This window comes from Falco peregrinus, chromosome 2 (assembly GCF_023634155.1).
Source record: "Falco peregrinus isolate bFalPer1 chromosome 2, bFalPer1.pri, whole genome shotgun sequence".
Lineage (NCBI taxonomy): Eukaryota > Metazoa > Chordata > Aves > Falconiformes > Falconidae > Falco > Falco peregrinus.
In genome coordinates, this window is record NC_073722.1 from 25,691,108 (window position 1) to 25,834,544 (window position 143,437).

General features: G+C 42.2%; 2 protein-coding genes across 6 annotated transcripts; one reads left to right on the plus strand and one right to left on the minus strand.

Annotated features, from left to right (window-relative positions):
- The first annotated feature begins 12,284 nt into the window (after window positions 1–12,284).
- On the plus strand, window positions 12,285–78,154 carry BMP2K (BMP2 inducible kinase). 5 transcript variants are annotated; one of them, XM_055797427.1, is made up of 16 exons: window positions 12,285–12,761; window positions 37,198–37,316; window positions 38,408–38,513; window positions 40,243–40,385; window positions 40,679–40,800; window positions 41,815–41,896; window positions 42,544–42,676; window positions 45,220–45,323; window positions 47,455–47,534; window positions 49,190–49,350; window positions 50,653–50,861; window positions 51,879–51,974; window positions 52,773–52,960; window positions 54,969–55,126; window positions 61,628–61,741; window positions 72,587–78,154. In XM_055797427.1, the coding sequence occupies exons 1-16, from the start codon at window positions 12,599–12,601 to the stop codon at window positions 74,017–74,019; spliced, it is 3,411 nt and encodes a 1,136-aa protein (XP_055653402.1). In that variant the 5' UTR covers window positions 12,285–12,598; the 3' UTR covers window positions 74,020–78,154. The 5 variants fall into 5 exon arrangements, with proteins under 5 accessions (XP_055653402.1, XP_055653403.1, XP_055653405.1 ...); XM_055797428.1 differs by having other exon boundaries at window positions 49,190–49,323; XM_055797430.1 differs by having other exon boundaries at window positions 49,190–49,323; window positions 50,683–50,861.
- A 1,547-nt stretch (window positions 78,155–79,701) lies between these two features.
- Window positions 79,702–87,558, minus strand: PAQR3 (progestin and adipoQ receptor family member 3). The gene is made up of 7 exons (XM_055797432.1): window positions 87,208–87,558; window positions 86,966–87,128; window positions 85,590–85,745; window positions 84,629–84,826; window positions 83,068–83,158; window positions 82,615–82,763; window positions 79,702–82,140 (listed from the first exon to the last, which is right to left on the minus strand). Exons 1-6 carry the CDS (start codon window positions 87,390–87,392, stop codon window positions 82,621–82,623), a joined length of 936 nt encoding a protein of 311 aa, XP_055653407.1. The 5' UTR covers window positions 87,393–87,558; the 3' UTR covers window positions 79,702–82,140; window positions 82,615–82,620.
- Window positions 87,559–143,437: the final 55,879 nt, after the last annotated feature.

The window sequence follows — 143,437 nt, forward strand, 5'->3', positions numbered from 1 at the left end:
CAAACGCTTCATTCTGAGCTTTTGCAGAAAACACTGTAACCATTCTCAGTCTTCTGTCATTGGTTACCAGCATTTTGTTTCTGAATAGCAAAACCGCATTTAAGGTTTCATTGGTCTCCAAGTTATGCAACTTACCTCACTTCAGATGAACAATGATTTCATTGATGATAGAGTGTAGCTTTGAACCTCAGACATATTTGCAGAGAAAATGTAGAAAACCTGTGCTGCTGTTAACTGTCCTCAATTGTTTTCTGTCATGCAGGAATTTAGTGTGTGTTGGTACTGCCTTCCGTCCTAAACACGTACACATGTTCACCATGGACATGGAAATGTTTAAGTTGATGACTCGTATTTTGTTCTCCCCTTTCTCAAAGAGCTGAGTCTGTATCATTGCACCAATGGCAAGTTAGCTTCTGACACCTAGCATTATACAAGAGTTACATAGCACTAAAAGAAAGAATTTATTTCTTCTTCCCTGGAAAAAGAGGCACCTTGCAAATCTCTGTGTTGATGTCTAAAATGTACAAAACACACCACTTTATTCATTTAGCCTTCATTAATGGATTCTGCAGGAATAAGGGCCTGGATCTCACTTTTGTAGGCTACTCCAAAGCCATATCATGAAGTGGTGACTGTTGCCACACAGTTGTTAAAAAAAAAAGTGCATCATAATGCACTTTTCCAGTAGACACAGGGTAGCCTATGTAGCTACCTTCAGTAGCAAGCCTATGCTAAGACCATCTCAGCTGTGTATTCTTCTGTGTCCTAAAGCATCTATGAAAAAGCATAGAGCTCCAAATGGAAGAAGTCACCTTCTCATCAGCAGCTAAGCTTGACAGAAGCCCAGCTAGAGATTTCTATACCTTATCTCAGGAATAATGCATTCCCAGCTTATTACATATTAGAAAAAGGGAACTTCTGCAATGCAATGTACCAAATGCTACATTTGAGTGTCTAGTGTTACTCCTGGTCCAAAGAAGTAACTGAAGAAGCGAAGTTGATCATAGTGCAATTCCCTATACCGTTGCCTGCACTTACAAGCCAGGTGACTGTATATGTTCCATGCAAAAAGACCATTACAGCCGAATAACTACATGTTAGCAGACTCAAGGAGAACCACGACTGAAGGCTGGAGAAAGTTGTTTGTATCTTAACTCTGGACAGTTGTCCATTTTAATAAAGGAGGTGCCAATGGCACAAAAGGGGGAGTTTGCTCAACTGCCATTTGTGCTTTAGCAACGTCTCCATTACCATCTTGAACTACTAAACTTTTCCCCGCTACTGATTGCTTAGAGACCAGAGCAGTTTCTCAAGCTGTTTGGTGGATCTAGATTGGAACAGGCAGCGTTAAGAGGCCCTGTAACCGTAAGCTTCTTGCAACCTACATTGTAAGTAAGTCCAGATTTGGTCATGTACAAGGCTGCTGTTGCCTTCTTTTGTAAGATTATTTAAGTGTAGATGCAACTGTCAGTAAGCACCTTTTGGTGATGGAGAAAAGCAGGAGGTTCTGCTTTCCTAGGTCACAGCCAGTGTTTTTCATTTCCAGATAATTCAGAGTTATTAACTGAAAAGGGTCTGGCTTCATAAGGACAGCAGGGCTTGAAGATGCTTTCAGAAATGACACTGATCAATGAATCCAAACTAAATGAAGCACAACTGTGACATTTTTTCTCATTTCTCAAACTGTATCTAATGTAAGAAAGCTAAGGAAACAGTAACACCGTTTCCCTCAATAGAAATCCAATCCCCCTGACAGATTTTGCTTTTACATAAATGGACCATTTTTTGGGAAAAATGTTTACATTTCGTTAGCGTTTAAGAATTCCAGCACACACAGGTATGTGTTCGGCAGATAGATGAGCTATTTAGGCAAATTAGAATATTTATACAACAATATTAGAATATATTGTTGTATGAAGTTTAATTTGGTAACTGACACTGATTCATCTAGACCTTGAAAGTGAACCACACCAGATGCTAAAAAGGAGAAAGTAAACAATACATATAGAAATAATGATGACACTTTTCCCATTACCTGGAATGAAGCACTAAAGTTAATAGTGCTCATTAATGATTGAATAATTTATCAAGCTGCTTGAGGGAATTGTGACTCTTCTCATTATCAAAATAATGTCTCCTTTACATATACCTAAACTCTTAATCTCCATAACCTTAGTGGCAAAGAGTTCTACAGGTTAATCCACTATTATATACATGCATCATACTATTTCTGTGTAGATTTATGTATATCTGCTGTTGCATATTTGTATCTTTTCCTAGAAGGGGTTGAAACTGTCTGCTTTTGGGTTTAATTGGCTACCTTATTTTTGGAGTAAAAATACAGAGCATGCTAAATAAATATTCTTATATTATTCATTGTTATAGATAGCAATACCAGGGTCGTGGCCTTATCAACATGGCCCAGTCCCATCTTTACCAAGTTTCCTCACATCATCTTTTCCTGGGGTTTCTTATAGTAATGCTAGCAGATATTCACTATGGACATAGCCTGCCTTAGATTTGAATGTGGCACTTTGCTGATTTATTTTCTAGACATTTGAGTTTGTTATAGGGCAGCATAGCAACAAGCAAACATGAATGCCATGCTACTCTCTGGCTATATCTGCTGCTTGCAGGGACAGGGAGAAATGATGTCTTTGATCACAGATGAAGTACTTGAGCGAGAGTTTGAATGAAGACTTTGCCTTGATTGATTTAATTAAATCAGTTTAGAAACTGCTTGAGCAGTGTTCACACTGCAGTGATTTAATTAACCTCACAGCTAAACCTGTGCTGCTACACTGGAGTGAATGTGAGCCCCCAGAATGCAGTCACTATAGGCAGCAGCAAATATTTGAAATATTGGCTAACATGTAATGTGTTTTTATCATTGCTGGATGTTACTGTCAAACCTAGACTTGGCACGGTGCATAGATGGACTGTCCCTAAAATCAAAATGAAAGGCCAAGCAGAAGTCAAGAGCTTCCCCTTGCTCCCGCAGGATAAACAGCCATGCCAAGCTTTGATCCCTTCCCTCCTGATTGCCTCTCTGTGTCAATGCTTCTCTGATGGTGCATGTGTGTAGGAGCACAAGTGACACCAAATCAGCTACATTTGCTCGTGCACCAGCTCCCCATTTGTGTGGAGCTGTAGCCCAATGGAAGATACTTTTGCCATTGGGATTACTAAACTCAGTGTGGAGAATACAGCATTTCCTTTATGTCCTAGCTGGAGCATAAAATTACAGCCGATAACAGTGACTAGAATCCTGGGCTAGCTGGCATCTTCTTGTCTGACCCTATGTTTTCATCAATGGTCAGAAGTTCACAGCCTTTTAAATGTGGACAAAATGAATGAGAGATGATGCAGTATCTTCATGAGGTAGGAGGTCTGGAATAGTGGTATCACTGAAAGAGTCACAATGCTAAGCAGTTTTTGATGATTCTGCCTGTAAAATTTAGGGGACCCTAAAACCAATGTAGAATTTAAATGTTAAAAACTTGTGCCTGGTCTGTTTGAAGGTCTACAGGTGAGTAGGAATTGCTCAGGAATGATGAATCACTCACTGCTAGAGAGCCAAACTCTGGTGGTTGCAGTCTAAAGTACTCATGCCTTTTTGTTTCTGCTCTTGTCAGCAGTAACCATGTTTATGTGGGCGGTGCCCGGGTTTTGTTCATGGCTTGTTGGATTGCTTTTACTCATCTCCTCTCAAGGATGCTGCAAGTCTTAATTCATCACCTTTTGTAAAGATTGAAAGCATAACTATTATTTAGTGATGCTCCAATTGAACAATAGTGATTAGGTGTAGGCATTTCCTACAGACTAATAGAAGGCTGGAAGGAAGTGATGGGCCAAGGTCCTGCAAAGAAATTGTTACTGCAGTTGTGAGCTGAGAAAAAAAAAAGTGAAAAAATGCAGAAAGTATTTTTTTTAACAGATTACACAAGTTTATTGGCATTGGAAAGCCAATGCATGCTCTGAAAAGAATGTATGTCCTGAAAGCTTGTCAGATTGTTTCAATCATCTTTCAGCTTCCTAGCCAGCTTAAAAAGTGAACTTGAAAAACATTTTATGCTTTTGCTGCGTTTAGCTCACAGTCCCTCCTTCCAAATGTATCCTGTCATGAATCTTTATTTATGGGCCTGTGTTGGCATTTCTGCCATACAATTAGTTTTTCCATATATTGTTAAAGATATTTTTCATGTGTTTAAAAAGCTAACCTATACTACTTTACTGACTTTTCCATAAAAATTTGAATAATTTCCTCAGTAAAGTCAACACTACAGCCGTTTGAAGGCCCATTCCAACCAAGCATAGTGGAACATGAGTAAATGAAATCAGCTGGCACGTTGCAGGCTGGAACCACCGATTCTTAAGTTCTGTGACATCTTAGTTACATGTCACATTAAATCGGATTGAGTTAGTGTTTCCTTGTCCTGAATACTTATGTAGAAATAGAGAGTTGAGAAGAACCTACTCCTCTATCCATATGCCAAGGAATATCGTGTGTATCTACAACTCAGTTCTTTTCTGAACTGATACTTGTCTATTTACCCTTTTAAAAAAACCAAATGAAACATGGAAAAGTTTAAAGCTTCTACAACCCTTTTGGTAGGGGCACTGTGTTTAATGAGTTTTCTTCTATTCATTCCTTACCCTAATTATAGCAAAGGTTTTCATGCTGTCTAGTTTAAATCTTCTCTCCTGTAAATTAAGACAGATCATTCTTGTCTTCTTAGTAGTAAATATTGAGAAACACTGATCAACTTCTTGTAATTAACAACCTTTCCATCTCAGAGAATTAACTCGCTCATTTCTCCTCTTCTCTTCTCCACAGGAATATGACTTGTTTAACCTTTCTTCAAAGCACATCTTTTCTAAACTTCTTGTATTTGCTGCATTTCTCTGAACTCATTGAAGTAAAATAACTCGTCTTAATGTAGGATACCCAAAATGGGATGTGGTACTTCAGATGAAGCCTCATCAGATTAATTACCTTCCTGTCCTACAGATGTCATTTCTTTAAGTATGTGCTGGACCAAATTTTGCCTTTGTTTCTCTATTGCAGATTTCTGTTCAGGTTGTGAGCCCCTGTAGCCCTCAGACCCTTTTTGACAGACCTGCTGCTTTGTCAGATACTTCTAATTTTGTACTTACTTTTTTTTTTTTTAATCTCTTGCCCTTAGCTATTGCATTTGCATTTGTTGAATCTTATAGGGCTCTTTTCAGGCCATTTCTCCATTTCTGAAGATCCCTCTGATTCTGGATTCTTCCCTCCAAATTGCTTTCAGCTCCTCTCAGGTATTGAGTCAGTAAAACAGTTTGGAATCTCAAATAAAATCCAGTAGTGGAGTAAAAGTAGTGGAGACTACTGCAGTGCTCCAGTTCATAGTTGAATAGACAAGGAAGCCCTAACATGAGTTCTTCCACATATTTGTATAATACTTTTAAACGTTTCCATCTCAGATTTTTATATTGATTTCTCGCTAAGATGCCAATTTTTCCACTGCATCAGAAAATTTTGCTGCTAAGTCTGTCATGTACCTTTCAGAAGTCATCATGTGTCCTCTACTCCTTTATTCCTATGTATAGATGTGGTGCTTCAGGACATGGTTTAGTGATGGACTTGGTGGTCGTGGGTTAATGGTTGGACTCAGTGATCTTAAAGGTCTTTTCCAACCTAAAGTCATTCTATGAATCTATGATTCCTTGACTTACTGTCCCAAGGTCCCATCCTTAAGTATGGTGATACTAAACGAAGTTTTCTGAAGTCCCTCGCCTGTGCTTCACCATGACTACTCCTTTCTTTACATGGTGAACTTAATTGTTTTGTGATCGCTTTCATTCAATACACCACTCTTCCAGATTTGCGACTACTTTCAACGTATTATTCAAAACCAGATCCAACATAGCTCTTCCCCTAATAATCTGCTCAGTTTTCCAGAACAGAAGGTTATTCCCGTCTCGCGCCAAAGACTTATCTATTCTATTTAATAAGCACTTGGGTTGCAGAGCATGAAATGAGAGTCATTAGGATATCTCCATCTTTTTGCATAGTGGAAGAATGCACAGCCTATTTCAGGAAAGGCTATTGCAAAATTAAGAACAATTATTACAATATTTCTGTACCTACTTAGATTTGGCATAAACCTGAAGCAATTCTCTTTTCTCCATCTTTCCTGCTACTTCTGTTGTGGCCTGTAACTTCAGCTACAGTTGTGGCAGCTAAAATTCTTCCCTTTCCTTAGCCTAGATGCAAATGTGATTGGCTAAACAACTCGCAGAAGTGTGAGTGATTTTCCTAACGAGACAAAACTAAAACTAGGGTTCATATCTCCATAGTATTTGAAATGTACTTTCAGCTAACAGCTTGTGAGTGGAAATAACCTGTCCAAACAATTTATAAGCAACATAACTGTATTTATAAGTGGGCTTTTAAAGGTATGAGTCAGGCAGCAATGACATCTGTAGTCATTGCAGTTACACCATTTCAGTGTTTTAATGTGCATCAGTGCAAAGACTGTTCAGTTGTGACCCCAAAGACATTCTTTCTTCCTAGGCTCTCAGTTCTGAGGATTTTTTCCCCTCCCTTCAAGCTTATAAGGCTATATAAAGAAGTAAGTATTTTTAGCATAAGCACTGATGACCAGGGATATTTTTGCAGTTCTCTAAGACTCAAAAAACCACACAAGGGACAAAAAGTTCATTGCTCATTTTATAGAACAACTATAACAGTAAAACCTGTCTCTGCAAATAGGGTAAAAAGATCTGAAACAAAATTATTTCTTGAACCTCAATGGCTGTGGCTTTTCCATGGCTAATTACTGCTACAAGTAACTTTGGGGTGTAACAATTGCTCTGGGGGGTTTTCGTGATGCTTGGAATTTTTTTCCCTATAAAATAAAGTGTTTATATCTCAAAGGTACTTAAACAAAGAAGTTATATTCTAATTTGTAGGCTGCTGAAATTAAGATATCGTTCAGACTTGCTATTTGTGCTTGACCTTCACCTTTTGTCCTTCTTTTTTATCTCAATAGCAGTTGAAGTGTGGTATTAGCCTTGGAATTTGGGCATTTTAGTTTCCCCTGTCAAAAGTCTAGCTTTCAGGAAGGGGAACGTTGTGCCACCAGCCAGATCTCTGTAGACTGTCAGCAGGCCCTTTATAAACCGTGTGCCACAGTATAAGAATTGCTGAGAAAGTCCACATGTTTTAGACACATGCATAAGGTTTTCAAGGAAGAAAGTAACTTTCTAAGACTTATTAAGTTAGGATGGTGGCCTTCCTTCAGAAGGCTGCACAGAGCACTCTTCATTTCTGTAAAAGAAAGTTCTTAAGGTATCTTTAGAACTGCAAAAGTTAGTTGTCAATCGAAGGGTGAAACCAGGTTTTGTTTGTAAGAGAGAATGAAATCAGCCAGACTGGTGGTGAGCTGGTACTAGCCAGAAACCTGGACCACAGAAGGCGGGAAAGAGTTCAGCTTCGAGAGGTCAAATATGGATCTAAGAACACTCTTTCAAAGCGAGCAGGAATATGTTACCCTATCAAATGAAGCAAGAGTCCTGGTCATCGGGACAAATACAGGAGACTGTTCTTCTCCAGAAAGGAAACAGATTATTATTAATGTGAAGCAATTTACCAGGTCAAGATGCAAACAGTTCTGAGCCTGTTATAACCTCTTTCCTATTATTTCCTCTAGGATTTCTACCTAGGATTCTTACAGACACATCTGCCTTTATGTTTTCCCCACTTTCTGTTGCTGTTTTGGACCGGCCAAGGGTTGTCGTATCAACAAGCAGTTTGTATTTTGTTTGGTCCCAACACCGGCTGTAGTACAAATGACTGAATCTCGTGTTGCAATAAAAGACTCTTGACCTCAGTGTCAATGAGAGTTGTGCTGGGTGTCACTGAAGCTGATGTCAGCTATTTGTACCTTAAATATTTTCACCAGCTTGCTGCTCACTTTGTTTCCATTTTAATGTCAGAAATCAGTGACTTAGTTGTTTTCCACAGCTCCTTTTGCTTCTTTACTGATTAGGAGAGCTGATAGAAAGTGAAATGAATGAAAATTTGTCTCTGTTCACCAAGCCTCTGCCACTGCTCAGATCTCAAAACCGCAGGAGACGTCAGAGAACGCACTTGCTTTCTAGCTGGTTTACGTGCTATTCCTCTGCACCGAGTGATTTCAGGCTTTTTCTTGGGTCCCCCCCCCCCCCCCCCCCCCCCCCCCCCCCCGCAACATATTTCCCCTGCCAACATGTTTCACAACATACCAAAATCTTTCTGCTACTTTGTATATAGAATTAAGCAAACAAAAAAAGCCTTTCATTACTACTACTGCCTTCGAGATGCAGAGAAGGGGTATGACTTGATTCTAGGAAAAAGCAAAACCAAATCCAAACCAGTTGTCTCCTGGGGTTTTAGTTCATCATAAGCATTTTGTCCGGTTTTAGTAACTATGTCTAAAACAGACTCTGACAGGGTCAGCAGTATAAAATTAAGACAGTATTTACTTAGATAGGAAGATTGTATAGTTGCTGCTCTGTGTAAAATGATGTTTCTCACGGCTCCCAGGGGACCAGAAGGAAAGCAAACATGTAACAATAGGGCGATAAGAGGGGGAAAAGAATTAAAAGTGCTTATTGGGAAAACCTTCTATCTGGCAGGGCTTTGTTCACACTGACTGAATTATTACAAAATGGAAAATAACCCTCACGTACTCGAATGAGGAGAAAAAAGTTTTTGCTGCATAACTACTGAATGCCTGAGAGTCTGTATTAAAAAGATACAGATCCATGTGTATTAAATGACGGTGAAGAACAATTAAGTGACACTTTAATTTTTTTTTAATATGTAAAGAATATATTTCTAGAAAATTAATTTTTTTTTCTTTTGTTTCTAACGCTCAGTTTGGATAACTAGAGTGAAAAGAGTTTGTCCAGAAACAGCAAGAGACATTTCCAAAACAACACTCATAGAAAGAAAGTTTTCCACTTCTATTTTGCCTTAATAACTACTTTCTGTAAGGGATATTTAACACCTTTACAGGAAGCTGTTTTATTCTCATGAGATTGTTTTAAAACCAATTTATGTATCGTACAGAGGAAATAGTTACGAGTAGGGAGAGATGTAAGGAGTGAAATGCTTCAGAACCAGTAATCAAGGTAAAGACAATTGAATTATTCAGCAGTTTAAAGAGGATAAAATCATGTTTCAAACTCCAAGCACACAGGAAATATCTGATGTTTCATTTTCAAGTAGTATCCTCACCTAGAGCTTTCCTCCATAAATCTTCAGAGTATTTTGCAATGGAGTAAATAATCACTACACTAATTTTATAGATGGGAATATTTTTCATATATGGAGGTGAAACAGTGTACTTGAAGCTGCCTTATTCTGATTTTACAGGTGGGAAACCTTTTCATATGCTGAGGTGAAGCAACATGCTTAAGGCTGTCTAGCAGCCAAGAGTCAGGGGGGGACCCAGATTTCAAGCACTCTGAAATGAAGTCACGGCTGCATGCTATGACACAAGCTATGACTCTTGCTATCTTGACACTGAGAGTACAGTTTACTGTGGTATTAAAAAAAAACTCCAGAGGTTTGCTTTTGTGAAACTAACTGTGAAAGAAGTTTCCAGATGCCCATTATGAGCTGAATAAAGAGAGTAAGTGGAATAATTCACATGCCATTATAGATCTGTCATTACACAATTATGAAAAACTAAATGGAAGAACATACCAGCATTTTAGACCCCTGGCAATAAAGGAAAGGAAGAAGCAAGATGTACCATGTGATGGTGACATATACAGCACATGACTGGGACTCTTCTGTTTTCTCACCTGTTTTCGTGCAGTGCTAGATCACTGTTTACTCCATAGTCATAAAAAGCAGCAGCTGACCTTTATTGCTCTTTTTTTTTTTTTTTTTTGATAATGAAAGCTGAATATCTTGTATGATTTCTTGATTCATTGGGCTGAAGGTTTAAGAAAAAAGCATTGTATAGAAAACCCCACCCTGTAATGATAACTGATATCCCAGCTTCAGTGCAGCTTCTGCCTTAAGTTCGGTGGCCACCCACGCGTTCATCACCACAACTTGGTGTGCAGTACTGATACACTTACTTACTGCTGACGCCTGGTAGTTGACCTCCACGTCCTCTAGTATGCCAAGAGAGAGATTAGTAGCACTAATCCCAGTACAACAAGAGTGCTCCTTTTGTCTGGCTTATAAATAACTCAAGCAATAATTCAATCTCTTACTTTAAAAAGAACAAAAATACATTGACAGGGATAGAGAGTCCCCCCCAAAATAAAAAATAACCAGCTAACCTAAAAGCCAACCCTACCCTCTCACAGCGACTTTGAGAAAATGTTATTTTTACTGAGGATGAGAAAAATTGTGTTACTCACTGGCACTAAACTTATGTGCTTTAAGCCTAGCTGCATTTCTTCTCAAAGACATAATTACAAGCATATATTAAGGAGCACAGGCATATATCACTGTAAGAATGCCCTCATTAATGAAATGCTGCTGATCATGCCATTCCTCTCACAGTACTCTGTTCCTTTCATCTGCAGTCAAAACACCTTTCTCTTCTAAGGAAGACTGTGTGTTAGTCTCTCTATGCTGCTGAAAAACTGATCTCCCTTTACTGAAAGGATGGCAATGACTACAGAAAGGGGACTACTAACGCAATAGCTGTGTCAGTGCTTTCAGTGTATGACAAGTTGTCACTTCAATAGAGAAATATTGTCATTCTGTTACTAAAAGTAAGGCAATATGATTAAGCCAAAAGTAATTTGATCATTGAACTGTTATCCCAAAGATTTAAGTTTCTGACTTCTCCAGAGGTTTTGCTGAGCTGATGTCTGCAATTGATACCCATCCAAAACCTAGGTGCTTGGCATGAAAGGCTGTGTTGTGAAATTCCCCACTAGAGATGCCAAAAATGCAGCTTCATTCATTCATATGAGAGATTGACAGGAGATCCCACATCAGTTTTGGCTTTACTGTGTGATTTCATTCGGTGAGGGTAAAAAAAATAATAATATTGGACCTCATTCGTATTTGCATGGGGGGCACACAGGAGAACAGGCTTGGGATGAATTTACCTTTTCAATGACTCCGATCTCTCACGATTTTTGAATGACCAGAAACACTGTTTTAAGTACAAAACCTGGATGCCATTGGTATTTTGGACAGTTTGAAACTTGACTTCAGTCTGAACATGAATTTGAATTGGAAATTTGGGGTAAGTGATTTGAAAGTGAAGGGTGTTTCCCAAAGTTGTTTGGAGGGAACTGTGAACATTCCCCTTTGCTACCTAGCAGCACGATGCTAACAGTGTACCTTAGAGGCAGTGGCTCCCTGGCTGCTGTGGCTCTGGGCCTTTCCAGTCAAGATGACAAACAAGCAGGGACCACCGAACACGGGGCTTCTGGAGGTCCAGAAACCATTTCTCAAAAACAGTTTTGATTTTCCTGAAAATCTCACAGGTGAAATGAACCTCATGCTGGAAAATCCCTCGGGTTACTTTGTCCATGCCTATGGGGAAAATGTCCACGGATATTTTGCAGTGGGATATTTACAGCAAATGTTTTCCTGTACAGATCCAGCCTTTTGCCACTTATTTCCAGTCAGTTACCCCCAGAGCTCTGCTTAGTGCATGCACGCAGACCCACTGCTGGGAGTTCACAGATGTCATCAATGCTTTTTACAGTTATTTCCGCTCCTGGAGGCACCCTACAGACCCCCTCACAGGGTCTACAGGCCACCGCCGGTCTCCGCAGCGCATGCAGAGCCGAAGACCCCTTCCCCTCGGCATCTCGCGCACGTGGCTGGGGCAGTGCCGCGCCGTGAGCGCCGCGCCGGCGGCCGGGGCCCGGGCTGAGCCCCCGGCGGGCCCGCTCGCCCCGCGGCGCCTCACGGAGGGCGGAGTACGGGGCGCGAGGCCGCTGCAACCCCTACCGGCCGCCGCGCGCGCACCCCCGCCCCCAGCTCTCGCTCCACGTGCTCGCCCTGTGCTGACAACCTCACTTCCGGCCGCCGCGGGCGGGGCGGGGGGGAGCAGCGCGCGCCTGTGCGCGCGCGAGAGAGCGGGGGCCGCGCATGCGCCGTCGCGCCGCACACTGGCGAGGCGGCTCCTCCCGGCAGCGCGGCACCCCCCCCCCCCTCCCCGCCCCTCCCGGCCGCCTCCCCCGTCCCGGCCGCCGCGGGGCTGTGCCCGGGCTGTGCCCGCCCCCTTCCTCCTCCTCCTCCTTCCCCCCCCCCTCCCCCTCCTCCCCCTCCTCCTCCTTCTCCTCCTCCTCCTCCTCCTCCCGCCGGAGCGGGCGTCGCTGCGGGCGCGGGCAGCCGGCGGTGGCGGGCGAACGGGTGAGGAGAAGCGGGGCGGGGGCCGCGGCCGGCATGTGAACCGGGGCAGCCCCCTCCCCGCTCCGGTAGCCGCTGGGCAACGGCCGCCTTTCGCCTCAGGCGCGGCGCCTCCGCCGCCCCTCGCCCGCCCGGCGGCTTCCTCCTCGGCCGCCCTGTCCCGTGCGGGGCCGGGCAGCCGCCTGCGGCCGGCGCCCGTCCTGCGGGCCCGGCGCGGCCCCGCTCGCCATGAAGAAGTTTTCTCGGATGCCCAAGTCCGAGGGGAGCGGCGGCGGCGGGACGGCGGGCGGCGGCTGTGGCGGCGGGGGCGGTGGCGGCAGCGGCGTCGCCTTGGGCAAGGTGCTGGCCGTCGGGCGCTACCAGGTCACCCCCGAGGAGCTGCTGGCGGAAGGTAACGGGGCGGGGGTTCGCGGCGGGCCGGGCAAGGCGCCCGTGTACGGGGCGGGAGCGGCAGCGGCCGAGCGCGGCCGCGGGGCGAGGCGGGGCCGCGCTGCCGGCTCCTGGCCGGGCCGGGCTCCCGCCGCTGGTCCTTATCCCCGTCCCTGGATAGCTGCTGACCCGCTGTAAGCCGGTTAAGGGGGTTTCGCTGGGGTTTTTTTTGTTTGTGGCTTTTGTTGGATTTTTTGTTTGTTTTTTTGTTTGTTTCGGCTGGTGCCTGGGGCTCGTTAGGTGGCTTAGAGTTTCCTGTCATGTTGTCGCGAGTAAACCGGTATGAGATGCCCGGGAGCAGCAAGCTGCCGGTGGGGCCGGGGGTTTTCGGCGGCAGACCCGTCGGGCTTGCAGGCGGCGTGGCCGGTTACCGGCACCTTCGAATAGGGAGGCTTAACTGCAGCAGGCTTTTGTCAGCTAATCTGAAAAAAACCCACAACCAAACCCCAAACAAATCCCCCCAAATAAAAAACATGATCTTCTTGGCTGGAATGTAGTATATTTCTGGTGGGGTCACGAGTGGAGCTGCAGCGCAAGCGATTTGTGCTGTAGGGAATCCCTTCCCCCCCTTGTTGCAGGGTGCTTGACTTCTAATTCTTGTCTCTAACTTGGACTTTCATGTTGTTGGGCCTCCAGTGGATCTTAAAGCAGGGTTGTGTGAGCTCAGACAGTAATAGAGTGTGTGAGACTTTCTTAGTTGTACGACTTTAACACACGCTGGCATGGGCCATCATCAAAACAGCCATATTTGAGTTTTACTCTGCACATGGGGGAAACGGAGTGGTGTTGATTTCCTAGTTGGTGGCAGCCAGTGTTGTAATGTATAAAGTATAATCCACCTCCTAGGTCACTGAGCGCGGGGCTAGTCCCCTATACTGTGTGGTTACTGAATCTCGCAGTGCTTTGGATGTTGTGGGCAAAGTAATTTATCTTTGTCGCTCATACATCTGTGTATTGCTTAGACTAGTTCATGCATAAATGTACTTGTAAACTGTCACTTCTTATGTGCATTTCTAGATGAAGATTTAAGATTGGTTTTAACATGTACGTGCAGGTACTATTACTATTTACAATAGAAATCTATAGGTGGTACTTAAGTTTTCATTGTTATCTGGAAAAAAGTTCTAGTAGACTAGTGGAATTGTTACTTAATATTTAGAATATTAGTATTTAATCTTTGGCTTACGAAAGTGAGATCAGGGCTTAGCCAACTGCATACCCAGTTGCTTAAAATATGGGTGGTCCTTGCTTAGAGTTCCTTTAGGGTGATTGTGGTCTGACGGAAGGTTGTTTCTCTGCAGCACTGGTTGCAGGATAGAAACTTTGTTTTGTTTTGTTTTTTTTTTTAAAAAGGAAATAAGCTCTTGAACAAATTGGTGATGTAACACAACCACCACATATGTAATGCAAAGGAGGAAAATTTTATGGCACTTGGCGCAATTTAGCATATTACTAAAAGTTTTCTCATAATGAAAGAGTCCCTATAGATAGTTATAGATAGCTATCTTTTCTTCTTTCTGTAGCCTGCAGAAACAAATTCATAGCCCTTAAAGGCTTGGGGACAGGGGGAGTACAGTTTTAACAGTTGGGTGTTGTGCAAGTTGGCTTCCTTAGTTTTGAGACTGAAATAAAGTTTTCTACAGCTTTTATGTGGTCTCTTAAGTATGGATGCCTAAGATTAGAACTGATAAAAGAGTTGGGGCGGTGTAAATCTACTGCATCTTGGGAGAAGTCTTCAAAGCCAACGTTGGAGCTGTTCAGTAGGGAGGACCCCAAAAGGCTTAGAGGAGAAGAAAGTAACAGATGGCATAACTGCCTGGTTGAGGTATTAGGGAAGTGAGGGGGCCGGGGAAATGATACTCTTAGAAGTCCTCTGACTGTTGGGAAGCGGCTGGGTTAACAGTGTGCGTGCGGGGAGCAGATGTGTGTCCGTGGTCACTGGCGAGAAGGTCATGGTGACTGAGTGTTGGTGTAGCACTCAGCGCTCCAGACTGACCACAACAGGTCATGAATGAAAAAGTTGCTTTTTTTGTAGGAATTACTTCTTGACAGTCAGGTTTTCCTGTGACTTAGTAAAAATAAATAGTAAGTAATTGTATGTTATTCATGTTCTGTTAGTCATATTGCAATCTATTATTAATACTTAACAAATCTCCTTGCTGGGGGGCAGGAGGGAGCAATCACTTATTTTTTTTACTCCCTTTACATAAGGCATTTTTTTCTTTGTTCGTTTTCTCAGTTACCCTCAGTAAAACTGAAGGTCTTCAGCTTTTCAGGTAATTCCCGTTATTCAGTGCTGATGAAATACCATTTACTTTTAAGAGGCTCATAGTGCAGTTTTAGGTTGTGTCACGAATCATAGTTAATAAGTTAATATATTGAACATAACAAGCCCATTTCATACATAATGTTCTGTTAGTGGTGTGATGAGGATGTGCTTTTTTACTAGCTGTTAGAATTAATAGCATTGTCTGTCAAATTCAAACTGTTTAAACACATTCCCCCCACCTTCCAAATTTTGCATCGAAGTTGTCTTGGGAAGCTAGCTAGCTCTTGGTTTTGCGAAGGACTTGGGCTGCTGGTAACAAGAGTGAGTGGCAATAGTGGTGCCAAGAGGCTCAAAGCTGTAACTACCTTGTTAGACTGCAGTAATGAATCTTCAGTAGATTTCCTGTGTTGATGCAGATGTTGCCCTCAGATTGCTTTTCTGTAGTCTTTGATGATATTGTTTTATTGTGGTATTTTAAAGGCAAAAGTATGTAGCATTATAATCTAGTTCTTTTGTATAAATATGTATAATGCTATCTAAAGCAACTGCATCCTTTTGTAGTGAAGCAGGTTTAAAGGTTGAGGTGCTTTAGCTATAGGCTGTTAGATGGTTTCTTCTGTTTTAAACACACTTCTCTTCTGGTGACTACTTAGCCTTCATACCCTAATGGTCAGTATGTTGTGGATGGAGGTACTTTTTTTTAAGCTTTACTACTCGGAGGTGGGGGGAGCAATCAATTTTGGTTAAGATTTGTTGTAGAAAATGAATTCTTAGCTGTTTCGAGGGGATAGTAGAAGTGTGTGGAAGAAATGAAGGCCTCGTCTTCTGTATCCTCTTGCTGAATGAGAACGTGTGCAATGCAGCTGAAGTTTGGAGAATTAAATATGACAAATACAGAGAATTCTCTTTTTCAAAGTTACAGATGGTGCACGGGGAACTCTGGTTATGGTGACTCCAATATTGGAAAAAGACTTTCTAGTTAAGACATTGCAACAAACTGAATGTGACAAAGTATGAAACATCACTTTAAATTGATCTCAAATGTCAATGCAAAACAGTTAACATTGGGAAGAGTGAAAAGGAAAGTAAGAGTTAGCAACTTCCCCTCCAAAAAAAACAGAACACCACAAAAAAAAGAAAAAAGGAGACTGTACATGAAATGTACAAAGCTTCATTCTTGAACTCTTGGCTTGGTTTGGAAGCTAATTTGTGGGTATGGAAAGATGACCATAATACTGCTTTCATTGTTTCCTGTTCAGAATTGATTAATGGAATCATGGGGCACATGCTGTTGCATCTTATTAAAAAAAATAAAATAGTAGTACTCTGTAGTCTTTTCCCCACAGTGGTACCACTGATAAATTTTCATCTGGTGTCCTGCATGTCTTGGTCTGGTGTTTAAAGGGTTCTTCAGGGTAGTTGTTCTCCTGTTGTCTAGGACAATGAGTACTGTGTCTGGATGCTTCCTTATTTCTTAATTGGACTATCTTTAGTCCAACAGAGAAATAGGTAACCTCAGTGTCAGGCAGTAGTTGCCTGTTGTTTGTCCCCATGTTGACAGCCCCCCCACCCTCTTCCTTTAAGGGAACAGCTTATAGAGGCACTAAACATTTGTCCCATTGGAAGTATTCCACCAAAAAGACAGAAGTCCATATCTCATCTTGTTCATTAAGCTAGAAGTGCCTCAAAAAAAAAAAAAAAAAAAAAAAAAAGGTGGGACTTGGTCCTCTACTAAAAGAAGGGAGATGATTGAAAGTAAAGCTTTGACCGTTTGGGGATTATACATTGCAGAAAAAGTAAGAGTTGGAGCTCGCATTTTCTGATGGTGTACTCCTATTTTGTGATAAAAGCATTATGTGGCTAGCAGGCAGCTGTAAAAGTAGATGCTGGGCCAGTGCTACGGGGCTAGGAGTCACCTTAAGCAAAGAACCTTGAAGTAAGTGTCCTAGAATCAAGCATGAGGGGTTTTTTTTTGTCGTTTTAGGGGTTTCTTTGTTGCTACATACTGGGAATACTAATCTGGCTGTGAGCGAGCGTTACTGAAGTAGTTTTCACAGGATTAGCCAATAATTGCCATTTGCCTAGGATACAGATGTTAACCTTAGTTACAGATGAGGAATGTCCTAGCGTGCTGTGGGTATAGCACAAGAGGGTGATGATCTTGCCCCTGAAAGTATTTCCCCCCTTTTTTTGGAAAGGACTAGGCTGACTGTATTTGGAGGGAGCAAAACTCTTGTCATTACTTCAGTGAAGTCTATTCCATTTTAACCCTCCCACCAGCAAGTGCATGGCTTACAAAAGTGGAGGTGAGATGCCAGAGACTATACACAGAAGAAACTGGATAGCACCCTGTGCACCTTGCTCCTAGAAGTACCCTAACTAGCTGTGAAGTAGCGGTAGGTAGTGTTGCTGTGTTTAGAAAAGGCAATAGTCTGTTCTTCAGCTTTTTTTATGTCTTGAAACTTTGGGAAGGAGGGGTTGAACACGACACATGACTGCTGTTGTGCTGTAACTTTCTCCATTTCCTTTGCCCTAGTACATGTGGAAAGAAGTTGTGTGATACTGCTTATACTGTGTGTTTTTAAAATCATTCTGGCTGATAAAATGATGAGCTGGGAGCTGTATGGTGTTGAGTCTTCTGGTGCTGTATCTTAGGAAGCTGTTGTTTTTTCTGAGTGACCTTGTATCTAGGAATAGGAGGTAGGGGAAAAAGCCAATCAGGTGGTGATTGCTTTGAAGTTAATGAGTTAAAGTGTTTGTATAACAGAACATTTGCTTCATGTATTTAGTATGATGGTTAAAGCATAGCTTTCTGTGAAGAGGGACATCTCAATAGGGAGGACAAGTGAAAATCTTGAATCTTCCCTTTATAAAATGGGAAATTCACTCTCCTTTGTAATTTGTCTCACACTGCAACCTCTTGGAGTCATTACTGGCAAACTAATGGAGGAATGAGCTTTTTGCAAGCTCTGCTGTCCTGCTTAAATTGAGTGTGCAGTCTTTGAAAGTACTTGATGACGTTTATTATTCCATTGGTCCTTTATTTCCATACTGTTCCAGTTGAGGCCTAAGAAAACTAGCACCTTAACGGAGAAGAATGCAAGTCCTGTTTTGTGAGATGGTATGCTGTACATTTGTAGATTGTCATACTGCTGAATTTTTAGTGCAGGTGTTTTTCCCAGTGTTTTTTCTTCAAGTAATTGTCTAAGAAGGGGAGTCTTAAAATTTGATCAACATCACAACTATGCTAAAGGTTGAAGTGCTTATTCTCCAGGAAAGAGGCTTAGTAAGTTCTTCAAAATCAGTCCTAAAATTAGGATGGTCTTGAAAGTTTTGTTGTAGGTATTTTTTTTTCTACCTTATGTGTCTTAGCAGTTCAACAAGTAATTCAGATAACTTTCTGATGTGCATAAGATTCTTGCCTTTCTAGGATGCTTTGTTAAGCCCCATTTCAATTAACTTTTCACGCCCTGATTTTTAGGTCTTTAGACTAAGTTGTGTTGGGGATTTGCAACTGCGGTAGCTGCTGTAAATTCTTAAATGTGCTGCTGTACAGCCTGCACTGCTTTTTCTCATGTGAACATATAGCTCATTTGTTGTGCTGTTCTGAAGAGGCAAACAGAAGAGAAGCATCGTTGTAGTGGATGAGTTAACTTTAGTAAAGGGGTGTGGACTGAATTTTTGACTCTGAGATTCAGATTGTACAGCAGAAGTGCTTATTTTTGTGATAGGTGTTAGAAATGTACTTGGTGCAGGACCACTTCTGTCATGACTATGTGATAGGGCAACCTCCTCGTATGTGGCAAGCTGACATGTCCATTATTGGCTTTCTTTGTTAGCTTAGCGGTTACGTAGCATGTGACTTGCCATTCTTTGCAGTAGCTACTGTTTTATTTTCAGCTGGAATCTAGTTCAGTTGTTCAGGTAGATTATGAGCTGGAAGGTTGTCTGGAAAGATAACTTGAGGAATTTGAGTCGGGATTAGTCATTTCAGTTTTTTTCAGAGCACATTACTGAATCGATGTTCACATGTAATTGTAAAGGTCAAGCCTATTCTGTCTCAAACAGTTTTGCTTTAAGTTGCAGAAATGGTTTGTTCGAGTTCAAAAGATAAAGGGAGAAAAAGGCAGCGTGAGTACTTAAAACTTCCTGATTTTCATTTTGGCTAAAAGTATAATACGCTAGTACACGTGAAGCGAGGCAGCCATGCCTATTGGGACTATGCAAGAGCTTCATGTGTAGCTTCAGAATGGCAGATGGTGACATGCTGAACCAAGTTTTGATCTCTGGGTGATGAAAGATAGGGAGCCTATGCTGTAGTGCTTGGGAGTTACCTTTGGGCTTTTCAAGCAGAATGAAGGCAGCAGACAACTTGAAACATGAGCATTGTTTTGGCTATTACAAGGTGTAGCTGTGCTCTCTGTAATGAAAAGGAAAACTAACCAGGAAGCAGTTTGGGTATTTGCATGTGATCCTAGTTTTACATCAACATGCAGGTAAAAATACCATTTTTTTGTGTAATGTAGTGCACAAAATGAATGCTTTGACTTCAGTTTTGTTAGTCAGGACACTAGTTGTCTTGACTAACTTTGGTGGTAACTTTGGGAGACTGGTCATTCTCGCTGTACTTTCCAGAGCTGTTGTGTGCCTCTTGTACAGAGATGGAGAAATTGGGAGGTTAGGAAGCATCTGTAGGCTGACAAAGGTATGTGTTGGACAGCTAAGAGCAAGTTTGGCTCTTATGGACCTGTGGTCTAATGCTCTTTGTATGCCAAGTTATTAGGCTTTGTGTCCCCCCCCTTTCTGCATTGCAGTGTCTATGAACATATGATGTTGCACTTCTGTAAACTGCACATAACATTCTTGAAAACGAACAGAATGATTATCAATTTAATTTTTGTGTGCCCAGAAGTAGTTAAATACTGAGCAAGTACTTTGGAATCTAGTAATTCTGAGCTAAGTTTTTGGGATAGTGGCCAAGAATCAGATGGCTGTACAGGAGAAGCAACTTGATTTGTAGCAGTATATCATGTTAATACGATGCACAAGCTCAAACCCTCTTTCCTTTGCCAAATTTTGACGGAAGACAGATGTAACAAATATTTGTGCCATCTAGTTGTTTTCTTCCCCCCTGCAAATGTGTTCTGCTGAAGTATACTAATGTTACTGTAGTCATAAAAGAGGGTTATGTGTGCATATAGATTTACTATGAAACTCCTGGACATGCTCAGAGGGTAAGGCAGTATGTGATAATAGAGGATATGTTAGCTTTGTGTGTGAAAGACTTGGCCTGACTTTAAAAGAAGCTGTGCAGGATCTTATTTTGGGTGTGTGTGTTTTGTTGGTTCAACTGAAAGTTTATTTTTTTCCTTTTTTAAAATTAGATCTTGGTACTTTGCATGTCAACGTAGAAAATAAAAAACTTGGTTAGCTAGTAAAAGTAGAATGCATTTTCAGACAGTTGTTAACTAGAAACCAGTGATTCTGAGAAGAGGGTGTTTATTTCTCTGGGCTTTTGTGAGTGTAATATCAGGGCTGTCAAGTCATTAACTAGTATGATACCCATATGGAAGTATTTGTACAGTTCTTCTTTGCATAGAGAACTGAAGCTAATGCCAGAGATGGGATTTGGTCTCTATGGATCATGGTAATTACAGGCTTACTTTCCTTTCGCATCTGGGAAGAATGAGCATGCTTTAATATATACCCATGTTAATTAACTGTGTGAACTTAGACATCTTCCTAGCTGTAGATGTTTAAGCTGTAAATGTGTGCACATGTGCTGTTTGATGAATGTCTTCTTGCTAAATAGATTTCACCTCTGGTTTGGAGGAAAACTGTTCGAGGTGGTCAAGTTGTGTTGCTTGTCTCTGGCATTGTTCTGGTTTAAATGTTCTTTTTAAGCCTTCATTCTCAAAATTGTTTGATTTCTTAACCTTGGGCCATATTTCACTTGTTGTGGTTATTTTTTGCCTCTGTAATGGTCTAGATAAGTAGGTTGCCACAGTTGAAGAAGTTGCTGTTTGTGAGCAGAGCTGTGTTAACTGACACTATGAATGCTCCGTGCCTGCCAAAATGTGGAATTCAAGAGTGTCAGCTAACAGGTGGTTCTAGTAAATAAATTTTATTCTGCATTTGGGACTAAGCAGGAACTTGGACATGGCCGGTCAACTAATTGTAACTTGATTGCTTGAGATACTGTCCTTTTCCTAAGAAATACTAGATTTGCAGGCATCTGTTTTGAAATGGGAGTTTTTCCTCCTGTGTTTTTATAGGTTTAGTTTTGAAGCTGTGAGTATACTGGATGAACAGCAGCTTCCTGAAATGTTGGGAGCATTTGCCTATTACTAATGCCTTAAGCTGGAAGTCTGAGGGTAGTTAGAAGGTCCCAGTGATGCTGAACAGTAGCACACTGATGTAGGTCACTTCATCTCTAGTGTGTTGTTCTGCTGCAGTAGAGGTGGCTTATCCTATGTTTTCCTCTCCAGCTGAGGAAGTTTGGTGGTGAACATGAAAGCCCTCATCTCTTGAAGGGCTAGGCTCTTGTTTTTTCTCTTAATCATTATCTGGCTGCTGACAAGGAAGGAAAATGGGTTCCTCTTCTACAGCTTTCTTGGTTGTCTTGGGAATGGATTTTAGTCTCTTGGGTGTTAGTCTACTGGTTAAGAAGGTAGGAACCTTTTCCTTCCTCTCCTGATTCATGCATTCCTTGCTCATGCTTGTCTAAGTTACTTTTTACTAGTAGCAGTGGGATGTCTTGGGTATGGGTGAAGTCAGTTGTGAAACTGGGTTTCTGAACAGAAGCAGGGTGGAGGAAAATGCATGGAAAGGTACAGATTAACAACTGGAAATAAAAACTACTTGGTCCTAGGGGTCTGTTTTAATTGAATGGGGAATATTTCCATTGGTTTGAGTAGCAAAAGGGATGCTGCTTTGTTCCTGAGTGACATGAACACAGGTGTGTTAACACAGGTGTTAAACATTGTCTGTTGTGGGGCTGCTAACTTGCAGTGTTTTCCCTGTAAAAGTGTGTCTTAGCCTTGATTCTCATTATGTCTGCCTTGCTACTTCTGATGCAAATGGTAAAAATACTGAAGAAATGATTGTGTGGGCTCATGTGAGCATGAACACCTCTTAGCATTTTTTTGTCTTGTCTTCAAGAGGTGTCAAAGCTGGTATTGATCTGAGGAACATCACATCCCCTTAGGGAGAGTCATTATTACGCAAAAGGGAGAAACAACAGAAGATGCATGGAAGATGAAGGGATTAGCTCCAAGTCATGAAACAAGTCTATACAAGAGATGCAGGTAGAGTTTGGAACATCCCGGCTCCGTGATGGTTCCTTCCGCATTGCTTCTGTAATAGCTATGCCTTGATTGCTGTGTACAAAAATATTAAAGGAATTCTGATATTCAAGGACTTCAGGAGATTGTATTCAGAATAATGTGTATGTTGGGCTTCCAAACTTGCATATTATTTTAATGGATGAATTTGTTCCTGTGGCGTCTCGGAACTTTTAACACACAAGTCTTTTATGAGAGTTACATACTAATATATAGGAACAGTTCCAATTCTTGGTTTGATTCGTGTTCTGTTGTGCAAAGTCATTCTACTTCTCATTTTTTAAATTTATTTGGACTGTGATTACTATCTGCATCTTTTCTTTCAATAGCAGTTCTAATGAGTTGTTATTGCAGCTTTTTGCCACTTATGAAATAAAAAAGTTGTAAAAGTCAGTGATTAATATGACGTTTTTATGTCCTTTCTGATTTTTGTAGGTTGAAAAATGGTATGTGCTTTTACTTAGAGAAATTGTTGCTAATTTTTTGTTGTTGTTTTGGATAATTAGTGAATTACTTTCATGAAACCGTATGAAAGTGGTGTTTGTTTGGAGAGACAAACTATGGAGGAATGAAACTTGGAGCTAATCTTTATGCAGCTGCTAAATGTGCATGGGCTTGGTCTGTGCTGTTGAAGAACTCTGACAGAGCCAGTGCTCTTCTGGATTGCAGCAGTATAGACACAGTAGTAGGTGATTCCTCTTAGTACTTTGGCTTTGAACTTGATGTCCTGCATACAGAGCAGATCGATCATTAAAGAATATAAGGCACTGAATTACTCTGACACACTTGTATAAGGACCTGACTTGCATGTAGCATGTGTTCTATGAGACAAGAATAGGAAGCGCAAATGAGATTTGTCGTGTCAGTGTTAAACCTGGGATTGGTTCTGTTTCGTACATGATGTGCAGGAAAACAAAACGTTTTGAAAAATAAGAAATGAAGTAATTGCATTCTTTGGAGCCCTGTTGTCTCTCCACAGAGCTCAGTAGCATGGTCTGTGTAGAGTTGAGACCTTCACCTTGGTTCGATTTAGATAAGTTATCACTTATGTAGTATCACTTGGCTTTTAATGAGAACTCGTGAAACCAGCAGGAGGATTATTTGCTCTCGGAATGAGCTATCCAGAGATTCCTTAGGTGCTCTGAAGCTAGAAAAGGAAGCTTATTTTTTATGGTAGTTCTAAAAGCAGTCTAACCATATAGAAGAAACTCATCAAAACAAAACACTGCGTGCTGCATCTAATTTGGTTTAGTCATGTAGATGTCTTCAAATTCCTCTGGTTCCTGATGTGAATTAACGGTATTACTTTCCCAGTGTTGTGCTTTCTTGAAATGTTTGCCTCTATCAAACGGACTGTTACTTCTTCCTGATGACTTGCTGTGCTGTTAAGCTGTCATTGAATTATATAGCTGCCTTTGTGAGGTGAAGTTTTTGTGGAATGACATCTTTGGGTTTAGGTGGTCTTAGATGGGTCTTAATGCTTTCATTTTTTGAGGCTAACCCAGAAACACACAAGCTTCCTGACTGGTCCATTTAATGAATGTCTCGTTCAGAATTACCACTGTTGACTGACTCTACCTTGAAACATGTAAGATGTATGAGAGGTATTAAATGATTTTGGTAATTTTGACTCCAATACTCAGAATCCTGTTGCCATTGCAGCATAGCTTGTTTATTTAAAATGATCAAGCTGCTCATACTGTTCAGAAGTTTTTCAGTGTCTCCTCTTAAATTGTCAAATTTCATGGTGTGAAGTTTTGAAATTATTACTGCTGAACAAATTCCACATAAGAATGATGTAAAATATTTCAGATAGCAGTCTTAATAAAGAGATATTTTGTATGGAAACCAAAGTATTCGGGTGTGTTCAACATGTATCAGATAGTTTTAAGAACTGCTGCTCCCATGCAGGTACCAAGGAAATATTAGTACCTAAAATATTTTAAAATTCTATTTATTGGTGTAAGCAGGTTGAATCTCAAATATTTTGCTTTTAAAGTTTATTGGTCCCCTGTTCTTCATATGTCAGGTCTATATCCGCTCCTTTGGTACACACTTTGGAGTTTAAATGTGTATTTGCAGACAGCTAAAGAAGATGAGGTAATGAAAACCTTATACTGATAGCCTCAAATATTCATATCAGGTAATTCTAAGAAATAATTCCAGCCAGTTAATCCAGTTTTCATCATGCTTATGTATTAAAAATGGTCAGTGAATTCACTAGTGATTACACTTGGATATGAAGATGTGCGTGAGACTACATAGACTTTCTAGCAGTGAGGAGATAGGGGTTTTGCCTTGCTAATTTATTATGTGTATGATGCCTTAGGACAGGGGTCCTCAAACTACGGCCCCCCAGGGTCCTCAGTCCAGCCCCCGGTATTTACAGACCCTCCCCACCGGGGGTTGGGGGGGGAAACCAAGCAGCCGCAGATGGCTGCCTGCCACTTCATCCGCGCGCCGGCCCCCTGGTTAAAAAGTTTGGGGACCCCTGCCTTAAGGTTAATAGTAAACCAGCGAATCTTCCTGTGATGTCTACCTTTAGTCTGAAATGCTTCTAGTATTGTGAATTGCTTTATCTCTGCGCTGCTTGGTTACTCTTTTGTTTCTGTTGCAATGAAAGGCAGCACTTCTCCAAGATGCTGTAGAGCTAGGCGTTTTGCTGAAGCTGAGCGCCTTGTGCTTTGCCTTGGTTCTGTGCAATGGTAGCTTTGTGGTATTTGGTGCGTTGGTTATTCATGTGTGATGTTATAGATCCATTCTCTGACCTCCTCTGCTTTGCACTCTTATGCTTCCATATTTAAATCACTATTTTAATTGTGATTTAAATGAAAATTAAAGTCAAACTACAGAGCAAATAAGACGTAGTTAAAGAAAAGGGTGTGTGTGTGGTTTTGGATTTTTTTTAATTCATTGGTAGCCATTCAGTATGACAGTGGAGTTCAGTTCCAAAAAAGTTGTGGTGGTTGCATATTAAGTATATAACATATCTATATTCACAGATTTAAACATTCTGTAACTGCATTTATTTGGACACACGTTTGTTACGTTGGAGTTAAAATCAAATTCTTTTTTTAAAAAAAGCAGTTGTGTGCATTAAAAATGCTTAGCAAATGACATTTGAAATCAGTCTATAAAATGAATTGAATTCATGTCCATGCTGTAGAATGAGTAACTTCATTTTTCTGTTTAGTCTGTATTCACAGATAATGTCATCGTCCTGCTTTTCAAACTTGTTCTGTTTTCAGTTCAGAGTAAACTACAGATGCAGCTGAATTGAGTGAACAAAGTCAGGAGGGATGGGGAAAAACCTTTCCACATGTTGAAGATACAGCTGCTGGGTTTTGTTTTCAATTTTTTTTTTTAGTTTGTTTTGTTGGTGGTGTGTGGTGTTTTTTGGTTTTTATTTTTTAAATCATGCTAGTGGGTGCTTGTTACAGGTGTCTTATCAAGGTCTTCAACAAGTTGAGAAGCTTTCTTGTGAAAAGTTGAGCAAGAAGCACATCCTGCCTGAAGGCATCACCTTAGTTATGTCTTGACTAATATGAGATGCCTAGCATTCTAAAGTTTGAGATGCTAGAAGTTTAATGGCACAGTGAAATAGAATTAACTGTTCTGGCCTAGATTACACAGCGTAATCCCTTATATAAAAGTTTACTCAACTGTCTTGACCTTGACCAAAATAAAACGAGTGTTCAGGTTGGTTGGTAGGGTGAGTTTCTATTTGTTCTTGAATCTTGGAAAGGGAAGCATTAGTGATGTGAAGCTCTGTGTCTTGGAGAAAAATCTTGCTTGCCCCTGTGAACAGCTGTCACTCTTGATGAGCATTTCTTGGCTTTGGAAATGTGGATTTTATTTCTTAAACTTCTCTCTCTCTTTTTTTTTTTTTTTTTTAATTCTGTAACTGGATTATGCCAGCTAGGGAGATTCTAAAAATGCCAAGCTAGGGCTGCAGTTATGATTGGTGTAATGTGCTCTGGATATGAAACTCAACAGCAATACTTGACTGGACTTTGTATGCCTGTTCAAAGGGAACTTGCATGCTCTATAAAGAGAAAGCATGCTTGTTTAAGTGCGCTGGGATGTGCAAAAGTGCAAGGAAGAAGGAATTTGAAGAAAGTAAATGGATTGATGGCATTATTGTACATCTCCAAAGTAAAAGTAACTTGAAGATCCTTGTATTATTGGAAAATAGTGTTGTTCCCAGGCTGGAAGATGATTCCATGAGCATTGAACTAGAATGCTGTTTTGCTTTTATTACTGATGTGCCTGTAAACAAATTGTACTGACTTTGTACAGTAAACTGCATAAGGTAACTGACAACTCTGTGTTGTGCTGAAGTGTTTCCTGGTCCCCACCAGTGCTGGGAGCAGACCAGATTGGTCTCTTCAAACGCAAATACTTGTGCTGTTTCTGTGAGAAGAAAGCTCTGCCTTTTGCTAGAAAAAAAAAAATACAGTACCCTTCCCTCTGTGTTACATTTAACTTGGGTTTTTAGTGGCTCCAGTAGCAAGAGTCTGCAGGACAGCACAGCCCTAGAAATTGACTTTGTGAATAAAGCCCAGTGGATTGTGACTTGTTGCCAAATTTTACCATAACTTTCTACTTCTGTTTTCTATCAGTGTAGATAGAGGACCTGTTTAATACTCTTGACTAACTTCTGTTACAACATGATTTCAGAATCTGGAGGTGAAAAGAGGTTAATGGAAAGGTTAATGTTTTGATATTCACAATTTATTAGTTGAACTGTTGCAATCTAGTCATGTTCTGTGCTCTCCCTTATTGAGAGAAGGTAAGTATTAGTTGAATTAAATACAAATAGTACAGTGGTGATGAGCAGCTTGATTCAAAACTGAAACAGAGAGGTTTTTCATATTTCTTCTAAGAAAAGCATGGGGTAAAGAAGGGATCAGTTTTACCCTAAGAAATAAAGTGGTTTATGTTGGGTTCATAAGATGTATTTCTTACAGAGTATATGAAATGCTTGGCCTATTTTTTGAGAGTAAGCATTAAATAAATCAGCTTTCAATCTCATTTACCTTAATTTACCTTAATTTACCTTAAACTTGAAAGAATATTGCAGGAATTAACTTTGCAAACTATTTGAACATAGTTCAAATAGATGTGCTTGCATCTGCATTAGGAAATTGTGGTGGTGGTTTTCTTGTTTCTCTAGAAGCAAAATATCTGAGGCAGACAGTCAGAAGATGGTGCAGAAGCAATGTTGTGATTCAAATAGTCAGCTTTGGATAGCAAGTGACCTGGATACTCTGAGAAGCAGGTAGGGTGAGTAGCATGATTGTCTTCAATCCAGGATGTTGAGCTTTGTTTCTTTTGCTGTTGGCTAGATTGAAGCTTGAGCATCTCAGTTGGCCAGCTGTCACATAAAGTTTGCTTAAATTTAGAACTACAATGTTAGCACTGAAATTTGGAAGTTGTCTGTAGTAGATTTAGTTGAAAATCCAGCACAGGGCTTGTAGTACTCTAGCTGACTGGAATGGGTTTGCTCTGTACAGAAAAGGAATGTTTTGAAGTCTGTATAGGCTCATAAAATTATAAGTTTTTAAAATGTGCTTTATAGTGGAATGACAGAATAGGTGTCTGTAGAGTGTTTTTGCGTATGGCAGGGCTTGATCCAAGCTTCTCTCTGGGATGTTCTCACAAAGAAGTTGCACTGCCAACTGTAGCAAAAGAAAAATGACATCTTCTGGACTTTATGGAAGTTTGCCTATTAAAAGGCTAATTAACGGTATCTTAGTTTGTGGCTTTCACACAAACACACACAGGTTTGCCTTAAGTCTGTTTGTCTTTCATATGTTCTCCTTGAGAGGGAGGGGTGTTGCCTGATGCAGAGGACAGCAGAGGCTTTACAGAGGATAGGATTGTCAAAATTTAGAGAACTTTACCCAAACAGCTGAAATGTCTATCCATTTACTAGTTCAGGCTTTCTTGCTGGTCCTTGCAGGCCAGGAGGGAATGATGGCATTGTCAGAGGTGATGGCTAAGAATTCCTGTTAAGGCTTTTCAATGAATAGTAACTTTACCACTGTGAGGAAAATTTGCAGAGGTCAGTGCCATGGGAATGCTTCTTGGGATTTAAAAGAAGAAAAAGATACCGATTTGGGACTGATATTTTTATGTTCCTCTGTATTCCACCCCCTTGTCTTTCTTGGCTGTTGCCTTGATGTGAGGGGATTTCCTGTGTGGTTTTTTGGGTGATTTCCTGTAGCGCTTAAATTTGCATAAAGTTTTTGCACTGTTGCAAGCTTTTGTGATCTTCCTTGTTAAGAGGAGGTATAGCTGACATGTTGAAGTCTCTCAGATTGTGAACTCTGCTGGGGTTAAAGCTCTCCTACTGCTTCATGATAAAAATACTAGTACCTGTTTGCATCATTGGCGTCTGTGTGTTTCGTTTATGACTGTACACTGCATCAGTTGATGTAATTATTTTTAAATTACTAAAAAATGAAGTAATTTGTGCATTTGACATTTGTATACTTTCCTTTGCAATGTAAGTGGTTCTGTCATTACCAGCAAGAACACCAGATTGATGATGTTTTGTTATTTTGGGTTTTGTTTTTTCACTTTGGCACCTGGGTATGTCTGGAGCATAGCTGTTACCAAGCAAGAAAACTTTTCACAGAAATCTATAGTACGCCTTCATTTATCTTTCCCAGAGCACTTTAGTAACTTGAAGTGTCTTGGATGCTGCAAGTAGTCTCAGGTGCTTTTTGTTGTTTTTGTTTGTTTGTTTGTTTTTTTCAAAGTTGGACTGCAGTTGTTAAGAGGAGGGTTCCTGCTCATCGGCAGGGCTAACAGTCCAATTAGCAGGTCGAGGTATGTGATTCATAGCTGTTATTTTCACGGCACTGCCTCAGGAGCAGACACTGGAAGAAAGCAGTGCTTCTTGTCTAAACTAGCCCTGATATTCAGATTGTTACACAGTGGGAATTTGTGTGGGCAGTGGGAAAAGGATCAGTGGCATGCCCCTTGGAATGCATTGTCTGCATGCTTAAAATGACGTGGAGAAATATTGAACTCCAAAATGTGTGTAGAAATGGATTATTTTAGAAGTAGGAAGCTATTTCTGCTTTTGGTTTTCGGAATACCAAGCTCTTGAACTTGCAGGCAACATCTATCAACTGCTTTTCTGGATGGAGTTGTGTCTCAGAGCCTTGTGTTCATAAACTGAGACTTGTGGAATACGCTTTAATGAAAATATACGCATGCATGTGTACACACACAAAAGCATAGATATCAATATAGAAAAATGTGAATGTGTATATGTATGATTATTACCATCCAATACTGCAGTTGTTCAGCCAGAGGGCTGCTTGGCACCACGTTCGGGCCAGTGAGCTCGCAGAGGTGTTATGGCTTTGGTTGACAGCCTGACGGCCAGGGATGGTGGGACAGCTGACATACAATGTCTTCCTGGTAGCTGGAATGCTGTTGCTGAGCTCGGGGCTTGAAGCGACCAGTGCGATGAGGCAGCACTATATGAGCAAATAAGGCAGTGACAGCACACTGAGATGATGAAAACTGGATGACCTTCAACCCACACTCTGGAAGCGTAGCATAAAACATGAGGTATATATACCAGCTGTTGCAGGAACTGTTGTCCCATTGCTGGGAAATGGATACCTCTGTATAGGGGGATGTCCCATCATGTTCTTATGCAGAGGTGCTTCAGGAATGGAAAGGCAGAATCATGGTCAGTAGATTCCTTGCCCTGTGGAGGTTTGGTCAAAAAATGAGTGCTCGAGCAAAATTTGTCAGGCTTAAAAACTGCATTAACAAGTTTCTGTTAATATGTAGCTTCTCAACAATCACATGACGTTTGGAGTCTGATTAAAAATTTTCAAATGTTTGAGTTTTGTGTGGTTTTAAAGGTTTTTCTGTCACAGATAAAAACTTTGTCACCTTGAAGAACCGAGTAGTGTTCTCTATGTAAAACCAAAGTGTTTGTTGCACATGCTTTCAGTCTATAGCTCCCAAAATGTCTGCAATACAAGGTCTGTACTGCCTAGCAGAAGACAGTGCCTCTGTGGAAAGAGAACTTCCTTTGCAGGAAGGAGGGGAGTTTCTGATAATTAGAAGAACTGCCCTGTAATTATCATAATAGGGTGCCAGTGAACGTACGGAGTTAAGGGCATTGTTGGTACACCACAAGAAGAGGAATTGAGCAGCAGGATGGAGGAGGGGGCTGCAGCACCGTAGCAGTGTATCGGGATCACAGAAGTACTCTGAGCTCCTGGAATGCACTGTGTTCATTATATACTATGTGAATGTGATCAAAACTGAGCTGCAAGAAACAGTTTTTGACATGAGTTCATCTGCAACTGTGGCAGAAAGGAGTTTACTCAAGATTTCTTGTAAAATAGCACATTGATGTGGTGCTTAACACTTTACTGAAAAAGGGCCTTTTGCACTGCTCTGTGCGGAAGTGTGTGTGGGTGTTAAGAGCTGTTCATGAGGTCATGCTTTTCTTGAGAAGGACTGCTTCTTTCCTGGTTTTCTTCAGTGTCCTATTCTTTTGGACACTGGCTTCTTTGGTGTCTTGGCACCTCATAAAGCTATGGAGTCAGTTTTGGTGTTTGGCTGTACCACACACCCTCTCCCCATCCTGGCAAGGAGCGTGCACTTGAAACATTTAATGTGGCCTTACTGCTGTCCTTTTGTATGGACTTGCAAGAAGGTTTTTATTTCTTCATATTGCTTAGACCCTATTTGCAGGGCATTCATGCTACTACTTTGAGAGGGACTGGTCTTACTCTGTCTTTTGAGTGGACTTGTAGTGCATAAAATGGTTTAATATGGTTTAAAATATAGTGTTCAGACAGCTATGCAATTTCAAGAGGTGTTTTAACTTCTGAGGGAGTCTCTGGCTCTGCAGGTCAGCCTGATTTTGGAAGCTGAGACATCTGAATGACTTTCACTTACAGAATTAACAGGTAACAGACATGTACAAAGTGATCCAGGCATCAAGTGATGCAGAATAAGATAGTGAAAGCCTTACTTAAAGGCAGAAGTTTATTCAGAATGCAGGTGAATACACCTAAATTATTGTTGTACCTTAGATTATCTGAAATGCAGAAAAAGCCAGGTCTGGTATTTGAAAGAAAATTAGTGTGTGGATGTATAGCCATCTCGTAAAGGGGAAACAACAAAGGTCAGCAGTGTATGTGTTGGTGGATGGGTCACTGTCAAATAATTTGCGCTTGAACCTGTTTATCCAGCTTTGCGGAGAGGGATGCCAGGCTGTCTCACTGGCCAGTCATGCAAAGCTGAGCCAAACTTGTGGACTGGCTTCAAATTAGAAATAAAACTATTCTTTAGGTTATTCAGCTTTGTTATGAACAGCTTTACATAATGACTGTCAAGCTAGTTCTGTAACTGTGCTGTATATGGAGGCAGTCATGTTGACCTTATAGCCTCTTCTAGAGCTCACAGCTCTAAGGGTTAGTTTTCCTGTAAAAAATGTCCCTTTTTTAACTTGAGATTTCAGTTAGTTGTTGAGAAAGTTACGAAGTACCTAACTGTCCAGATTGTGTAGGTACATAAGAACAACTAGGATCTATTGCTGCTTACATGTATTCATTCATTTCAGGTTTCTGAAATGTACAGGAGAACTGGATGTAAGTACTGTATTGGAAAATATACTTTTTTATAATGAAACTTAAAAACTGAGTATTGTGTCTAAATGGAAATGGATGTTAAAGCTCTGCCACCCTCTGGAACAGCCAGGTTTTAATGTGTTTGCAGGGAAGTTTTTATACCTTGTTGGTTCTGTGAGAGTACCTGTAGTAGCTACTGTTTGTGGTTCAGTGTTGACAGGTGTGGGTAGTGGTTACTGCATATCACTGTACAGATAAAATCCTTTGCTCATGAAGTTCTGTTCTGTTTGTTTGAGACTTGAGTATATAGTCAAGTAGCTCACCATTTGGAGGAACAACATTTGGTGCTTCTATGTGTTTTAATGGTATATTAAAAAAATCTTACTGTCTGTATATCTAAAGTATGTGTAACTTGGATCAGAATATCTTGTTGATATTCTTTTAGTTTGTTTTCACAAAACTGTTGTCAGTTGTCTGAAAGACGGTAAAGGTACTGGAAGATTCTTCAGCCTTATTTTGTTTTACCTGGGTAAGTAAATAGGATATTTGGAATCCTGACAGCTGTTTCCTGCTGGAGTTTCTGGAATGTAACATGGTAAAATATAAATAGAATGTTGAGGCTGGTGAAATTTTTCAAGGTTGACCTTAAATATGCATAGGAAAAAAACCAGACTAGAAAATGTTTGATGTAGGATTTTGTTAAAAAAAATAAACCAAAAAACTTCCACAAAATACCAAAATACTGCTAGTTAGCTTGTTAATAAGAACCCAAAAGGGGATGGTTAAGATGAAAGAAGTGACTCTTCAAGGTAAGAAAGGTGTGATTTTCAGCTTGCTGAGCTTTGTAATGAGTTTACCTGTCAAGGCTTCAGGGTTTTGATTTTGCTGAATATTTATTGCTAAGACTTACATAACTGTAGATGCTGTAGAAAGGCTTTTAAGCAAGTATTTAAAGGAAAAGTAACTTGTGCAGTGTGACTGTCCTGTGTATAACTTAGATAAGTCAGGGATGAGTTTGAGGGAAATGAGATTGTAAGACACTGAGCTACTATGAGTCTTCTGTGGTTTTACCCTGGACAGTAATTAAGCCCCGTGCAGCTGCTTGGATCACTCCCCGCTGTGGGGTGGGGGAGAGAATCATAAGGGGAAAAGTGAGAAAACTTGGGTGTTGAGATAAAGATGGTTTAATAGGTAAAGTAAAAGCTGTGTGTGCAAGCCAAGGAAACCAGGGAATTCATTCACCACTTCCCATTGGCAGGCAGGTGTTCAGCCATCTCCAGGAAAGCAGGGGTCAGTCATGCATAATGGTTACTTGGGAAGACAAATGCAATCAGTTGGAGTGTGCCCCCCTTCCCTATTCCCCCAACTTTTACTGCTGAGCATAATGTCATCTGGTCTGGAATATCCCTTTGGTCATTTGGGCACCACTTTCCTGTGTACCACAGCCTGCTCTCTGGCAGGGTGGTGTGAGAGGCGGAAAAGGTCTTGACACCGTGTAAGCACTGCTTGGCAACACCAGTGCTATCAGCACTATTTCCAGCACAAGTCCAAAACACAGCCCTGTACAAACTACTATGAAGACTTTCAACTCTATCCCAGCCAAAACCAGTACAAAGTCTCAGATCTGGGGAAGGGGATAGAGATAATTTGATTCTAACAGTACACAATGAAAAGTGCGTGTGTATTTTGAGGGGGAAAAATAGCATCCTGTTAATCTCTGTGGCAAGGCCTGAGTGTCAGAGATGTGCCTGGGGTGTGAGGCCCACAGGTGTGGCACCTCATTGATTCACACTTAGCAGCAGGGCTGTGGGATGTTCTTGTAAAGCTGATGGGGGGGGGGGGGGGCAATACAGGCTGGCTAAATGCAGTGCTGCTGTCATCATGCAAAATGATACTTTTTTATATTTTGCTTACGAGTCTCTTCAGAGCTGCAGTCAGTCCCATATTCAGGTCTTGAGTGCTGACTGTGTTACTGGCCTGATGGTTTCTTTAGTCACTTTTCCTGTGGCCTCAATTTACATTTGAGTCTGTTCTTGAGGAGTGGAACAAAAGAGGAAAAATGAGACTGTGGCATATGCTCTTTGCCTCGTGGCCTTATGTACTGTTGTCTTGAATAGCGGCAATTTTTAGATGGTATCTAAAATTATTTACTGACAGGTAAGCTAAAGGGCTTGCTACACTGAAATACTGAAATGGCTAGGGTGGTGAGGGTCATGTCATTGTACAGTCAAACCTCTTGAGAGCCTGAACACAATACGGTTTACTAGGTTATTACATTTGGTCACTGCACCCTTTCTGTTGATTTTAAACAAAGGTATTGTAAGTTTTGATGCTCTCATAAATAAGACCACCCAAAGTTACGTTGTGTTTTGATAGAAAGGCCTCAAAGTTGGCAAAGCTGTTGCTCATTGCCTGGTAGGTAAAGAATATATGGTAGTCAGTTAGTGCCTGCATAATTAGTTGGGCCCACCTGCAGCATGTTGTGGCATTTCTTGTCCACGGGAAGGCACTTGTGGGATGTTGTGGGAGAGTTGTGACTTGACCAGATCAGAAATTTAAGAAGGCAACCAGGATTGTCATGGTGGGAGGTAAAGAATGGAAGTGTGTGGATAAGATGATGTGGAACTTCCTTGTCATCTATTTGTGTGCTGTAGCTTAGGAGTTTTGTTTTAAACTTTTTTAGATGGATTGTGTTATGGAAAACTGAGTGTATTTTCTGTCTTCACTGATAGGAGATAATAGAAATTTTTTTCAGCTTCTGACAGTATTTGTGAAATGCCAGCTCCTGTGCCGACAGACGTGTGGAAGTGTAGCTCTGTTCAGCTTGCAATCTTGAGCCTCTGGGCAAAGTAACTATGTGTTATTTCTGGTTGATTTCTGTATAGGACAAGGCCATGTGTGTACTTGCCTCCTCCCCTGATGGATAGCCATGTTTAATAAGAGTTTTCATTAATGTTTACAGCACTGATTATGGCTGGCTTCTGTGCTTTCAGTGAGAAGTTTAACATCAGAAATGGCTGAAAAAGTTGAAAGTTTAATGGTTCAGGGTTTTGCTGGATAAAGATCCCTGAAACATTAGTGACTGTTAACTTCCCAGTAAATATTAATATACAGGTTTTGTTCAGAGTTGTGCCAGTTGGCTCTTTGATGAAAGGATTTTTATAGTGGTGATATTTACTAATGGAAAACGGTTCAAGGTCACATACCTATTTCTTGGCAAAATGGGGAATCGGTCTGCTTTTATGGCTCTTTCAGGGTTCAAGTATTGGTTACTATTGCCACCTAATGGCAAGAAGAGCAGTTGTCTGAGTATTTAGATTTTTCATTCCTTTGGACTGATTGTTTTATCCTAGTCATGCCTGTTCTGGTTACATGAAAACGATTGTCAGGGCAGCTTGAAATAGGGCATTTTGTTCTTGTCCTCCTGCTAGTTACAGAGAATTTTAAGGCTATGAAAGTGTCTCTTTAACAAAAGACAAGAAGTGGTTTTTGTCTTCTAATTGTTAGACTTTTGTGCTTTATCTGAGTATTGCTTTCTACTTTTGGTCAAGTATTGGTGCTTTAAAAAGTCTCTTTTTGTTAAGAAGCTAGTACAAAAAATCTTGCACGAATGAAGGTCTGCACATAACTCTTACCATAATTCCCCAGGCTGGTGTTTGGGGAGCCCTATAGCATCATTTCAACCCCAGCTGGAGTTCGGTGTTGGAACTCAAGCGATATAAGAGCAGGTGTCCTGCTAATGTTTTGGTAAGGCCCTGTGTAAACCAGGTTAAGTATAATAATTCTGCAGAATTTAGGTTATTTCATTGAAATTGGCAGTAGTTCTCTTTTAACAGCGTAGTGTGTTGTTTGGCTAAATGAGCAGTTAAGTTAAATAATAGATACTTAATCTTCAAGAAAACTTTCTAATAAGACTTAGCTTCTTCAGTTATAGATTATGTACATGTTTGTTCAAGCACATGAGACTTAGCAAATGAGGTGAATTGTACTTAATAAACACTGCTTGCAGATTATGTTGGGAAATATGAAATGTGTGTATTTCAGTTGGCTGCCTGATTATCAGAGTAGTTAATCGTTTTAATTTACTTATTTCTGTCCTGATTGTATACCAGAGTTTTTGTACTAGTTGAAAGTTCCCATGGTAATAGTTGGCTTACCATCAGACAGCAGTCAATTAAGGAAAGTATGGATTTATATGAGCTCTTGTATGAGGCAGCTTTACTAAAACTGTGGGAAAGCTGTGCATGTGAACCTTAAGGTGATGGTAATGTAATCTGCTTGAGGGCCTTGAGCAGCAGTTCAGTTTAACAGAAGACAGATAAAACAGGAAAGTGGTGTTTTTCCCTGTGGTTTTCCTGAGCATTTGGAAGTATTTTCTGTGTAGGCAGTTTCACTTTGCTTCTGTGTGTAATTCCAGTCTGTGTGATTCTTTTCTACCAGTAAAGAGGAAAGGAAGAAACTCATACTGGCAAGCTGGAGGGTGGGTTTGAGTGTATGGCTTGCAGTTAATGCTGCTGTTGGACTAACAATGCTCCTGATGGAACTAGCTGTGGGGAAATGTTTAATTCTTAACTGTGTGTTTGATACAGGTTTAAATAAAAATGCTACTACAGAGTTGATTGCTTGTACTGTTTGATTGCAGGGCGGTTCAACCTGTCTTGAAGTTATGCGAAAAAGTTGCATGACTTCTTCAGTATCTCTCAAGACTGTCTCTCTTCTTAATATTTTAATTTTTATGTTTTGAAATGTAGGTTTAGGGAATTTAATATTAACCTTTATGGAATATTGGGGGATTTAGAAATCGTGAAGACCTGGAGAATGCCTTCACTTGGTTCAGGTTTCTGGATGACCCTGAAAGTACTTCAGGGTTGATATCTGAATACGTAGAATTTACACTAGGCTTTATAAATTTATTTGAATGTGAAAATACTTTTCAGATAATTCTGTTAGATTTTGTATTAGAAGAGATAGATGCTTCTGTTTTTGTCAGGAATTCTTCACCTATGTGAAATAGACTGAGGTGGCAAGTCTTTGTAATTTCTTAAGTGTTTGTTACTCCTTAATGACTGACACAGACTTTTTTTACTGATTTCTTAGATTGTAGTGATATTGACTAGAGGAATAACAAAACCTCAAGTATCTTAATTTGATTGTAATTGTTTTTTCCAGGTGGTTTCTCAACTGTGTTTCTGGTACGTACCCATGGTGGGATACGTTGTGCGCTGAAACGAATGTGTGTTAATAATGTGCCAGATCTCAACATCTGCAAGAGAGAAATTACACTTATGGTAAGAAGCCCATTATTTGTAACTGGAGAATGTATTAATTTGTAATATACGTACACCAAATGCCTCTCCAATGACAATGACTTACAGACCACCTTTTCTCTTGACCTCGTGGTCCTGATTTTGCACTGCTAGTTCGGTATACTAATGCTGAGTTTAGGGTTGATGCATGATTAACTTCTAAAGCAATTATAAAAAAAGTGTATTTGATATCACAGCTGATCCGGCCAATAATATGGTTCCCAAGCAAAAGTAGTATCTTCCAGTTTTGCAGTAGTAACTTAAATTCTCAAGGCCTCTGTGTGCTCCAGCTCTGTTAGCTGAAGGATGCTGTTGGTGGCTTCTGTGGGTGTTGTCACCTTGAGATGGAATGTGCCTATACCTACTCCATACACTTCTAGCTTACACGCATTCTGATTGTAGCAGCACCTATCTAATTATCTGAATGAGGTACTTTTAATTTTAAATTATTTTATAGGCAGAAACTCTGTAGTACAGATTACAACACTTGTATAGTCAGATGTGAAATAAGCAATACTTAATTCTGCATGTAAAATGGCTCTTAAAAGTTGTTTTAGTGTGGTTTTTTTTTTCCCTTGGGAACACATTCAGTTGATTGTGTGTAATAACTTTGTAAAACTTGGTAATAGTTCAGACTACAACAGTTGTGGCTTTTTTTCCAGCTACATTTTCTAGTTAACTGTGAGAGACTGTTCTTCAGTTTAGTTTAGGATGGGCACAAGTAGCGTGATTCTTTCAAACCTGCAGCATGCCAAGGCTCTGGCTATTACTACTGCACAATGTTGTTTTAAAGGCAGAAATTCGATTGTGTTTGCACTTTTCAACAAAGAGCACATAAATGTTCTTTTCTGAATAGTGATTGCGTTGTTTGGTATGTCACAGCCACTCTGATATTGCTGGCAGTGACGAGCTTATGTTCTGTTTGTGGCACTTTTCCAAGAGTAGTGGATGTGGGGCAGGACCTAACTTATCTTGAAGTCATAAATGGTTGACTGAAAACTTGTACTATCTTTCATTTGTTTTCTGTGCTGAAGTGTAATGTGCTTTTTTCCCCTCCCCCCCCCCATCCCCAGAAAGAGTTATCGGGGCACAAGAATATTGTGAGCTATTTGGATTGTGCTGTTAACTCTATAAGTGACAATGTTTGGGAAGTACTCATTCTTATGGAATACTGTCGAGGTAAGAGTCAGCTCTTGAGTTTTTTTTTAGAGAAAATGGAGGGACAATGTTTGTATTGATCACCTGGGCTTTTTACTTAAAATTGTTCCCTTAATATAAAAGCTTAACATGTATACCTTGCAGCTGGAATTCAATCAGATTTTTTGCTTACGTGTTTGCATTGTTACTTAGGCACTGAGCTCTTGAACACAAGGAAAATGTAACAGTCAGTTTCACACAGCTTTGTAATTAAGTATAATTAGAAACAGAGAAATTACTTTTTTAAGTATAAAGTGAAATTGTTCGGTTCTGCTGTTTGTGCTAATCAATGCGGAGCTAGAACATAATAGGAAAAACTGGCAAGCTTTTCACTGCTGTTGTCCCTCTGCCATTTTTTTTTAGATACGAGTAATAAATCTCCAATACTGTTATCTGACAGGTGACTTGTTATAAACAAGCATAACATAGTTTTGATAATGCTGGCCAAAAAAATAATAAATAGTCCTGTGGTCTCACTTTATGATGTAACTTTGTTTCAAACACTATGTAAAACCAGGTAGTTTCTAGATTATTTTTTTCCCCACCTCACATACACACTGGAATAAACTTGCCATTGAGTTAAACTTCTGAAGTTTACCTAAAATTTAAGGTAACTAGGCATTGACCTGATAATGAGATGGTGGTTAACCCAGATAGGTGATGGTATTAGAATAAGTGCTACAAGTACAACATATTTTGAGACTAGAAAGAAAAGCCAACCCCATTGTCCATAATGGTCGAAGAATACTTGCAGTTGAGGTTTACATTCGTTTTCTTTGCAGTAGAAGCAGTAAACATTACAGCTTGTGCAATCTGTACCATAAGGAGCCAAAGACAGTATTGATGTATGTTTTGTGGAAGGGAATAAGGAGATAACTTGAAAACCAATGGCCACATGTTTGGCCCTCTACCCTGCTTGTATGGGTGGATTTTTGTACCCTTGTGGGAGCTCAGCTCTGACATCCTGTTGGTAGCACTCTTTCTTTAATTGTAATGGTAAGTAGTCATGTGGATGTCAGCTGTCAGATGACTTCATAGTGTTAGACTTCTGATTTTCAAAGCATCCTTGTTTTGATGGAACACTCATGAAGGTCCTGCAGACACTGTGTCTTGCTTCATCCCTTGGTGTTAAGTGAGCTTTGTGGTAGGAAGAGCCTAGTATTATCTGGTGAAATTCAAGAAACAGAAATAATGATTCCCAGTCTTAGAAAGAAATCTGTGAAGACGTTAAATTGATGCCTTTCTTGAAGGGTGGAGTCAGGGCTTTTTTTTCCCTCCCCCTTTTTCCCCACTTTGTCTCCCAGAAAGAGGAAGAGAGAGGGCGTCTAGAATATGAATTAAATGGAATTCAGTTGGATGACAGAGTTTTGGCTATGAGTCTGAAAGCAAGAGACACTTCTGAGGTAACATCTTTGTGTGATGGACACTTCTTTGTGTTTGTGACAACTTCATCCCAAATAGGTTTCAGTCCTAGGGACTTTTTTTTCCATTTGAGACAGTAATTTTTCTATCTAGGATGATATAAGAGTGTGCCTTTGGAAAATCAGGCTTGTTTTATTTAAATACAGTGAATGTGGAAAACTTTCTTGCATCTTATTTGTGGACTTTATGCATATAAAAGTCTTTGCTTGTGTACATGATAGGAATTCCTTAAAAAAGCCCAACACACAAAAAACAAACTAAACTAAAAATTTCCTTGTGGTTTCTTTAGCTGGGCAAGTTGTGAATCAGATGAATCAGCGTCTGCAGACAGGCTTTACAGAGTCAGAAATAATGAGAATATTTTGTGATACCTGTGAAGCTGTTGCCCGGTTGCATCAGTGCAAAACGCCTATAGTTCACCGGGATCTAAAGGTATGAACTTAAAAATAAGGAAAATCTAGGTTAAAATAAACGATCTACTTAAGGACTGAGAATATAGCAGGTATTTCATTAAGACTGACTTCCTGTTAGGGAAGTACTTGGCTGTTGGTGGAACTGCAAACGGAGACTAAACTGGAAGACAGCACTTAATGCTAATGCCAAAGCTATCAACTGATATTTCTAACAACTTTCCTGTTTGTGTGTAAGAACAGTAGTAACATTTAACTTGGAAATTAATGCCATTATTTTCGTCTAATGTTTCTGTGTGTTGATTTCCTTTCAAGGTGGAGAATATATTGTTAAATGATAGTGGGAACTATGTTCTCTGTGATTTCGGCAGTGCCACTAACAAATACCTTAATCCTCAAAAAGATGGTGTTAATGTGGTTGAAGAAGAAATTAAAAAGTAAGTTCACTTAAGTGTCCTGTCGTCATAAGCAATGATTGTGCTTCTAGGAAACTCAAGGTATTATTGTGCAGCATGCACATATCTTACTACTATGAATTGAACTTAATAGTTGAATTTGAACTAATGTTGACATAAATACAGTAAAACAGTGGAATGATTTGGTAGCATAGACTACTTTGATTTATTCACAGATTGTTTTTGCTAAACAGACTCTTAAGAATAAAACTGGGAAAAAAGCATGCTGTTTTGAAATTAAATTATTGAAAAAAATATATATTTGGCTACTGGCCATTTTAGAAGTTCAGTATTTTAAATTTGTGCTATTTTAATACAGCTAACAGTATGAGACAAAAAGAACTAATGTAAATAAGTATTGGAATGCATTTACGTAGTTTTATTTATAGAGCAAGGTCCTTGCCCATTCTGCTAAGACTGATTAAAGGAATATTTAAACTTTTATTAAGGTGCACCCTTGAAAAAATGTGTTAGTTTTGCCCCTTTGGATGAACTACTGCAGAGGAATTAAATACAAGCTAATTGCTCTCATGTTATAACAGGGCGCTTTTTTTTTTCCCAGCTCCGAAAAAAGCACTTTGACTACCAGTTTGGTAATTAATGTTAGTTTTTTGAAGTCTGCATATTGAAACATACAGAATGCCACAGGGAATGCTTTTGTAGGACTCGTACATGACATCTTTAAAATGAGGGGTAATTGCAGGATTTAAGTAGAGTGACTGTTGTAAAAGTACATGTACTGGGGAAATAACATTAAAAACAAATTGTAGCTGGCTGTAAGTATTTATTCTTGTGTATTATAATTCTATGTTGCTGCTCCAAATATTGTCTGTGATGCTGCAAACGCAATAAATTACTTCCATTGCATAAGACAATTCCAGGCACGTATCTAAACTTTGGGTGTGAATGGTGTATGCATGGCAGATGCAGGAGAGAATGCTTTCAGTTCTTAGGCACACTTTTCATCTATATTCTCTTTGAATTATATACTGCTAGGTATACAACACTATCATACAGAGCTCCCGAAATGATCAATCTTTATGGAGGAAAACCAATTACTACCAAGGCAGATATCTGGGTAAGCAAAAAATTGGGTACTATGAAATACTGAACTAAATAGGAGGTGTGTGTGTGAAGTTTAAAAGCATCATTGTCTAACTGAAAAGCTAATACCTTCATAGTGAAATATATCAGGCAGCTATACAGTGCAGAATATAGTAGAGGTATCTTTGGAAGTGATATCTTCCATACATAAAATGAATGCTATGAGTGATGTTCATTTTTAGTTAAGGTGGGACATAATTTAGAATATTTTTCCCTTTTTTTCAGCTCAGGTTGCTGCTTGATAGTCACCAGTGACTTCACATAGTAACCTGTTGGCAGCACAAGGAAAGGTGTTATTGGGTGATGTACAGTGAAGTAAATAAAGACTAAATTTGGCAGAAACACTAGTGCTGCCTCTGGGTGATGTGACAACATGAATGCAGCTCTTGGGGTACACTGATTTTGATAGTTTGTTGCCTAACATAGGAGTGAAAGAAAGTCTTTTTAGAGTGGCTTTATATATCAGCTTGTCGCATCAACAGTGTGCTTAATCATGCAGCTTCTACGTAACAGTGTAAGCATCGGCTGTAGCTAGGATGCAGTTTGTTCCTTGCTGGTTCTGCTTTATTGTGTAAATGCTTACTCTTGTTCCTTTACAGTGCCTGTATTTGTTTCTTACAGGCACTTGGCTGCTTGCTGTATAAACTTTGTTTCTTTTCACTTCCCTTTGGAGAAAGTCAAGTTGCTATTTGCGATGGAAGCTTTACCGTTCCAGACAACTCCCGATACTCTCATAGCATACACTGTTTGATAAGTAAGTATCCAGGCAGTGTGGCTATTCTTTTGCCTTATAAATCAAATAAACCACAAAAGATATCACGCTAATGTAGGGGAGTGTGTTGGATGGGTGGTGCAGACAGGCTGGGCTCTGGAGTGACCAGTGGGAGTTGCTCCTGGATACCATCTGTCTCACAGCTCCTGTGCTTGTCCCTGAAAGGAGGCTGGCTTATCCGTTTGCTCAACAGAGGACTGAGCCACAGGGTATAGAACCGAAGTGACAGCCTAGAGAGGAATTTGAGAAATTTAGAGGAAACTTCTTTGAAATGGCGCTAAAAGTGAAACAGGTGAATGAAGTAAGAAAAAGTATTTTTTCCTGGACAGCTGACATATTTAAATCGGTTACTGTATTCCAGGCATTTAATGGATGAGTTGATAACTTCAGAATTAAACAGAATAAAACAGTACAGAGACCTGCCGGATTAAATTGTACCTCTCAGTTCAGAAGAGCTTTATTGAGGTTAAGAGAACTTTTTAGTTTCTTGGGAGGCATCTATTTTTTTTTTTCCTTAGGTGGCCATAAACCACAAAGGGATAAGGGGAATGAAAAAAGTAGTTCTTCATTTATTCATTGTATCTTTTTTCTCTTAAGTGTGTGTTTTCTGTGGAATGTCAGACCATTAATTGTATTTTCTATCCTAGTTGTACACTTGTGCTTAGATGAATTTGAAGTGCAAGTTCGGTGTAGAAACATAAATGTAGTGACATGAATTGGGCTGGGGAAAACTTTGTGGTAGTTTCATGGTTTATAATGGAACAAAAATCTGAAAAAGTGTTGGACATCAACCTTGGCAAAAGTTTGAAAGCACAAAGTGTATGAAGGAAAATTTTGGACAAGAACAAGCTCCAAGGCTAGTGATTGACCTGTTATCCAGGTACAGAAATACAGGATCTAATTTTTACAGTAGTAATGAGTATTTTCAGTTGTCTTTGTTTGTCAGCTTTGAGCAGGTTAACTTGAAAGAGTGAGTCTGACAGAATATGATAAATTCAAAAAGTTTGAGTAGGAGCTCTTTTAATTTATTTCAAAGTTAAGAATGTGGTGACCACATAGTTTATGCTTATATATAAAAGGAAATGCCAAATTGAAAACCTCTTTTTTGAGCACATACTCGTAATGGAGAAATAGCAGTTAACATGGTAACCATTTACCTTCTGCAAATACTTAATAACTGACAGAATGAGATCAGTTTTCCAGTGATTTAAATACTTTTCCTTGCACCACAGTGCTACTTTTAGAAGACTACAGGTTTTAATCCTGTCTCCTTCTAAGTATGAATGCTGTTTTATTAAAATTCAGTGAAGTGCTATGCTAAGATGAGCATTACTGGGATGTAATATATGTGGGTGAGGAAGAACCTCATGGTGTAAACTTCCCTTCTTCCTATTTGGAATGGAAGCCAAAAAAAGCTGCAGTTGGTCATAAAAGGTATTTCAGGAACTTCTGGCTTCATTGTGGCTCTTCTACAAGGTGGGGGGTGGGGAGTTGCAAGCTGAATGTTCTCCACCTCATAAATCTAATATTTCAGAATCAAGTGGCAAGAGTCACTTCATAAATGTTCTGCTTCCACTTAATAGTGCTGTCACTGCAAGTTTAAATCTGTTGTATTTTGTAAAATCCATTAAAAATAAAACTTGCTGTGAATTTTATTGGGCATGAAATAATGGCTTTGAGTAAAATTGTAAGATCTGTCTAAGATGATACTAACGTTTTTACAAAAAAGTTACTTCAATATTTTTTTACAAAATCTTGTTTAAGGCTGGCTGTACTACTGAACAGTTTTGGAAATGTAGCTCATGTTCCTCATCAAAACTGAGAACTTAAATTTTTGTAGGTGATTCATTTTCTTTGTAGCTGAACATATTTTTAGCAGCTTAGCTTACACAGTGAAAGGTATTTTCTAAGCATTTAGGTTCTCCAGTCATTTAGGCAAGACTTTCTCATTATGTACTCTGTGTCATATTGTAAATGATATAAAGTAACTGTTTGCTTGAAAAACACCAAATGTTCTAATTTGGGACATCAAAAATTCTGTCTTGTCAGGAAAAAGTCCTTTTATCCATGGAACTGCATTTTTTTACTATACAAAAGTATACATAGCCAATGAAACCTGCAAGATAAAAGCTGATGTAGAACCTTAGCCTGATACGGTTGGATATGTCTGTGAATCTTCTGTTGGCTACATTGAATTTTTTACTAACCCTAGAAAAATATAGTGCCTGTGAGTTGGTTTTATGTTGTATCTCTTTGAAGTTATTAATTACTACTTCAGTTTAGCTACCCTTCCTGCAGTTGAGTGTCAAAATAGCAAACGGAATAAACCTCCAATTGTGTTTGACCCTAAAAACTATTTAACTTGACAAAAAATATTAAAAAACCCCAAACCCACATAACAATAAAAATTACTGTTTCTGGGGTAAACTTATTTGGCAGAGCTGCAGAATATCTTCTTGCTGGTAGCACGCTGTCTCAATAGCCTTTTTGATATTTGGTTATGATTTGTCTTGCAATTTTTGCAGGATATATGCTTGAACCAGATCAAGAACAGAGACCTGATATATTTCAAGTATCTTACTTTGCCTTTAAACTTGCCAAAAAGGACTGTCCAGTGTCTAATATTAATGTAAGTAGTGTTTAAATTTTTCTTTATTTTTAGTCTATTTTGTAGGTAGCATTGAAAAAAGTATCTAATCAGCTGAGGAAACATTATTTCCATTGCTTTTTAAACCTGTTCCTAAATTTAAAACATAAAGCAGAGTACACTTCAAGCTGCTATTTGAGTACACGTGATATTAGGTGTCTAAACAAAATGTTTTGAGGGCATTACTTCATAAATTGTATGATACTGCACCAGTAGTTGACTTACAGATTTTGCTGTTACTAATCTCTTGTGTCTAATACAAAAAAGATGAAATTATTACAGAACTTAAACTTGTTAACAATAAAAGGTTTCATGTTGCAACTGTAGTGTCACGAGCATTTATTTGTTATGGATAAACCCTTTCTCTTAGTCACCCTTAGCAATTATGTTAATTCATTGGAAGGACTACAGTGAACTGGAAAGCAGAGTAGTGCCTCGGTTAGCCTGCATTCCTACCCTTACTTCCTGTGTGAGTTTTTTGACAGTTTGTACTTTCTCTCAAAGGTCACTCATTCAGATCTAATTATGGTGCAATGGAATTTGAGGGCACATCAATAACATTCGATGTTATAAAGTGATTCTCAAGATAGACCTGGGGAAAAAGCAATCTCAAAATTCATTTTGCAACAAATGTCAATTACAGGGAACTCTGCCTTCAGAGGCAGACAGTGAACATACTTGAGAACCCTTTGAATTCCTTTGTCATTGATCCTTGTAAAAGAAGGTGCTCAGTAAATGTGAGTGGTGCTTTTTGGAAACTTAGGTTTAGTAAAATATCAGAACACCTTGAAGTACTTACTGTTTGTAGGTAAAGGCTAAATTGTAGGTGGTCTGAATAGTTTTTATGTTATGCTGTTGCAGTGTGTGAGTAGGAGGAGCAATAACTATACTTTCCCTTGAATACTTGATCCTGAATATGAGCATATCTTAATATAACATAACTTGGGAATTAACTGTTACTCACTGGAGAAGTAGTATCACCTCACTCAGGTGACTTGAGAATGTCTGTTTCTTGGATTTTTTTTTTTTTATTTTACCCCTGCAGATAGGAATTGCTGCTTACTTGGACCTTTGCTGTGTGGCAGACATAGAAAAGTAGAAGAGCCTGGAGCAGTCTTAAAAAGCGAAGCTGTTGAGGGGTGGGAGTGTGTGTGTGTTCCACTGGAGTGTTAGAACAGCAGTAAAGGCAGCAGGCTGTGCCCTGGTTTCTGTTGCTGTTGATTTCCTCTGGTAGTGCTTTCCTCTGTAGCATCTATGGCTATCTTAAAAGGGAAGCAGCACAAAAATGTGCACATGGACACCCCTGACCCTCTTTGAAGTTTCGTGAGAATATAAGGAGGACCGTTATAGGTTAAAGAGGCTGGCTGAGCGTACTACGCTGTCTTTGACAGCAGCTTATTTTTCTCAAGGGAAAGTCAGATGTATGCCTGTCTGTCTCTTTCCTAGACTCGACTAATTCCAGTGCTGACAGTAGTCTTCAGCAGCAGTATTTGATGATTAACTCTAATACTTGTGACCAGTTTTAGATTTGCATTCTTTACGTGAGGAGGTAGTACATACGTAACTATGCGTATCATCTTCCTTCTCCCTCCCCCAGAATTGTCGTTTTCCTTGGTATAATGTGGTTTAGGTAAAATGCAATTCATTCAGGAATTTGATTGAGATGGGGGTAAGTTAAAGGACTATAGAAGCTTAGATACTGCATGGTTTTGGGGAATTTGTATTGTGGTGGAAGATCTGAGTGGGCAAAAATTTACTGTTTTTTCATCCAAGCATTAGGCTTTGTTTGAATTCTTAAGCTTGAGACTAAAGTCTCTGAAGTAAAATGTGGTTAAAAGATGTTGTCCAGGTGTTTTCTTATGTTGTTGATGGTTGGTAGTGTGTAAATGAAGTAGTTGACAAAACAGTTGGACCAGTTGTGGTTTTGTTTTGCAACAGATAAGGGAACATAGAGATACTGTTAAATAAATACTTCTAATCTGCAGCCATGTGAGTTCTACATTGAGCCTTGTAACATGGAAGTCTTTACCCCAAGTATTCCTCTTCAATATGTAATGATTTTTTTCTTTCAGGATTTCGGGTTTTTAATTTATTCAAATTTATTTTTCCCAAGAATTCTCCTGTCCCTTCAACTCTTCCTGAACCCATGACAGCTAGTGAGGCAGCTGCTAGAAAAAGCCAAATAAAAGCAAGGTGAGCAGAGGATGTGGCTTTACTTTTTTTTTTTCCTTTTTTTTTTTGCTAATATTGTTAAGGTGCATGTTTGTCTGAAACCTGTTTTTTTTGTGCTTGTTAATAAAACTTATCTTAGTAGCAGAAGTCATTAGAATAGATAAACTGAAATTCTAAGAGCTTCTGGTCTCTTCTTTGGATTCCACTCTGCTGTTTTCACTGTATTGAGAATCCACCGAGAGAAACTGAGAGCCTGTTTTGTGGTGAAATAAGTAAGCGCTATCGGTCTGTTTCTCATCCGCTTTATTTTCTCCAAGACTGATGAGTGAATTTTGAAATGAAGGATTTTAGTGGCAATATGGTACAGGTAGACTGTTCTAAAAAGGGCTTTTATTTAAATGTGTAAATCAAATAAGATTGGTGAAGGTAAATGGATTTTGTTCTTTCAAAGATTCATATTTGTGTACCAAAATATTCCTTTTTTGTACTTACTGATAAAACCAAACCCAAAACCTCGGGAATTCCTTTTCATGTCTTTTATTGTGCTTTGGTATATGGTGTATATTTAATGCCAATGCTGGAAGACTCCTTTACACTTTTATTCTTAGTTAATGGAAGTTGTGTTTTGAATCCCAACAGCACAACGTGTGTGACTTGGGTACTTTTATATTTTGCTATAATTATCAGCTCTATTCCAACTCTGATTTTATTAACCTGTTTCAAATGAGAAGCAAAGGAATGGGTTCATGTAAGCTGTGTTTGGAGCTGTGGAGATGTCTGTGCCATGTTATGGTAATGTCGTGGTCTGGTTGTGGTTGGTTTTGCTGGCTCTGCTGTCAGTTGGTAGTGTGCACAGGAGGGCAGGCATAGATTATCAATGGAATAATGTTTTAAACTCCTGCTAAATCTTCTAGACAGTAGTAGTAGGATTCGTAGTTCTTCCTAAATAATATTTTCCTGACAGCCCTTAAGTTACAGCAGGTGAAGGCAGATGGTGCCTTCGTATAATATGGTAGGAACTAATGTGACGTGTTGGGTACTGGAGCTCAGATGGTGAATTAGTGTTTTTAAGCAGTTGAACAGTCTTAAAAAATGCATATACTATAACCTGATAATGGGATTAAAGTTCAAAAGTAGTTTGGTTTTCAACATCTTTATTACCCTGGCAGGCTATTATGCAGCTTGAAGTATTTCAGGGAAGACACAAATACTCTGAGAGTTTATGGGTGTTAAATCTCTAACAAAAAGTAGAATTAGGTTGACTTAACAGATAAGATATCTTAATGCTATTTCCTGTATGTATGAACAGTAGTTGTGTCTCTAGTCCTAGGTTTGCTGAGTCAAGTGCTGGACATAACTTTCACTCACTGCTGTGAATGAAGGAAAGCTTATACAGAGAAAGTTTGTATCTAGTGTCATGGTTTCCTTGGGAATAAGGCTGTTGCATAGCTCCTTCTAAATGCTGTTCTGCAGCAGCCATATATCCAGTGGTGGCAGTGGGTGTTGAGTGGCACTTTAGGAAGCAAATTTTAAGGTGTTGAAATATAATTCACAAGTAGAGCAGCACATGACTAAGACATAACTGAACTATTAAGATATAGTGTCTAATTTGAAAAAGAAGCAGTCTTTTTTTTTTTTTTTTTAAGTTTCTTCCATGGGAAAACTTGTCATTTCAGAATAACAGACACTGTTGGACCAACAGAAACCTCAATTGCGCCACGACAAAGACCAAAGGCCAATTCAAGCACTACCACTTCTAGTGTGCTAACGATCCAGAGCTCAGCAACTCCAGTCAAAGTACAAGTTCCTGGTGAATTTGGTAATCGTATGCAAAAAGGTAACTTAAAGTTGAAGGGTGGACCAAAATAAATGAAGAATGAATTTTGTATTTCTTTTGCTACTAGAGCAAGAAGGAGTAACATCTAAAACTTAAATTCATCTGATTCTTTTATATGCTAAAGCCCAAACCTTCATCTTTTCCAAAATACTCTAAATGTGCAACTAGTAAGTTTGACCAGGTACTGTAAAAACTGAATGGAAATTGAGAAGTGAAGGGTTGTTTTTTCTCATTGTGCCTAACACTGATTTTGAACTAACTTTCCCACAGCAGGCTGTGAACTGTGCACGGTTTTGACTTGAAAATAGTTCATGAAGAGTACTGAGCTCTTCTGTAACAAACTGCTTTCATTGTAGTAGAAAAAGTATTTTCCCTGTGCCTCAGTAAGTCACGAGATATGAACAATATGTTGCTATTATTTGCAGACTGGAGCCATGTAAAATTACTTCAGTCCTGTAATGATTGACCCAAATGCATTTCACTTTGCACTGTAGGTGCAGTAGATGTGCAACACATGAGTAAGTGAGGGAGGCTCTATCCATTGAAATGGGTTTTCAGTGAATTCTTTGTAAAGTTGTCTTAATCTCATTCAAAAAGTTACGGCTCTGATAAATGAAAACTATTTAAGTGAATATTTATATCTTGAATGCTTCCCTCATTGCACTTTGGTGTTTTGTGTCTGTTACAGTACAGTAGTTTGGTACAGTAGCTGCAGGGATGGTATTGGGAAAGCCTCCAATCAAAAGGCCACTGAGAATGTTTGTGTCCCAGGTGTGAACAACTTTAACTAGACAGGATCCAAATAATGTCCAACTTGGAAAGCTTTTCCTGTTGTGACAAGGAACAGATCATTCCTGGGCACTTCAGAATATAAATACAACATACAAGAGAGGTTGATTTGTTAGTAACTGCTTACTTAAAATAATGGAATGGTCACATACCTTTAAACAGAACACCTGATTAATTTTCCAAGTGAGCCAATAATTCTCTTAAAGTGTGTTGTATGCATACAAAATTGTATGCTTTGAGGGTTAGAGTTTGAGATACTAGAAGGTCCAACTTAAGTATTAGTAAAGCAAGTCGTGAACCCAGCTTGCTGTGTCGTGAGACCAAAGGAAGCGCCTACCTTTTGTAAGTAGAAATGGTGCATTGCAGGCCTGGAAGTATATTTGGAGAAGTGAATTTACTATCTACCAGTTGTCAGGCTGGGCAGGGAAGTTTGTAAACTGTTTTGCCTTGAAGTGTTGAAGAATTGAAGAGGTTAACTGCCAGGGAGCTTTCTGGCTAAACTTGAGAGATCAGTGTGTCAACAGTGTTGTCTGAATATCAAAGGAACCACAAGACCAGGGAACGGACAAGAGATCTTACAGTCGCAAGGGACCAGCCAGCCCACCCCCCAGCAGAACAGAGTCCTCCAGCAGCTGCAGCAGGGTGACTGGAGACTGCAGCAGCTGCACCACTTACATCACCACCAGCAACAACCTACTATTCAGGATGCTTATTTTCAGCAGGTACAAGTCAAATTTGTTACACAAGTTTTGAAGAGACACATTACACTTGTCAATAATGCTTTGAATCATGTGCTGGTTAAACATCTCTGCTGTTGCTGCCTGTGTTATCTCCTGCTGAGAGAGGGGGGGGGGGGGGGGGGGAAGGGATCATGGCTCCTGCCCCTTTTTCCTTTGATTTGTCTCTTCATAGGCACTGTGATGCTTATTCTAGAAAGTCGCATTCTTTGCGGTGTCTTTTTTGCAGTTTGGCCCTGAATCCCAGCTTGCTTTGAACCGCCACTGCATCCCCCAAATAAGTTTTGTGTATGTGTAAATGTGTGTGAGAAGTGTTAGGAATTGTCTAGGTGATGATGCTGTGCTGGCATAGATTGGTTTTACATACACCATCTGAGCAGGATTGTTGCAGGTTTTGCTTTCTCCAGTGTTTCTTCATCAATGAAGAGCTCCTTCTTTGTAGTTGTTCTGTCCATCTAGCTTTTTCATGGATACCTTGTATTCCAATACTGCCCAGCTTGCATACTGTAAAGTATAATAGCTTAAGCTGTGTAGCATAAGTAACTGTAAACATAATGGAAGAGCAGCTAGGTCAGACAAGAACTTTCAGATCCTGTTCAGGACACCTATTGCTATTCCTCTCCCCGCCCCGTTGAGACACATTATTCTTGAAAGCACAGCTGATTTATTTTCCAAAGGGGCTCAGCACTGGTGAAAATTGCAGAAGGTGGGATGTTAATTGTCTTACCTTAGAAAAGGCGTTGCTGAATATGTAGTCTTCATTTTTTGTTCAACAGGCTGATATTAATTGGGGGTGGGGGAATGGGGATGGAAAAGCTTTCAAACAGAGTCATTAAAATGCAGTGACTGAATTGCAAGCTGATTCTTGGTTATGTGGTGTCTTAACTGAAAAATGCTGTTGAGTCACAGAAGTGATATTTTAATTGATGCTTCTCCTAAATACCTGGCTATTTCTAAAGGGAAGATCATGACTTAAAGCTACGTTCTTCTTTTCAACTATAGTATCAACAAGCGATGCATCAGCAGATGGTCCAACAGCAGCTGTTGATGCAGTCTGTGTACCAGCAGCAACCTTCCCAATCTCAGTATCCTGCTATGGTACGTCAAGAATTGAACATAGACAGTACAATCTTAAATCCATGAGTAGTTGTAATGAGCTCTGGTTGTAGTAAATAGTGTCAAGTTCAGCACCTAAAATGATACTCCGTTGGGGGGGAAAAAAAATGTTAGCCCAAACGTGGTTATGAAAGCTTGCCTGGAGTTGCATTTTTGTGTTAATTGGGTGGAATATATCCTATTCCATGGGTTAGAATATATTATTCCCTGGGTTAATGGTTGGAATTTGTCTTTGAGGTCTTTTTCAACCTAAATGATTGTATGATTCTAAACTTGATTCAATATGTATATACTAATTTGAAACATACTTGGTGATTAAGGTTTCCAGTACTGACCACAGAAAGAAATGTATGCTATGCTACAAAGTGATAGAAGACATGGTGGCGTCAAATTCCTGCTTCAAAAGCCAGAAAGCTAACTGCCACAATCTGTTCTTCAAACATCAGGAGAAATTGTGCTGAAATTTTTATTAATAATGTATAAGAATGGGGTATGATAAAAACTTCTAGTGCTGCGATAGCATATACTTGCATTGCAATAAGTATGAAAAGTGAAGTGGTAGTATGTTGGAAGAAAAAAACAGGATCACTGATGTTAGAGCGGTTTCTTTTCACCTGTAGAGCAGACAGGTCTGGCTGCTTGCTTCTGCTGAAGATACTAAGCTTTTCTGGAGTGCGGTGGTTTCCAGTGCGTTTGGCTGCAAGGCCGGCATTGTTACTTAGTGCAAGAGGTTGACACTGCCCCACGTGAATTTAGTAACATGATTGTTATCTTTCTTAGGTGCAGCAATATCAGCAAGCTCTCCTACAGCAGCAGATCCTTGCTCAGCAGCAACAGCGGTCGCAACAGGCGCAGTCTCCTGAATATATCACTTCTCCACAAGATTTCTCGCCAGCCTTTATCCCTTACCCTGGGTCACTTCCAGTCCACGCTGGAGTGGTGGCAGATTCTCCCTATCCTGCAGTCAGGCAAGTATTCTGACATAGATGGACCCAAGGGTTACTTACTGCTTAAATTGCTAATCGTTATGAGTGCTGCTTAATCCTTTCCTCAGAAATTAATTGCTTCAGTAGTAAGGTATTACTTAAAGCAGTTGGATAGTTGCTGCTTAATGGTAAAGGATATTTTGGGAGGAAAGTATGATGCTTAACTTGGTAACAGATGGGCCTAGTACAACTTCTTAAAGGACCGGTCTTCCTGGAATAAGTCCATAAACCAGAAAAAGCGGAACCGGCTGCTAACCACTTTACTTAGGATGGTCAATAGTCTATGCTGAATGAGGTTATAAGTGCATGAAAGTCATCTCAAACAACCCTCTTAAGAGAGAGTTTATAGCTGGTGTGTATTTGCTAGGGCTTCTAACTCCTGTGTCTGTTGATCCAATTTAAGTACGTTAAATGGTAGGAATGCACCTTGTCAGCAGTGTGGTCCCTTTGCAGGGTCCTGTGGACTTACCCTAGCTTAATGAAGTGTGACTTGTCCATGAATTCTTATGAAAAACAGTGTGCGGATTAAAACCCCGTTCTTTTTCTGATTTAAAAATAAGAGAACCACAGATTTGTCCAGTTTCAATAATGTTATGAGCTAAGTTATATATTTACATAGATTCCTACTACATTGTATTGAAAGAGAAGTGCTTTGCAATTGTGGGCATGCTGCACTCTTTGGTGCAGTCAGTCTTGACAGAGGCTTTCAGTTAGAGTAGCTTGTATGTTTCTTCAGGTGCTGCTGCTGCCGTTCTTAGTCTCTTCTAAGTTGCAGCATGTTGAAAGAGTAAAAGGCAAAATATTTTTCTGCTGTTTGCTGTGACCAGTTTGGCTTCATCTCGCCAATCAGATAGTCTAATCCCTAGCAGAGTGTTGTCCTGTGCTTCTGTGCCCATATCTGAGACTTACTGGCTGTACCTTGACTGGATCTATTGCCAGAGTACTTTTGTCACAAATAATTTCCAATTTGGGAGTAAATACGTGTATTTCTAGTTTCTCTTCTGTGTGTTTGGCTGAAGACTTGATCCTGCTGTTTAGCTTCAAGTCAGTGACTGAGAGTTAGCAATGGTTTGCAATGTGTGAGGTCAATCTTTTAAACAAAAAATATGACTTTTTGTATTAAAGGAAGGGGTGATGAAAGTCTTTTCCTTTGATGTACTAAATGCATTGCGTTGCATTGTATCTCATGTTGTCCTCTCGATGGAAAGAGCCAGTAGTCTTTTTGGGACAGCAGTGCCCAAGCTGACAGGAAGGAGCCCCTTCCCCTTTCTGTTGTTTGGAAGAGATGGTTCCATGTGGAGCTGGCTGCAGGTGTGACCTGGGCATAGAGAGAGGACCACTTAGCATGCAGTAACTCGCTGATTGCTGCTTTCCTAGTCTGCTTCAGATAGAGGAGTGGTAGGTGTAACTTCCTAAAATGGGCACAAAAGGAAGAACACATCTAGTCGAAAGTTTCCTTATCTGTGTAGATAAGGCTAATACAAGCAGAGGCTGTTATGTCAACTGGTTAGGTTAATTGTACCAGTTGGATGGATGTAGGATTCAAAAAAACAAACTCTTAATGTGTCTGCCAAGAAAAAATAATTTGAAAATAAAGAGAACCTATGAAAACTTCATAGAGATTTAGTAGGCTTTTTTTTGAGGAAAACAAGGCAATCTCCTATGGCAATACAGAAATGACCACAGGTGAAATATGGTTTTTTACCCTTGCATGTCAACTTGATGAAGGATTCTGTGCTTTGGCTACAATTAATAAACTGAAAAATAAAAGTCCAGGGATTGCATACAGAAATTATGTGACTGAACCACATAGTTTGAGTGATCTGTTTTCCCTTAAATTAACTTTCAGATGGTTTTGGGATAAGCTGTTAATGCGTGTGTGTTAATTGTGTGTGGTATTTTGGCATAATGAAGCATGTCATAGATTTTCACCCTGATAAACAGTCCTATAATGTTTCTCTTTATTTGCTTTCATGAACTGACTTTACAGGCCAGGTATTCCTGATGCAGAAGCAATTGCCAGTTACCCAAAGCAGAGCATCAATAACCCACCTGATATGTCAGGCTGGAACCCCTTTGGAGAGGACAATTTTTCCAAGTTGACAGAGGAGGAGCTGCTGGACAGAGAGTTTGACCTGCTAAGATCAAGTAAGGGACACTTGAAGGCTTATTTTGCTTCACAGTAAATAAGGGCACTGTAGTTGCTCAGCAGTTCCAACACCTCTCTTGTCAGAGGGCCATGCAGTCTGTGTACAGAAAATTCTTTCTGAGCATTTGAGGGCAGAGTTCGGCCTGTCGTCTTTCTTTCCTTTCTGTTTTTGAAAATGTGTGCCATAGGAACTCACTGTCTAAAACTGGTAGTTACTGGCTCAAATACTGCAGAAATGGTAATATCTTAACTCTTAAATACTTCTTGTGTCACCTTGATTGTCAAGAAGCTCTCAACAGCAGAGGTATGTTGTCAGATAGGAAGAAAAGTTTGGCTGCTTGCGTTATTCCTTTCCAGCTTTTTTCTTGCACAGCAGAGCAGAAGATTCTGTGGGTCTGATATGTCCTTTGAAAATGCGTGAAAGAAAATTTATCTATTACATTATGTTAATGTTTTGTAATGTCCTTTTTGATGAGTGGCTACATGTAAGGGCTGCTTTATTGTTCTGATATGGCAATAGTTGAATAAACTTTTTCCTCTTGAAGTCAGTTATCTCAATGGTTTTTACTTGGAAATACTTTTTCTTAATTGCTTAACACATGCTTGTTAGATGCTCTTCCTAAAACTGGTTTTGTCAAGATCAGATTTATTAGTGAGACTTACAAGATGTGACAGTGTCAAAAACCAGATTGTAAATACTTGCCTGACTATCAGCAAGTTCCTTGCAATTAAAGATGCAGTAAAGTTGAATTTGAAGTAATTGAAGAAATCCCTATGCCTTCAATTGTCATTTTCTTCTTGGATTTATGTGTTCTTAAATGTAGCTAAGATGTGTGCATTGCTTGCTAATCTTGGAGGAGAGTGACTGGCTTCTTTTTGTGAAACTCTGGTTGAATGTTTTCACTTGTATTCCTGTGTTGACCAGATAAGACTCCTGGTTTTGAGATGTGGATGTAGCCTGCACACATTTTGCAGTAGAATGACTTGCTGCTAGCTGGGGAAAATTTATAATGTACCAGCTGAAAAATAAGCAATTCTTTCAGAATCCAAGTTTAGAGTTAGAAATTATTTAGTAGTAGAATTGGGTGTCTTTGGGCATGATGCTTCCAAATGAAACCTTAGAAGTCTTTTGAAGTAATTAAACTCTTGAATCTGGAGGTTAGCTCGAACCAAAAGGTCAGCACAACATTACCTATTTCCAGAATCTTTGACGGTTGGATTGTTGAGTGCAGTTTATAGTAAATTTTGAGATTGATTTGGTTAAGCCACATGTTTTGAACAAATACAAAAGAAGATAGTGACAAGGACATGTTTCAAGTGGCATTACAAAACAGCTGGAAAATGCCATACAAGAAGTATGCTTGCCTGGAGTAGCTCAATAGGCTTGTTATAGTGAGCTGGGAAAACAGAAAAAACATACATGCATTTAGGTTGTAAAAAAACCTTTAAGATTGAGTCCAACTGTTAACCCAGCACTGCCAAGCCCATCACTAAACCGTGTCCCTAAGCACCATGTCTACATGTCTTTTAAATACCTCCAGGGATGGTGTGACTCCACCACGTCCCTGGGCAGCCTGTTCCAGTGCTTCACTACTCTTTTGGTGAAGATGCTGAATTGCATGCAAAATATTAGACTTAGTAAAGGCTAGAATAACTTGGACCTACGTGCTGCAAATGGCTGTCTCAGAATCTCTAGGAGAAAGAACAGTTTACTATTGTAATTCAATTATCCATATAGGATTTTATACTATGTGTGTGAAAATAGTCTGAAGTTTTTAAAGACTGAGTCTACTTAGGCATGTTTTTGGCTCACCTCTTAGTAAAGATAATTCAGTGCACAGAGGAAGCTGGATGTGGTAATAAACTTCATATGCTGTATCAAAAAAGTAAATTTAACAGCATAGTTTTGCTTAGTAATAACCAGCATTAGGGTTTTTTTTGTCACTTGAATACAGAAAACATAAAAATAAAAATGAAAATACTGTCTTGACCAACAGTACACTAGGTGGCGGTCTTGTTTGTATGTGGCATGCGATGCAGGCACAGCTTTCCTTGGGCATTTTGGCTTGATTTTTGTTAGAGGTCCAGTGGAGGGGGAGCATGGCTAGTTTAATCTTGGGGGGGTGGGGTGGTGTGTTTGTATGTGCACATAGATACCTACATCAAAGACTACAAAGGCTTTTAACTTCATTTTTTTGATATTAAGGATGTTGTGCCAAAGACTGTATTAACTTCCCTTGTAGTGTAAATGTCTCTACTGCAGTCAAAGATTTATACTTAATTTTGTCTACTGGTACTTTCTCCAACTTAGGTGGATTAATGAGAAATAGGGAGATATATTGTACAATTAAGGCTTATACCTAGAAATTGTCTTTAACTGTGTAATACTTCCTGGAATTTCCTCAGACATATCTTAAGGATCAAGGCTTAATTCTCTTTAGATGTAGGTCATCTCTTTTGAGAGGAAAGCGCTGTCTACTACTAAGTAGGGTTTTTTTTTCCCCCCCCTCAATTTTTGGGTTTACTGTGAATCATTTTGCCGCCTAGAGGAAGGAGAATTTAAGATAGAGATTTGATGAATCGTTATATTTTCTGTATCTAAACCTGATTGCTGTCCTGTACTTTATAAGTCATGTACAGTATTATGTAAGTTTGTCTTTTTGCAATGTTACGTGGTTCTGAGCAGCATTCAAAACATACTTTCTTTCCACTTCCAAAAGCTTGGTTTGTATTGTTGAGCTGATACTTTATACATAAATTAAAAAAGCTTTTAAATGTCAAATGCTTTTAAAGCTGGTGTGTTCATGACAGTAATACATGAGTAATTAAATATACACAGCCTTTGTTACAGGATCAAGATGTCATAATTTGTCAGGCTAACATTACTGTTTGATTTCATGCATTAGATGGGTATTGCTGTGATGATTAATCACTTTGCCTTTAAAAAGGGAGCTAACATAGAACAGAATACCTTGCTTACACTTTGTGACAGTTTTCACAGTAAAAAGATGACAGTAAAAAGTAATGTGCAATCGAATGAAGATTTCTGAACAGAGGACCTTTGCGGAGAACTTAGATACAGAGTGTCCTGGTTTAACCCCAGCCAGCAACCCAGCACCATGCAGCTGCTTGCTCACCTCCCTCCCGCAGAGGAATGGGGAGGAGAATGGGAAAGGAATGTAAAACTCAAGGGTTGAGATAAGAACAATTTAATAGGTAAAGCAAAAGCTGTGCATGCAGGCAGAGCAAAGCAAGGAATTCATTCAGCACTTCCCATGGGCAGGCAGGTGTTCAGCCATCCCCAGGAGAGCAGGGCTCCATCACGCGTAATGGTTCCTCAGGAAGACAAACACCATAATGCCAAATGTCCCCCCCTTCCTCCTTTTTCCTCCAGTTTATATACTCAGCATGACGTCATATGGTATGGAATATCCCTTTGGCTAGTTTGGGTCACCTGTCCTGGCTGTGTCCCCTCCCAGTGTCCTGTGCCGCTCCAGCCCTCTCGCTGGCAGGGCCCAAGGAACCAAAAAGTCCGTGACTTAGTATAAGCATTACGTAGCAATGCTAAAAACATCAGTGTGCTATCAACGGTCTTCTTACATCATAGCCAAAACACAGCACTGTACTAGCTACTAAGAAGAAAATTAAGTCTATCCCAGCTGAAACCAGGACAGAGTTACAGGATGGAGTTCCTGGTTCATATGTACACTGTTGTTTCTCTGTTTCTGTTGTTGTTGTTATCAGTATTAATGAGGGTCCAGAAGCAACACATGATGCTGAGTTTCTGACAACATTGTGAAGAAATGAATCTCTTACAAAGAGCTCCTGTAAGAACTTAATCTGCAGAACTGGGAGCCAAGAAAAGGAGTCTGCTGTCTCACCGGGGGAAAAAAAATACCGGCACGGCCCTCACACTGGATTGCACAGATTCTGGTTAGGCCCAGAATCATATTGGTGCTTAAACAGAGATAGCTGTGGCTGCAAAGCCTATAGAGCTCTTTACCCATCTCCTTTGCAGTGTGTGCAGTGTGAAGGACCTACCTAGGCCATCCATGCAGGAAAGAGCTGTGGTTCTTACCAGGATTTCTCTGTGCGCAAGTGCTGCTCGCACTTCAGAAAGTCCCAAGAGAACTGTCTCCTGAGGAATCTTGGGCCTGTCATTTGCATGGAAACAGCTAGATTCCTTGTTTGTGGTTTTCAAAACCTCTGCTTTTCTATGGAAGGGTCTGCTGTGCTGCATGGTCGTGTCTCTGGCACAATCTGGGCTGCATTCGTATGAGTATTTACTGAAGGGAAAATGCCTCTGATCTTTGCTTTGAGGAAGTTGCATCTTAAGCACAATGAAGTCTAATACTGACTGTCATGCTGAATCTACTTCTGCTTGTGTGAAACTGGAGGAACCATTGCTGTCTCTTGTTCTCTCAAACACTCTCTGTTAAAGGGAAGTGGATCTTATTATGAGGTGGACAAATGATACTTGTGCCTCAGAAGACTGGAAAATGTCTCATCCTTTTCCAGTAGACTTAAATTTGATGAACTGACAAATTTTAAATTTTATTTTCCAGGGAAATGTATCCCAGTACATATTTATCTAGGTGTTACGGAGGACCTGAAACTTGTATTTACTCACTTTACCTAAGTTTTCTTGCATGCTGAGCATTTCAATCCATTTTTGTTTTCCAGTAGCCCTACTACTCAAGTTGGGAGGCTTGAAGTCGCATAGTCTGGCATGCCAGCATTTGCTGGGGCTCTCCAAAGGGTAGTTCAAGTTGTTGCGCCCTTAAAAGTTACTCTAGAGTTTGGTTGTCTGCAAACTCTGCAGCAACCAGTTGTCCTCTGGAGGCCAGATACAAGGGATAGTAGGGCAAAAGCATCCTGCACTCAGTCTGCATTTGTAAAGATGCAAGTTCAAGGTCGTATACATATCTTCTAAGAGAAAACAAACAAAAAAAAAAACCCCAAACCCAAACAGAAAAAAACGCAGGCAAAACACCCCCCCGAAACCCCACCCAACACCCACCAACCCAACGCTTCCAAAAAAACCCCCAGAAGCCCAAATCTTTCCTCCTTGAGGAGAGGAATGTGGGTATGACTGTTGAGAAACAGGCACAAGTACTGCTGTTGGGTGTGATATTTGGCAGCTGTTTGTGTTCAAGGCTCAAAGCTGATCGTATAAAACATAGAGCTGCTAATCTTTTGTGTGTGTCTGCTAGTATTCTCTTCTGCATGGCTGTATCAGTGTGGGATAACTTTGGGTTGGTTAGTATCTGCCTATGTCCATATGTGTGGGGTTACATTTTAAGTAGGGGTTGTCTGTCATGGCACAACTTCCACTTGTATTTCTTAGGAGAGTAATGGTAGGTAAGAGTAAGGCAATTCACGTTACAGGTGTTTTGAGTATGAACAGAATGCTTGTCTCTGAGAACTGGCATGTAATTTCAAAACTCTTGGGCTTTGTACATGGGGTTAATATGCATCTGTCTGGAGTAGATTAGCTTGCTGTTTAGTCCCTGGTGGTTATCTTTCTAAAGCCTCCTGGTTGCTCTGTTGAAGGACTGAATAGAAAATATGCAGGTAGCTTGATACCTAATTAGGGCACTGTTCAGCTGTAGCTCTACAGTGGCAAACTGTCAGGAAGGTTGTGCTGCAGATTGTTTGGAAGAGCAGCTGCTTGCTGTGAAAATGCTGTCTTCGGCATAGAGGATGTAGGATGTTAGCTGAAGGTGAAACACCTTGTCACAGTGGCATCGATAAACGGCTAATGGGCCTTGCCGGACCCTCCTGAATTGCAGTATGGTGGTTGTGCTGGATGATCTGCATCTGATCTAGAATAAGAGCTTAGACAGAAAAACTTGTATTTACTATTTACATTTTTTTTTTTAGTTTTGAATTTTTTACTGTCTTAAAAACCTTTTATGTCGCTCTTAGAAAGAAAAACATGGATCAGTCTCCTAAGGTCTGAAAACTGTACAAAACAGACACTACATGTCTGTTATATGACACTTGGATAGTTTTTAATTACTAACAGACATTACGCATTTAATAAAAAGTACTCCTACCTGTTTTGCTGTGATATTCAACTTTTCTGGTTTTGTGGCAAAGGCTGGCCAAAACTCGGATAAAATGAACAATTTTGTGTTAAGCGTAGTGATTCTGACTTTAAAACCTCAAGACCATGGAGAATTAATAGCTTCTATGACACAGTACATAGGCTGCATGTAATATGTAAGAGAGATTCTCATTTAAAGCATTCAATCAGCAAATACATGCTGCTCTTGGTGGGACAGGGGGATTAACAATAGGTTTGTGCAGGTGGATTTTCCTGAATGATTAAGTAGTAAGAATTCCAAGATGTAGGACATCTTTAAAGACATCCCAAAACCCCCTAATTGAGAGTATGTTCCCCCTCACCCTGAACAATAGATATCTTTGTGTAGGCGTAAGACCTGCCATTTTTATTTTATTTTATTTTTTGTTCTGTTTCATTTTGTTTTTTACAGACAGGCTGGTGGCCAGGAGAGTATCTTCAGATAAGAAAGTGGAGCCACATTCTGCTCCACAGAAAAATCCTCCTGAAGATCCCTTTGGTTCTGTTCCTTTCATTTCTCACCCAGGCAAGTTACATCTGTAACATCACTACCTCAGAGATGTATCTATATCTAGATATATATATACACATACCTACATATATATATATGTAAGTATCTGTTGAAGTATGTACATCTGGTTAAATAACCAAAGAATGATAAAGGTGTCAGCTGCCTTATGAGAGTATATGGGCTGAAGAGATACCTTTTTTAACATGTTGATTACTTCGAATTAAAAAATACTTCTGCATCTAGCTCCTGGTACTTGTACAGTGTACAGACTGCGTAGTCTTTGCAGCACAATTACATTGGACCAGTGGAGTGTAAAATCATTTGCATAGAAACAGGAACGCTTTTACTAGAGGCAGAGTACTTGCTGAGACCAAATTTTGCCGCTTCCCTGTAGTCTGCTTCCAACTATTGTTGCTTTTATAGTTCAGTTTTCCAGCAGAGTTAAAGATGGTAAGCTTGTGCTGCTCTGTTTAATGCATAGTTGTGGTGCAAATTCAGTCAAAATGAACAAAATACCTTATGTTGTCTGTGCATTTGGGGGGGGGTGGGGTGTCATTACTGTGTTCCGGTTCAGCTTTGGCTGTTTTTACCTTGGATGGAAGTAAAAATAACACTGTATGTGAACACTGACTGTGAATGTGACTGCATCATCCAACAACCTGATCACCAGTTTTCATATTTGCTTGATCAGCACTTCAATAAAGTTTTTGGGTACCTGTGGTGAAGCAAAGCCTACGTGACAGTTAAACAGTAAAAAGTTTCAGTTACTTACAGTACCTACCGAAGTTTTGTTGAGAGGGCTTGTGTGATAAAGGTGCCTTAACATGACATTTAAAAACTATCTTTATAGAAGTTCAAAAGCTCAGATAAATGCCTTAAAATAAATCACGGGGGGTCAACCTGAGTTAGCATCCATGTTTCCTTTCTCTTTCATCTTGTGCTCCTGAAGATCATCTGCTAGGGCTACTTAACGTTCACAAGTGCTCTTGTGCTATACACGGTGAAGAGTGACCAGGATGACACTGTTGTATTCTGCAAGACAGTTTGTCAAAATACCTCTGCATCCATGTCTGCTCCTGTTGTTAGGAAGGCTAAATTAATTCTGCTTAGTCTGTTACTATTCTTGGTTTCTCTTTGTTCTGCTCATTCAGAGAGGACAAGTTTACGTTCTGTAGTTCAATACAATGTGAAAGCAATTCTTAAGTGAAGAAGTATTTGCTCTATAGGTACAGTCTATAGGTCGCAGTTTGGAAGGAATTACCCCGGAGCCCTCATTAAAGAGGTTGCTTTGTTTTATAGATGAGCCTAAATTTAATGTGCAAAATGAACAGTAATAGTTACACTCAATCTGAGATGGTGACTATCAGGTGCTTAGTCTCCTGTTTCAAGTATTCATACCCATGTGTCTAGGGATTATTTTTTCTTTACTCACCCGGGTCTTAGAAATAGACTTGCTCATTTCTGGTTTTCAGATAGCTATAACATAGCTTAGACTGTAATGAATGGCTTTGCTATATTATGTCATATGTTTAATTTTTGTTACTTGGAATCCAAGCTTTGATTTTTGATATACTAAAAAGTAAGGGGAGATACCTTCTCTTAAGGAAAAAAAAAAAAAAAGGGAAGAAATTCAGTCATGGCTATAAAAGCAGACAGCTTGAGAAATGCTGAGTTGGTTGTGAATGGTGTTATGTGTTTCACTGCAAAAAGTACATTTTTCAATAGTCTTTTTTTGTACTGACTCATAACTGGAATATAAGCAAGTGTACGTACTGGCTTGATTTCAAGGAGGTTGTTACTATGTGTTGAGTGAATTACGCTTGGCAAACAAATCTGATATGATAAATCTTTAAATACGAAGATATGTTTTTTTAAAAGCTGGTTTGTTTTTCCCACATCATTTTTCTTGGGAATGTTTTGAAATGAGGTGGTGTAAGATGACTAAGAAAAGGACAATGGTGTTGACTTAGACATATTTTATTTCTAGTTTAGGGCTTTCTAGGGCAAACTTGACAAATGTCCCTAATATTTTTATTTCCTCTTGTAATTAACACTTCTGTTTATAATATGTTCTGTCTGGTTGGTTCCTTGTGATTGTAAAAGATTGAAATGAGAAGTAAACCATATGTGTACCTTACTTGGGGCATCAAAAGGAAGATGACTGAACAGAAAGTGAACAGAGGTTTAATACCTTGAGTGCAATTCCAGCATTCACATGAGAGACTGTCTTGATATAGTTAGAGCAGAAGTTTCACTTCCTTATTGTAATGTGTCTACAGTGCAAATATGGAGTGTTAGTGCTATTCACCCAGGCTTCTGACTACTGAATTTTGACTTACTGAATTATGATGAGAAGAAATGTTGATGTTATCAATACAGGGTATTTAAAATAAATAAAAGAAAATTTTACTTTCCTACAAAGTGACAGTTCGTATTGAAGATGTGTCGTACTGTAACAACATTTGAGTTGGAACTGTGGTCTTTTTCTGATTTTTTTTTTTTTTTTTGGGGGGGGGGGGGGGGGAGTGCCATATTTCTCAGGTTCATAAATGTTGTATGTAGCTGAGTAGAGTCATCCAGAGTGTATTGTTTTGGAGGCTTAAGGGTTCTCTGCTGAAAGCACTTGACTAAATACTAAACTAAGTTCTATCATTTGATGTGCGATAGCAGCAAGAAGCTGAAGATCATGTATCATCTTTTGACATAGCACTTATTTTGTTGGAGTAATTTAAGTTAAATTGTTATCGGGTTCATTTACATATGTCCGGGAGGTGACACAGGAGCAAGGGAGATGCAGAGGTTGAAATGGGAAACCTTTTATCACCACTGGAAAGGACCATGGGCTGCTGTGAGTTGTGAGCCCTTGGGATTTCCCCTGTGGAGCTGAGAGTGCATTTCAGGCCACGGCTGCGACAAGGATCACTGGGGAGGAGAACCTGGAACTGGCTGCAGTAAGGCTGCTTATCCACAGCTTCTGTGCTTATTCTTCTCAGGTGGGAATGGAGAGCCAGCAACAATGTGTATGTCACTTGACATGCTATGCTGAGGGCACATAGTGGTGTCAAAGGAACTAACGTACTACTGGGTTCCTCTTGCTGTAGTTGATAGGAAAACAGTGTAGAAGCACTTAGCGTTATTTAACTTGGTGTATATCCTGTTAAAAGCATTTTCACAAGTACTACGTGTAAACTTGCTATAAACGCTATTTTATGCCTAAATTTTTGTGGAAAATAGTAATGGCTTAGAGTTTGAAGCGGCTGGAAAAGGAAATCGGCTTGAGAAAGAATTCCAGTGCTCAGTCTGATAGAAAAAAACTGTAACATTGAAAACGTTTTATGAAAAAGAGAGAAGAAAGCACAACTGAATAAGCCATTAATGGAGCATTGCGGACAGGCACCTAACGTGGAAAACAGATTCTGATTCTTGAATGCCTGAAACACTGGATGGTGACAATGGAAAAATTGGCTCCTGAGGTTAGCATTTTGGAAAGGAAGGGTTTACCAGCTTGCACTGTAACATTCTTTGTTAACATCGAGTGTTTCAGAAACTCTGAAGAGACACACGTTTTCTGTGGTCTTCAAATTATAAGAAGGAAATTTCAATAATATAGTACAGTTTGTACTCAGTGGCCTTTTGTCACCTTATGTTTGTTTACACTATTTCTTTCTGGGGTTAAACTGGGCTAAATTCATTTTGCTTCCCTCAGTTCAATACTGGAATTCATAAAGTAATAAAAGATCTGAGGAAGCTCAAAATGGATGCGGATGGACTGTGTGAGAAGTGGAGATGTTGGGAAGCCTTGATTGAAAATTCTTGCGAGTGCTGACGTGCAGCTTGTCTGGTAGGCATTTCTCTCCTGTGGAGAGTCTCAGTGAGCTGCCTCTTGGCTTGCCTTGCTGGGATAAGGCTCTGGTTTAGGTCATCTATTTAACTGTTCTACTGAATGTTTGTAAAGCTCACCACCTTCTGTACTGTACACCTGGTACTTCTTGAAGTCACTGCTGTTTTTTCTGACACATAGGTAAGCCCTTCCTAGTTGCTGCATGCGTGTTCGCTGTGCGGAGACTGGGGACAAAAGCAAGTTTAGTTCTGTAGCAGCTTCCTTTGGACTTCCAGACTTCCTGCACTCGACGACTTGGTAGTGTCTTTAAATGATCATTATAGGCATTTGTCTTGGAATAAGAGCAATTTTGCGGTGTGGTATGTAACTTGCTAGTCACAGCTGTGTGGGTCTGGCAGAAAACCAGCCAGCTGAGTGCCAGACAGCAGGACAGTGGAAATCATCTGGAGACTGGGATACACTACATCCTTGAAAGGACTCTGCTGCAATAGTGGATTATTAGCATTTGCTGTGTTACAGCAGAGAAGTGCATTCTTCTGGCATGAAGAAATGTGGGTGACTACTATTCATTTAGTTACTCTTTGGTATACTGCTTCTAACAGGGTTTCAAATCACTGCAAGTTTCTGTACCAGGGCTTTGGAGCCCACAGACTCCTGTGCGGTCTGGAGCCTTAAGTGAAACACGACTCACTACAATTTAGCAAGAAATTACAAACAGGAGAAGAGAAGCAACCAGAAGACCGAAGTGAACTTTCCTCCACAGCACTAGAACAGCTCATGCCATCAGGTCATGTTTCTTTGGCAACTGATGTTCTTGAATTGTTTGTTTAAAAGATGCCCAGACCTGCAACTTGATATGGCTGTTGTACAGTGTTCCAGACTGAGGTAACTTGACAATTAAAATAAGTTCATATCATTATTTGTACTCACCGACAAAACTGTTTATTCTGTAATATTTCCTTGGCTCTGGTTTCAGGTATTCATACTACTTACTGAATACAGGTTCAGGATCTTTCCCTGTGTCAAGATAACCTTTAGACTTTAGCTTCTCCAGATAACAATTCCAAAGTAACTTGAACTTATTAACCCATCACAGAATAAATGGTATGTGTGGGCTGTGCAGTGGCGTGCTTTTTGTGTCCAAAGTGATTCAGTGTTTTTTAAAAAAAATTCCTCCCCCACCCCTGTCTTAAAGCAATGATGGTCACTTTTCATCTTTTTTTTCTTTATAACATGCGTCATCCTGTAGACTAACTATTTGAAATAATATCTAAGCAGTAGATGCCAGGCAAAAGTGTGGTGTTCTCCCATTTTTGTTCTTGAAAATAAAGGTGGTAAGCAGTGTAAATCCATTACGATATTCAGCAGCTGCTGCTCTGGCTGTTGTCAAAGGAATAGCGCAGATTTAGTTGCAGCATGCTGGTAATCCTTGGGCCTGACATGTGGCAAATTGTTCTGAAATTATGGTGGCAGTATGTTACCAATTCAAAGAAAGCTTAAAGCTCTTATGCCCCACTCTTTTGCCACCCCCGCAATACCCTAAAATGATGAACCAGCAGAAGGCATGTAATTACTGCAGTTGTTAGAGGGAATTCATCCTCTGATAATCGGATGTCTGGAAAAAGAACATCAGAACAGAAAATTTCCTTTAAGATTGGGATCTTCTTATACGATTAAAGATGTTCCACCTGGCTCACATTTGAGCAAAGAACAATTGTCTCCTACAAGATGCAAACCTGATTAGAAGTGTAGTAATCTGAACAGTACATTACAAACAGATGTTACTGAACATTTTGCAGCATTTTTTTGTAAATATGTATCTGAAGAGTCTCTGCAGCAGTTTAGGTTGAGAAGATTGCATGAAATCAACAACAGAATGCTTCATTTTTGAAACTTATTTGACCAGAGCATTAAATTGTCATTAACCAGGGAGCTTTCCCTTTTGGGGCAATTGTTTCTATTTGTAGAACTCTTGGTATTTATTTAGTTTGCGAACTTCTTTAGGAGTGAAAGAGGGGGAACTCCAGTGCAGAAAAACAAAATATTGAGCTAATGGGTTGAAAACAGATCTATGGAGGGTATTTTTTTGTTCTTGGGTTTGGGTTTGGCGCTAGTCTGCTACAGTTTTCTCTCTCTTGCTGGTACTAAACCAAAGACCTGCAGGTGGGAAGGTGCGTGCAGAGATGGTTTCTTCCATGAGGTTTGGCTATGTTAGACTATAAAGTGTTTAAGACTAGTATTATAGACTAATGTCTGCTTGGAGCAGATGGCTCTGTTACAACACGTTGACATAAACTGAAGAATAAAGCAAGATATTTGTTCTTTTCTGAAAGGTACAAATGCATGAGCAGTGAAGTCACCGTTCTGGAAATACTTCAGAAATAAAAGTGCTTTCTTAAAAACTGTCTAGCAGGAGCAGTTGCTGCTCTCTGTCATGAGATGCGTGCCACTTGCTTTCCTGTTGCAGTTGTGCATGTAGGGTCATAGATGCTGGTTCTGAAATTTTAGTAATATTCAGCTGCTAATGTAGCTTGTGACTGTGATAGTTCTGAGTCTGTGTGCAATACAGTAACTTAAATTTCCTGCTGTGATAAGAAGTAATATTCATAACTCTGGCAAGGCAATAAGGAATTGTCTCAGGGCTGAAGAGCTAGAAATTCAGAAACCCTGTTCAGAAGTAATTTGTAGTGTAATGAAGGGTTCGAAGCTGATGAGCTAATAGGCAGTTACTTCTCTGGTGCTGTGACTATAGAAAAATACAGCTGGAGAAATAAATACGCTTATAATACCTTTGAGTGCCTCAGAACAGAGATACTTCAGAAAATGTTTTCTCACGTGCAGAGACAGACATTTACAAATAAACAGGCTCAAGCTTCCTTTTCCTGCATGCTTCTTCATTCTTCTCATCACAAATAGTCTTGTGGGCTGTATTCAGTCTGTGATGGCTTAGCTCCGTTGCCCGTAGTAGAACAAGGGGCTACAAAACTGTCTAGTACCCAGATTACTGTGGAAAGTATTGTAAAAATGAGCAAATACAAATTTTTCAATGCTCTTGATAGCTATTCAAGCACCTTCCATGTCACTGCCTCTGTCAATGAGTAATGTGCTCAGTTTCCTCAGAGAGTGATTCAGAGCCCTTAAGTATGTGAATGAAACACCTAGCTTCATACATAGCAAGAGCAGTCTCTGTATTTGCTACAGAACACGAATCTCCAGCAAGTGGGATTGCTCAACGGGTTGTTCCTGACTTCATCCCAGTTTTTCTAGAGGTGATAGTCATTAAACTTGAGAAAGGAAGTCTAGGATGCTTGTATAAATTCCTTAAAAAACTAGGTTGTCTGGATGACTGATTCCCAAAATCATTTGCTCTGTGTATTGTCAGCAAGAATAACAGCTATTGGTGGGTCTGCTAAGAGATGTTGGAGTGGCTAGTGCACCAGTACCAATACACTGAGTATGGTTTGGGAGGCTGCTTCCAGTGTTTTGCTATGTGTTGTCGAGTCCTGTTTGATGAATCTTTGTCCAGAGAGGTCAGCTACTGAGACCTAAACGTTATGCAGCTTAAAATACATGTTCAGCAAGTCAGAAGCTGTTCAGAGGTGGGGCTTTTTTGTTTTGTTGGTGTTCTTTGCAGTTTGTTTTCCAGTGAGTGTGACTGTGGCAGCAATTAACAAATAATATTAAAACCTATTGGGAAGTCAGGTTTATTAGATATATATTACATATACTGTAGTTTGGTTCCTGTATTTTTTTTTTTAAAAAAATGCTTTATAAACTGTTTTCTGCATGTGGAAATTATGTACAAAGGTATAATGCTCCTTGGGAGCGTGAACTTGTGGATATCAGCATACATTAAAGGTTTGGGTTTTTTGTTGTATAAATGGTGTCAACATCTAACCTAGAAATATTTCCTTTTCTTTTAAATCTAATTGCATTTATATTAACATTAGTGTTTCAGTAAATATTGAAACAGCAGGATTTGGAAGATAGGGGGTTATACAGTGCAATGTGAAGGCTGTACCTCTGGGAAATCTAAAATAAGCAGCCAAATAATCCAGATTCTAATTTAGTGGGTAAAGCAAATATGTAGTATTTAAAATTACAGTAGATAAGAAGCAATCTGACACCAGAAGCAAAGAAGAAACAGCTCAAAGCTGTAATCACCTGATGGTTTTAGTCATTCTGGTCATCTTGTGTTTAAATCCATACATAAAATATATTGCTGCAGAGTTTTTATTGTTATTTTAAGTGTAACTGCAAAAGAGAAAAATGACCACCGGATGAAGAAATTGGCTGTTAATTTTAAAAAAGGAAGAAACTGTTCTTGTAAAACTTAATATTCTGGTCTAAACTGGAGCTTAGAAGGAAAAGTCTGAAGTGGCCTGAAAGTTGCATGCTAATTTCTGTGTGAAAGAATAAATGACTTGTGAAATTTTGTGTGTTACAAGAGCAAGAGAGTTGTGAGTTGGATTCTGGCTGAAATTTTTTTTTTTTGAGAAATAACTGGTGCGCACATCCATCCCCAGCTTTTTCAGTCATGTGAACACATGGAGTTGAGACCTCAGCGATTGTTTAACAAAGCCATAAACGGAAGCTGTTAATTTTGGTTAGGTGAGAGGGTCAGCAATCTAGTGCAGTGCTTGGAGTAGAGCTTGTTAGTAACTTCTTTAATGAGGACCAACCCCTGTCCCCAGGTTTGTGTCAGATACTGGAGATGTAAGAACTTTGTACCCAGCACTTGGGCTGTACTGTGGTGTGCAGTGTCTCACTAGTGAGGGCTGTCAAGTAGGGCATGTGGACGCTCCCAGCTGGGTACAAATGACCTCAGCGTGGCCATGAGGCAAGAAACACCACCGGTTTTACTGTTCTTCTGGCCCTCATCTGAAGGTTGGTGCCCAGACAAGATTCAGCCTGGAGTGACAGTAAACTAGCCTTATTTCAAAGCATTGCACGCAAATTTGTGGTCGTTGCTCTGTGTCTGCAAAGAGGTGAATTATTGCTGTTATTAGTGTTACATGTTCAATTATACATCCTTAAAGCAGCGTGGCTGCTGTGTGATCCGTGTCCTAGAGAAAAGCACATCTCAAGAGCAAATAAGCTTTTCCCAGCTGAGACCAACTGTTTTGCTTTTCCTTCTACTCATTCTCTTAAAATAGAAGTCTTGACAAAACATCTCCGTGCAGCAGTGGGGCTCTGCCATGGGCAGAAACTTGTTTTGTGTGTGTGCCATACCAGTGGCACTATGCAGGCTTACCCTGGACTCCATGCTCTTGCCATGTGTTTTGTTTCCTGATGCAAAGTTTTTGCTGCTCCCAGTAATTCTAAGCCAACTGCCCCATGAAGGAGTCATCAGTGAATTCTTCCTTTAGCTCTAGTTGTCAGATAATTAATAGCGGGGATGAAGGTGTCGGAGTAAAATGAATAGATATCTTTCTCATGGAGCAACTGAGCTGACAGATCCTATTTAGAAACAAACATGAAAACACTTCTCTCTAACATAAGCAATAGTTTTTTTTGCCTGAATTGCTATGCTGGAAGTCAGAAGGGACCGCATGTGGAGCTTCAGTGTTGCTAGAGGAAAAGACATTCTCTAAGCATAGATTTGACATGCTAAGGGAGGTATTTCTTTTTAAAAAAAAAAATAAAGCTCTCCCGTGTTGCTGTCCCAGTGTGTGCTTTGTTGGCATTATTCATGGGGAAGGCCCTGGTGGAGAGAGGCTGTTTCTGCTGAAACCATGGGGGAGTGCTTGGGCAGACCTTTTCAAACGCCCAAATAGCAGTGACCATCAGACTTGATCCTCAGTGGGATTTAGGAGTCCACATCATGGTTTTGGTCTGGACTGGGAGGAGGGAGGGAGCATTTTCAACCAAGATACCTGTTGGAAAACACCTTTGTCCCTGCCTCTCTATTTCCATATAGTTATGTCAGCCGATTATCTTGTGGTCTCCCATAGGGACTGTTGGTTTCCCTTTGTATGGCTCAAAACACACTAGTGAGGCAAAACCCCCCAAGCCCTGTACCTCTGTGTGGCTGTTGGCAGGCTCCAAGGTCCACTTCACCAACTCCCTACACGAGCTGAAGCCCTTGAGGGCAGGACAGAGATTATGACCTTGGATAATCTTCCCTGCAGCTTGTACAGGAACAAACTTCTCTGTTGTCCGGTCCCTGATTTTTATAGACCTTAGAGGAACCTGATTATCTTGAGGATGTTGGGTCGGATTGTCTTGTGCTATGAAAGCTTGGGGGAGAGGAAGGACTGGGAACTAACAGGGTGTCATGCACTCGTTTCCCTTTTGAAACTGTGTTGAATTGCCATGTGTCTCACTGCACAGTAAAAACTTTTGTACGGTGGGTTCATGAAGAACCTCAAAAAGCACCTGAAGGGGTACGTGTGAGCAAGGTGCATTTGCTTTTCTGGCATACAGCACTGCACACACAGTAGACGGGCGATACGCCAGCGGAGTGGAGCCCTCTGAGGTCTGTTGTTGCTGTAATACGGTACCCAAGATTGGAAATGAATTGCCTGAATTTGCTAAATGCTTTTCTTTTGCCTGCGCTGACTGTTTTCAGACTGGAGCACTCGGTTTGTCAGAGCAGACTGTCAAAGCAGAAGTGCTTCAAGAAATAGGCAGTCTGCTTTAAAAAAGAAAAGTAAATTAAAATCTTTCAAGCACGCTGGTTCCTATTTCCCTGGACAGGAGCAGCTACATGATGAGTGTATTTGAAAAGCTGGCACTAGAGATCACCTGGTCCATTGGTCCCTCCTCCACACCCCCGAAATACTAGTATTTCCAGACATCTTGGGTTGGAGGAGTAAAGCTAGAAGATCTGCCTATTAATCAATTTTATGAGTGTTGTTTGAAATGCCACAACAGATCTTCAGCTCATTAACCTCAGTAAGTGCAGAATATCTGTTTGCATCAACTCTTGGTATGAGTGGCTATGGCATGTGGGGAATAATTGTTGACTTCAAGAGTGTATTTCAAGTTTTGTTTTGCATTTTTCTTCGGACCTGCAGGTTCCCCTGGAAAACAGGCGGATAACTCGGCCAGCAATCAAAGAAATAACTTAGGGACCCCAACTAAGGCTGGAAAACTGAGCCATGCTTTTAGAGATCCCCGGACAGGGAGGAAAACTGCAGACGGACAAGTGACAAAAGGTGGCGATGACTCAGAGAGTGATTTTGAGTCTGATCCTCCTTCTCCCAAGAGCAGTGAGGAAGAAGAAGAACAGGAGGATGAAGAAGTCTTGCAAGGAGAGAATGGAGACTTCAATGATGACAATGACACAGAACCAGAGAATTTAGGCCACCGACCTCTCCTCATGGACTCTGAGGAAGAGGTGGAGGAAGAGGAGGAAGAGAAGCAAAGTTCTGATTCCGATTCTGATCGTACCAAGCAAAAATCTGTAGAAGGCCTCCTGAGCAGGAGGTTCAGAGATGGTGTGGACAGCAGTGAAATCAAAGAACCTAGTTCAATGCATACATCCTTGTCTGAGGTGCCAAGTACGGTAATCAAGGTGAACCCTGGCCAAGAATTTGATGTGTTTGGGGCAGTGCCCTTTTTCCCTCTGCAGCCTCAGGCAAGAGAGAAGATGGACAAAGATGTCTCTTCTCAGATGGCTTTTCCCAGCCTGAACCAAGAACAGGATGATTTCGATGTTTTCACAAAAGCCCCCTTCAGCAAAAAGGCGTCTCAGCAGGATGGCCAGGTGGCGGGAACTGAGCCTCTGCTCTCCCCCACCTCTCCCCGGAGCGTCGATATTTTTGGCTGTACCCCGTTTCAGCCTTCCCTTCTCCCCAAGACTGGTGGGAGTAAAGAGGACCTGTTTGGGCTGGTTCCTTTTGAAGAGATCACAGGGAGTCAGCAGCAGAAGGTGAAGCAGCAGCGTAACCTGCAGAAACTCTCTTCCCGCCAGAGGCGCATGAAACAGGAGGTCTCGAAGAACAACGGAAAGCGCCACCATGGCACCCCAACCACCACGAAGAAGGCGTTGAAACCGAGCTACCGCACCCCTGAGAGAGCCCGCAGGCACAAGAAAGTGGGCCGCAGGGACTCGCAGAGCAGCAACGAGTTCCTGACTATCTCAGACTCCAAAGAGAACATAAGCGTTGCATTGACTGACAGCAAAGATCGAACCAACCCTCTGCAGACAGATGAGAGTCTGCTGGATCCTTTCGGAGCCAAACCCTTCCACCCTCCGGACTTGATGCGGCATCCCCAGCATCAAGGGTTTGGTGACAGCTGCGGGGATCACAGCGCGGTAGTAGTGGCTGGTAGACCTAGGCAGAGCTCCTTGCACGGAGCCATTCACGGCAGCGATGGGCTGAAAACAGATGACTTTGGTGCAGTACCCTTCACGGAACTGGTTGTGCAGAGTGCGCAGAGCCAGCAGCAACAGGCGCTAGAGTTAGATCCCTTTGGAGCAGCTCCGTTTCCTTCCAAACAGTAAATGCTTCCAATGGGTGCCCCCCCACCTCCATCTCTCTGAGTTACTTAATATAAGTTTTAAGTAGTGGAGTAATTTATCTAGTTGAATTGACAGGAGCCTGGGTTGTACAGTTTGTTCAAGTTCAAGACTGCATGGCCAGCTTGCACGATGAAATTTTGAATGATGGCAAAATTTTACTGGGTTTTTATTTTAGGAGAAAAATAGAAAAAAACAAACCAAGAGCATCATTGTGTTATGACAGATGGCTCCTAGAATGAAAAGAGAAAGCAGATACGAATCATTGTCTGTCAGTGACTTTGGGCCCTGGGAACATACTGTCATTCTGCACTGTTGTGTTGCCTTTTCAGTCCTCTGATGTGGTGAGATGGAGGGAGGGAGGGGGGGTGGGCAGAGATCACGTGAAAAATGTTTTCCAGGTGTACAGGTAGGCTAATGGAACTGTCTCAGTTGCAGCAGACCTAAGAACCAAAAAATGTACTAATATCCAGGTTGATCTGCTGGAAATAATCAAGTCTTGGTTTCCTAGGTGAAAACTGCCTTTACTAATCATAAAAATACAGAAGCCAAGTCCTCAAGGGGCTGTGGCCCAGAGTTCCAGAGCACAGCTATGGCTTGGGACCTGGTAGACATCTATGGAGCTGCAGAGATGAAAGGCAGATTATTTTTTTTGTGTGCCTAAACATTCAATTTTTTTTTTTAATTATTTTTACAGTAAGTGCCATTAATGTAAAATAGCAAACTGGAAGCTTAGAGTTAAAACTAAAGATACAGAGAATATAATGGTTTGTGAGATGAAAAGCTTGATTGTAGGGGAGTAAACCAGCAGGGATGCAGTCAGTGTTTGCACACTTTGAAGACTACTCAGTACGCTGGGGAGAGAGGCTGGTTTACACGAGGAAATTATTTGGCACATACAGAGTATTTCAGATGACTTGTACAGTTGACTGTGAGGTGCAACCATCAGATTTATTTGATTACAAATTGGGATTTGTGTCTGAAAATACCTTTTCTTTTCCTCGTGGATTTTTACTGCAAAGAAAATGTGTATTCTCTCAAACCTCTTGTTTTTTAAAACAATAATAATTTTATGAAATTACTGTAACCTAATGTTCTTGATTTCTGATGAATCTATTATTATACTTAAGTGTATTTTATAAGAAAGTTTTGCTAAATGCACTGAGCTTTGAAGAGACTTCTCTGAACCCAGATTTGTTTCAGAATGGAAGCAGTAAGCAGCAGGTAGCTCGCTGCCGTACCAGTACGCTGCATTTCACACCACGAAGCCTTACAGGCAGGACTCCTGGCCTGCTGCACAGTACCTCGGAGACACTGGGTGCACAAGCTGCGGCTAAAAGCCTGGGAGTGTGCGGTGCCGGTAGGTGATGGGAAGGTGATGTGAACAGGCTTGTTGAGGACAAGATTTCATTGCCTGTTGTAGAAGTACGTGCTGTGTGTAGGTGGGGCAGCTTCTCTGCTGCCTTGCTGCTTGTGCCAAGCTGTGTACACCGTCTGCAGAGCAAGTACAACGCAGAACGGTCCAGTTGGTCTGCCTTTTTTCCATGGTGGTCCTAAAGAGGAGGTGGAAGGAGGTAGTTCCTCTGCTTGTCTCAACTTTATACCCTGCTCTACTGAATGCTGATGAGTAGATAATTAGATGTTCACATATTGAGGACGTGTTTGTGGATGTGTGTCCCCATGTCCCCCCTTTTTGCAGGAGATGAAGTGAAATATTCAAGGTTGTGCTTCCCACCGCCCAGCAAAGTCTCCTGCTGGTTACACAGTCATCCAAAGATCTGTGGGGGTGGTGGTGGGATCCCTTACAGTATTTGTTGAAAACAACAGATTAGAACCAAGTCACTTGACTCATATGGGGGCTGGTTTGATGAAACACTCCCTTGTTACATGTGAGGTTGCTTCCCTTAGTCCTGGAATTTGAAAGTAGTTCATCCATATCCGTACACCTTCATTACATGTATCTTCCTTGTTTGCATTTTTCTCACAGGGTGAAACAGCTGTGCTTGGTTAAGTGTGCCTTTTCCAGGCTTAGAAATGAAGCTCTTAGGAAGTTATGAGTAGAAGTGTTTCAACTCTGTTTGCACAGGAGTTTCCTAGGCTTTATGACTAGTGTTCTCACCTGGGGTTTTTTTGTGCCAAAGACTGTAAGAAGTGCACACCAAGTTTTGTAGCATTTTCTGATACTCAGGTTATCCATCTTTTTTGGTTGGTGTTTTGTGGTTGGTTTCCCCCCCCCCGTGTGTACTTATGAGCTGCCTTCCTACAGTTTCCTTCTGAACTGTTACTTACCTGCCTGAAGAGCTTTTGGAACAGAGCGATATGACAAATGGGGCAGGTCAGTGGAAACAAAATGAGAATAAAACAGGCAACTGACCCATGCTTTAGAATGTGGCTAGTGCTTGCTGAAGCCACGTGGCTGCTGCTTTCCTGGGTGGAAAAGCAACTTGAGGGCTTGCTTGGCCATGTGGTGCCCGAGGACAGTGTTAACAAAACACCTGAGTCTGGAGCTGAGCTCCACTGCCTGAAAGGAGAGTGGTTTTGGACACCGAGGGAAAAGGCTATGCATCTCTGCATTGGCAGACTTAGCCTAAATATTCAGGTGAATTAGGAACAGAAGAAAGCGTGTTAGGCTTTTGTCTGTTTACCCCGAGACTTCAGGCTGAGGAGCACTACAGGTTTTCCTTGTGTGGCAGATCGGCTTGTTTTTTTGGCAGATGGCCTGTAAGTGGTTATATTAACGGTACAGGGAAGCTGGAGTGAGGTTGTACACAGAAACTGAGAGACAAGATAAAAGTGAACTGTAAACCCAAGTTACTCTCAAACTGGCATAATGATGCCCCTGGCTGCATGTGAGTTACAGCCGATGATACTTGCTTTCTAATGGCCTTAATAAACCTTTTCTAAAATTTTTTTTATTTTACTTATGAAACAGGTTTTTGTGTAAATGTACCTTTTTTTTTAAGAAGTTATCCTTTCTTGTGACTGAGAAGACACAAGTATGCCTCGCTAAGTTGACTTTGCGTGGTATATATTGTTTATACACAACTAAACCCAAGTTTGGGTTTAATGTCAGCAAAGATCCACTGTTCAGCAGAGGATATGTGGTACTGTTGGGGAATGTGGTATCCTTTTGCCTTCATTTGGTATGTGTGCGTGCTTATGTGTGTGCTTGCCATGGAGAGTATCGTGACCTTGCCTGAAATACGGGAAAGACCTTGCTGCAACAAACACGTACTATACTGTCTGCGAAGACAATAATGGCAAGGTAAGGAGCTGACGCTTTCAACTGAAGATACCAGTTGATTTTTTTACAGCTTTTCTTTCAGCATGTTGACTGAACTGTAGGCCTTTTAGAATCAGCTGCTTGAGAGTTCTGTCAAAAGGTACTAAGAAGCCCTTAATGGTTGTGGTCATTGAAAGAAAAATAAGCTAGGCGTGTTTCTCTGCAGATTCTCAAATGGCCTTGAGATGTGTGCAGTTGCTTTGGTTGACCTGCGTAATGTGGGACCCGTGAAAACCAGCTTTGGAGGAAAGAACTCCTAATCATTCTGAGCGTCCCAGTTAGTAAAACCAAGTACTGTGAAAATAAGTCGATATATTTGCTACTGTGAGAATTAAGAGTTTATCTGGAGTTTTTTTATACTATATTGTGTATTTTTATATATGAAAAGTATATATAAAATATACACACGCTCGCACACATCACGTATCTCTTGGGAGTTGCTGTGTTTTTAGTAACAGAGCAGCCACACTTGCTTTCATGCAACTTGAAGTGAGTATGAGTGAAAGTTGCAAAAGAAAAAAAGCAGTGTGAAGGGTGGCTGCTGCGTTACTTTTCTGTAGTGCTTATTTCGAAAGGAAAATCAAGGAAATTGTGTGTATAGCTAAATTTGTGACTAAGGCACCGCCTAATATTAAAGAGCATAAAAACTACTTTAAAATTGCTGGCATTCAGCTTTTAAGTGCACTTTCCTGAACTACACTTCCATTTCTTGTTAGACTTCAAGTTTCTAAAGCTTTTTTGTGTACCACTAAAGAGAGAACTTTTAACTTTTTTGTGAAACTGATGTACGTCATAAAATACTTGCAGTTGTTAAATAAACAAACGTGGTAACAGTGACTTTGCAGATCTCCTTAAACATTGCATTATTAAGTATTCACAGTTAGGCTTTAATTTACTCACTGTAAGCAGTGCTGCTCCTGCCAATTGCTTTGTGTAGCTGTAGGCTCCTGTCACTCTTAAAAATGTTTTGAAATACTTGTACTTGCTGCCCAGTCGTCTGTCTTTTGTCCAGCTTGTTAAAAACCAGTTGATCATGCACTATTTTCAGTTCCTTAGTTTCAGTGCTACTCTTGAAAGCCTTGCTGCAGAACAGTTTCGAAAGGATGCATTCCGGTTCCTAGGTGGTAACTGAAGTGTGGCCCCTTTTTCTATAGCCAAGATGTTAAGTACAGTTCCCAGCGCTACCTCCATGGACATAGTTCTGCACCTAATCCTCTAGACATATTTTTAATGTGATTAGACCCCTTCAGGCAATTGCTTACCAGACGAGGTTTTTTGAATGCTGCTGGTATTGATTTTACTCTTAAGTAAGCTTAAGAGTAAATGGTCAAGAAAAGATGGAGCAGCAGCTGGACTCAAGTTACTAAATTGTAGCTTATGTCCTGCCTGTTCTGGCCTCTGCCTATTGCCTGCTTCAATCTCATTTTGTTAAAAGCAAATCCACAAGGAAATACAGTTTAACTGGAGGCTTCAGCTTAAAATGAAAACGAACAACTGTGGCTGTTAAAATTCTTGCTTTAAACAGTTTTTCATGGATTATGAGGTCTTTCAATCTGCACGCTGTCCGTACTTTAAAGGCCTGGCAGAGAGCAAGCGGGAAAGGACTTGGGGCAATCCTGAGGGCTACTGGTAATAAATGGTCTGTGAGCGCTCACCACGTGCTGTGGGACAGGACGAGCACGGGCGCTGGTAATGGAGGGCGCAAAGGCATGCCTGCTGCAGGCTGCACGCGTAGGCAGGATACATGTACCGTCAGAGCTTTTCTGCCTGTGCCATCTGTGATGGAGGGTCGGTTTGTTTTCAGCCTCTGTGGGTACAAAAGCAGTTAAAATCTTCTGGCTGCATTTTTTTCTTTTGTTTGTGCAGCGTAACTGCTAGCACTTCATTTCTTATCACTGGTTTTTGCATGCGGCTGAACTGCTTCTATTAGGGCAACGGTTCATTTTACAACACTGAGGTGGGACAGAGAACTGTTGTTTCAGTTGAAGCAGTCAGGCTCAACCTGTCCTTCTTTGGCTTAGGCCACAGCAACAGAGAAGGCCAGAGCTCTTAAGATACAAACAGGGCCTGGCCCTGTTTTTATCTAGAGACTAAAGGCGAGAGGTTGCAAAGCTGAGTTCATGAGTAGATTCATCTGGAGGTGCTCCTCTAAAAACACGTTTAGAACACAAAGTACTGATAGTAAAATATACTACCCAGTGCTGGTGTGGTGCAGTTTCCAACACCTGCCCCTGCCCATCCGTGCTGTGTTTTGTTAAGTCAAGAGGCAGCTGCTCCCTGTACATTTAAAATGCAAGGGATGTGACAGAAGTTGCGTGGCTGGGCAATTCACATCTGCTGTTCCACTATGCGAGATGCAAGAATGGTATCTGTCCAAGTAAACATCCAATGAACTGAGATTTATTTACAGGTTCAGTATGTACATAAAAGATCACCATGCAGCTTTGATAAATTTTGTCAGGGTAATAAAAATGTACAGCTTTGCAGTCAATTTCCTTATCCAGTGAAAAATGCCAGAGTAGTTAAGAGTTTACATTAAAAAAAATACATTAGCAAACTATAACATTAGTAGGCTTTCAATACACACACATTCTCCAAGTAGTATTGTTCACATAACACTGGAAACAGGCTTTTAAAGCTGCAGGTTCTTTGTCAGGCTTCAGTAGTAGTAATTAGTGCACTTGAAACTTGCTTGGTTGTCAAGTTTAAAAAAATAAATAAAATAAAAAAAATCAGTGTCTACACTGAAAGGCTCAAAGGTCTGGGAGTTGAATCTTAAATGCAAAGTCAATTCTTTCCACCACTTGTCTCTGGAGTTGAAAAACCCCCATCCCATAACAACCTGCTGAACTTAACACTGTGAGCATTACTCTCCAGCACACCAGCAGAGTTCACGTCCTGCCTTCTCCACCCCCGATGAGTGTGCAGGTGCCTGATGGTTTCTGTCGCTAGTCCATATGTCCTTGGCACAGCCCTAACGAGAAAGGCTGAGGGAGCTGGGCTCGTTCAGCCCGGGCAGCAGACAGCTTTGGGGGGACCTAAGAGCAGCCTGCCCACCCCATGGAGGGAACTGCAGGAAGCCAGCCTCTCCCCCGCTGCATCAGCTAAAATCCATCGGGTGAGAACCCTCTCTGAGGGAAGAGCCAATGGCATAGCATAGACAAGGCCAACAGTTTGTTAAGGGCTTCCCCCGTGTTACACAGCTTTTACCATGGTTGCCCAAGGTTCTCCTACCTGCTGTGAGGCAGGGCGGTCTCTTCCTTGGCCTCAGGTGTAAGACAACTTGTCTGAAATCTTACAAGGCCCTTATTGGTGTGTATGAAGCTGGCTGTTGTCAGACGATCACAAAAAATGCGAGAAGATGCTGGGACACTATCGAAGGCCACGCTGCAGGTAACAAGGGGAAGTGTAGCAAGGTCAGCGAGGACAGTTCCTAATCTCAGAACAGCCTGTAGTCAAAGCAGAAATACTTGGGCTACCTTCTGCTTTCTAACGCTAGCCATACCAATGTAATCGGGTCCTTCAACAGCTCTGTTCCCAAGCTTTAGTCACTTGGGATTAAGTTGTAACTGCATCTTGAGGCAAGCAGAGGAATCTCCCAATGGCTAATGCTGACTAACACTTGATGGTGCAAAGCAGTAGCATTTGCTACTGCTGCTCAACTGAACTGTAAACACAAGTACAGCTGCTACACAGAAGTCACTTAAAAATGCTGATTCTAACCCAGAAATGCAAAGAATTCCAATCCTGTTTGAACAACTGGCACCCATTGAGGTTAATTATGCTGTGCTACAGCTATCTGATAACCTGTGCGTTTCATATCTCCCTAGCATTAAGTTTGTAGGAGATGGTTTCACAGCAGATTCTAAAACCCAAGGCAACCTTTTTACTGTGGCAAGCTTATGGCAATAAGTCATTTTCCGGAACAAAGTCTGCAAGTACATTATAATATGTCGCACGTTAAAAAGCCAAAGTTCAGTGACTTGAATCCCCGGCATGTTCATTGCTCGGGGTGTGTTAATTTCATCCTGATAAACAAATTTAACTAAAAAAAATTCTTAGTATCTCTACCCATTGCATGATAGTAACAAACATAGTACTACTCCTGAAACATTTTGGAATACTAATTCCATATTACTGAAGGGATCTAGAGAAATTTCTTGAAGTAATGGTGCTATCCAGACTGGAGGAAGCAACTTTTAAGATCTGAAATGAAGATACAGCTCTGGTGGATGACGTGATCTTCCAGAAAAAGGAAAAGAGCTCATCCAGAAAAGTACAAGAGTCCACAAAATGCGGTTTTACATGTTACCATACCGAAGCTGAAGCGTAAGCATGTCATTCAAAGACTCTGAAGGACGCAGCACACTGTATCGCTGTGATTTAGATCCAAGACCAGGTCCCACAGTTATCACGGTTTTACAAGCACGCTGTCCGGAGCAGTTTCTTAATTATGCACTTACACAAAACCTAAAAACCTGGTATACAGGCCCATTAGCTCAGCAAGGGCACTTACTTTTGTTGTTAGTGTTTACCAAGAAAAAAAAAATACTGCTGTGATCGGAACGCTGAGTTTTACAGCCCAGCTTTCCATTGCCCCACTCCAGGAAGACCCATTTGTACTTGATAGCAGAACACCAAGAATGCATCTCAGATCCTGGGCAATGCTGTTGGTTTTCTCAAAACTCGTAATAACATACTGTCCCAGTAAGCAGGTAACAGTCCAGCACTCAGAAAAGGAACTGCCTCAGTGCTTAACTCCATAGCTCAGCTTGTCAGGTAAGGTCCAGACCCGCAAAATCAGAAATTTCATCACAGCACCTCTGAAATACAGTGGGGAAACAAGTTTACTCGCTTACTATGCATGTGAAATCATCAGCTCTTACCTGATTTCCAAAAAAATGCAGATCAGTGTTTAGCAGGCTGAAAAGCTGACAAAAACCTGAGGAAAAGGCTGCTTGGGAACACATACTAATGACGGCTTGAGGCTATTAAAATTGTGAAACAGAGCTGAAAGGGATCTGGCAGACCTCTGTCCAGCCTGCTCTAAAACTCTGCTTGAGGGCATCGCAGCTTCACTGAGCTGAGCCTCATGCAACACAGCAGTGTGGATGAGCAGAGTGCTGGCATCAAGATCACTAGTTTTTTATTTACAGCAAGTATTACAGCAGTCAGTGTTTTCTTAGGGGAAGCTAATTAGGAAGGTTGATGGAAAGTGACGGCAAGTTAAACCCAGGATTATTTAACCCTATGCTTATTGTAATATCCTATTCCCACCAGTATGAAAATAGCCATACCTTCACTCACAAGTCTGTGTTATACTCAGGACAGGGCTTGCTGTGTCGATATTGCATGATGTACACGGTGGATTGATGCCACCAGTACAGCATCACCACTGCAAGGATATGCCATACTTGATGACTCGAGCCGAGGTAGTTCAGCTGTCCTGTCGGGAAGACAAGGGCAAGTGGTTAAGCTGTGAAATTCAGCAGTAACTTGTGCAATGCAATCAGTCTCCTCCAAAGCTCAAGTATACACTGCATATCCTGGGAGGCAGTGAAAGTTCTTTAACGAACTCAGTCAGAGGTTGTCTGCCACCTTTTGATACAAATACACACAGCACTTGCATGAGAACACTTCACGGGGAACACAGTCAACCTGTTCTCTCACAGGAAGTTCAGGACTCACAAGGACTGACACTGCAGGAAGCTTAACTGCAGAAAAAAATCACCCAGAAGAGAATTTCATACCTGGGAAGTATCTTTCTGGAACTTTGGAAATATAGAAGAGAAAAGCTACAGCAGCGATGAAGTACATGACAACTACACGCGGAGCAAACTCCTGCAAAAGAAAAGGAAGCTCTCCTATTCTGTTAGGAGGTAAAAATAGAAAAGAAAAAAAAAGTCCCTAAAGATTAAAAAAAGAAAAAAGCAAAAAAGCATGACAAAACTGAATCTTACTTCGCTGTCTTTGTCATCTATGGACAAAATCCAACGAGGAACAACCGAATGGCAAAGTTTAGGAAAATCTGAATGGCAAGAAACTTGTTTTATCTCAACCTTTCTGCTTCAATACACAAACTACTTGGTGTTCCTGCACAGCCTGCATCAGGCGTAAAATTTGTCAGCAAAAGGCCATCTTCCAATACCCAGATCTTATGCAGAATGACCAGGATAAGTGAGATTTCAGTGCAAAACCTCATTTACCGTTTGGGATTGCAGTTGCTAGAACCCAAGGCCACAGAAGCACTACGGACCGGATGGTAAATAATCAAGCAACCCATTCACAAGATGCTTTTTGTTTTCCTTAACATTTTTATTACCAGAAGTGGAGCGTTTTTCTGAGGTGTGGAAACACAGTGCGTACCATTCACACCATTCTGCCCTGCTAGAAGGAACTAAATGGGGGAAGACATTGGGGGACAACTACCATTTATTCGATTTGTAGAAGGCCAATGTTAAGTGCTTTGTCTAAGGACTACATATATTCACACATGTTGCACTTCCACGTTCAACGACAACTCTGGACAGGACTAAACCATCACCCCGGGTGGCAGTCCTCCAGCAGGGCCCATCTAAGACCATTACTGCTCGCTATGAAAAAGAAACATTTTCTTTAGCACAGTTAGGTCCCTGGGTAATTGCAATGATTTCTGGGGTGTTCCTATTGGGCCATACTTTACAGTCTTAGCTGTACTGTGCTGCTTGTTTTGGAGAGCATAATTCTAAGTGGTAAGACAAGAACAGCAAAATAGTTCAGTAACTTCACAGCGATGTTAAATAAGGGTTGCGTAAGAGACAGAGGGCTGAGTAGGCAAATACTGATTTTTGCTGCCAACCCAGGGAACAGAAGAGGAAGCAAATAACCATCCTGTCAGTGTCTGCTGGTTCCACTCTTTCCTTTCAAGCTGTGGAGGCGGACAGCCCAGAGCACTCGAGCAGCCTGACAGACTGCTTCCCACTGCGCAGGCTCTTCGCTCCGACCCTCGCCCTGGGGTGAGCAAGGGCGTGGGCCACCTACACAGGCTACTCTGTCTCCCCAGCAGATACTCGGTCAGACCTGGACCCACTTTTCCTTCTCACGATGCAGTTTTAAATCAGTAAAGCAGATTTAATCTACTCAACCTGTTTACTGATTCTCAATGTATTTCTAAGTGTTTGCATTTGGATCGTGCCATCTGAAGGAATTCTGCGCTTAAAGAAATTTTAATTCCCACTGCTTCCCCCTCATTTCCTGAAGTGTAGGAGGACTGAAGGAAGATGACAAGAGAAAAGCCAAAGGGAAACTTATTCCCTTCTGGTTTTCTTTTACCTGTACAATAGATGCTCCTATGCCACCGTTGAGCCAAACCCAGTGGATGGTGGGAATGATTCCATATCCAGACACTGAGCAAAAGATGATGGAGCGCAGCCTGTGCCACTGTTGTGTGAGGTAACTGGGATGAATCTGAGCAAAAAATACTGCCAAGATCATTGCCAGCACAGTGATTAAATATACCTGACGCCAGTACTGAGAAAATAAAAAAAAAAAGAAACAAAAGCAAGTTCGTGAGCTTTCTCATCAAGTGTAAAAGTAAAATCTGGGTAGAAAGTTTACACTACTAAGCATAATGATACATCAAATCTCCCATCGCTGCTGCGAGTGCAAATGACGGGGTTTGAGTGAATGGACTTCTATTTATCAACTGACAGTGAGGGGAAGGGACTCTTATCACTCTGGTACACGGAGTACATCATTTTTATACCGAGTGGTGCCTTGACCAAAAATTTTCAATATACTTCTGGCTCAGCAGACTTGTTCAACTCCCCCGATCGCTGTATCCATTGTAGGCATGGATGTAATCTGGGCCTTTAAAGGGAACTGATTTTACTTGTCCTCTACTAGATGAGAGAAGAGGAGCTTGTTTCTGCCTCATGTAAACTACCTTGTGGGAAACGGTTTGAATTACTTGTGATGGGGACACATCCCATAATCGGCCTCGTGCATGTGACAAAGGTAGGACCTGTAGAGTTTACCCTGCCTTCATATAAATGTAAGTATTTTTCTTGACACTTTTGCGATTGACAGCTTGGCAGGAAAATCTCAATTTGCCTATCACTTCAGCAAGTAAAGTTCTGCTGGTGTCAGAAGGAGTTTGTTTCAGTTTCCATCTCTGTCTCCCAGCTCATTTTCTATTTAGACACCCCCTATGAACCTCCTTCCTTCAGGGTGGAAACTACAACAACACGACCGCAGGAACTAAACGTGACATGAACAAGTGCTTCAAACTTACATTATTGCAATAAAATGCATAAAACACGCCTGAGACATAGCAGCCCAGGATACCAATGGAAATTCCTGCATAATCTAATGCCATCCATCGCCGGCTGGTCTTCTCTGAGCGGTGACAACAGAAAAGATGATATCCTACTGAGCAAAGCATACAGACCTATACAAACATTCAAACAAGGATGCATTAATTTCTTAAAAATTAACAGGGAGTAGAGCAAGCTTAAACTCCGAAGCTTAGAGCATGCAATTAACCCTGCTGCGTGTTTTGCAGTGCAACCTCATGCAGTCAATTATGATTCCTGCCAGTAATCAACAGAAATTAACATAAGGTTCCCTGGCAGATGGAAGAAGGAACAGAAAATTTTGCAAGACATGATAACCCCCAGTTGCACAGCCAAGACAACCGGACTGTTGAGGCCTAGACCATGAGGCCAAGTGAGAGGCCAGCACGCAAGGGAGCAAGGCTGTGTCTGCACAAATACAGTGGGATGGTGGAATTCTGCTCGGCCAAACTACCACAAGCAGAAACCAAAGCCCAAATCTGCCCTGAGTGCCTAGCACCCACGTTACTTTACTGAGGGAACACACACAAAATTGAATTCCTATGCACAGGTCGCTCATTTGCTTCTAGGCTGGTGTCAAATTTTTTCCCTGATAAATATTTGTGTTTCTCTGCAACCCTCAGCAGGAGTAAGGAAAAGCACAGCAGCAGTGCCTTCCAAGCCAGCAAGGGAGTTTCCGCCACTTCTAGCTATGCAAAGGCATCCCGCACTTGTCAGGGAATACGAACAGCACACTTTGGCTCTTCACACTTTTTTAGGCACAGTGTACTTCAGCAGCTAAACGACGACACACTTGGAGCCTGCTGTCGAGAACAGATTTCATCTGACACAGAAGTTCTTGTTTAAAGCAGGTAAAAAGTTAAGATACAGGCCCTACTGCCCTTGCAGCCCAGCACCAGGCCATGGCTGATTTTCACGTTCGGGTTGGTGACCCTTTCCAGCAGCAATTGATGCTGTCTGGGAGCAACATCAGACCCTGCTGAACCCTGAAGCCCAGCTGAAGCTGTTAAATATGGCATTGGACTGTGTAGCTGTTTTTCACAGACTCTCTCCTGTGCCAGTTATGTTCAGTCCTCCTCTGTTGACTCCACATATTAAACAGGTCAAAATCAAGCCAACCACTGAGCTTGACGGTTACCTTTAAAAGCAAAGCAAGTTAAAACATGCTTCCTCAGGTCTGACCTTAGTCCACCTCGCTCTGCAATCCTACGCACACAACGCGTGAGTAGGATTTAACGCTCTCTTTCTCAAAGGTGGCAAAAGCTCCCTGGGCTGCTCTCAGACCCCTGCACCTCGGCAGGCCCCCAGCCCCTACCTGGAAGCAGAAGAGGCAGACGGAGCAAATGACGAAGTCCTCTCGGGAGGCGCCGGCGGCCGGCAGGACAGCCGTCAGGTCGTAGATGCCCAGGGTGAAGAAGAGGATGAAGCCGAGCAGGTGGCTCCAGATGTTGACGGTCTCGTTGGAGAGGATGAAGAGGCTGCGAGGAGACACAACGGGGCGGGGGTGAACCGGGGCTCGGCCCGCCGGGCCCGGGGCGGCGCAGCGGCTGCCCTCACCTCTTGAGGCAGAGGCGGGAGGGCAGGTAGGCCCGGTAGCCGTCGGTGATGTAAGGGTTGTCCTTCAAGAAGACGGGGATCTGCTCGTAGGTGTAGAGGCGGATGCCACGGGGCACCAGCACGGGCCAGTACTGGTAGCTCCCCAGCTCGATGTAGTGCGCGCTCCGCAGCAGCTTCTGGTGCATCCTGCCCGCCGCGCCGCCTCAGCGCCCCGCCGCCGCATCGGATCGGACCGCCCCGCCGCCCCCCGCTCCTCACGGGTCGCCGGCGGGGCCCTACCGCCCGGCCCTGCCCGCCCCACCGCCTCCCAGGGCCCGGCCAGCGCTGCTGGAGGGGCCCGGCCGCTGCCGCGTCGCCAGGTGATGGCGTCACCGCGCCGCGCCTGCGCGGGGCGGGCACCGGGCGGCCGCGCGGGGGCGCGCTGCCCCGCCGCCCCGTCCGCTCCGTGTCACCTCCGCGTCCCCTCCGTCGCCGGGGCCGCGGGCCGCCCCGTCCTCTCCGCGTCCTCGCCGCGGCCGGGGCCGCAGCCCGGCCGTGTCCCCTCGCCGGCTTTTCCCCCGCGCCGGCGCCCTCCCCGCGGCAGGGATGCAGGCGGAGGGGCGGGCGGCTGCGGGCCGGAGCGGGGCAGGTACCGGCGGGCGTTTCCCGAAGCCCGCCGCAGGAACCGGCCCCAGCAAGCGGCGGTCTGGCCCGGAGGCGGAAGGCCGCGCGTGCGGGGCGATGGCCGTGGGTGCCGGGGCCGGGTGCAGGCGGCCTGGCGGTCACGGCGTGGCGATCGCAATTACCGGGTGTGCGCTCGTAACGGGCCTGCGGGGAGCCGCTGCCGGTGACCGCCCCCTGTCCCAACAGCCGGTGTTCCCCCAGGGGAGGCGGCGGCACCTCCGAGCAGCTTTGGGAGGAAGGCGTGTGGGGAATCCGCCGTGCCTCCCGCGCACACCTCAGCGTTCAAACGCTTCAAAGCGGGAGACCAGGGCCAGACGTGCCGAGGTAGAGATTGCCGAGGACTGTGGGTGCTTGTGGGAGTTGTGCTTGCACCTTGCAGCAGCAATCTCAGGTTGATGCAGATGACGAGTATTAGCGTTTTCGGGTTTTTTTGGTGTATTCTATGAAGTACCAACGTAAATCTTGGTAGCGAAGAAGACTTTTCCAATGGATTTGCTTTATGTAGATAGGAAAAGTTGTGGGTTGTTTTCCACTTGCTTTTAATTTTTTTCCTTTTGTTTCCTAATTTAAAAAAAAAAAGGGGGGGGGGGAAGAAGTAATTCACTAGGTATTATCTGGCTCTTGTTTTCAAAGTTGGAAACGTGTGCTGAATGTTAATCCTCGTTCACCTGCCCCTCCCCTCCAGTAACGCGCCATGCAGAATTCTTTGAAGGTCTTTTGTCTCGTTAAACAAAATGAGGAAGCCTTTCTCCGAGATGGTGTGACAAGTATGAACGATTTTCCCATGACAGAGAGATTTGTGTTGTGAAGTAAAAGATTCAGGGTGATGGGCATTTAAAATCAAGAATGACAGTAAAGACCAGGTGTTCGATGTAACCAGCTGTGCTACATCACCCCAAAATTTCCACAGTACACCATTTGGTTACCCAAATTACGTTGGTTTTGGTCAACAGGAGCTCTCAAATATTTCTACTAATCAATCATTCACTGAAATTTCTTACGGCAGTGTTCTGAAACCAGTATTCCCCCTGTCTCTGCAGACCTGCTGACAGTTCCTCATGCCTTCTCCCTCTTTCTCAGCTGTTCTTTGTGCTGGGTACGTTTTTCTCCTGCATGTACCAGAGGGCTTTGAAGAGTTACCCAGAGAAATCTTATTGACGACAGTAATTCAGCAGGCTTAGCTTTAGGAAACTTTGTGTTCTTAGCTTATGGGGATGTGTCTGAGGCATGTCTCTGAATGGTTCATTCCTATTTTACTTTCTTCCTTTCCATATGGCTTCTCTTTCTGTTTTTTCCCTTTACCCAAGCTTGCTATTAGTGAAATCAATAAGAAAAGTTTAGGAAAGATACACAGAGAAAATGCATGCCCAAAGAAGATGTGAAGGCATAGTTCTTCTGACGGGAGAGGAGAGAGCTGGATCGTACTGCTGGGTGTATTTAGTATGGAGCACAGGATATGCCTTCTGCGGTCGGCAGAGTTGCGTTAGGGACAGAGGAAAGCATGGGTGTAGAAAACAGCTTGTGGAGTGGTGCAGTGCTGAGAAGAGCTAAACTGGCTGATACATAGGAGGTGGCTTGGAGAGTCTCACAAGGGTCACAGGAGGACTGAGAATTCAGGTACCAGTTTCCCAGACACAAGATCTTAAGAGGCCACAAAGGTGTTTCCTGGTAGCTTGCTCAAAAGTGAAATAATTCATAGGCTGTTGATGTTTCTGTTCCGTGGTGGAGTAACAGTTCAGTTTCCAGCTGACCTGTATCAGCTGTGCTAAAAATAGGAAACAGTCCTGTTTTGGTCAACCTAGTGCAGTTGGAAGCTGAAGTCTCTGAACCAGACTACTGGGACCAAGCTAACAAGAATGATATCTACAGAGTGGCAATCTTTTTTTCCTAACAAATCGCTTTTCTCTTGGCAATGCTCGCTTGGGGAATGAGGGAGATAATATACATTTATGGAGACACATGCCTTTAAAGGAATAAGACTGTAGCTGCCACGTTAATTCAAGTGAGGGAACTCAGACTGTCCGAGGAGCCTCTCACTGCCAGCAGTGAAAGTGAGCTGGGGAAGTCACGTTCCTGCCAGCTCCCGCTGATAAACGAAGGGATTTATTGTTCGCTGGAGTATTGACTCGCTTTTGTCAAGCCAAATACCACTTGGAAAGTTGCTACCAAGTTAAAACCTCAATTAGTCTTAATTGTCCATTGAATCATTAGCTCACTGAGAATATTATACCTGGAAAAAACACTTTGTTTCTAAGCCCTGTGCAATTTAAGTGAAATCCCGAGTGCTTCAAAGAGTTCAGTCAGAAGGAATTGGAGCTGACAGCACTTATTTTTTTCTTTTTTTTTTTTACTAAAAGAAGCTTTAATTGGCTGTTAAGTTAAAGCTTTGAAGCTTTGGTAGGAGAAGTGATATAGGTTAAATTAATAGGGAAAATTGAGGAACAATTAGGGCAGCTTTAAATTAATTACTTACGCTATTTATTTTGAGCTTATTGAACAATTGTGTTGTATGTGTAAGTGATTGAAATTAGCCATCTGTGTGAGATAGCTCTGACCTAAATTGACCTTGCTTGGGTAAGTAAGTAGCTTGCCCTAATTCCTACACTGTATCCCTCGTTTTACTGGCAGATAAGCTTAGTTGGGAGTAAAAATGAATGTGCCCGAGACGTTCCATGCTTTTCTATTGAATCGAAAATCACCTCAGCGGCCAGGGTGGGGGAAGGCTTGGAAGAGCTGGCTGAAGAGGTCAGGAAGGAGCTGGTGTTCCCCGTTAACCCTGGCTGCGCCCCGCTGAGCTCCCTGCTCTGCCTGCAGCCCCTGCCGCTGCTGCTCAGCCTCCCCTGCGAGGAAAACCGGGGAGGGAGCGGCAAGTTTACTTCAGCTAACTGGTACCGGCTCTGTAATACCCACAGGATTTTGCTATGCCCTGCTCCATTCTACTATGGTTTTTTTCAGGCAGCAACAGGGGTAAATTACTCAGAAGAAGAATTATCCAAACAAAGCATTTCAGATGCTCATGACAGAATGGGAGCAAATAACCCCACTTTTGGGGTTCAGCTTTGAAACTGAAAGGGTGAAAGTGTTCTCGGTGATGATTTTTGAAGCACTGAAATATTTCCCCGCCCTGACTTTCCCTATTTCTAGCAGCCCGTGCTAGAACTGCGGGCGCTGCAGGAAGGTGGCCTGTTCCGGCCGGGGGTGGTAGGAGGACCGGGCTGTTCGCAGGTGGGCGGGGGGCTCCCCTCGGGCAGGGGGGCTCCCCACGGCGGGCTCCCCTCGGGCAGGCGGGTCCCCTCAGGCAGGGGCCTCCCCTCGGGCGGGCGGCTCCCGCGCCCACACGCCGCTCTCCCTCCAGGTGTCAGCCTGGCGCCATCTCCTCAGCGCCTCCCTCGTTAGCCGGGAGGGCCGCGGGTTCTCATCCCGGCACTGCCGCTCCTCGCCGAGCCGTGGCAGTGCACGGCGGGTCGGTGCTGCTGTTCCTCAGGTAGCTCCGGCTCGGTGTTTGATCCTCTTCTTTGGAAGTGCTCCGCTTTTGTTTGTGGGGATCTGGCCTTTCATAACTCTGTTGCGAGCAAAGAACTGAGAGGTGCCCTAGGACTCCTCTTCCCACTGTGGGAATCTGCTGCCGTGGGAGAGTCTGGCTTGCTCCGAGTTTTCCCAAAAAGACAGTTTAGTGCCCAAGAATGAAATCTGTCACCAGTCTGACCTTAGTTGAGAAAATATATATGGGAATGTTGGTCGAAGGAATCGCATGTCTTCCTTTGCGTTGTGCTTACAGCTGTTTCTGGTGTAGAGGTCTGTTTTTCTTTGCCTGTGATTAAAACCAACTGTTTTCCCTGGGGATGGGAAGAAGGAGGTATATTTCAAGATACTGTATTCAGGAGTGCGTTTCAATGCAAAGCCTGTGAATAAAATACAGGCACTAGTTTATGACCATAGAGACGGTGTATTTATTTATGTGCATAAAGCACTTTTGGTTCTGTATCAATGTGTGAAGAAAGCTTGCAAAGGGCTGTGTATAGAATACTTGTTTACTGACAGTTACATCAGCAGACAGAGATATTTAAAGCTCCTTGTCATGTAAAACAGATAGATCCTGTCTCATCCTTTCTCGGAACTACCCAAAGCATCTGTAAAATTAACTGCTGGATGCTGATGTGTGGTAGAGTTGCATATAAGAAAATAAGGTTCATAGCTTTGCGGAAGTCAAAGAGTCTTTGAAAGAGTGTGTGTGTAAGACTAGAAATCCCAGGACACCCCCAATCCACAAACTCTGTGAGAGACCATTAGGAACACAAGTACCTTGTGTTTGATAATTAGAGTGACCTTAATACTAAGAAAGCTTGATTTCAAGGCCTTCTTCCCTGAAGATACATCCTTTTTCCCTGCACTGTCCCCGCTAGGATTGTTGTGGTGAAGTTCTCCATGGTTTCCTGTAGCGCGCTTCTTGGTATAGAGCCTGAGCAGCTTGCAGGAGTGCCCAGAACAGAACGCCTGACATCTGCCATGGGGGGTTCAGGCTCTCTTTCCTCTCCCCGTGGAGAGATGCATGTGCAATGCGTGCAGTGAAGTGACTTCTTTTGGTAAGGCTCTTCTTTTTTTTTTTTCTTTTTTTCTTTTTGTTTTGGCATTTTTGTTTTCTGAATCAATCCCTTTGGCTTTCAGCTCCGGCTTCTGAATTTCAGCATCTGTCAGTGGTGCGATAAATTCTCTTTGGTGATAAGAGAACAGCTGCCAATAGCAGGAGCAAGGATGGCATTTGGGCTTTTTCCTGCCGTGCAAGAACTTACAGTCAGCAAAAATGCACTGTGCACACAATGGAAGAAGGCATCTCTTCTGCCCAGCCTACTATTTTTTTTTCCAGTTTTGCAGCATCTTTTCCCTCCGTGTTAAGTAGGCGCACATGAACCATTGTGCAGCATAATAGAATCTGGAATCTAAAGAACCGGAATTAATTGACAAATGGCTTTTTTCTGGATAGGTTCTGAAGGTGAAAGTGGTGAGGGGACAATAAAGGAATTTTTTCAAGAAATTAGGGGTGTTTCTGGGAAAGAAAGAAGCTGTTTGGAAAGCTGCTTAATAATGTGGGATGGTGCTTCTCAGCACAACCACCTGCCTCCAGTGAAACTGGTAAGGGAAAAAAAAGGGACTCCTTTCTGTGGAGGCCTGAATTTTAGGAGTGTAGGGTTTGGGTTGGGTTGGGTTTTCATTTTTTTTTTTTTTCCCTGTCCCGTGTCTCGTCCATCCCATCCCATCCCCCACCCTGTCCCCCACCCCCCACTCCCCCCGTATTTAAAGGTCTCTCTAACTCCAGCTTGCCTATAAAATTTTATCACAGCTGGAATTCATGCCATGACAGAAGGCATTTTGAGACAAACTGTCTTGACCGCAGAGGTTTTGTTTCTCTAGTTGTGGTGAGTTTAGTTGATTTATTTATAATGAGGGTGAAACTCCAGGAATCGTGGACAGCTTTGGTCGATATGGTAATTTCACTCTTGGCCAGCCATGTGGGTTTCTGATTTTGCTAAAGTAAGAACCAGACCATTCCTGTGAAAGTCTGAGTCTCGCCTTGCCTGGTGAAAGTCTGACAGCACACCTCCCAAAAGAGGATCGTGTTTCTAAGATGCTGTTAAAAGCCAAAATTGCCTTTCTGTAAAGCAGTCCTACAGTTGTGCTGAGCACAATTGTAATTTCTTGAACAGCTTTTCACTAGAGCGTGAGAGAGAGGAGATGCTGGATTTTCAGTGATGTTTAAGCATGTTTTGAGCTACGTAGACACAGAACGATTTCTCTTGAGTCAAGGAAAGTAGGTGCCCTTTCCAGCACTTTTGTTGGAAATCCATACTGTTGCTGACTGATCTCTGTAGGTATTTGAATACTGTTGTAAATATGACAGGAGACAGACATTCTCATTTGGTTCTGATGAGGATTTCTATGCCTAAATCAATCTGACCTCTTTCAAAATGCCTTCCAAACTTTTAATATGCTCTTAAATTTGATCTGTAAAGTGCCGCTTTAATCCCAAACAAGGCCTGGGTACCTGGCATTTGGCATCATCTCACCACCCTCACTTGTGTCCTGATTTTTCTTCATCTGCTGATATGAGCATATGCAAATCATAATTTTTTTCCTGACTGTGTTGCTAAATGCCAAAATCTCTGCTAAGTAGCAGTGGTGTAGTTTGAGAATTGGAGATGTCAAAATAAAGGTTTGTCTGGCCTCCAAAAACGCTTTGGGATGGAAAGATCTGGGAAATGGGGGAGAAACAATTGTCTCGTGTTGCTGACTGCACCGTGACTATTGTGGCCTATCTGCCAGGACTGGGTTTTCCCCCCTGCTAGTTAGTCTTACAAGATTTTAGGTTTTCCTCCATTACCTTGATTACTAAAATTGGAATCCCATGATCTTCCAAAGATTCACAATTCATCTCCCCTCTCTCATTCTCGTTGTCTGTCTTTAAGTTATCGAGACCTTTAAGGGCAAAGAGGTATGGAGGAGGCAATGTGTTAGGAAGTGCTGGGAAGTCAGTGAAAAAGGAAGTAAGTTTAGCTACAAAATCCTGAAATTATTTCTAATATATTGTTTTGTAACGTCTGGTTTTGCTGCTTTTTATGCTAGTAGATGCCCTGGTCCCATCTTGGTGTGGGGCTAGGAGCCCTAGAATTCTTCTTTTCAGCAATTACTTGGAGTAAAAATCCTCTGTGGAGGAGAGAGGCAAAGGGGGTCAGTAGCCTGCTTTCCTGCCTAATTTTCCACTTTTTCATCAAATTATTTGACCATTTCATCAATTGATTCCATATATTTAAGCTAATGTGTTTATTTTTAATTTTTCTTTTTTTAGTTATCGAACGTTAAACAAGTTTCATAGAAGATAGCTTCACAATCTTTGAAGCATTTGTTAGAATTTTTCTTTGTTATTCTCCAGTTGCATCTCCCTTGCCATTTCCTTTGGTTCACAAACCATGCTTTGTACCGTATCTGGTCACCCATACAAGACTCATCAGCATATCCCAAAGGTGGCTGCAGAGCACTTGAACTTGATGAACCTTGAGAATTCTGTTATGCTTCTGCTCCTTTTTCCGTAACCTTGGAACAAAGATAATACAGTCTTTCCTTGTGATGCTGTATATGGGTAAAATGAGGCAGTGATTTAACTCCCTCTTTGTGCTGTACACGTTAAGCCATGAAGAATTAAGAGTTCAGTTACTCTAGGCCAAAGCCCATCCTCATTCTGTTTCATGTTTTCCTACAGTCTGCAAAACTGATGGATGCCTTCTGATGGTATTTCTGCCTTCTGAGCAACTGATGGATTGAAAGCCTTTTAGTCTGGAGCGGACATATCACTAGACCTACTATTTTGTCAGCTTCTCCTGTGTCACTAGGAAGTGTTTTTACAAACATCTGAAGTGTGCCTCTTCCCCTTCTAACATCTTCTGATTCTTGTAGGTGTGCTGAATGATATGAGTGAGTTATGAAAGCTTACAACTAACCTGCTGATCTGTGCTGCTGGGGAAAGATTTTGAGTGGCAATTGGAGTGCAGCACGAATATTGTGGAGTGATAGGAAGCGAGCAGAGCTCAACAGCCCTCTTGCTTGTCCTACGGCCACGCATCATGGAGAACAATTGGGCTTGCCCATTATGGGTAATTTTGGCAAGCTAGGTTTTTTTTTCGGCAGCCTTGCAAGGAGTTGAGCAGCCACAGATGCTTTCTCCTGACTGGAGAGCTGGAAGTTTGAAGGGCAGCTGAATTTGCTAATGTTTGTGCTTTGATACGGAGTGTGAGAAATGTTGATGAGGCATGAGGCAGAACAGCTTGCTCTATTGCTGCTGTATTGACTCTGCAGTGCTGACAGCAGTTAAAAAAATGGCTTTTGTACATAAGCTTATTTAATATATAGAACTTGGAAGACAGCTAGGAACAGCTATGGGCAATGGCCACAGTCTATCTCTGTCTCTCTCTTTTTAATAGAGTCACTTCCCTGCCCAGAACTGCACTTTAATTTTCAATCACTTTAGTATCATTAGGAAAGGCTGATATTTTGGGAACATTTGTACAGTATAAATATGAATAACAGTATCCATGCTTTGTCATACAAGGGGATGCACAATGAGGTCAGGGTTGTTTTCCTGGTTGTTGGCAATGGTAGCATTTTTGTTTCAAGTTTAAAACATGGTGTTCTTTTTGCCAAAGAGTTCATCTAAAATGAAGGTCTCAGCTGGGGTCTTTTAAAACCAAGACCTGCTGGACAAACTGTGCTTTCTTGGGTCCCCAGGACATACCTGTGTTGAACTTCTCAGAGGAAACCTCTGCTGCGATAGGAAAGCCATTGTAACAGCTGTTGAGTGAGTTCTGTCTCTTCTCTGCTTGGCCCTCTCTTCTGCATATTGAGTGTGAAGAGCACATAACTCTACCAAGTGTGAGAAGTCTGGCTAAGACAGGGCAAAGACTAAACAGATCATGGTTGCCACCTCTGATCTGGGGACCCACCATCCTGTTTGCGTCCAGGTAGTCCAGTCTGCACTCATTCTTACACCCCCGAGCTGCCCTTTGGTATCCAGAAGCCATGTCAGCGGTTCAAGGGAGCGAGACCTCTTAGTTCCTGCCTGGCGTCATTGGCCATGCTGCTGCAGTAGGGAAAAGCCCGGCTGAAACGTTGCCTGCACGCAGCTGTGCATGGCTGTGATGTTTCTTGGCTCATGGGGAGACTTGTCGCTTCCAGCCAGAGTGAGAGGGAGTTCCAGGACGAGCAGCAAATAACGTGGGAGAACAGATAACTGACTGCATGGCCGTCTCTCTGTATTCAAGTTGTCTCGACTTCGTGCCAGAGTTTTTCAGATAATCTTCTCAAATAACGATTGCAGATATGCAAGCTGTTTCTAAGGTGGGATCACATGGTGAACTCAGTCACTCGTGTTGGTAACCCTGCTGACTTCAGTGGGAGTACTTGTCTGAGAGAGAGAGTTTCACCCATGAAAACTGGAATTCTTCCTGTGGAGTGCCAAAGGCTGTCCTCACACAATGCAGATGGCTGAACATTAGAAGAGACAGTGATCTCTTTTTTTTCTTTTTTTTTGTTTTATTTTTTTTTTTGTTTAGCCTCATAGTATTCATCCTTGTGTTCTGCAAGTTAAGGCATGCATCAGCTCATGGAAGTAGGTGCCAAATACCTGCGGAACCACTGAGAGAATATTTATCAGTTTTTCTCTCTCCTCCACGTTTGTCTTTTTTTAAAAACCCACAAAAAACTACCAGAAAGGCCTGCAGCCTCATTATTATTTCAATGTAACTTCTGACATAATGAGATCAAGCAATTATCTCCTTTCTGAATGCCAGTCTCTGACTGTCAGCATGAAGAGACCAACTGTGGCTGTATGTGAGATCAGGTTTCTGGGTATGCTATGTGAGGGGCGCTGGTGCAATGCTTTTTTTTTTCAGGCTGCTGCAATGCTTTATTTCCCCCCTTCTTTTTTTTCTTTTGTTTCTCTTTTTTCTTTTTTTCCTTTGCCTCTTTGCCTCTTTCTTTCCTCTTTCTTTCCTCTTTCTTTCCTCTTTCTTTCCTCTTTCTTTCCTCTTTCTTTCCTCTTTCTTTCCTCTTTCTTTCCTCTTTCTTTCCTCTTTCTTTCCTCTTTCTTTCCTCTTTCTTTCCTCTTTCTTTCCTCTTTCTTTCCTCTTTCTTTCCTCTTTCTTTCCTCTTTCTTTCCTCTTTCTTTCCTCTTTCTTTCCTCTTTCTTTCCTCTTTCTTTCCTCTTTCTTTCCTCTTTCTTTCCTCTTTCTTTCCTCTTTCTTTCCTCTTTCTTTCCTCTTTCTTTCCTCTTTCTTTCCTCTTTCTTTCCTCTTTCTTTCCTCTTTCTTTCCTCTTTCTTTCCTCTTTCTTTCCTCTTTCTTTCCTCTTTCTTTCCTCTTTCTTTCCTCTTTCTTTCCTCTTTCTTTCCTCTTTCTTTCCTCTTTCTTTCCTCTTTCTTTCCTCTTTCTTTCCTCTTTCTTTCCTCTTTCTTTCCTCTTTCTTTCCTCTTTCTTTCCTCTTTCTTTCCTCTTTCTTTCCTCTTTCTTTCCTCTTTCTTTCCTCTTTCTTTCCTCTTTCTTTCCTCTTTCTTTCCTCTTTCTTTCCTCTTTCTTTCCTCTTTCTTTCCTCTTTCTTTCCTCTTTCTTTCCTCTTTCTTTCCTCTTTCTTTCCTCTTTCTTTCCTCTTTCTTTCCTCTTTCTTTCCTCTTTCTTTCCTCTTTCTTTCCTCTTTCTTTCCTCTTTCTTTCCTCTTTCTTTCCTCTTTCTTTCCTCTTTCTTTCCTCTTTCTTTCCTCTTTCTTTCCTCTTTCTTTCCTCTTTCTTTCCTCTTTCTTTCCTCTTTCTTTCCTCTTTCTTTCCTCTTTCTTTCCTCTTTCTTTCCTCTTTCTTTCCTCTTTCTTTCCTCTTTCTTTCCTCTTTCTTTCCTCTTTCTTTCCTCTTTTTTTCCTCTTTTTTCATGGACTAGTAGATTATTAGGATGTGGACTTGTCAAACAGGCTTGCCAGGTTTTTATCAGTCATCCCAAGTGGACTGCCTAAAAAAGGGCTGGCACTGCATCGCATGGAATGACTGATGATGTGTCATATATTTTTAATGGGCAAAATGTTTTAATAAACATTCTCCCTCCTAAAACACTGGATTTTAAAATAGATTTTAGCCTTGAGCCATGTAGCTATCCAGCTGTGCATTTTATAAGGCCACAATCTCCACATCATTAGATGTTATGACTGATACGCCAGTGATGGCATTAGTAAGTATTTCCACACATTAAAAAAGTTTCCGATAACAGTTAAAGGAAGTATGGCTCTACTTGGAAGATTTTCTCAGCCCAAAATTAAAGCAATTTCCAAAAATTATGAAGACAGGCATGTACTGTCTTCTAGTGAACTGCAAGTATCTGCTTATTCAAGCCATGCTGATTTTTGCTCCTGACAGCTTTAATCACATTGCCTGGCACTTTTGAAAATCAAAATTATTTTTTTGTGTGATTTCTACATCTTCAGCCAATTGAAATTCAGCTGAAATTGCAGTTAGGCAGATTAGACCCCAGCTTGATCTACCACAGTTGTATTGGTTCGTAGGAAAAGCCTGCTTGGGCTTTGTTTCTGGGTTACAACAGTTACCTTGTTTTATTTAGAAGCACATAGGACCAAATTTCAAGTTGAAAGTTTATCCAGTGACCCCCTCTTTGGGCAGCCCAAGTCCCTCCTCTACAATGACTTCTGCACAGTGGTCAGTAAATCATGGAGCCTTTTTGAGATCTGTACTCCTCAGCCTAAACCTGCTGCCAAGTTTAATGCTGTCCCTCTTAAAAATGACATGCCTTTTATCATGTCTAAATGTCACTAAACTGCAGAAAGTGAAATCAGTGTCTTTATGTCTGAAAGAGAATTGGTAGAAGTGAGGTTCTGCTTTATTATGTACTTTTCTGCATCCTCTATGAACTGTAGTGGTCCTTTATACATGGGCTAGAAGAGTTTAAAAAGTTAAAAAGAAATGTTGCTGAGCTTTTTGCTATTTGTGATGGGGTAGAACAGATGTGTTTTCTGTGTTTATTTTTAATTAAGTTCACTGCTGGGGCATTTATTTACTTCACAGAAAATCACCTTTTTTTTAAAACAGAAGGCGTTCTGTTACAATTCCAATAGACATTCTGAACTTCTGCACAAAGTGATTCTTTTAATAGTTTATAATTAATTCCAAGTTGTAGAAGGTGGCAACAGGCTTTCTGTCCTGTTCCTACAGAAGAGAATGAGAAGCATGAGTGTTGCTTGAAAAATCTGACGAATTAATTTCAGAGCAGTGTTAATCTTTTACAGCATGCATAGTTTCATTCAACATCAGTGCTGTCAGCTAACTAATGAACTGGATATATAGCTATATTGAAAAGTATAATTGTTTAGTTGCATAATGTCAGTTTTTTCTTCTGGTGTCAGCAAAAGATACTTGCATTTCTAGCAATGCAGGAAGAAACTTTTCATTACTGGTCACACGCTGATTTGTTTTACCAGCAATTAGGTATTCCAGATAGTTAGATTTTTCTTTTCCAGTTTGGTATATCTCTAGTTTTGATGGCTAGACTGAATATAGAGGTCTTATTTTCACAAGTATCAGTTCCTACAGAACAAGGAAGCCACTGTGAAGACTCATAGTGCTCCATCTTCCCCTCTATGCATGGAGCAACTTCTGATGACACGTCACTTTCTGTTTGAGCGGTTCTAATACACAAGTACCAAATAACAGCTTTGGGGAATGGGGTCCTAGAGGGAACACTGTAACCAGTTTCTGTTACAGCTGTTACTTGATATGATCATGCTTATGTAAAGAAACTAACCTCCTCTAAGTCAACATCTCAAAAAAATTCAGAAAGAAGCTAAACCGGAAGAGCCTTGAAGAGAAGTCTGAAAATTTATTGTGCAGATTCACATCCTGCTTGCATTTAGATGGATAGTGGCCTCCCTTCCAGAGGCAAATGAGTCGCTGTTACTCCATGGTTTTGGCATTTTCTATTGTAGTGATGACCAGACAAAAGAGAAACCAGAGATCTGGAGTGCTAGCTGCTGTAAGGGTAAATGGCAACCAGCAGCCTCTGTTCCACTGGGCTTTCCATCCAAAAGACCCATCACAACCAGAGCATTAAAAGAACCCCACTAAAGCACGCAAGAGGCAAAGTCACGGAATCGGGTACCCACACAGGAGAAGACTGTTCGGTTCAGCTAATGGTCTTGTGCTGCCTTTAACAAAGGAGTCAAAATAGCTTTGCCCTACACTGTGGTACAGGGGGAGACTTTGGAAAAGCATGTCCAGTTTTGCCTGTTGGTTTCCAATTTTTTTTCCATGTAGTGCCTGTTTCTTCTATTTCAGAGCTAGTGACGGTGAATCTACAGACCTAAAGTGCTGCAGTCTTTGAAGGTGTCCCAGGGATTTGTGCAGCCTTATGCCTTACATCATGAGAAGGCTTAGCTCTCTGTGGGACTGGATTTGGCACTAACCAGTATAAACCCTTCCTGCAGGTTATCTGTTATGATGGGACCTTATTTCTTGCCACTAGGCAGGCTTCAGTGAGTCCCGTATCATTGCTCTCCCTGTTCCTCATGTGACGTCTGTAAGGAGCAGTTAGTTAAAAGGCAAATAAATCTGTTTCCTTTTAGATGAAAAAACGAGTCAGGTAAGTTGCTGCTTGTTTTTGCTTTGATGGCTGTCCCTATTAGGCAGTGATTTCTAGCATTTTCTCCTTGCTGTTGTCACCCGTCATAAACTCCATTCCCAGGGGCCTGACAAACTTGTGTAGCACTCCAGAGCAGCGTGGTCTCTCTGCCACAGGAGGGTATTCCTGCCCCAGCTGCCCAGCCTCGATGTTTTCCCCCTCTGGAGCTTTGGCCCAGGGGAAGAGCTGAAGAGCTGGTTGCTCTGCTCTGGCATTACATCAAGGGCTACAGTGGCTGGTGCGGGACCCCAGGATCCCAGCGGTGGGGAGTGAGCAGGCAGCGACGGGGAGGAGCGGCTGTGCTTTTGCTTCTGCCGTCTTAATGCCAAAACCAACTGAGAAGAAAGAATAACTCTACCCCATCCGAAACCAGGACAGGGTGGAGGTGGCAAAGGAAGGGGCAATGCACCGGGCGAGATGGATGGTGACCTCCCCATGTGTTTCTTCTGGTGGTCAAACGTCCCTATAGGTTGAGGAGAGCCGTTTGATCTTGAAGCCAAGGGCAGAGGGACCCCGTGGTTTGGTAAGTATTCATAAGTGACTGTCTCTTCCTCCCTAGCACATAAAGCAGGGATGGGTGAATTCACTTCCTCCCCGGAGGAAGAAGGGTTGTGCAAGCGCCTCCGTTACCTTCTGTTTTACGGCACGCGAATGCCTGATTTCCAGGGTGAACCCAGGGTGGCATATGCTTCCTAGTGCACTGTTTTGATACCAGGAGGGGAGCGCTGCAAACCGTAGCACAATATTTGCACAGCCTGCACGTGGATTCAGTTAAGTCTTGAAAGACTTTGTGGGTTATGACATTCCCCTAAATGTGCTGAGCTTTCTTTAACCTTTCATAAAACATTGTGATCTTTATGGACTGTATCATATTGTGCAGTAATGTGCTTTATTGTCCACAGAATAAGCTTTTCTTAAAGATAATTGGAAAGCTGGAAATGGCTGCTATCGGCTGATTTTTTTTTTAAATACATTATTTCTGAAATGGGCCTGGTGTAATAATGACCCTATCTGTTCAAGATTTAAGATTTGTCTTGGCAGAGAAAATTGATCCATTTCACCTTTGTCTAATGGAAATTTTTATCTGGGATTATCTGTTTATGTAAATGAATGTTCCTCTGAAAAGAGAACTTGAGGGGGTTGTAAATCTCAGTGACACTTTAGTTTCATGGGGGGAAAATTGGAAAGGATTCTAGTATTTATCTGTCTGAAATTGGTTATAAAAACAAAATTATCTTCATGTACCTGCTGCATCTGATGTTTCCTGGAATTTCATTACCTTTTTGAATAATGCAACGTTACATTATATACAGGATTCTCTGTGATTAGCCCCGAAATTGTTGGGGGTTTGCTTCCTAGTGTTATAATTATCAGGAAAAGGCAGCCTGTTCGGGGTAGCGGGATTCTGATTCAGTGCCCTAATGGGTACCAATTAGCACAGCCACATTATTCATAGCATTCTGTGTAGAGCAGTGAAAATATACCACATGAATATTTTTTCCTTATGAGGTGTGGTGTTTTCTTTTTTTTATTTTATTTTATATTTTTTTTAACTGAGGAGTGAATCTAATTACAGGGGAAAATGTCTTTGGCTAATCAGCTTTTGTTTACAGTTTATGGAGCAGGGCTGTGAATGTAGCATTTAAACTAATACTTTAAACATCATATTTAAAAGCAGTTTCACTGTTAAAAAGACAGACTAGGGTTTTTGCCAAGTTGCCTCTTGAGATCTAGATGACACAGAACTGACCAGGCTAGATCCTAGCTGGAGCAGCCGTGCTGAAACACAAAATTTGGCTTGTGTGTGCTAGCAGTGAACGTAGTTGTCTAACATAGCCGCTGTAAATACACCCTGTTTTCTGGCATTTGGTGGGGCTGACAAGAATTGAGAGCAGAGCTGATTTTGTACCTACTGTTGTATTGAAAAAGGCGCTATACACAAAGATGCAACTTTTTGGATTGTTTTAAAAGTAAACAAGATGAAACGCCCCTTGTAATTTCCCATGAAGCAGAGCTGCTTTGTAGATATCTAATCCTTGCCATCTTTGGCAAACCAAACAGGATTTTGGTGGTATAATGACACGGTAGTGTCAATTGTACATGCCCAGAGGGAGCAGGAGAGCGCACACTAGATATAAACATGCATTTAACATGTGAAACTTCCAGTTCCTATCACTTACAATCAAATTGCAGCTTTCCTGGAGCAGAAGAAAAGCAGTTTGTGTCTTCAAGCCACGAAAGAGTATACTTCAAGGTATACTATAGTGGCCTGTGTTTTTATATCTAGTTATGTGGCCTAATTTTCAAGCATCTTTCAGAGCTGCTGATTGCTCAGAGCCTTGAAAAATCAACCCCCTCGACTAGATGCCCAAGTCAAAGATGGGAGCCTAACTTTGGAGACTCATCATCCGAGTCTTCCTAGGCTAATTTCAATGGGAGTTGGGCCAAGGGCTTTAATGAAGAGGGGACTTTCCCTCTGCTGTTAGAAATCATAGCTGCAATTGATGCTGTACCAAGGTGCCTCAAGACTTCTTCAACAGTCCAGCCTAGCATAGCAATTAGTGTTAAAAATTAGAATAAGGAAAATTGGCACTTAAACAATGGCTTTTGCTCTATGATATCTGTAGACTTCTCTTGAATCTTCCATGTGTTCATGTTGCTTAATTTTATTTCCATAAAACTTCAGGCAGCAATGTTCCCTCCCTAAGTTCTTTACTTTTGTGACTTTCTGCTCCACATTTCAGGCAGTCATTTCAGCTGGAAATATACATTATTATCAGCTCATTAAATCCAAAGTAAATGAAGTGGAAAATTACAGAACTCCATGGATTACAGTGCACCCAACTCAAAATAGAAGTGTGTGATTAAAAACAAAATGGTCTGCATTTTAAAAATGGATTAATAGTTTTGGGCCCAGCTGGCAAAGTATCATATAAAATGTGTTTTCAGAGTTGGGCTAATGTAAATTAGGTCTTGCTAAGGGTGCTTAAGGTGGGCCTCTGCACGCGTGGGACTTCCCAGTGTACAACCTCAAAAAAAATATTAAGGAAGAGATATATTTGCAGTATAAAGGAATGTAAGTGAGAGACACTTGAAAAATGTAGCTCAATAACGACAGTGGCACCCTGCGGTAAGAAGTATGCACAGAGATCGTTGCAAATTCAGCCTGCTCTGGACTGAAAGTGGAGCAAGCACATAGAAAAACAGGGCTGGTTCTAGAAAATGCATTGTCAAAATCAGCCTACTGGGAAACAAAACATGTGGCATAGCCTTACCTGCTAAGCTGGAAAGTGATCGGGTGGAAGGTCTTACCAAAGCTGTTGTAGACCCCCACGGCTAGATGGGCTCAGGGCTGCAGGGGGTAATTCTTTCCACAGGGCTTGGTGCCCCTGAGCAGAGACGCAGGATGTGGGATTCATTTGTAAAGAAGAAACAATCACCTGTGCCATGCCTGGTGCGACTTCCCAGACACTGAAGTGTTTAGGTGCTGCAGTCCCAGATGTTGTAAAAAGTCTAAACATGTCCAGAGGTCATGATCCTCTGTGTATCTGCCCACATGCTCGGCTTTACACTGGTGGAGGCATTTAAAACTAGTACAGGAGCCCAGCTGAAAGTTGAGGGAGGACAAGACTTCCCTTTGCCTTCATTAAAGTGTAAACGCATGTCTGGTTTTTTGCAGAACTGGAACATGGTTAGGCTCTGAATCCTTATTTGTTTTCTTTGAAGTTGACAATAATAATAACAACAATAAAAACAACAACAAATACATTCCTAGACAAAAGCTCTGGGTCTTGAGAATAGTTTGGTTGACAACACTAACAGCCCAGCATTTTAACTAACATACGGATAAATGAACTCTTCCTCTCAGAAGCAGCACTCAGAAGCATTTTATGTGTCAGTATATGTGTATGCAGAATAGGTTTCTTTAATCTTTTCTATTTAACTTGTTTTCCCCTGGTTTTGAACCAGTTTCACCAGAGCTTAAGCAAAATGAAACTGGATGAGTGATGACATGGGTCTTCCCGTCTTCTGCATGTCACTATTTAATAGTGAAGAAGGAAACAGTTTGGAATGGGGAAACGTGAAAAGACAGGTAGATATTTTGCAGCACAAATAAAACTGGAGCTCAATTTCCTTGTGGCATTTCACCAGATCTTCCAGGATTTGTAAAGTAATCCCACGTTTGGGTAGATGTTATCATTCCTCATAAGATGCAGAAGAAGATAATACTTTACGAAGTAAAGTGTATTAAACACTAAAGTAAAGATAAGGATCATAGTGTTAAAAACTCTGCAGGATTTCTTTTCCTGGTTTGTCCTACAACAAGTGTACTTCAGTGTTTAAATGCTGTTGTTAGGTTGTGCTTTGTGTGCAAGCTTGAATGGGAGAAACAGATTTCTGACAGCGCAGAGGGGACGGTATTGCAGATTCAGAATTTGGGTTTTCCTTACTTCTGATGAATTTAACATCTACCTGGCTTCCGCAGCAGTACACAGTAAACCTGCATTTCTGCCTCTCTTTTCTGCAACCTCGAAGAGCTATTACACGCAATGGAGAAAGGAGGAAGAAAAAAAAAAAAAGTGGACCATCTGTAGATGCAGATGGGGATTTGTGGATGGTATACAAGTTGCAGTCACTGAGTAAGCAGAGATGCCCAAAATATGTCATCCAAATTGACCAATCAGGCTGGTAAGGGGAACATTAGCCTGTTTGGATGCCTGGTCTCACAGGCCCACCCCAGCAACTGTGCGGCTTGCACAGGCAGTCGGGCACTCCATCAGCTTTTCTTTCCCCCTGTTGCTCAGCAGCCAGAAATCAGAGCTGCTTTTACCTGTCAGCTTAGCTCAAGCCTCCTAAGGCTAGCAAGCTTCATTTTGCTTTTTCAGAATGCTTTGTGAGAAACCTCTCCTTTTCCGTTTTATTTGTGTTGGCTTTTTAAAGGGATGATACAAGGTCTTTTACAATGTGTGTATGCTCTGAGATGTAGTTTGATTACCAAGTGCTGTGATGCTGCAGTTAGTGGATGGATTGTGTTTTGTTTGGCCAAGTGACAGCTAGATTTGCTTCAATAACTTAATTTCTTTTCCATGCTAAAAGATGGCAAAGCCCCTACTACCCTGCATTTGTTGGGGAAAATAATTCTGAGGGGAAAATAATAGGCTGTTTCTCTCCTATTCTTGGGGAAAGACTGGCTGAAGTTGGAAGATGTAAGCTTTCCTGTACAGCAAATCAGTTGAATATTCTGACCTTATTGGATGCCAGTTAACCTTTTTTGACTTTCACTTCAAAAAGAGCTCATCGAGCCCAGTCTGTTTTCTGTAAAAAGTTTTTTATTTCTGTCGAGCGTTTCAGGTACATGTCCTGCTTCAGAAGCAGGAAGAGCCTTACAGAGCTCTGCAGTGCTGGGAGGCGGTGGTTTGCAATGATTTCTCTCAAAACAGGTTTGACCGGTGCTGGAGGGGCAGGTCACTTTCCTGCACACTGATGGGTTAGTATGGGTAGACAGAAGTCAGGTAAGAGGAAGGGTTAACCGCTGGAGTACGAGTTCCCTTCATGAGGAGATGAGGGTGATGAGCTCATGGAGTGGTCTCTCAGCTGGAAATTTTGCTACCAGCATCTTTTAAAACCTGGGAAGTACTCCAGGGAACTTCCCATGAGGATTAGACCCGGGCTGGCAAGAGGGTGGACATTCATCCCTTAGTACATCTTTCATGCTGATATGTTTGCAATGGCTTATACTCATGTAAAAAACAACAACCTGCATTCACTCATAGGATATTATGTGGAAGCCGTTGAGTGTAAAATGTGCAGAACAGAAGGTGGGACAAGGCTTGCAACATGTGAAGAGCACTGTCCAAGGTCGTTAGTCAGTCGCTGCATCAAAGCATGTGCCAGTTTGTCAACTGCAGCTGAACCTCGTTGCAGAACCATCAGCTCTGTGGTGGGGTATCTAAATCTACCTGAATGGGTTAGCTCTAGACTTACATCAGCATAAATGAGATCACGGTTTTTTGAAGCAGGCCATAAAACGCAGTGAGTTTTACAGCTAGTCCAATACATTGCTCGTTGCCAAGTCCCTGAGAGGTTTTTAGGGTGTCTGAGTATGTGATATCTTTCCTAGTGAACTCTCGAGATCAGTAAAAGAAATGGTGCGGAGAGGAGGGTGGAAGGGCAAGGAGAGAAGAGAGCAGTGCAACTGCTTTTGCCGGTTTTCCTTGGGAACGGTGGGCAGACACTTGCCAAATGCAGCTGTGCAGCAGCAGCAAGGGGAGGTTTGGCTGCAGGCTTGGGTTCCCTCAGAACAACTTTTCTTCAGATGGGGGTTGAGATTCAAACTCCCATGACCTGCTGTTGAAGGTCCATTTGGATTTTTAGATCTCAGCTAACAGAAATCACAGCTCAGGTGCCTACATGGCATGCCGAGACTGTACTTAGGCATACTGCATTTGTTTGCCCAAGTATCCAAAGCCAGTTTTTATTTCAGAGAGGGCAGTTGTGACCGTGGCAGTTCAGCCTTGCAAGCATTTTCTACGTTTGTATTTCATGCCACTTTTTCTTTTAAATGGGCCTGGTGTTTTGTGAGCTGTAAAGAGTCTCCGAGCCTGCTTATGCAGGACTGCAGAGCAACAAGCCTCCTTGTAATGCCTTTCAGGATGGCTCCATTTATATTAATTGTGTCACTAAGAATATTCCCTTTTACTTAGGGGAGCATAGCCTGCCTCACAAATCATCCAGATAAGAAGAACTGTATCCACAGCAGGTGGCGTTTTCTTTAAGGTATGGAATTTTTCTCTGGCAGTTTAAAATAGCACCCACTCTTCCACTCTCTTGCAGGAGCTGGTACAGAGAGCTGGTGAGTGTCACTGGCTGGTGTCCATGTTTGACAGCAGAAGTGGCTGTGTTTCTGTGGTTAGAAACAAAACTGTGAGCGTGGCCCGGAGTCATTAAAAACTTTATCTGTAAGTAATATAATAGGGGTGGAGAGAGAAACTCAGGTACCACTGTGCTTGACGAAATATGTCACGATGATGGTGCATTTGGTTATGGTTTTGTTACCGTCTGTTTAAGGACACTGAAAATGCAAGGGCCATGACTCAAATGGCTATCAGGGTTGTCAGGCAGCTTTCACCTCAGCTTAGCAATTATTTTGTGTGCCACACATCAGTGGCTGATAGCCATGGGGAGGTGCAGTCTGGATTGGTGTCACTCCTGTTGGCCCAGGCTCCTAGTAGGGAAACAGAGACAGTGAGGTGAGGAGACTGATGGAGGGTGCACAGTGAGAGCTGGTGGCAGAGCCGTACCCGACCCCGGGGCTGCCAGTTCATGGCAGCAGCTTTTTGCTCTCCTGCAGATTTTTCTGTCTTCACAGGACCTACGATTCGTGAGAGAGCCAGCGGACAGCCACCGAGCTGTCTGCCTGGCCCTGGCCTTCCTGGATGGCATTTTGACCGCCCAGCTGTGGTTTGGCCCTTCTGTCCATTCTTCACCCACTGACTCGGAGCAGAGGTTCTTCCTCCCAGCCCTGCTCTGACTCAAGCTCCCTGCAGCCAGTGTGTGCCTTCAGCGATCCCTGCGACCTTTGGCTTTGGGCCCTGTTCTGCGTTTGGCAAAAGCCTGTGGCATGGTACCAGAGCCAACAGGCTGCATCAGCTTCTGGGTGTTGCTCTCCCCTCCCACTCTTTCCTTCTCCTTTGCTACTCACTCTGCCTTCCCTAACTCTGTGTTTTCCCCCTACCTCCTCCAAATCCCTCCTCCTCTTCCTCCCCCAGCCCCTCCCTTACCCAACCAAGACTTAGGTTCTTCCTGCTTGTAATTTGTCGCTAATCAGCTGTCAGTGTTGGAGCAATGATGAGAGGTTCATCTCTTGCTGAGGGTAATGGCCTTAAAAGTCACAGAGTCAATGTCAATGGGATCGCTCCAATTCAATCAGAGACCTGAATGAGAAATGGCCCCCGCTGACATTAGCACTCATTTTGAGCCCAAGCATCTGGGCCCTAGTAAATAACCATCAGTGGGTGGGTCCGGGGGACAGGTCATTAGCCCCACGAAAAATAAATATCGTTTCCCTTGATGGCTGCGAGTAATTTAGCTCAGACGAGGAAATTTCACCCTAGATTAAGTATGATGAGCCAATATCAGTCAGAGGAGGCCAAACAGTGAGAGCTTGATGAGATAGAGGGAAATTTATATGCAGCTGGCTGAATGCAAGATGAGCTTAAAGAAATGATGTTCTCTTCCACTCTTTAGCCATGTGCAGTGCCAGGCACTGTGTTTCCCGCAGCTGACACCCCCTCCCCATACTCTTGGGGCTCCCTCAACCCGTGGGTATGCATTTGTGCGCTGCACGGCCCATCCACTGCCATCCCCACCCCCTCCGCCATCCCCGGCCTCTGCTTTCAAACAACTGGCTCTGGCGCTGGCAGCTTTCGCCTGCGATGCCTGGGAGTCAGAGCAGTGGCGGCAGCAAGCAGCTTCCGGAGGGGAGCTTGCCATGTCCGCGGGCTTGCACACAAGTCACAGCCGTGGCCAGCCCTGCCTATCCGAAAACAGCGAGGGGGCTTAATTGCTCTGCAGGCCCTCGAGGCCCATCGCCTACTCCCTTTCTCTTACGCAAGTAACGCAATAAGCCTCCCCCTGTACGTTTGCTCTGCATGCCATTTTTTGGTTACTTATTTAACCCATCAATCTAGTACACGATATGCTCAATGGCTATTAATTCCACACCCCGAGCCCCTCTTTATTGGAAGCGCACATTGGGAATTATGTTTTATGTCTGCTGGAAACAGTAAGCAGGCAGCTTCTCTCTCCCTCATTGGCCCAGCTTTATATCCTAAAGCTGTGGCTGGAGGCTGGGGTCTGTCCCCCAGTCGTGCTCTGAATACAAATCAGGCACACTGTTGTAACCAGTTGGGCTCTCCCTCTTTGTTAGTTCTTTCAGATGGACCCCATGGGTGGCTAGGACAGGAGCACAGGAGGAACCTGATGAGCTGGCATGCCAGAGGAGAGCTGAAGCAGACCAAGAGCAGACAGAAATCAACAGAAGCCATGTGGAGGAGTAGGTTGTTTTAGCGTAGGCATGAAGGAGGGAACTGTGAATGGAAGGAAGCAAGAGGCCTTGCTACAGCTAGTGCATGCTTTGGCTGCCTCTTAGGAGGGCAATTTCTTGGTGGTAGAGCTCATTACTTGTGCTAAGAACAGAAGTCAGACTAGTTATGGGGGAGAGCCAAGTGGCTTTGTCCTTCATTTCTACCTACCTGGTGCATTTTGTTGTGCCCGAGTATTTGTCTTGTTTTGCTTACATTCTCTGTTGCCTCAGCAAAATATGTCAGCGACAAAAGACCAAGGAGTTAGCAGGTTTGACAGAGATTAAAAAAAAAAAGATGGAAATCTGCTGGGAATGTGGGACGTTCCTATTAGAAGCTAGCAATTTCTTTCTACCAGCTCACCTGTTTGCATGCTCTACTCCCAAGTAACGACAAGGCACGATTATCCCCTGTCTCTGTGAACCTATTCTGTCATTGTGCTCGAGTCCAACACAGCTTCAAGTGGGTCACGTCAGTGATACGCATCTGCTGCTGATCACCATGGCAATAATTTAAATTTTTTTTAAGAAACAGTGCTAACGGTTCATATATGTCAGACTTTTTTGTTATGCCCAACTGAGCAGAAGCAACATATCTTTGTAAATATTCTGCCCTCACTTGCAAAATCCCTGTTGAAGGCTATGTCTTACCATTGTGCTGGAAAGCTACCCAAGCTATGCAAAGCAAGAGAATGAAGTGCCAGAATAACTACATGAGGCATTTAATGTTTCCCCTGGCTTGATAACGTCTGATCAGCATCTCAGAAATGTTGCTTCTCCAAAGTAATTCCTGTGCAGGTATGGTCAGTGGAATTAGGATGGTTTCTTCAAAATGGAGGTCTGCCCAGGACAGAGAGTCTAAACCCAGGAAAAGAGTGAAAGGCAAAGCTTGTACACAGATGCACCCCATTTCCAGCCACCCTGGTTTTGAACAGGCTTTGGATTACATGCCCAGTGCCCAGGATCTGCGGCAAGCATAGCCAAATTATAAGGCTGCCGAGTCTCTCGGGACGAGCTGCTTACTCAGCTTTCCTGTGAAACAGCAGTGTTCAGCAGGAGCTGACAATATCTTCTGCTTTGGAGTGTGTTGCTCTCCTGAGCTCATGTCTCCCCTTGACTTCCAGCATCATGTGTTAGACTTCTCTTGACACCTGAAGGTTTCCTATCAATTTGTGGGGGGATGGGAGGTGAGTTCCCCTTCTCCAGGATAATGGTGAGAGTGCTTACTCACTCACTCTGATCTCCGAGTTAGAGGTGGAATCACTGAGGCCGTGCCAGAAAGCTGTGTAAAAGGAAGGAGGACATATTTAGCCTTTGGCTGGTTTTACAAGTAAGAACATTTTGGCTGGTGTATGGTTTGAAATGTCCTAGCCCCTTGGAGGTTGCTCAACAGAAGTAGAAGCTGGACTGGGAATGCTGCAGGACTTCTGTCATGTCATTTACCTCTCACAGGGTTTCAACACTCAGCGTCTGAGCCTGAAAAATCCCATATATGCTGTCAGACATTTATGTAACTCACTTAGTGCAGAGGACTATCAAAGTGAGTTTTATCATAGCTGGTTCTATCTCCCATTTTTCTCTCTTCTGCTTCCCGCAGGTCACTCCTGTGGAGGAATGTCCCAGCTCACATGGCAGAGCTGTGTGCTGTGGATTTTTAAGGTTGTTTAGATGTGCTCACGGTCTTGTTAGGGCTAGCATGAAGTCACATTTTTAACAGTGGAAGGAGTCCCTGTCTGACTCATGACAACTCCTGTGAGGAGCGGTGGAAATGTATTTGTTTTGTTAGTTTATTCCATGGTTTATGACATGTTACTTTTTGATAAGAAATGGAATCAAGTAATTAGTTCCGGAAAATGTTCCGAGATCTTAGCTTTTTATTTAAAACCAAGGTCAAAAATTATCAATCTGCCTGTCGATTTATCTATCTGGTTATTTATGTATTTTTTATTTTAAATGCTGGAAGTTCCTGAGGCATGAAAATTCTGAATTTTCACTTTTTCTGCTTCTTTCCTGGTAACACAATAGTCAGCTGAAGAGGGAGGCTTCTTATAGTGGAAGGAGTGGACCTGATTTTTCCATCAAGGTGAAGCAGTATAGCCAACGGAAATAAATGCGTTGACTGAGCTGGGACCTGTTTTTAAAAGTATGAAAATCCTTGTATCCTACCAGCAAATGGAGCTGACAAGTCAGCCCCAGAATGTAGAGGATGTGATTTTAATGTACAGAGATTCTTAGTGAAGAAGTGAACATGAGCTTCTCTTTGCTCTAATGCTTGTTTCGCGTGTTCTTTGCCCCGTCTCGTGAACTTGTCCAGGTCTCAGCGTAGCAGAGCTGCAGGTCCTGTTGCTGTCACAGTAAAAAAACCAACCAAAAAACCCCAAAACAAAACAAAGCAGTAAAGATGTTATGTCTTAATTTATACACAATAGCTTTTCCCCTCTCTCCTCCCCGTTTTGAGGAAATCAGTTGGCAGGACTTCTTGGGCCTGAGCACAGATCCCTTTGGAGGGTGATGGTCTATGTTTGACACTACTGACAGCAACTGTATTTGTCTCAGTGGGAGACAATCAGTGCCTGGAGTGGCATTTATGTGGCTGTCCAGCAGTCGGGAGCGGTGCAGTCTCAGCTCTTAACGAGGCCAAAATTGTCCTTTCTGTGCAGTAGGATACATACAGCAGAGTTTGGAGTTCTTTGCTGCATTTTCCTGCAACAAGTGGACTTTTTCTTATTACTGCCTTTTCCTGGGATGTTTCAGTCTTAACTTTTTTTTCTTGTGCATTAAGCTACAGCATACCCTGGTGGGCAGTATGGGCTAAATTTTGACCTAACATAAGCAGGTATAAAGTTAGCAGGGTTATAGCCACTTAGGCTAAACCTGACTTTGGCCCTGTGCCTGCCCTGCTCCCTTGCCAAAACAGAAATTGCTGTTCCTGGGGGTGTTTTTTTTCTCTTCTTTTTTCCGCCCGCCCCCCCTGGTATGTGATCATTCTCTATGGTGCAGTATCTGTCTCCTGATCTCTTGTGTTGGTACACAAACGAATTGATGAGCAAACCATTGACAAAGTCCTGATGGTAGAGGGATTGATGATGAATTGGGGGCCATTATAGCAGGTATTGTGCACGTTCGACCAGCTGACACAGAACTTCCCTTCTAATGCCAGTTGCCTTCTATCATCTGGTAAACGGATTGGATGCAGGCTTCTCCCAATTAAAGCCAGTGAGGTCATATACTTCCTAATTACAGGCTAGCCCATTGTGTCTAAATGTGACAGACATGTGCTTGGAAAATTGCTTTTAATGCCTAAATAAACATGATGAACTAAATGGCAGATTTGAATTGTAATTGAAAGTGCTCAGCCTCTTGAATTTTGCACTGACAAGTGATAGCCACTTGTACCGCCGACCACCCCCATTTGGGGATGCTTTGTTCTTGGCATAGCAATGCTATTATGTTGCTTGTGGGTCCTCGCCCTTTCCCTTTCTTTGGGACATTAGTGTTTTACAAACATATGCAGCAGGATTGCACAATGGAGAGCAATACAGCCTTCCTAGAAGAAGAAGAAAGGGTTGCGGAATGCGAGACAAATTGAGTTTACACCAACAGCAAAAGCGGGTAAGCGAGCAGCTCTAGGACGATGCAAGTACAACAGTATGACACAGCATGGTTAAACAGAGAAACTCTGAGTATTCCTAAGAAATCACAAGTGACTGCTGTCACCATCCAGGCTGGGAGATATCTGCACATGGGCAAATTCTGCTCCAAGGTTCTCTGGGGAGGAATCTGGACCGTTTCCAGACAAGCAAACCCAGTCGCTCTTAATTCAGACCACAAGCATAATGTTGCCCTCCTGTGTTAAAACTCTGAACAAGAGAGGATGAGATCTGTGTAGATATTCAGGAACAATCTTTTGGGGATATATGTATGTTAAATAATACACTTAATGCTGGACCAAAGGCAATTTAAGTGTTGCATTTTATCTGACACCAAAGGTAAAATGCTCAGTTTCCCAGGCAGCTTGCTATTGCTTGCATATGTATTACTTTCTATTGGTAGTATTCCCTGCGGGATTATCTAAACTGGCTAAAGCCTCACTTGCTATTTTCCTGTGTTTTATAATGGTTGGCAATATTCAGTGCTCACTAACAGTCACTAATGCCTGCTGTGCCTGGCTGTGCTCTGCTTCTGCTCCATTTGTTCCCTAGGGCTAAGTTTGTGTCTGAAGGTTTGAATCTGAGTAAGTCAACAGGGATTGTCTGTGAAAATCAATAATACTCCTAACGGTGTCCAGAATAGATGGTTCCATTGCAGAATGAATATGGAGAAGTTGTGACCATCGTCACAACTCGTTCTCTAGCTTGGGTCACGACTCAGCCAGCCGCTTAGATGCGTGCCAGGCTTTAGCATGATGGCTAACGTGCTTGAGGCTGGGCCCATGATGATGCGCTCTGCTAACGTACAACCTGAATTATTTGAACCAGTTTAGACTGATGCCCCACAAATCCCTGAAGCTTTAACTTGAAGCAGGCATGCAGTTTTGTTTGGGTCCCTTTGAACCCAGGGATCTGAAGTCTTTCCTACCTCCCAGACGCAGGCAAGTGCTCTGCCCAGGTACGTGTTGGAAAGGGAGCGGAATGTACGTATGTTTGCCTCCCACCCCGTTTTTCCAGTGGCATCTCTTGCTCAGCGTACAAATGCCACCAGTGATGGCAACAGAATCACATAGTTACCATGAGTTAAACCTGAGCAGAAGGATTTTGTCACAGCAGGATGGGGGAAACGTTTTGAGGTTTTAAAGTGAGCAGCAGCTGACAGCCAAGTGTTTCTGTCAGATCAAAGCTCCATAAGAAAATTAGGACTTTATATAAGGAGTGAATTATTTTTATCTTCCCTTCTGAGCAACGCTAAGCTCAGAAAAGGCTTGGATCAGGAGAGTGAGTATCGACTGTGGTTTGTATCACTCATTTTCAGCGTCCAGTTGTCATGTGAGCCTTCAGTATTGTACCCTGTTTGATGGGTGCACATATTTGCTGGCTTTAAAAACAATATATAATGTAATTAAGCCTTCTGTTGTTCAGAAGCAGCCTTCCCATCAGGAGTGTGGAGGAGATGTTTTTAAATCAGTGGAGTTGGTAATGGGCATGGTGAAATTCATGGTGAAGGGAAGACTAGGTCCCAGGCTGGCTCAGGCAAGGAATATCATTTAGACTGTCTGAAATGCTGCGGCGAGGTGGCGCCTGCTAGATCCTGTTTTAGCGTGCCCTAATATGCAAATGCAGCATAAGTATGTGCATAACTTTTAAGATTGCAAACATCTCTCTTCAAATTGGTGCTTAAGGTTACATGCCAGCACAAGCACTGAGCTGGACTGAGACTTATCTTGACAGGTATTTTCCTGCAGAACAGATCAGCATGTTTGCCTTGTGCTTCATTGCCTGAATCCTTTAATGCTGCCTGAACAGAAAGTGCTGCCTTCCTGCCCCATTGCGGGGATGAGCTCTCTGAATGCAGGGCCAAGCCTATTCCCTTTGCGAGCTGTATTTTATCTTTCGAACTGATGGGTGTCAAACTTACAATGGTGTCAAGACAGATGTGAAGTGCTTGGGGCTCGCAGTAATATATTGTGCCCCGTTGTTTTATGTTGATAGCACGCTGGTACAATTTACATCAGCTATTCTGTCTTACCTTGAACTGTAAGGTACAGCAGCTGTTTACTTTATTTACAGCACTGTAACCATCTAGGCTATGCTTTTGACAAGCACACACATATTTCATGGTGCTCTGCATCCTCTTGGACTCCGATAGACCAATCTTATGGACTGGTGACGAGACACTCAGCAAGAAACAGCTAGCTTGAGAGTCAGAGAAGGGGTCAGCTCTGAAGATGTGGTAAATTGCTGTTGAAGTAAAATGTTTGTTCTCTCCAGCCAGCCACCTATTTTCATGACACTTGCAGAGGCTTAACTGTCTTAAAGATCATCAGTGCTCTTTCAGTTTTGGTTACAATTGACTAGTATGTGCAAAAGTTACCGGAGAAGTGGAAGGTACAGTCTAAATGTTGTTGGTTTTCTTTTTCCCATGGGAAACCAGGTTAACAGTTAAAAATGTGAATAAAATATGGGGGCATTCATAGCAAGGCTAGGTGGGAGCCATTGCTGAATCTGAGCTGTTGTTGAATACATTGCCGAATCCGAGCCTTAGATCAGGTGTGCTGAAGCATGAAATGAAGGCTTTATTACCCCAAGATGTGTGCTATGCACTGGCATGGGAGAAGGGCTGTTTATTGCAACTCTGCAGAGGATTTCTGTCCTTTTCAAATGATGTGACATCAACACTGTTTATTTGGCACAAGGTAAAGGCATTTGAGGAAAGAACAGGTCTTGCCAGTAAGGGCTTCATTCCTAGGGTGTAGATTTAATAGCATCAACCAATCCATTTTAAATGACCTGGCTGCTGCAGGCGCGGGATTTTCTGGGAGATGAGGAATGCTCAGGCAGCCAAAATAACAGCTTTGATCTCTCTCTCTAACTTTTTGTAAGGCTAGGTAAATGCCATGCAGATGCAGGATGCTCCTGTCTGTGGTGGGTGTATTTGTCTTAGCAGGAATGAAAGTAAGATTACCCTGAGAACATCGGAGGTAAGTCTCCTGCTCTGCTCAGACTCCTTGTGCGAGCTGGGGTCAAAATCCTCAGACATATTTGCATACTGACTTCCAAGTGCTTTTCTGTGTGATACAGAGGCTGAAGTGTCTTTGACAGTCTGGGTCCAACTCCCTTTGGCTTCACTGATACTATTTTCCCTGCCGTACTCGAAAGGTAGCCAGGTGAACCTGCTCCCATGTGGGAGAGTTGTGTTTTCTTCCCTCATCAGGGTGTTGTGACGATAAACACAACAAAGATTGCCAAGTGCTTACTTGATAATAGGAGTCATATAACTACCTGACATGGATAAGCTGCTCTTTTGTGCATATGTCTGGTAAGGAAAGGTGTTATTTATCCTTGCAGCATCCTCTGAGAATCAAGAGCTCCCTCTGGGCTTCACCTGATACCTTCTGGCTGATTACTGCTGGCCTTGCAGTCATCCTCTGCCTTGTTCCAATACACTATAACCCACCCGTTAGCTCTTTTCCTCACTAGAATTTATTTGCAGTGGCCACTACCTCTTCTGCTGCATCGTGGGTAGGGCCCTTCTTTCTATTTCTGCAGAGCCCCATTGTACAAAAGCAAGTCTATGGCTGGAATTTGCTGCTTCTTTTCTGTCCAGATGGTCACTCTGAGCCCCGCTTGACCTCTCAAGTACAGGCTGTGGACTCAAAAGCAGGAATTAGCAGGCTTCATCTTCTTCTTCGCAGCAAACTGTGAAGAGCTTCAGCAGGAGGTTGGCTTCAGGCAGAGGCAATGTATTGGAACACATTGCAAAAGACACTTTGTGCAAGAAAACATGGGTAAGTAAAAGAATTATTGTTTCTCTGCCTGCAGTTGGAACTTGCTCTCCAGCAGGACTGGAGAGCCTGAAGACCCCTGCTGAAAAAGATAACTCCCTCGGGTGTTTCATGTTCTCATTCACAGGGGTCCCTTTCTCCTTGAGTGTCAGTCCTTCACACTCTGCCCTGCCTGCCCCTGTGGAGTCTGTCCCTGATTGCCCCTTACCTGGGGTAGGTGGAACAGTGGATACCACTTGTCATGACTCTTCTGTTCATGCCAACAATGGATGTTGGTGATGGATATGGTGGTGATGAAATGCTGATGGAAAGGGTGGCACTTGCACCTCTGAACTAAGCGATGAAAGCAAGCAGCAAAAGTTTTGGCAATAAAGCAAAACTTGGCCTGTGTGTAACAGCGGATTCTTGTGTGGGGTGTTGAGATGAGCTGTCTGTAAACTCTTCCCGCACTGTATGAGTTGGAGGCTGGACTCAGTGGCTTGGAGCATCCCTACACAGTGGCAGATAAAAGTCATTATTGACACGACTATCAGCATATGGATGCTGGAAGGGGGTCTACCTGATATGAATTCTACCTCATTAGAATTAGAAAACAAACATTATGGTTTGTTTTATTTCTGGGTTTTCTCCTGTAATGTATCTTTCTTTTCTAAATGCTTTCACACACTGAACTAAATAAATTTGCCTTATATTTATTACCCTGTGCGCATGAGCATGTGTTTTTTTTGTTCTGTTACCTCTTTTGGGCTCCCTACAGAACATGGCAAGTTTACTCTTTTCTTCCAGAGAAGTGATTTCAAACAGCCAGTGCAAAGTTAAAGTACGTGCTCTCGAGTATTGAAGAGACTTTTGGCATCTGGAAAACTAGGATGAAGTCGACAAGTATAAGAAATCCTAAAGTAGCCTAAGAATGTGTGGTCACTTGATATTCCTTTTTGCTTCTTGTTCTCTTTAATTCCTTTAAAGTCACAACTCTTTTTTTTGTTTGTTTGTTTGTGTGTGCTCATGGAAGGTAGCATTTAAAAAAGATGATCTGGGTATTTTAATAAAAATAATCTTTATGGTCACCATTGTATATTTCAGTCCTGGTTCTGTGCTGGTGGAAGCAGTTGGGAGTCAATTTTTGTTTGCTTTGTTTGTTTATCTTCAGTCATTGTTGAACAGTTTTGGACCCTTCAATATCTGCTTTTTCTCCCCTTGCTTGATTATGGTTTACAAGTAACTGTTCACCTCAGCAATATTAATCAGCTCAAAGTTTTGGAAATAATGCTTCAGAGCCTGCTGTCAGTTTTAGGGCGTATAGTTCCAGTGACATTTTTATGGCTTGCTTGTCACTGTAACCAGGAAAGTTTCCCATTGGTGTGGGCGTAAACCTCAAATTTGACCAGTTTCCCTCTAAACCTCCAGGCTGGATTCTGGAGTTGGATGCAAACCTTTTACTAAAACTACCTGCCATTGTCCCCAGGCCGGGGTTCTACCAAAGCAGGTACTATGTAAAATCTGAGGATTTTAACGCTTAGCCCTACAGCAAGCAGTTTTCTCAGAATGCAGGTTATCAAACATAGAAGCCAGCAGCTAGTACAGAGAAAAGCATACTGTGGAAGTCAAAAGGTTTGATAAGACATTCTTAAATTTAAAGTGTCACTATCAGCAAGATAGTATAGTAGTGCTGTCTGTGTGTGTCAGCTTTAGGAAGAGAATGCCTGTCTCCTGAATTGCCATCCAACGTAACAGCAAGATCATCCTGTTTTTGAAATCATGGCATTTTAATCAATTGGAAAAAGCAGCTTGAGCTGGCAAGTTTCTCTTCTTTTTCCCCCTTTTTTTCTCCTCTTTCCAGCACTCATTCGGTGCAGCTAAACCATGGCCAGAAAGATTTTGCAGAGAGCAGTTCCAACAATATTCTCTCCAGAACTGAGACACCCTCCACTCCTTATTTCTGCCAGCAGCAAATTTTTAGGAGTGATTTATAAAGTCCCAGGCCTGGGGGCTTTGTAATGGAAATGCAGACAGACCCTTAACTGTAGCACTGTGAAATGCAATGCTGTAATACAATGAATAATATTCATGAATCTGCCATAATGCTGGATATTATCACTCATTACCATTGTAGGAAAGGGGTGATTAAACTAATAGTTACTGAGAGACATTTCTGGTGACAGGAGGCAATGATTAGAATGAACTGACTTCAATATACATTTAGAACTGGGAATAATGGGATGTGGCAGGAAGCCAATAAGTGAACATGGCCCACAGCTCTGATCAATGAATTACTTTTTTTCCGCTTTACAGCAGTACATGGTGTTTAATGAAAAATCAATAGCCCCCTGTAATTCAGAACTGTAATCAATCGTTTGACCTGAAGCTTTCCCTTTTTTTCTTTTTTCCTTTCCCCTCCTCCCCTACCAGGGAAGATGTCTTCAGCTGAGGACGCAGTTCAGCTGTGAGGCACCGTACTTCGTGAGGCTCACAGAAGGAATACTTGGGCAAAGTAGGTCCTTCGGATCCAGCAGAGCTCTGTCAGTTGGCACCATTGGATCTGACCTGTTAAACCTCTGCTTTATGTAGGTGTGAATTAATTCAGCTTTGCTTTGAGCACAGCGGCAGAGGCACAAGTGAGAGGAAAAATAATGCAACTGAGTGTCTTTCTCTCAGAAAAATCAGAGCCCTGCTTTCGGCATGTAGTAGGTTGCGTCATCCATGCCTTAGGCCTCCTGTGCTTGTCAAGTCTGTTAGAGGGGTTTATTTTAAACAGGGGAAGGGAGGAGCACAGTGTTAGAAATAGGTGGGAGATCCACCCCGTCCATTAGTGTCTGCTGACTTAGGAAGAAAGACATAACTCTGGGTGTTGGGACATGTTCTGGGATGTATTACAGGAAGAAGTTTTCTATCTGAATTTTGCTGTCAAGTTGAAGAGATGTTGCTGGTAATGCTATCTGTCCAGGGTCTTACTAGGCTAAAACGACAGCAGGTGTGATGCTGGGCTTTTGTGCAATTGCTTCTGATTTGCAACAGAACAGGAAGAAAAATGAGTCTGGTGTGTCTCAGCATCCCCTTGTTAAAAAGGATAGTGAAGCTGATGAGCAACATTTCCATCCCACGGATAACCCATTTCTATGAACCAGTGATAAAACTCTACTCTCAGCAAGTCCGCAGAAAGGACAGATTTTGGAAGGCTAGGGTTTTATTTGAGAGATACGTGAGTGGGGGTTTTTTCTTCCTTTTTTTGGTGTGTGTCTTTCCTCTCCCTTGCTGGCTTTGTGCTCTAGTCTTGTCACCAACTACCAGAGTCAAACATCGTCTCCAAGGGAAAATATGAAGCATCGACAACAGTGAAGACCTGCCTACTGCAGGATTGTTTCTAACAGCTGATTCCTGACTGTTTTACTCAGCCTACTTCTAAATGTTTCAGTGACAAAATGTCACCCTTTCCCATTCAAAGAGAGCTCACAAATGGGAAGGTTTCTGCTCATAACCCAAACTCTAAGGTATCATCTCGGTATGTTGGTTTTGGTCCCTCTTTAACCACTGACTAAGCAGTTTTCTTTCTTGACATATTAGAAGGATAAATGGGTTAAGCTAAAGTATACAGCATCTCACCAGTTCCTCAGTCCCCACACCCACCCCTACCCCCCTGCTATTTGTTGTAGAGCATGAGGAGAAGAGAGCAAGCATGTCTCTTGGGTTTGACGGCTCCCTTCTGCTTCTCCGTCTTCTGTGGTCGCTGCTTTGCCTGTTAGCTGAATGGCTGATTTCCTGGCACAGAGACAACGCTGGTCCCTTGGCGGGAGGCTGAGCACACGCAGTATTGCCAAGCAACACTTTCCCATGTATTGTGTGTGCCACAACTCTTGCTTGGTGTCATGTGCTGCAGTCATCTGATTTTTCTTTCCATCCAGTGAAAATGCATATGCCTCGGGATGTGGGAATGAGTGGGTAGGGATAGGACCTTAGCAGGCTGGGGAAAATATGTGGCTGAAGGGGCCAGGTTTCCTTAGGGACACAGAGTTAATCAGAAAAGCATGTGTGTTTTGGGCTGTTCCATAACTTTGGGTGGAATCTGGACTGTAAAAGGATATTCCATGTCATAGCTGCACACACACCTGTGTGCTTCTCTTATGAGAGCGTCAATAGCTTCCCTGTCCACTGACACGCTGGGCCGGCATCTGTCATTGCACTCTGCGAACCTCGGCTGGACACAGCCCATACGGCCCTGGAGGCAGGCTAACCTGGGGTGAAAACAAAGTGCTTTGAGCAGGTCTCCCACACCACTGATTTAGGTTCCCGCTTTTTCTCCTTGATTCTCTCAACCGTGCTTGACTGGTGTTCCCTGTATAACATCTTACTGAGCTCTTTCTTTTGGAAACACAAGTCTTGGTTTGAGGAAAAGCTCCTTGTATTTATAGATGGCTCTTGAAAAGTATTGGTGGGGGGAAAAGACGTTTGTTGGAAGGTGCAGGCAATTGAGGCGGTCCTTGCAGGACTGGACAGCAAATGACCTACACGAGCAAAACCAGAAAATCCCCTTTGCTAAGTATTTACCAGTGGCCTAGCCATTTGTTAATTGCTCTGTTCTCATGTGGAAAACACATCCCATCCTGTAACAGCTTGTTTGGTGTTAGACCTTGCTCTGTACTTGGAATACGTTGCAGGTGTGCATGCTGATATAATCAAGGACTTCCTATACTGTGTAGGAATGTGTTTGGGTTCTGGACTGCTCTGGTCCAGAAGGGCTAAAAAGGTGGTTCCTTGCCCTGTCCTAAAACTGTTGAGACTTGGAACAAGGGGAATGGATTTCACCCAGAAATAACATGTTGTGGGAAAGCTGAGCAGCAGTAGTGTTGGGGTTGCTTCTGAAACTGTCCCCGAATTAGGAGAGAGAACTGAACGCAGCACTCAAAACATTCACACTGGTTTTATATGTCCTGTTTGGTTCTGAAGACACACTTATGACTTCTGTTCCTTTTTGATTCCAGTAGCCTGAGTAGTGACACTGTTGTGCTGCTGTGGGCACAAGCCAAGTGGTCTCTGCTGTGGCTCCTTCTCTGTCTCATTGTTCCCAGACCTTCACTGCTGTTTAGTCTGAAAGACGATGGGACAAGGGCTTTGGGATTTGTCTTCAGGACAGATGGTCCCTTAAATGCAAGGACAGTGGAAAGACTGAAGCCATCTTTCCTTGAAAACTCGCTCCCTGCTGCCACAGCTGAGCCTGCCACCAGAGCCACTTCTGTGGCTCTGAACAACCCACCTGGTTACTGGAATGGTGGGTACCAGGTACCACCTCAAATACAGCAGGGATGCATTAATGATACTAATAACGATGCGGTGAGTCAGAGAGGCAATGAAACTCTCAATCTGGATGTTGCAAATCTCTTCCCACCAATGGAGTGAGTGAATTTGCAATAACGCTGCAATTGCTGCAATGGCAGCTTGTCAGGCGGCTACTGGAGCAACGAGAAGCTCTCAAGCTGTGGTAAATACACTCTGCATCGCAATTATGTAACAGACCACATCCTATCCCAAGCTCGTTTGCTAAACAAAAAGGGCCAGCTCCTCCACTGGTGTAAACTGGGGTAGCACTGCTAACTTGGGTGGACAGGGTCTTAACACAGGAATAATTCTCCAAAGCCTTGCTATCAATCTCTTCATCTAAACTCATGCCATTTAGAGATGAACCTGTATTTTTACTTTCTGCTGCATGACTTAATTGATTTCTATTTTTTAAAAATACTATTTGTTAATTCACATTGTGTATTTGGCCGACCAATTATATGCATGGCCATATTGTGTGACTGCAGCAGTCTGGTGCAGTGCAAGGAATGCCACATCATGTGAGACGTTTCATCTCCGTGAGTAACCTCGTCACTGTGGTAAATGAATACATGAATACAGTACATCCAGGAGAGATTAAACGTATTGACCAGTGCCTCTACTCACCATACAAATGTCATTGTTTTTTAATTCCCCCCTACCCCCCTTTCTTGTTTTCCCGACACATTTTGGTCCCCTTTTCGCTTCTCCCCTTTTCCCTTAAGTAGGGATGACACAGATCAATACCTTTGATGGAAAGTAATAATCAGGCCTATTAAGTGACAAAGGTTTACTCTGTAACAGCTGTGCTGGCGGGAGAGGAGAGCTTGTCTGACTAATGAATCATGAAACAATCAGGCAGTAGCCATTTGTGTTTAGATCTGTAAATATGGTGTGGTTCAAGTGCCAGACCATCTCCAGCACTCCAGCTGGGGGCACAGATGGTCCACATTCAGAACAGCAGAAGTGTAAAGAAAAGCTTCCCCCCCTTCCCCCTCTCCTCCTCCGTCCCACGCTGCCCCTCTCAAAGGAACAGATCAGCTCGCTTGAGGATAAACTTGCATTGCAGGCAGGAGTTGTAACATTGGCCTTCCAGACTGAGCAGCTCCCAGCAAAATGTGTGCTGCCTTCCTTGTCCAAGGGGGGAAAAAAGCCAGGAAAACTCTCAAATCCTATATGCTGTGTAAGAGACTCCTATGTTTTGGACTGAAAACTGTTTTGTTTCTCGCTTTCTACCCCTTTGAGTTCTTCATGCTCTACCGACAGGTTTCCTTCTGAATGGCACGATGATGTCAACTCATTAGCTCCTAAAGGGCAAGTGAGTGACGCATCAGGAATTCAAAGCTAAAGCGCGGGAGCAGGGGCCCAGTGAGAGAGGCAGAGAAATAAAGTCGTCAGGGAGTTCAGGCTGTTTCCACTCCCTTGACTTCAGCTGAGAGTGCTGCCTCCAGTACAGGCTGCTGATGCAGCTCTTCCCTTCACCTCTGACAGGAGGCCGGGGATCCCAGTCAATACTGAAGATACTTCTGATTCTTTATTGGGTTTTTTTCCCCTTTTTGTTTTCCCCAAGAGCTAATACCATAGTAATGAGTATGCGTTGAGTGCTTTCTCACCTGCAAGAAAAACAGCAAATCAAGTAGCTCTGTTGATGCAAAACATAAAACAAGTTTCACTGTTGTAAGTATGGACTTTAATGCAGTGAATTAGAGAGACCTGCTTTTCTGCTAGCTTTTACACTGAAGGAAGTCCAGTAGTCCAAACAATGGGAGAAGGTATAATGCAGAAATAATAATTTCAGGCCACAAAGATCTCCCTTTCATCTGTGTGTGCTGTTGGATGCTTAATTGCCCATTGCAAGTAAGCTTACTATGTTTTTTTGCAGCATGTATATGTGTTCGTATGTATGTTTATGCTTGAGCTTCTATAAATACATACGATACATTTGCTTCCTGTAAACTCCTTAATCCAAGCGGTTTGGAGCTGTATCTCAGTTTGACTTAGTGAAAGAAACTGTTGCTGCAGTGGGGCAGTTGCTATTGCAAACACATATTCTTTGGACTTGCTTCTGGTTTCTTTTGCTGCAAATGGGTAATTTAGCACAGAGTGAAACAAAGAAATAGCTTTATGTATGGAACACCAAAATTCACTTGCTGTCCAAAGCATCAAAGTGACAAAGGCAGGAACAGGTGAGCGTGCAGGTAGCCAGTTCCCCGGGATTAGTGCTTTTTGGAGTAGCAACGTTGTGTTGCTGAGGCAACATTTGCATAAACGTAAATTTGTCTCTACCATGCTAGAATTACAGTGTACTTGAAAGCATTTAAAAAATGTTTTCATTTTCTTTTTGTTGTCTTCTAACAGGGGAGTTGGTGGTGGGATGCCATGGTACGGATCGGTCGGTGGGAGGATAGCACTGTGATTGGCTATTCAAACCTCTCTGAAGAAGGCAGTACTGGCAGAAGTCAGGGTATGACTTGCCATTCTTATTTTAGTGTTTATTTATCTTAGGACTATCAAGTTAGCCTCTCTGCTCATTGTTGTTGATTTTTTTACAGATTGCCACTCCCTTAGCAGCTTCCTGGCTGCTGTGGGGACCTGTTACACCTTTGAGGAGATGTCTTTCAGTGGATCTTGCCTGAAGCTCCAGCTGCGCCGAGGCGATCCGGCGTGCTCTTGCTCATGTTCTGTGCTGAATCTTCTGTGATTACTCCTGCTCAGACAGCGATGCGCTGCAAATGTGAGTCAGTGAAGGCATTTCACCTGTCCGTAATTTATGCTCATTTCACTTTTCCTGTATAAATAAGTCCACAGGGCACAAGTCAGTGAAAAGACACGTCCCCATTTTCCTGTGAAAACCAGATAGGTTTCTGTGCCTGCATTCTAGCTGCTTTTGACTCTCTGGCAGCCTACAAGGGCCAGAAACGTATAAGGCCATGTGGTGTCCAAAACCTCCTGGGTAAGTTACCCCACCAGCCGCTTGAAGGCTGAAACACATGCAAAGAATGGAGCAGACTCTGGTTGCTTGTCCCATAAAGTCAGCTTTCTGCTGCATAGTAGGAAAAAAATCAGAGGGGGCTCAGTGAGTGGTTCTCTACTGCAGGCCCAGGAGTTAAAGTTGGTCTTTCCCTCTTCCCTATAGAGTCAGAATGCAGATCTCATCTTGAGCACTCCCTGCTCAGTACAAATAGCCTAAACTGCCATGGGATTCCATGACCTGCAGTTCAGACAGTATGAAGTGTGCTCTGTGAGTTTAGTTAAAGATTCATTTAATTTAAATTATTAAATAATAAAAAAAGATTTAATAAAAATTAAAGATTTAAATGCTAAAGAACTGTACAGACCTGTTTGAGTGGCAGAAATGTCAACAAGAGAGGGTGATGGCTGGCTGCTAGAGATGGCTTTTCATCACCCAGTGTCCTAGTAGAAGACTGCTTTTGACTCTGAATCTCTCTTTCTCTGGCGCATGAGAAGGGCTTTGGGGCTGAGGTTACTACAGACCAGCACATCTCGGTGTGATCCATTCACAGACAGAAAACTCCTGAACCCAGAAGCAAATATCTGATTTCTGTGTCTGAACTGAGGAGTGTGTTGCACTGGGAAAAATACTTTCATTCAGATTACTTTCAAAAGAAAGCTGTTTAAAGTTTAAGATGAGGCCAAAGTGAGAAAAAAGCACTGAAGGGATGCATGAAGATGGCCTAACGCTAGCCACAGCACAGTTCTTCAGCTGCCATAGGTTGCTGGGTAGCCCTCCCAACGTACAGGAAAGAGGTTTGGCTTCTTGTCCAGTGAAGGCTTGGCCCGTGACGTTTACCCTTGCAGGGCCTTTTCGCGAGTGTTTAAAAGTCCCTCAGCCTTGATAACTCAGGATGACATAGTCTGAAATAGGGATAAAGGGCAAAAGGGGAGAGGGAGCAGACTTTTCTTTTTCCTTTCTTTTTTTAAGCCATTATTTTGTGTGGACAAAGGAGCAAATTTGCCAAAACCCTAAGAAATACAGATATTTTGGACTTCAACAATAGTACCATTCTTTCCAAAAATCACATGATGTCCCACCTCATTTGAGCTGTTGAATGGTTATGTCATGCAAAAAGGTGGATGAGAGAGAAAAGCCCCCAAACTCTTTCAGCTAGATCAGTGCAATCAATAAAGCTCACAGAGGTAATTATTCTCTGATTTAAGACCTGCTCTTCTCTTTGCAGTATTATCTGCTCGCACTGACCAAAATGCTTTTGGGAACAAAGAGAAGTCTAAACTCATGCAAAAATAATTTCTCCAGGAAGTGGTTTTCATCCTTCTCTTGTCCAATAATGCCTCTTTCCTTTCTTCTTCTTCTTTTGGGGAGGGGAATAATTTCTTTTTTTTCTCATGAACAAGGCTTAATTTTGCTTTTTGAAAGCATCTTCTTAGAAAAAGCGACTGGGGCCGTCCACAGCTGCCTTTTGAAAATTGAGTTTCTACTGAAACTTTCCTGCTATTATCTTGACAATCTTATTATTATCAAAGCATGCAAATATTAGGTATGACAATGAATGCTCACGGTAGGGAGGAACATAGCTTGGCCATCAGAGGAAGGGGGCCGCCAACAATTGTGCCCCCTGTTGCAAAAGCCATAATAATTTAATATTCTCATACTGGGAGTCTCCATTTTATTTGGCCTGCTTAGAGCCACCGAGTGTGTTGTTTCCTTTTGGCCAAATCACAAGGGCCATTCCTTGAACGTTTTGCAAGACTTCAAATAGAGGATCATGCTGATAATGACTTCAGGGCAGGATTTCTTTTTAATTTTCTCTTTTTTCCTTTTTTTTTTTCTTTCCTAGGAATAAATGATTTAACTATTAAACTGAGTCAGGCTTCTAGCTTTTGAAAGTAATTTATTTCAAGGTTGTGTTAAACTTGTTAGTAGATCAACCGTTTTTCTTCTTTTGCCAACCTGCTTAGCAAAAAATAGGGAAGACAAATCAGCTAAATGTCATCGACTCGGTGTATTTGAAGTGTCACATATTGTAATCATTAACTGCCAGCTGCATTATCTGGATATGGATTTTATTTTTTAGGACTGTGTTTATTCTCTGCTACCAAAATTCATCAGCATATAGCAGGAGATGTTAAATGTCTCATTTTGAAGACAAATAACTTGGCAAATTGGTCAATTAGGTGATTTTAATGGATGTTCTCGCTTCTTTGCACAAATCTGCTACCTCATACAGAAGACAGACATCGGGACTTCCATCTTCCTGGAAGACTGGCCCTTCAAAACCAATTTGTTCCATATCCACTTTGAGCCCTGTTCTGATGTGTAGGGGAGGAACTGTACAGAGAGTGAGCTAAGCCTGGCAAAGCTGGCTGCATAAAGTAAATGCTCTGTATCACATTGAATCAACACTTCAGTCGCTCCCAGCCATCAGAAACCACTTTGCTGTTTTTAAGCAGAATACCTAGGACACAGAGCCCTGGGCCAAAACTGTTGTCTTCAATAGGGCATAGATTTACCTGTTTATAGTATGGGAAGGCTCAGTAGCAAATCTTACTTATCAACCGAACTAAAGGAGCAGGGGTGACAAGTGAAAAACTGCAGGCAGTAGCTGCCTCTAACTGGACATTTAAAAGCCATTATGAGGAGTAATGTCTTTCTCTTCCTCACCTTATGCTTGTGTGTATGCCTGTGCGTATACAGAGTGCAAAAAATTTTGCAAGTAGAGACGCACCTGAAAAGCATTAAAGATAGCTTAGGCAAAGTTCACCAATAAATATAGTGTTACAGTTTTAAACACATGCTGGAGATTCCCATGACCACAGGGGTCCTGCCTCTTGTTTAACAGCCTGGTGGTCTGAAACATCAAGGTCAGAGTGCATCTATTGGGCTGTGTGCCTATTGTCTGCACTTCTAACTTTGGGTGTTGAAAAGGATAATCATGTCTGAGCCAACCTCCACATCCAAGCCCGCACCGTTTGAAGCCTGTTCATGAATTATTATGGGGAGATACTTATGCTGGGTGGCCATTTAGAGACAAGGAAGAGAGGCCTCTTTCTCCAAATGTGGGTGCCGGGAACAAGGTTTGGGTTAAGTTAGCTGGGGCATCGGGGTTAACACCCTTGATCTTCCTTTGTTGAAAGTTGTGGGATTCTTGGCATGCAGAAAGCCAGAGTATGGCATTCCTGCATTTCCCTGGGGCTTACCAGTGTCCCAGCAGCAGAGAGCAAGCCTCTGCGTATACAAGGTTGCCATTCGTTTTTATCGAGAAGGTAGGACCTCTTCTCCTGCTGCAGATATGTATCACACAGACCATGGTGAACACGGACTTGCAGGATACGGGGAAATGGAGAGCATACAGAGAAACACTCGAAGAGATTTGTCTTTTGGATATGCCTGTTGTTGTGGAGACTAGGAAAACATTTTGCTTGTTCTTGTGAGTTGCCATATTCATCCATCTGCCTTTGGAAATTAGTGAAGCTACAGCTAGGTACAGCTGGAGGAAAGAGGAGCACGGGTTGTTGCTGTCAAGTAAGGGGATGCTCGAGGAAACTGAAAAGCAACACACTGCTTACATGAAGATGTAATACGCCCTTTTATAATGCTGATCTCAAGCCCCTTGTTACAGTCTGTAGCTGAAAACGGGGCTTCAGGCAGAAGGTAGATTTTTAGCTATGAGTATTTAACATAGCTCCAGTGAAGTCCCTGTGACTGCAGCATCCCCACATTGCCCAGCTGCTGTCCAGTAGAGTGCTCTTTTTTGATGTTTGGGGTTTTTTTAACTGTGTGTAAGCTGTTCACAACTCAATGGGGATAAGGAAGGTGTTCCTGCTGGGTACAGGTTTCTCTTGCAAACCTTAACAAGGGATACCTGTACCTTCTGAACCCATTGTTTATGTCTACTGTGGTGGGCAGGACAGCAGGCTGAAAGGACCTCTCCTTAGCACTAGGTCACCAGTTCCCAGATTCTCACAGTATGGATCAGCAGGTTAAACTTACATCGAACTTCCCATGGGGATTCTCAGAGTTGCATCGAAAATGAGACTTGCCCAGGTATCTTGGAGCTTATTAGCATTCCCATTACTGCCTTTGCAGGTCCTAGTTTTGTGAGGGCTCAGCAGCTGTGAACAGGATATGCTCTCTGATATTCCCTGTGGCTTGATGCTTTGCCAGTGCTTTCTCTGGGCCAGTGTTGGAAGTCACCCATGAGACCAGGGAGACTTCATGTTTAGTGAACACCTACTGCAAGAGATGCCTAAATACCATGGCAAAGTCCCTGTAAGAATGTGTAGGTCTGTACAGGATCTCTTATTTGAATACTAATAGAGGTGCTAGTGTCTTTCTTCTTTTTAATCTTAAGGATATAGGCATCTCCAAGAGCACCAGTATCCTGGCATAACTTTAAGATGCCAACTTCTGCAAGTGGCTGCTGTGATGCTTTAATTAAAACTGACACCATACTTATGTTTCTCCACTCCCAAGGGAGTTATACTGGCTCCTCACTCTGGCTTTGGCTCATTTTCCTAACTTGTCTGAGTATCCATGGCCCAAGATCTGTGGATTGCTTGGAAGGATAATGCTGGGCCCAAGCGCTGTCTTTAAATCAGTGTGTGCTGGCATTGCCAGTAACAGAGTGGGCTAGGGAGAGCTAGAGTGGAGAAATACTACCTTTACCTTGAAAAGAGAAAGCATTAGAAGATTGCTGGGCTGTAGAGCTCCTGAGGAGTTCAGGGAATTGGTTCACAAAATCCAGTGTTCACAGAGCAGCCCATCTGCAGGGGCATCAATGTATTTTTGTTTGTTGCAGAAATGTTATTTCCCAACTCAAAATCAAAGCAATTCCCAAATCAAAATCAATGCAGCGGAGACTGAGAGGATCATTGTTGCTCTTTCCTGACAGCAACATGCCACCAGCCTCTCCTCAGCTAGACAAAGTAGCTCAATTATTTGCCCTGTAGCATGTCCATCAGTGTCACCGCAGGGAGCTGGTTTGCTGCTGAAGGGACATTGTCTCTGCTCACTCTCTGGAGCTCACTGAGGTGGCTTGGGGGAAGTGCTTTTGCATTTGCTGTGTGAGCAGCCTTTCCTGACTTCTAAAGGGTAAAGTTGCTGGATGGACAAAGGTTGGATTTGGTTCATGGGTTGGATTTGCCCCACGGTTGGCCTGTGAGGTGATGGGGCTTTGGTTCAAGGCCCAGGTGATACATATGTCTTGCTCCACATGAAGGAGAGCACAGGTCTGCTTCAAATAAGCAGTGCAGTGTCATGGCATGATGGTAGATCACTGACTGGACCTCTGAGCTGCAGTGACTGCATACTGACAAAGAGCATGAGACCATGTTAAATCAGTACTTTGTACCAGTCATAGGATGCAAATCAGGGAAGAATTTGGTCTGTTGTGTCAGGGAACCAATGACTTGATCCCATAGCAGTGAAAATGATGATGGCTGATTTCACTGCAGAGCAGTGGCCCTATGGTCCATGGCAAGTGGAGCCCAAGAAGGCTTACAAAGGGCTTTCTGTGTGATTTATCCCTGCCTCCCTGTCCCCCTGTGAAGTAATGTTGGACAAGAGTGAGTTTCAAAAATACTTCAAAAAATATTTCATGTACTTAGACACTCTAGTAATGAGTTTGGTGTAAGCATCAACAGAGAAAAATGGGCAGAGGATGAGGAAAGGCACCCTGGGCTTAGATGCAGCTGATGTGTGAAAGAAAGCCGAAAGAAAGAAAAGCTTAAAGCTGAAAGCAAGTCTGTGCTAGTGATTAAAGCATAGACCTGAGTGGAGGAGGATGAGAATTGCAACAAGTCTGACATAAGTGCCTAACTTTGTGAATATGTTCCAGTGCTTTGCCGAGTATTGCTGGGGTTTGGGATACATGCAGCTCTGCTACGAGCATGCAGGAGTGAATGAAAATGCTTTAAACGCTTCTACAATCTGCAGATGGAGTCTGCTTCATAAATCATGGGAATTGTTTAAAAATCCTGAGCAGATGCCTAACACGCTGCTGGCATGGTAAGGGTTAACAGGGACATCACCCCCTGGTCCCACTAATTGGTCTCATTTGCCATGGTGTGGCTTCCAACACCATTTTAGAAACTCAAGGATGTGAAAAAGATGGAGCGAAACCAATGCAAAGTGCGCTTAAAGTGACTGCTCTACTAAATGTCAACTGCACAACTAAATATAACCCCGAAAGTAGAATTTATGCTTTGCACTCCTTCGCTTTTTTATTGTGGTGAGAAAAAAGCCGGGAACTCAACGGGCTGTAACTTTAATAGGTCATTCCAGCCAGTGCTTACCTTTACAAAATCCTGATAATACCGAGAAGACAATACAGTGATCAAAAGCAGTGATGAGATTTTTTAGCAGCATTAACCGTCATGACCTAGCAAAATGAAAGAAAATGGTTTAACAGAACTGTCAGATCCAATATAGCTAATAAAGGCATGGATAAATGTTTATTACATACCGGAGACAGATCATTTCTGTACAGAAATTGAGGATGACCTTTACTGATAACTCTTATCTGCCTGATATCCTGAGTAAGAAAAAGAGAGGGGGAGAGAGGGCTGCACTATTGCTGATATTTATGAAAGGTGGAGAAAAATTACAATTTGCAGATGATTGTTTTTAGACAAGGGCTCTCAGGAAAACAAAGATATGGAAGTGTTCATTCTGCACAAGAGATCCCAGGCTCTGACTTGGCTGCGTCAAACATAATGTCTGTGTCCAGCCCATGGACTTTTTTTTTGGAAGACTTGATTTTCATACATTTTATATGTATACATATGTTTGTGTGTTTGTGCATGTGTCTGTGTTCAGGGAAGTACCAGTTGAACTCACATTGATTTTTCTCTCTGTTTAGGAAGTTCCAAAGTTACTCGAGTAATGCTGCCCTGAGTCATCTTCCTGCCAGCCACGTTTCTAAGCTGAGCACCCACAGCTGAAGGCAGACTTCCAAGAGAAGCCAGCTCCCAAAAGCTCCTGTCAAGACTCAATGATCAGACCCACGGAAGAAAATTAGAAATGCAAGCCATTTATTTTGGACTGTAAGTGCGATGTAAGCTTTTTGAGGAAATCTGTCTGTGCTGTTCCAGTTCCACACAGAGCAGCATACGAGTATTTGCAATGCAGGTGATACTAGTGCTGAACTTGTCAAATGAGGCTGCAGTAGTGCCACCCTCCCTGACAGCCACATAAGTACAGGAGTCAAGAAACAGAGAAGTCAGCAGGCTGCCTGAAGGACCAGCAGCAACCTGGCAGGTGGGCTAGTAGCCTTCTGACAACAGGGAAATCAAAGAACAGCTTATAACGCAGGCTTTATTTACACTCAGTCTAGAGTTCAAGCACTGAAGACGTTACTTTCGTGATCTTCTCAGTAGGATGTAGAACTTCATATGCTGAAAACACTGTTGTAGCCATGAGAACTGGCCTCTTCCAGGAGCTGGGCACACTGGAAATGTCACCAGCTACCTGTCAAAAAACTGACTGGAATGGGATGTGTGTGAAATCAGAATCAGGCCTACTACATGCAGTTAATCATAAGTAATGCTGTCTCAGTAATGGTTGCAATTAGTTATGAACTTCCATCATTTCTAACATTTCCATGTTGGCCAATTATGCTGCAGAAATTATCAAGTAACCCATAGCACATTAGCTTTCTGTAGTGCCATTGTTTGGATGTGCTCAGGTCACCAGATCCTCGCCAGGATGAATTAGCTTAGCTCTCCACAGTACAATGGCGCTGTGCTGATTTACACTGCCTGGGAAGCTGTCCCTTTGTCTGCTGCATTTGGAGTGGCAGCAAGTTTAAATTGCAGCTTTGCAGTAGAGACTCTTAGGACCCAGCCTTGCAGAAACAATGGTGGGTGTGTGTTCTCTCTTGGCTGTGCAGATGACTTATTAGATGCCAACAGTAACTCTTAGGTCAACAACAAGCTGAAATCGTACTTTAATGGTGCAGCTTGAAACTGGGGAAAGGAACACATAATTAATGGGCTCATCTGCCTTCTTGAAAAGAGAAGCGTATCAGATAAGGAAGTTTCTTAAACCAGTGCTGATGAGCGGCTTAAAACTTCCTTATGCACTCGCCCTACAGATTATTAAAATGCCTTTTGGTTTGATTTTACAGGACTGCAGACTCCTTTTAGGACTGCTGCCAGGTATGCTTATTTTGCCATGGAAGACTCACTGTGTTGTAAGCCTCAGCAAAACCAAGCAGCATGATTTGCTACTGTTGTCAAAGTCCCACCCTTGAATGCTCCATGCCTGTTGCTTGATTTCTTCAGAGAACAGCTGACTTTTCTGTTTATGCGTGGTCAAGTTATATGGGAAATAATATCCTTGCGTGCTAAAAGGCGTTTCCACGTTGGTTGTTGGTAACCTTAAAACCCATGGTAGGTGAAGTGCTTGAATACTTTGAAGGTTCCAGACTGGGCCCACAGACACACCACATGATTCTGCATGAGAACAGCGCTCTTAAGACTGTTCTTGATGGAGTCTCAAGCTCTGTATTTGTTAATCGTTGTAAGGGAGTCTGACTTCCTATTTCCCTGACAATAAAATGAGTCGGCAATCTTGGCACTTTTGCCTAGCGCATGGATCCTGAGCCTGTAATTTGAGCCATGGACCCTAAGCCTGTAGTCTGAGCATCTTGTAGCTGGTTCTGGGCTGTGTGGTTTCAGAGAATTATTTTAAAGCAAAAAATCTTGGGGAAATTAGTTGCCATTTTAAAACAGAATATTTTGTCAAAATCAAATTTATTTCAATGAGGAACAATCACTCTAATGGCTGAGAAGAATGCAAAGATTAAATGAGGTATGAATAGCTGTAAGATGGTACAATTACCACCTCAGAAACAATATATTTGTAAAGTTAATTCCTCTTGAACATGAACAATTTCCTTACACTTGACCCCTCTCTATTGCCTCTTCCATGCTTGAACTCTCCTTGAACTTTGAAGATCCATCTTGAGAGTATGATATGGCCATCTCTTTTGCATCTGGTTATTTTAGCTCCAATTTGCAGCCCTAAAATGGCAATTATGGTGATATATTGCTCAAGTCACCCGACATGGATTAGTATCGGGATCAGCGCGTTTATGCATAGGAATAGTGAATGGAGACTACAGCTATGATTTTAAATGACTTGATTAATTCTGAAACAACACTTCAGAGTCCATTACATCCAGCAGGTGTTGGGGTTCAGGCTGCACTTCTGTTGCATATTCAGGCTGCCTTCCCTTAAACAGCACAAGCACGTCATGTTTGTTACCTTTTTTTCTTTATTGCATCTGGCATTCCTTTCCTCTCTCTTGCCGTCCTTTCTGTAGAAGTTCAGTGGCCTTTGGGGGCAACTTGGACAATACTCCCTTTCCGTAAATTGCTCGGTGGGATTCAGACAGCCAAACTGTAATATGTTCCTTTATAACAATCTCTGGGGGCACAGCTTGATTGGTATCAGAGTAAGGACAGTGACTTGTTGGACAGCAGGGCTGGGTTTTTGGCTCAGGGTCAGTTAAATAATGCTGAGCCTGCATAAAATATTTGACCATGTTAGTGTAAAAGCTGCTGTCCTCTCAGAACTAACCTTGTTTGCTGGATATGGGTTTCTTCTCTCTTAGTTCAGTGGTATAGATGCTGGAACCCTTCTCTCACCTTTCCTCTCTCGCAACCTACTGTTGCTCCTTTAGGGGCAGCTGGACAACTCTTAAGAAATTGGGAACTTGTCAGGGATGAGGTTACATGTGGAGGGTTAGGTTTTCAGCTGCTGTGCAATGCTGTGGTTCCCACCTGAGGCTGGGGTCATTTATCCTGAAAGAGGATAAAATGATTGGCCTAATCAAGGGGTTTAATGTGCTTTTAATCTCTGAGCTGTTACCGCTGCATTTGATACTGTGAATGCTGGTGTCTACCTGTGATCTTCACTGACTTTAAAGCAGGATGGGGAAGGGCAGGTTTAGTACAGGAGCGTTCCTGCTGAGGCTGCTGGGTGCCATGACTGGACTCTAGTCAGTCTGTTCCTTGTCTGGTGGTCAGTACTACAGAGAGGGAGAAAATGACAGCAAACGACAAAAATCATCAGAACTTCAGGGATAAATGGATTTGGATAAAGCAGGCAGAGCCCTGATGATAACTCTTGCACTACATCACTCTGATTGTAGGGCCAGCCTTTTGTGATGATCAGTTGTCATGTGGCTTTATTATGTGCTTGTTGCCTTTATTTAAATCTTTGTGGCTTGATCCCGATGCTGTCTGTGTCTTGTTTCAGCTAGGATAATTCTTCCAGTTTGCCGGAGTTCAGCCAAACAGAGCTGCAGGCCAGGCAGGCACTGCACATACAAATAAGCTACAATTCAGTGAGGTGCCACTGAAATGACTGTGTGATGGCCAAGGCACTCCTTCCCATGAATAAGAGGACAAAAGTTCAGGCTAATGAGAAGCACAGCATTTCAGTGTTTGTTTTAAAGACAGTGGCTCATTCTGCAGGCTGTGGTGCAGAGGCAAGGGAAATTCTGTCTGGGGTCAGGAGTCTCCCAAAGGAAACGGCTTCTGTTTGCATTGAATATGTAACTTCTCTTAGCAGAGGTGACAGTACATGAGCCTGCTCTGAAGTCCATTGAAATCAATGGGAGCCTCTCTGCGTACATGGAATATGCCTTAATAGGACAAGCACAACACTTGGCTGAAGTACATGGAAGGATCAACTCGAAGAGGCTTGCAGGGGAGGAAAAGGATGCAGAATCTGTCCTAAGGCTCTGCTGGAAATCAATGCCCAGCTCAGACATGCTGAATGGGCATAAGGATGGTTTGTCCAGTGTTCTGTAGGCACTGTGCTTCTTGAGGGTCAGATAAGAAGTAGTTATGGACAGTTAGGAGGGTTCAGACTTCTCTGAACAAGTTTCAGTCCTCTCAGAAAATACCTAGTGAAAGGCTTGGGTTTTCCCTTGATGATTCATCAGATTTGTATTTCACTTTTAGGGTAGATGGGAAGTAGCACAGGCTGCTCATCTGTGGAAACCGCATTTCCTATCAGAAGTTTAACTGCAATGAGGAAGCAAACAGCTTTTAAAAAATGTGGTGCCCTAAATCTTTGCGAGTGTTTGACCTTTTTTTCTGGGTGGAGACAGTGGTCTTTATTCTACAGCCTATTCTACCACCTATTCTAGATGGCATTTCTTTTAAGCTGAAGATGGAGTTTGATTGAAAACTGAAATCCAAATGTGCCGAAACATTTGGATTGATTGAAATCTAACCCTAGAAAGCTGTGGAGAGCTAGGAGCAAACCTGGGCTGGATCTCAGGAGCACAGAGCTCAATTCTCATCTAGTCTCATATACCTCAATATCATCTTTTCTGTGTAATAGCTTAAGTGTTAGGTCAGCCACAGAGTTCCCTGAACGGCTGCCTGGGACTGTGTGTACTGTAGTGGCATAAGGCCTTGCCTTAGCAGGTCTTCCTGTTTCTGGCAAGTGTTTATGTAACCTGCTGTCTGACCAAGAACCTGTTGGACAGCAGTGGATCAGTGCAAGACCATCTTTTACCTTAGGGCTTCATGGTAAATGTCCTGGTGCTTCTTGGTCTCACAGTCCGGGAGTTTGCCTATGTTTTATAAAGGACCTTAACGTCCAGCTTCTTCAGATCGAGGGAAAGCCTTGCGGACTTGGGGCTCATTCCCTTATTTACCTCCATCTGAAATGGAAGAGGGAGAAACTTCTGTTCTTTATTATCAAGGGCACAGGTGGGGCTAGAGGGAGGCCTGTGCTAGCCGAGGAAAGGCTTGGACGACCCTTCAGCTATGCAGTATTCTACTCACGCATTTCAGGTTACTCATTAACTTAGTTGTTCCTCTTCTTGGTGGGGTCACCCTCCTACAGACACTTTTAGTCTGTTAAAATATTCTCCTTCTTCCACAGGTTAGCAGTGCTATAACTGTGGGGAAAACCCTGGGCTGAAATCCAGACGGCTTGAGTTCAATTTCTGTCCTTGCAGTTTCCACTGGTTCACTTAACCTCTTCGATTTCATCTTCTGACTCTGGACATTAGAATGGAGAGAGAAAATAAACAAGTTTTGCCCTGTAGCCAGGACTGCAGTCTTGTGTACCTGTCTGGATTTCTTTTCCCCTTTTTAAAGTAACATTTTCCTCTGTGTGTGTGTATTTCCCTTCCTGCTTCAAAACACACTGACTCAAACCCTCCAGCTGCTTCAGCATCTCTCTGATTCTCCTCCGAGCTCACATTGATTCTTTCTGGTGACAAGGGGCCCAGAGCTGAATCCTGACTGAGAAATTTTTCCTGCAGGAGCCCTTGGCAGCCCGCAGCAGAGGCTCAGCAAACCAGGGCCTTGGTGTTTCCTACCTGTCGCATCCAGGAGATGGCTGAAGGGCTTGAAGACACGTCAAGTGGGTGATAAGTGCAGGTGGAGAGCTTGGAACGGCCTGCAGGGTAAATGTCTACCATCAGAAGAGAGTCTTAAACACGTGGCTGCTCCCAGCAGGGGCTGGCTGGGGTGCACAGGGCTCAGCCTGCTCCTGTGCTTTCCATTCCCTGTTGACTGTCCTGGGAACTTCTGTTCAGCCACCGCCTGCGTCACCAGTTTTAGCAAGTAACAATTTCTGCCTGTAGATAAAGCAGTAGATAAAAATCTCTCAGAACACCCACATCCTTCAGAGCAGGGATTTTTTCTGAGCAAAGATGACGGTCCTGTGTAACGTGCAGCCTGGCTTGCAAGCAGGCACAACAACGTACCCAGAAAACAAACCTCTGTTACCCAAGTGTGACAGCCAGCAGCTGAGGTGGTGATTGACAGGTGTCTCTGTCTAACGCCTGCCCCATTTTGGGGAAAGCATTCCTTTTGAAGCTGTTCCTGACCTCAGGCGTGCTTCTGTGGGAACCCCCAGTCAGGTGATGCTCGGCACAGCCAGCCTCTCCTCCCACCCCGGCTGGATGAGGACCCTTCTGCACTTAGGCACAGGACGACTGCAGGCATTCAACGCTACCCAAATCAGGATTTTATTTATATCCCAAATCCCGCTTCTCAGCACTGTCGATTTTTTCCCTTGCGGAGAAACAAAAAGACAGTTAAAGGGACTTTCGGTGACATCCCCCCTGTTTAATGAAGCTTGGAGTTATGGGCAAGTGACTCGAACTGCCGTTATTATCTGCATGAGTGACTGAAGGCCGAGGGTCTAGCAGCGTGCAAAGAGCTCCACCGCAAATGTGCACATTGATCATTCCTAATCAGACCAACCAGGTCAGGGGTGCTGGAGAGATGGAGAGCTCTGAAAAAGCTGACAAATGAAGCAGCGGAGCTTGGGGGTTAATGTAATATTCAAACAGAATGAGATATTCGTTTTCTTATAAGCTTGTCACTTTTCCTTTCCTCTGACATTTTGCCAGAGACTACAATGAAGAGGCAGAGAGAGTGTGAGAGACCAAGGGAAAGAAATGTCTTAACCCAGGGGTGGGGGGGGGGGGCAGAGGGAGGAGAAAATCCTACAAGTGCATCTAAAGAGCAGAAGGGAAAAGGCAGGGGTAAGTGCAATTCTTCTGCATCCTTCTCATTTTCCCAGCACTTTGCAACCTTTTTTTAAACAAAACATTTTTTTTTTAAAAAAAAAGTCAAACATTTTAAAAAAAATTTTTAAAGGTGATTCTGCTCTGGAACTTTTTACGTTTCCACAGTGAACATGGTTGATCTGCAAAAAACCTGTTTGGGCTGGATTGTTTCTAAAAAGGCTAAGTTTGGGGTGCTTTTTGCGCCAGAAAGTGTTCTCCACTCAAGGCAAACAGACTGTTTAGCACTGTAAGAGGTGAGGAGCCCTGTGGTGTGCTGGTGTTGGTTGGTGGGGTTTTTTTCAGAACTGCTGTATTGAAAGCAGTGAGCTGAACATGTCACGTGTCAGAAGCACTGTAATTGCCTGACCTGGGCTTCTTATGACTTTCTGGCTTCTTAAAATAAATGCCTCACCTGAGGAATTTTAAGTATCTGCTAAAAATTCACTGTACTTTGCAGTGCTTTGCATCTGGAAGCCAGGCCCAGCAGCACACCACAGTTGTAATTTCAGTGGCATAAATGGTGTCTACCCAGCTCCTATTGTGTAACTGGACAAACCAGACCAGAAAAGGTTGGGTGGTTAGTTCCAGTCATCCCTGCAGGGCAGGAGAAGGACCTGAGAAGTCCTGTTGTTAGTTCTGGGCTCTGACCAGACCAGTGGTTGGGTTATGGCACAGTTGAGGCTTTTGTACCCTCTGAGGAAGGGAGGCACCTTATGCTTCAGGTAACTCTCAGCAAAAGCCTGCCTGGAATTAACGATTTGAGAGATTTATTTGGCACTCTGTAGGTTAGAGGGACTTAATGCTCTGAAGAACGAGAAAGGCTTGAGAAATTAAGGGTCAAAGCTCCTGTAAGATCTTTGCCGATTCAATAATTATACTGGCGCTGCAACACGGTACGCAGTGCTGAGGTCAGCTGCTGCGAAGGCAGGACTTCATGAGGAGACCCAGAGCGCTCGGGAGCTGGAGATCTTGTGCAGTGCAGCAGAGCTGCAGGGTTGGAGATGTAGCAAGGACCAAGTGCTTGCCCTTGATAAATTTGGCAGTTCCCTCTCTATACCGATGAACAGGAAAACATTCTCCAAAAATCAGTTCCATTTTCTTTTTTTTAAAGGAGTTTCCTGCCCATCAGAAAAACTCTGAGTTCTCATGTTTTATTTTATCTCTCTCCACTCTATTTCCTAAGCATTTTGTTACCCTTGTAAAATCTGGAATTTACTCCCCCGCCCCCAGCTAGCAGTTACTTCAGAGTTTACAAGGAGGCTGTGAATTGATTTTGGTGGTTTCATCCCAGACACAAATAACTCTCTGAGTCTGCCTGGGGGGACGCTGCAGGCCCTGACTAGGAGACAACATGGGGATGGCAAGAGGAAACCTGTGTTACACTGTCACCACGGGAAACAGGGAATTTGTCCTTTTTCAGGTTGCTCTCTGTAATAGTTTCCTGATGAAGTTGGAGGGAGAAGTGGAAAGCGAGAAGAGGGGGAAAAGAAGCATATTGCTATTTGTCTTGTACCTTTGGAGCGTGTTACAGCTCCAGTTCAACAATAGTCAAATCAGCCTATTAACTTCACCAGACTTTAGACTGCAGTCTCCAAAGTTTTGGAAAGCACAGCTCAAATTATCACATCAGAGCTGACAGGAATGTGTGATAGCAACAGCAACAACATATAACATAGCAAACCCCCCAAATTTCTTTTTGTTTTCCCAGCATACTGCGAAAAGCACAGAAGACAGAAGGCAGGCCTTTGGGGAAAGAGTCACTGGGCTGCATCTCAGGAGATACGAATTCAACTCTCTTCTTTCCCACCAGGGCAGTACAAGACCTGGGATAAGCAGTTGATTTTTTTCTCTCTTTCTCCTTTGTTTTGCAGATCATTTCAAGATGTTCTTTTTTTCTCCCGTCTGTTTTGACTATCAGTTCTTCAAGGCTGGCATGATTTCTTATTGTGTCCCTTTTACAGAGGGGCTTTCTTCCAGAAAGAGCTTGTCCTGAAGTACAGAAGCATAATACTGAATATTTGTTAATGCCGACAAGCAGAATTATTTAATCTTCCTGCTCCTTTAACCAGTATTGCAGTCTGCTGGCTGCCTGTGATGTTAGGTAGTTGGCAACATTTTTCTAAGACAAGCTCTCTCCTCATCAAGCTTCTGTCTCAGAGATTCATGTGAAGCATTTCAGTTTATTCAACCTTTAATCAGATGCCTGACCTGCTCTGAACAGTGCTCAGCTTATGACCTCTTCCCAATAAACAAGCTTTAAACAAGCTGCCACATCAGATTTTTTGCAGAAAATGAACATGAGACAGCAAGGAGAGCTAATCATGCCAAATATCACTCTTTTTGCCAGGCCACTCTCTCTTCTTCCCTGCAAGAATTAATTTACATTTTTGGAAAAGCACGACCATCTCGCTGAAAAGAAATACAATTTCTCTAGCATCAAGATAGCTGCTGTTCCATGGGGAATTAAGTGTATTTAATTAGCCAAAATGTTCTTGGTGAGTTGTCCTGAAATGAACACTGGCCAGCATACTTTCTTCAGCTGCTGGAGGTTACATGTGACCTAAAAGGTGAAGGCAGACATCACAGTTGTCTGGACCACTGGTCCTTTGGACATTGAGTACTTCAGGACCAATCAGTTACCTTGAGAGCCAAGGAGGGTGTTTGGAGAACTCCCTGACACACTGCTAGGGCTGTAGGCCCTAATTCTTAAAAATGTAGTGTGCCAGTGATGTTGGGGGTCTCAATAGCTTAGAGCTGAGCCCTGATGTTGAAATTATTTTGATTTTTTTCCCCCCTCTCCTTTCTTTGATCTTAATAAGCAGTGGAACTGGAACGGAAAAGTAAGAAAATGGTGTTTTTTTCAGTGACCACAGTCAACTTGACCAAAACTACTACCATCTCTGGAACACTTGCTGGCAGCTTTGACAACAGATGATGAAGCTCAAATGGGTAAATGACTGGATTCCACTCGCTGTGAGGGCGATTGATGCAACAGCAGGTAGCACAGACAGGATGCTGTGCCTAATGTTCCCTTTTCAGGCTATGGTCCCCATTTCTGGCTAATAACTCCTTTTATTGCTGCTAAATGCACGTTGCCTCGTTTTCCCTGTCAAACAAGGTGGAAAGCATCTTGAGGCTTTGCAGTGCCATTCTCTGCAAGCAGTGGCATGCCAGAAGAACACACCTGGGTGCCAGCCTGGGGCAAAGCGTTATAAATATTGGTGATTAGGACATGGGTTCACATGCGTTTGAACACAGGCACTTCCCTGGAATATTCTCTAATCTGTAAACTGGCCACCTACTTAGTACCTGCCTCGCATGGCCTGTGTTGCTGGAAACGAAGGGAGGTGAATATTGCCGATTCTGTGATAGGTGGTTGCAGGCATCGCTGTACAGTTCAGCACTGCAGTTATTGTTGGGGAAACATAACAAATATTAACAAGACTTTGTCTCTGTACTAAATGATACAATCTCCAGGACACTGGTATTTGCTGATAATGTTGATTTTCTAACAGTTTCTTATGGCTCTGTTCCCTAATGTTTCTGTGAGAGGTGTTTAAATTAGCTTAGAACAGAGATGTCATAATAAATGTTGTCAAGCAAGTAATGTAATTTTTCCCATATAGCCGTGGCCTCTGTGTCACATGGACCTCATCCACTGGTGAGGCTTGGCGCCAATGAACGTGACTGGCAATAACAGTGCCCGTTGGCTTTCCTTTCCAGTCCCTTTGGATCATAAAATGTTCTGAGTTGATTTGGTAATAGCTGAACTTGGCCCTTTCCTCTGGCTTCTTCTGTAATGCTGAAGAAGTCACAACAGCAGAAAGTTGATTTTCAGTGAGTACATTTGGTCCTCTATAACATTTTAAGGAGGCTATTGAAGTTGGAGTGTGTCCTGTAGCTTCTGGCCAGTAGCTTGTAGGACAGGCTGAAAACGTGCAAAAGGAAGGTAGGAGCTGTGCATTTTCCTCTTGGAAAAGGAAACTGGTGAGGGGAC

Excerpts from the sequence above, each read along its gene's own strand:
- BMP2K (XM_055797427.1), top strand. The coding sequence starts at position 12,599 with ATGAAGAAGTTTTCTCGGATGCCCAAGTCCGAGGGGAGCGGCGGCGGC. Across the intron at positions 42,677-45,219 it reads TAGCATACACTGTTTGATAA|GATATATGCTTGAACCAGAT; the intron begins GTAAGTATCCAG and ends CAATTTTTGCAG. Across the intron at positions 51,975-52,772 it reads AATCTCAGTATCCTGCTATG|GTGCAGCAATATCAGCAAGC; the intron begins GTACGTCAAGAA and ends TATCTTTCTTAG.
- PAQR3 (XM_055797432.1), bottom strand. The coding sequence starts at position 87,392 with ATGCACCAGAAGCTGCTGCGGAGCGCGCACTACATCGAGCTGGGGAGC. Across the intron at positions 85,746-86,965 it reads TCTGCCTCTTCTGCTTCCAG|GTCTGTATGCTTTGCTCAGT; the intron begins GTAGGGGCTGGG and ends ATGTTTGTATAG. Across the intron at positions 83,159-84,628 it reads TAGGAGCATCTATTGTACAG|GAGTTTGCTCCGCGTGTAGT; the intron begins GTAAAAGAAAAC and ends TTTCTTTTGCAG.